At 43.3% G+C, this 144,179-nt stretch overlaps 3 protein-coding genes across 7 annotated transcripts; 2 read left to right on the top strand and 1 right to left on the bottom strand.

Annotated features, from left to right (window-relative positions):
- Nucleotides 1-527: 527 nt before the first annotated feature.
- Nucleotides 528-8,804, bottom strand: LOC120046569 (BRISC complex subunit Abraxas 2-like). 2 transcript variants are annotated; one of them, XM_038991916.1, is made up of 9 exons: nucleotides 8,699-8,804; nucleotides 7,676-7,766; nucleotides 7,121-7,157; nucleotides 5,256-5,322; nucleotides 4,917-5,107; nucleotides 3,830-3,949; nucleotides 3,649-3,733; nucleotides 1,623-1,740; nucleotides 528-1,418 (listed from the first exon to the last, which is right to left on the bottom strand). In XM_038991916.1, exons 1-9 carry the CDS (start codon nucleotides 8,768-8,770, stop codon nucleotides 865-867), a joined length of 1,335 nt encoding a protein of 444 aa, XP_038847844.1. In that variant the 5' UTR covers nucleotides 8,771-8,804; the 3' UTR covers nucleotides 528-864. The 2 variants fall into 2 exon arrangements, with proteins under 2 accessions (XP_038847844.1, XP_038847843.1); XM_038991915.1 differs by having other exon boundaries at nucleotides 3,830-3,952.
- Nucleotides 8,805-9,212: 408 nt separating this feature from the next.
- On the top strand, nucleotides 9,213-18,014 carry eef1akmt2 (EEF1A lysine methyltransferase 2). Of its 2 annotated transcripts, none has more exons than XM_038990553.1 (6): nucleotides 9,213-9,594; nucleotides 9,798-9,863; nucleotides 10,067-10,181; nucleotides 10,744-10,851; nucleotides 16,878-17,094; nucleotides 17,761-18,014. In XM_038990553.1, exons 1-6 carry the CDS (start codon nucleotides 9,491-9,493, stop codon nucleotides 17,856-17,858), a joined length of 708 nt encoding a protein of 235 aa, XP_038846481.1. In that variant the 5' UTR covers nucleotides 9,213-9,490; the 3' UTR covers nucleotides 17,859-18,014. The 2 variants fall into 2 exon arrangements, with proteins under 2 accessions (XP_038846481.1, XP_038846480.1); XM_038990552.1 differs by having other exon boundaries at nucleotides 9,565-9,594; nucleotides 9,994-10,181.
- A 10,919-nt stretch (nucleotides 18,015-28,933) lies between these two features.
- On the top strand, nucleotides 28,934-74,923 carry LOC120046570 (protein FAM53B-like). Of its 3 annotated transcripts, none has more exons than XM_038991919.1 (5): nucleotides 28,934-29,098; nucleotides 54,663-54,920; nucleotides 55,563-55,617; nucleotides 57,685-58,529; nucleotides 73,205-74,923. In XM_038991919.1, the coding sequence occupies exons 2-5, from the start codon at nucleotides 54,840-54,842 to the stop codon at nucleotides 73,562-73,564; spliced, it is 1,341 nt and encodes a 446-aa protein (XP_038847847.1). In that variant the 5' UTR covers nucleotides 28,934-29,098; nucleotides 54,663-54,839; the 3' UTR covers nucleotides 73,565-74,923. The 3 variants fall into 3 exon arrangements, with proteins under 3 accessions (XP_038847847.1, XP_038847846.1, XP_038847845.1); XM_038991918.1 differs by having other exon boundaries at nucleotides 28,934-29,075; XM_038991917.1 differs by having other exon boundaries at nucleotides 28,934-29,058.
- The last annotated feature ends 69,256 nt before the right edge of the window (nucleotides 74,924-144,179 follow it).

The raw sequence follows: 144,179 nt of genomic DNA on the forward strand, positions 1-144,179 counted from the left end.
GCTGTCTCAGGCACCGCTCCAGAATTTCCCATAAGTGTTCAATTGGGATGAGGTCTGGTGACAGACAGCAATGGAATATGGTTTACATTGTTTTCATGCTCATCAAACCATTCAGTAACCACTCGTGCCCTGTGGTTGGTGGCATAGCTATAGTAGCCAAAATAATGGCCTGCCAAGCATTTTTATACATGCCCTTATGCATGATGGGATGATCATTTCTTAACTCAGGTTCCACACCTGTGTGGAAGCACCTGCTTTGAATATACTTTCTCAAGTGTTTCCATTACTTTGGCAGTTACCACCATCTCTCTTCTTTTTTGTAATAAGCAAATCACCCCCCCCCCCCCCCCCCCAAAAAAAACTTGCCTGTCTCACAAAGTAAAGAAAAGGTTTGAAGGCCGCAATTTTCTTAAATTGTTAAAAGAAAGCAAAAATAGTGCAAGAGGTAATGGTACAATTGGATGCTTAAAGTTGGAGATGCAGATGTGACGCAGCATGATCCAGGAAAAGCGGAGTGGGTCTATCCATACGGAGAGGTCGGACAAACCGGTTGGCGTTTATTCCATTATAACGTCCTCCGTCCCCAAATCAAAACACATCCACCGAAGAGAGCCAGGCTCCAATGGACTATCTTTTCCATGCTAGACAGAAAAGTAAAACCCCATGAAGCTTGACATCCCCCCCAGAATAGAGATCAAACTAAGACAAACAGATATACACAGCGGAATACCCCACCTGCGCATGCCTTTTATTTTCAGGGCTGGCACTTCCTCTGTAATATAGAAGAATTATCTTTGATTGGTTTGGACGCCCTCCTATCCCGGTGTGTCAGTTAATTGAGCCTCCCCCCCACGTCCCCATCTACTAGGTCTGTGAGCCACGGACTGAGGCGTCGCCGTCCGGACTGAGAGCTGCTGGGCGGCCCTGCAGCAACACACTGGCGGATACTGAGGGCAACTGCCCCACCTCGCTCACAAGGTTCTCGTACTCGCTGCTGTCCTCATCATCATCTTCCTCCTCGTCGTCATCATCATCCTCTTGCCCTGCGGCCTGTCTGTCCAGGGAGTCAGAGCTGGATCCGTCCCCGTTTCCCAGGTAGGGCGTACCAGGGCTAGGAGCAAGGTTGGGGCCAGCACTGCGGCCCAGACCTAATGGGCTGGGAGAAGGGTGGCCTGGGGAGCCCACAGCCTGGGGCCGGGGGAGCAGCGCAGCACTGGTAGGGGAGGATGAGAAGGGGAGAAGTGAGTCGTTCTGCAAGGAGAGGAGGTCTGCGTAGGCAGGAGGGTTTGCGGAGGGACCTGGCCGCTCGGGGGTGGATGGGGTGTGGAAGGCCACTCTGGACAGGAGGGAGGTCTCCGGGGGCTCTGTGTTCTCCTCAGGAGTGGGACGTGGCTCAGGGTTCTGCGCTTCCTGGAGTCCTGAATGACGGAAAGAGACAAATAGGCTAATATTTAAAAAAGGGAAGGGGTTCAATAAGCAACAAAAAACATTTTCTTTGCACAATACCACATTGCAAAATACCTCCCCACATATAGTTACAGGAAGATGGTAGTTGATACAGGAATCATTTTTCATGAGAATGAATTTGAGCAGCCAAATTCAAACCCAAATAAGTTACATACTTCTCTCTTCATCTGTGGTTTTTCGTTTCCTGAGAACAATTTGCTGTTTGAGTTTGTTCACCTCCTCCTGGACTTTCTCTTTCACACGTTCACTCTGCTCAACCTCTCCACATACAGACTGAAACAGGAAAAAAGCTAACAATTCAAGAATCATATCATCACTATTTTTCTATGTGCCTTCAGAAAGTAGTCAACCTGTTGAATTTTTCCACATTTAGTTTTGTTACAGCCCAAATTCAATATGTATTAGATTGTGTCACTAATCTACACACAATAATCCAAAATGTGAAGGAATTTTATTTTTTAGAAATGTTTACAAAATAATTAAAAATGAAAAGCTAAGAGAGTCAAAAAGGTATTCAAGCCTTTGTTATGGAAAGACTTAAATTCAGTAGTAAACATCTGCTTAACAAATCACATAACTTGCTGTGTGCAATAGTGGTTTACATGATTTTTGTTATGACTACCCCATCAATGTACGCCAGACATAGAATTCTGTAAGGCCCCTCAGTCGAGTTGTTAATTTCAAGCAGATGTTCAACCATAAAGAATAGGGAGGTTTTTCAATGCCTCGCAAAAAAGGGCACCAATGGTAGATTGGTAAAAATAAAAGCAGACACCGAATATCCCTTTGAGCATAGTGAAGTTATTTATTACACTTTGGGCGTATCAATACACCCAGTCAATACAAAGATACAGGCATCCTTCCTAACTCAGTTGCTGGAGAGGAAGGAAACCGCTATGGGATTTCACTATAAGGCCAATACACAGGAGATTGGTGGCACTGGTAATGGCTGGAGCGGAATAGGCGGAACGGTATCATCGTTTTCATGTGTTTGATGCCATTCCACTGGCTCCGTTCCGGCTATTATTATTAGCCGTCCTCCGCTTAGCCTCCTGTTGGCCAATAGTAATTTTTAAACAAAGAAGGAAGCCTGTACAGCATACTCAGTACTGCTATTCCCTGTATATAGCCATGTTATTTTTACTCTATATTGTTATTCATTGTGTACTTATTCCTCATGTCACTATTTAAAAAAATATATTGATAAAAGGATTCGTAAGTAAGCATTTCACTGTTATTCTACACCGGTTGTTTACGAAGCATGTGACAAATAAAATGTTATTGGATTTGAAAAGATATTCCAAAACATTCATCATGTTTGCAAGAAGGCACTAAATGAATACTGCAAAGAATGTGCCAAAGAAAATTAACCTTTTGTTCTGAATACAAAGCATGAAGTTTGGGCAAATCCAACAACACTAAGTACCACCACTCTTCATATGTTCAAGCATGGTGGTGGCTGGCTGCATCTTGTTATGGGTACACTTGTCATCGGCAAAGACTAAGGAGATTTTTGGGGGATGAGCAGAAACGCAATAGAGCTAAGCACAGGCAAAATCCTAGAGGAAAACCAAGTTCAGTCCGCTTCCCGACACTGGAAGACAAATTCACATTTCAGCAAGACAACAACCTAAAACAAGGCCAAATATACACTGGAGTTACTTACCAAGATGACATTGAATGTTCCTGAGTGTCTTAGTTACAGTTCTGACTTAAATTGGCTTGAAAATCTATGGCAAAACTTTAAAATGGCTGTCTAGCAATGATCCACAACCAACTTGACAGAGCATGAAGATTTTTAAAAAGAAATATTGTATAATCCAGGTGTGCAAAGCTCTTAGACTAACACAAAAAGACCCACAGCTGTAATTGCTGCCAAAAGGTGTTTAACATCTATTGACTCACGGGGTTGAATACTTATCTAAATCAGGATACATTAGGGTTTTATTTTTCATAAATTTTTTGACAGAGTATTTTGTGTAAAAATAATTACATTCATTTTAAAATCGCACTTTGTAATGCAACAAAATGTGTAAAAGTTCAGGGGGGGGTTGAATACTTTCTGTAGGCACTGTAGCTATGGTGTCAACCAAAGCACCACATTGCTGTTTATGCAAGTATAGTATGTGAATTGTATCAATTGAATGGTATGAATAGGAAATTTGCTGGCAGCCAACTCACTTGCACTTTATCTTGTAGTGCACCGTAGACTTGAAAAATTGTTCTGATATCCTTCATCACACCGTCTTTGTCAAAAAATTCAGCCCTGCAAAACATACAACACATCCCATTTCCATCAAACAAGATTCTCAATAATTAAAAAGAAACAACTTGACAGTGCCTACATGTGGGAGACACTCACCCATGCTCTTTGATGACCTTGGCGTAGTTGAGTGAGGTGTTGGGGACAGAGGAGACCTTGTATTCCTGCTGGCTGGTGTTGCCCAGGTTTGGGATGCTGAGGGTCACCCTCTGGTTGTACCTGCTGGGTAGAACCAGAGAGTTAGTCTGATGATGCACTACAGGCAGCCTAGCCCAAAATACCCTTAAACCCATTGATGGCTGGGGCCCTGTAACTTGTATGTAGGGCAGCAACAGTTTACTACTTTGCTTTGATTGATGCACAGATCCAATGGATATAGTTGGGAGTTCAGAAGACGTAATAATCTGCTAATGTCCAATTTCACCCACACTCAATCCCACCAGGCCTCCACCAACCCACTCCGAGCCCTCGAGCCAGACAGAGTAGCATTTAAGTCCCCAGCTTGATTCCAACACACACGCCTTGAATCCCTACAGACAGACCTCCCACTGTGCTGTCCATCTGACCCTAGATATAGAATGGCTAGACCTTACATAGTTGTTTAATCTATGTATGATGCATCTGAACGGTCCTTCTATAAGGAAAGCAGTCATGTGAACATTAAGACATTCTGACTCTTAAGATGTCTGATACTGTAGGACATTTAAACTCTGATTTAATATATATAAATAAAAGTTTTCTGCCCAGGGAGAACAGACAAATCTGGTGCAATGGCATGCTGTACATTGTGCCTGAAAATAAATAAAGGAATAAAATAAATTATGCCTATGCACCTGAGGAGCCTCCACAACTAGCAACCATTTTGTCTCAAAGGAGAGGCCACTACTGTTTGCCACCTCTGTGGTATCTGTGCCACTGGGTATTTATGCTTTTATCCAACTCTCACATACACTGACCTGCAAGCACAGGGTGAGCAATAGCCTGTGAATAATCACAGAGGAGGGTGGTTCAACAGCTAACTTAATGTACAGTTTGAATGCGTGGATTATAAAGGGCTTCATTGCCAAAATCCCTAAGAATCCCTTTAAAGGTGTGTGGATTGTTCAGCATCGCCAACATATGCACCAGCCTGTTTGTGCATGCTGTTTGGTACTGTGTGCATATAGCTATGTGTTGCTAGTCCTACCTGCGGTTGGGTCTGAACAGCACATACTCCAGCGCGTGTGTGGAGTTGTTGGCTGTGGAGATGAAGCTAAAGAGGAGGAAGACTAGGTCAGGCACTCCCAGGAGCTGGGTCAGCTGCTTATGGATGATCTGTTCCCTGAATGACATCTGCTGCTGCGTGTTCCTCCTGAACCTGTACCAGCCGATGACATTCTACACGGGGGGGGGGGGGGGGGGGGGGGGGGTCAAGTACAAGATGGTCATTTAAAAGATGCACAGCCAGTGTTTAAGCTAAATACTACTGGCCAATAATACCACTAAATGTTCATACAAATAAACCTACATTACAATAAATACTCACTTTCCGTCTGTCTTTAAGAATTCTGTTAAGACTCTCTTCATTGACTTGTCCAGCATAATCATAAAAGCTGGTGGGGGAAAGATACAGACAAAAAGTCAATTTCCTCACAGTAGCTCTGCATTTGTTACTCAAAACTCATGGTGGGGTGGGGCCACCTACTGTTCACTGACAATTACATCCCTCATTTGTTGAATGAAAGTACTGTGCAGCATTTAACCTACAATGTGCATGATGGCATGATCAAGACAAAGCTTAATCTCAGATTGGATAAATAATTGATCAAATGTATCACTAATCTAATTATATTCAAGCCCATAACTAGCACATAAACCAAGCAGTCAGTTGGAAAAAACATTTTACTTTTTGTTATGTCACAAAATGTCATTAACTTCTTATGGCTGCAGGGGCAGTATTGAGTAGCTTGGATGAAAGGTGCACAGAGGTGCCCAGAGTAAACGGCCTGCTCCTCAGTCATAGTTGCTAATATATGCATATTATTATTAGTATTGGATAGAAAACACTCTGAAGTTTTTAAACTGTTTGAATTATGTCTGTGAGTATAACAGAACTCATATGGCAGCCAAAAACCTGAGAAGTTCCACTTCCTCTTTGGAATTTTTCTGAGGCTGGTAGTTTTTCAACCAAGCTCTCATTGAAATTACAGCAAGATATGGATGAGTTTTCACTTGCCTACGGCTTCCACTAGATGTCAACAGTCAATAGAACTTTGTCTGAAGACTCTGCTGTGAAGGGGGGCCGAAGGAGACAGGAATGAGTAACCAAAGCCATGAGGTGACCACGCGCGTTCACGTGGGAGGCAGCTCCGTTCCATCGCTCAACTGAAGTCAATGTAATTCTCCGATTGGAACGTTATTCAAGATGTATGTTAACAACATTCTTAAGATTGATTCAATACATCGTTTGACATGTTTCTACTGACTGTTACGGAACTTTTGGACATTTCGTCACGTTATAGTGGACGCGATTTGTGACTTTGGAATTGTTTATCAAACGCGCTAACCAAAGTAGCTAATTGGACATAAACAACGGACATTATCGAACAAATCAAGCATTTATTGTGGACCTGGGATTCCTAGGACTGCATTCTGATGAAGTTCATCAAAGGTAAGGAAACATTTATCATGTATTTTCTGGTTTCTGTTGACTCCAACATGGCGGCTAATTTTACTATTGTTCTGAGCTCCGTCTCAGATTATTGCATGGTTTTCTTTTTCCGTAAAGTTTTTTTGAAATCTGACACAGCAGTTGCATTATGGAATTATAGATATACCTCTCCTTGTGTATAACTTGTATTATCATCTACATTTATGATGAGTATTTCTGTTGAAACGATGTGGCTATGCACTATCACCGGATGTTTTTGGAACTAGTGAATGTAACGCGCCAATGTAAACTCAGATTCTTTTATATAAATATTTACTTTATCAAACAAAACATGCATGTATTGTGTAACATGAAGTCCTATGAGTGTCATCTGATGAAGATCATCAAAGGTTAGTGATTCATTTTATCTATATTTGTGCTATTTGTGGCTCCTCTCTTTGGCTGAGAAAATGGCTGAATTTTTCTTTGAGTTGGTGGTGACCTAACATAATCGTTTGTGGTGCTTTTGCTGAAAAGCCTATTTGAAATCGGACACTTTGGTGGGATTAACAACAAGATTACCTTTAAAATGGTGTAAGACACATGTATGTTTGAGGAATTTTAATTATGAGATTTCTGTTGTTTGAATTTGGCGCCCTGCACTTTCACTGGCTGTTGTCATATCAATCCCGTTACCGGGATTGCAGCCATATGAAAAGGACAACAAATTCCATCTAATTTTAAATAATATAATATCTTACCTAAATAACTGTGCACAAGGTTCATGATTGTGGACTTCTGTTTTTAAAAAAAGAACACAGCAAATGTATGGTTATTAAACTCCATCATATAGTGTTAGTCTAATGTCATCCTGTGTAGCTCAGTTGGTAGAGCATGGTGCTTGCAACTGGGTTCGACTCCCAAAGGGGTCCAGTATGAATATGTATGGACTCAAAACTGTAAGTCGTTCTGGATAAGAGTGTCTGCTAAATGACTAAAACGTTAAAAATAAAATATATATATATATATATAAAATCCTACCGCTATAAAATGTTGAGATGACTACAAATTGTAAGACTTTAGACAGCCTACAGTAATATTGCATACAAAAATACATTACTAGCTACATAACATATTTAACAGCTGCGGTAAAGGTCTTCCACTATAAACAGAAAAAACAAAAGACACTCCTTTTGATCTGAAACCTGCCAGTCCAGTTTGACAGAATTCCACAGTAGCATGGAGCATATAATCCACCAAGACAAGCCTGGAAACAAATAGGTTGGTTTCCTTGAGTTGGCTACCCAAGGCCTTACCTACTACTTGGAGTAGTTCAGAACTGCTGATCTGTGTATCACTGATGCTGACAGTTTCCTCATGCCTAACTTCTCCTAAAAGGAATCCCTCCTGTAGGATCAAAAAGTTGTTTATAATTATAAAATAGGCCTAGATAGAGAAACAATGAATATATTGGGCAGAAGACAATTACTAATAATAAACACTCAAACAGCACTTTGAGGCCTGACACTCTTCAAGCTCTCACTACATATTGTCAAAACAAGTCATGTGTCAAATGTCAGGTGAAACATTAGGCAGCATCGACACACAACTCAGTTTGCTGACAGGTGTCAATCCAGTCTTCTAATGGTAAACAAAAACTTGTGTGACTTGAATGCATGCTGATTTATTTGATCAATTCACTTCCTAGTTGTCCAACTAGCTAGCTTGCTAACTATGTGGTAACAGTGCTAGAATAAATTACTTTACAAAAAACAATACAACAAACAATTACATAGCAATAAATATGGAGCTACATTTTTGGCCAGTTAACATTAGTTAGATCATTTAACATGACAGGCTAACTGGCTAGCATAACCGGCTAACTGGCTACAGTAGATAACGCGGAAACAATCTAGACAGCTAGCTTGCTCTACCTGTCTGATGATGACACGACCAGAATCTAACTAGTTCATTTTTAGTGTTTGATGTGCAGAAGGTGATGCAATTGACATTTTTCAAATATAGTTAAATCAACCAACTAGTTATAGCTACATCAATGTTGCATTGTCAAACATATATATATTATATATACAGTCGACACCACGGAAGTCAGTTGGGTTGACATAGATAGCATAGCAGGCTAGCCAAATAACGTTAGCTAGCAAATGTCTCGCTATGTAAGTGATTGCGCTTAGTTTGCAGCTAGCTAGCAACAGGAAGATGACACTGGGAAATCCACTGACTTCATTTCAGACAATAACATTCAAATATATATCCAAGTTGTAACTAAACAAATGTATGCACTCTCTCCCAATTAATTAAATGTTTCCTGTACTTACATGATCAGAGTTGCTGTTAGCGCTGTGATAACACACAGAACTAAAAGTATATCCCGAAATGGATGCCGCCATGATGGAAACATCCCATCTATAACTCAATGATAGCACCCCCTAGATGTTTCACCGGATGTATAAATATGAAGCATCCGGTTGGCGTTTCCACTCACCACCAAATATGGTGATGAGAGGAAGGCCAGTGGCTGGTAGTAGGAGAAATTGGAGCGAGATGGATTTTGGCCGACATTCTGCAAATTTTCTCATCGATTAAACATTTGATCTCCATACAGTTTGTTTCAAAAACTAAAACGTGTTACGAATAGTGGACTACGTTTTGTAGACTTTACCCTTTAAATGGCATGGTTGAGAAGGAGTGCAAGGGCGAATTGAGTCAGTGCACACACGTACTTCACAGAGTAGGCGTTCCCTAACGGAAAAATCTAAATACATGCTAGAACGCGTCAATAGGATCTCGCTAGCTCGTACTTGGCTCTGCCCACATCCTTGCTTGTTCTGCCTACCATGGTCTATCTTGAGTTACTTATACAACTCTTTGGTTGCACGCTCGCTCCTCTGGGCGTCATAAACATAATGGGACACGTATCTGTCTGTGCATTATTATAAACGATAACGCATATCGCTTAATTTACGTTGCCTAACTAGCTACAGTATTCCTCTTATTTAAAACATACAGAATATGTGCACATTAAAGTAGATCAACACGTTTTGATGCTTGCTTCCTGTCCGCGTTAGCTACTTTGGTTTATACAACAAGAAGCTAGCTATCTATCTGGTATGGAATCCATTGAATGCACGCGTGGCTGTCCAAACACCTCAAAAATCAATGAGGACTTGGTCAAAGATGATTTTACACCCTCGAAGCTCGGAACAAAAGAATAGTGAGTGTTCCAAATGACACATCACTGTTCTCCTTGCCCAGCATAATTGCTAATGTTACGTTTGTATTTTTTGTATTTATTAGCCCATACGGTCCAAAAATCATTAAGGCACTACGCCACACGAGCTGTTTTACTCCACTATTTATTGAAACTTTGTATCTTTCTGTACCTTGCGAGTTACATTATTTTCATTTATTTTTTAGCTGGGATGATGCGTACCAGAGGGAATTGCAGACGTTTAAAGACATTGGGGACGTCGGTGAGATATGGTAAAGATAATTCTGGTTGTAGTGTACATGGATCTGCAGCCCTATATCAACTTTCAATTGCAATGGATTGGGGAGGTGGAATTAATGTCTATGGGTGGAATGTTAATTTGCCTGTAACACTTTGCCCCAGTGAACCACCTACTACAATATACAGCAACCAAGGACACATTGTGCTGCACTGTGCCCCATATCTATTTCCCAAGGTTTGGAGAAGAAAGTATGGACCGTGTGCTGCGGTGGATGGAAAAAGAGGAAATCCCAGAAGATGCTGCTATACTTGATATTGGCACAGGGAATGGTGTCCTCTTAGTAGAACTGGTAGGCTTTGAAAAAAATGGAAAGGTGTGGAATTACTATGCTGTAAAAATGCATATTAGGCCTACACCTGTAGCATATACTGAATGTACAAAACATTAAGAGCACCTGCTCTTTCCATGACAGACTGACCAGGTGAATCCAGGTGACATCTATGATCCCTTATTGATGTCACTTGTTAAATTCACTTCAATCAGTGTAGATGAAGGGGAGGAGACGGGTTAAAGAAAAACTTTTAAGCCTTGAGACAATTGAGACATGGATTGTGTATGTGTGCCATTCAGAGGGTGAGTTTGTCAAAAAATGCAACTCTGCTGGGTTTGTCACGCTCAACAGTTGGGCCAGCATCCCTGTGGAATGCGTTCAACACCTTGTAGAGTCCATGCCCTGACGAATTGAGGCTGTTCTGAGGTTAAAAGGGGGTGCAACTCAATATTAGGAATGTTTTGTACACTCAGTGTAGGACAACATTAGATTAAATACTTTCTTCACCTATGTCAATAATTTTTGCCTTTGCATGACTATTCATGTTCTTTATGCATTTAGATTATTTTTTCTTCTCTAGGCCAAAAGTGGATACACAAATCTCACAGGAATAGATTATTCTGCTGCCTCTGTTAAACTTGCAAGAAGTGTACTGCAGACAGAAGACTTTTCTAATGTGGAAGTCAAGGTAAGCCCTAACTGTGTGTGTGTGTGTGTGTGTGTGTGTGTGTGTGTGTGTGTGTGTGTGTGTGTGTGTGTGTGTGTGTGTGTGTGTGTGTGTGTGTGTGTGTGTGTGTGTGTGGAAATTATAATCGCTACAGTAACACTACAGTAACAGCATAGTATCTGCTGTTGCACAGTACATTAGCAGGCTTAATAGCTTTGTAATTGCAGTGCACAGTAATGGAGTTGAGCGGTTTTTGTTAATACACAAGTGATAAGGGAGAGTACCTATTTCTCTTTTGCAAAACAATAAATAGCCAGTGTTTTGGTCATGTGTATACCAGCAATTGTTATGTGCATGGGACACATGGTTACATCAGATGGTATACTTAACAGTTAGTGGCACTATTTGATTATATTGTGAGATCTATGCACAGACACCAACACACACCTCCATACAGTATGTCTATACCTCATACCTATTCATTATACAGTCATATTTTAATAAATTAATAACATTATATTGGTCGCTAATGCTTTGGAAGAAAAATAGGTGTGGTGGACTGCATACAGTTGAAGTCAGAAGTTTACAAACAGATAGGTTGGTGTCTTTTTCAACCACTCCACACATTTCTTGTTAACAAACTATAGTTTTGGCAAGTCGGTTAGGACATCTACTTTGTGCATGACACAAGTAATTTTTCCAACAATTGTTTACAGACAGATTATTTCACTTATCATTCACTGTATCACAATTCCAGTGGGTCAGATGTTTACATACACTAAGTTGACTGTGCCTTTAAACAGCTTAGAAAATTCCAGAAAATGATATCATGGCTTTAGAAGCTTCTGATAGGCTAAGTGACATCATTTGAGTCAATTGGAGGTGTACCTATGGATGTATTTCAAGGCCTACCTTCAAACTCAGTGCCTCTTTGCTTGACATCATGGGAAAATCAAAAGAAATCAGCAAAGACCACAGAAAATAATTGTAGACCTCCACAAGTCTGGTTCATCCTTGGGAGCAATTTCCAAATGCCTGAAGGTAGACGTTCATCTGTACAAACAATAGCACACAAGTATAAACACCATGGGACCACGCAGCCGTCATACCGCTCAGGAAGGAGACGCGTTCTGTCTCCTAGAGATGAACGTACTTTGGTGCGAAAAGTGCAAATCAATCCCAGAACAACAGCAAAGGACCTTGTGAAGATGCTGGAGGAAACAGGTTCAAAATTATCTATATCCACAGTAAAACAAGTCCTATATCAACGTCACCTGAAAGGCCGCTCAGCAAGGAAGAAGTCACTGCTCCAAAACTGCCATTACAAAAAAGCTACGGTTTGCAACTGCACATGGGGACAAAGATTGTACTTTTTGGAGAAATGTCCTCTGGTCTGATGAAACAAAAATAGAACTGTTTGGTCATAATGACCATCGTTATGTTTGGAAGAAAAGGGGGGATGCTTGCAAGCCGAAGACCACCATCCCAACCGTGAAGCACGGGGGTGGCAGCATCATGTTGTGGGGGTGCTTTGCTGCAGGAGGGACTGGTGCACTTCACAAAATAGATGGCAGCATTAGGGAGGAAAATTATGTGGATATATTGAAGCAACATCTCAAGACCTCAGTCAGGAAGTTATAGCTTGGTCGCAAATGGGTCTTCCAAATGGACAATGACCCCAAGCCTACTTCCAAAGTTGTGGCCCAATGGCTTACGGAAAACAAAGTCAACGTATTGGAGTGGCCATCACCAAGCCCTGACCTCAACCCTATAGAACATTTGTGGGCAGAACTGAAAAAGCGTGTGCGAGCAAGGGTCCTACAAACCTGACTCAGTTACACCAGCTCTGTCAGGAGGAATGTGCAAAAATTCACCCAACTTATTGTGGGAAGCTTGTGGAAGAATATCCAAAACATTTGACCCAAGTTAAACAATTTAAAGGCAATGCTACACTAAATTAGTATTTGGTATGTAAACTTCTTACCCACTGGGAATGTGATGAAAAATGTCATTCTCTCTACTATTATTCTGACATTTCACATTCTTAAAATAAAGTGTTGATCCTAACTGACCTAAGACAGGGAATTTTTATGAGGATTAAATGTCAGCAATTGTGAAAAACTGGAGTTTAAATGTATTTGGCTAAGGTGTATGTAAACTTCTGACTTCAACTGTATATGTGACATGTCTGTCAGAATGACCATTTCATGAATAAAAAACCTTATTGTTCAAAAAAATTATGATTTAAGCATACTGTAATGGTATAATGCCACGTGCAGGACTGGAATATAAAAATTTCCATTTCCAACATTTATCAACATCCCCTTACTCCATCCCAGTAATATTATGTTTAGGACTGAGGGTCTCTTGGATGGACCCCAGGCCACGGACAAACCCAGCCATTGATGCTTAGCTCTGCATGAAATCTTCAACTGCCAGTGACACAAACTAGCTTTCAGCGCACCGTATCCCCTAGCCTAGGGCTGCTGCCATAAGGGGAAACTCCTGTGTTTACCTTGCATGGTGGAGGGGTAGCGGGGGGTGTTAAAAGTAATGGGACTCCGCCCGGATTTGGATTCAGCCACCTTGTGCCTGGGAGAACTGATGGGATTTAACACATCTGCAGGAACACGTGCAAGAAAAACAGATTTTAAATGCCGCTCAGCCATACGATACCGTACCTAGGGATGAGTGAGGTTTCCTCCCCCATACACACAAATGCATAGTATAATATCTTACTGTACACCTTCCTGTGGAGCAATGTTCCCTCTAAAAAAAAATGCCACTGAGCTAATTTCAGGTCTGCTGAAAGCAAACTTCAACGTTGTGAAAGTTCTGTGCAACTTCCAGCCTTGTTTACTGTGAACACTGAGGCTGTACCCGCTTTAAATTAGTTTTAAGTGGCCAAGTAGGCTACTGTGGCTATTTGATCATAATGTAGTCCTACCAGAGTGGCCTAACATTAAAAACAATGGAGATAATACTTCCCATAACATTTTAACATGGAAATAGCTGTTTTATCATTTTTTTAAAACAAATTCTTATTTTCAATGACGGCCTAGGAACAGTGGGTTAACTGTCTTTTTCAGGGGCAGAACGACAGTTTTTTACCTTGTCAGCTCAGGGATTCGATCTTGCATCCTTTCGGTTATTAGTCCAATGCTCTAACCACTAGGCTACCTGTCGCCCCATTAAGCCTACAGTAGCAGCCAATGTGTGGTGTTCGATGTAGGCCTACGTTCCATGAGACTTAAACAATACATGCAGGGCAAGGAGGTGATTGACAATGTTGTTTGATGCAAGAAACCACTTTACAAAATATAATGCATTATTATTCCCATAACATTATTATGGAGAATCAGACAAATGATGCTACCATCTGGCTGTTGACTACTTAGTGTATTGCTGTAAACAGTCCAGTTCATAGTAAATGGCACAGATCCATATATGGCAATGGCTTATTTGCATATAAGCCTACTGCAGCTCTGATTGGTTATGCCGCACGGCAATCTACTCCGATGCGTTCTGCCTACAACAAAATCTATTGCGTAGTTAGGTTTGCATACTAATAAGTCTTGCATAGTTAGTTTTGTTTTGGGGTGTTTGTATTGAAAGTGGCTGACATTGCGTTGGGTCGATCACAATTGCCACAGTAAAGGGATTGAACTTCACTCAACTTTCTATCTCATGTTTCTCTCTGTGGGCTAGAGGGATCAATGCTCTGGAGCTGTGTACTGTATACTGTACTTAGTCAGGGTGCTTGCTGTTGAAGTCAATATTGACCTGAGTCTGGCAGCATTCCTGAATGGGTAGCGGTGGGTGTGTATATCAGATGGTATGATAGCATCATGGTCCATACCCCCAGAGCAGTAGAAGACAAAGTGTGTGTGAGTGAGTGACTAGCCTGGAGTGTACCATCTAGTTAGTGTCTGCCTGGGACAATCCCACCTCTGTCACCATTTGGATGTGTTGTTTTTCCACTGTTTTAAAGCCTTGCCCTCCCACCTCTGGCCTAAATCACATCACTGAGGTTTATGGCCGCATCCGTCCAAAACGAACGGAGCCATTCCAATGTACATACAGATTTCTCTCAACACTGAATCACTGCTAACCCCCTCATAAAATGCCAATAAGGTGACCCTTAGGTGGTGGTGAGTGTGTGGCTGATTGGCTCACCCCAGAGGTCTAGTGTTCCATGGCCTATAAGGATAAGAGGTCTTTCATTGGTGGTAGGTCCTCAGCAGTGGTCAGATTTGACCACAGGGGCAAAAGTGCTCTAATTTTTCACAGATATTAGCCTCTGTCACGTGGTTACTCAAGTTCAACAGATATTAAAGCCAAATATTGATGCTGAAAGTCCCTTATATGCAGTGCCTTCAGAAAGTATTCATACCCCTGGACTGTTTCCACATTTTGTTGTGTTACAGCCTGAATTTAAAATGGATTAAATTGAGATTTAGTGTCACTGGCCTACACACAATACCCCATAATATGAAAGTGGAATGATGGTTTTAGACATTTTTACAAATTAATTAAAAAATAAATGCTGAAATGTCTTGTCAATAAGTATTCAACCGCTTTGTTATGGCAAGCCTAAATAAGTTCAGGAGTACAATTAGCTTAACAAGTGAAATAATACGTTACATGGACTCACTCTGTGTGCAATAATAGTTTTAACATGATTTATTTATGACTTCCTCATCTCTGTACCCCACACATACAATTATCTGTAAGGTCCCTCAGTCGAGCAGTGGATTTCAAACACAGATTCAACCTGAAAGACCAGGGAGGTTTTCCAATGCCTTGCAAAGAAGGGCACCTATTGGTAGATAAGAAAGCAGACATTGAATATCCCTTTGAGCATGGTGAAGTTATTAATTATACTTCGGATGGTGTTTCAATACACCCAGTCACTACAAATATACAGGTGTCCTTCATAACTCAGTTGCCAGAGAGGAAGGAAACCGCCAATGGTGACTTTAAAAGAGTTAGAGTTTAATGGTTGTGATAGGAGAACTGAGGACGGATAAACAACATTGTAGTTACTCCACAATACTAACCTAAATGACAGGGCAAAAAGAAGGAAGCCTGTACAGAATATGTCACTAAAGTAAAACTGCAAAAAAATGTGGCAAAGAAAATAACTTTATGTCCTGGAAGCAGACCCTTATGTTTGGGGCAAATCCAACACATCACTGAGTACCACTCTTCATATTTTCAATAATGGTGGGGGCTGCATCATATTATGTGTATGTTTGTCATAGGCAAGAACTAGGGAATAGAGCACAGGCAAAGTCCTAGAGGAAAACCTGTTTTAGTCTCCTTTCCAGCAGACACTGGGGGACAAATCCACCATTCACCAGGACAATAACGTAAAACACAAGGCCAAATATACACTGGAGTTGCTTACCAAGAGGACATTGAATGTTCCTGAGTAGCCTAGTTACAGTTTTGACTTAAATTGGCTTGAAAATCTATGGCAAGACTTGAAAATGGCTGTCTAGCAGTGATCAACAACCAACTTGACAGAGCTTGAATTTTTAAAAGAATAATGTGCAAATATTGTACAATCCAGGTGTGCAAAGCTCTTAGAGACTTATCCAGAAAGACTCAGCTGTAATGGCTGCCCAATGTGATTCTAACATGTATTGACTTAGGGTTGTCAATACTTATGTAAATGAGAGATTTCTCTATTACATTTTTCCCAATTTATATACAATTTATGAAATATGTTTTCACTTTGTCATTATGGGGTATTTGTGTGTGTGTTGGTGGGTGATGAAAAAAATCTATTTAATCCATTTTGAATTCAGGCTGTAACAACAAAATGTTGAAGTCGTCACGGGGTATGAATACTTTCTAAAGGCACTATCAGTTGTTTAATGCTAAAGAGTTTGAAAAATTATAGACTTGGTGTACAGGCTCTCTCATAAAGCCATAATGTAGCTCAACACATCTGGAGTACCAGGCTATTGTATATAAATGTAAATATGATTCAAGCATATACTGATATCAACTCACTCACTGTGCCTTTTGCATCATACTAGGAGGTGGACTTCTTGAGCTGCTCTGGAGAGTTGCGCGGCTTTGACGTATGCATCGACAAGGGCACATTTGACGCCATAAGCCTGAACCCAGAGAACACTGAGGAGGGAAAAGCATGTTACATCCAATCCCTGAGAGGGGCACTGAAGGAGGAGGGGCTATTCGTCATCACTTCCTGCAACTGGACTAAGGAACAGCTACTACAGATGTTCAACCAAGGTGAGTGAACCATCGGAGACACTCCTGGAATGTTATGAGTGCACCATTGGATTACACTTTTCAGGACGCCTCCATCCCACAGTCAACATAATGATAACCTAAATATCTGTTTGTTTCCTAAATGCAAAGTCAGTTCTCATCAGTAACCTTGATTGTTTCTGGCATCTTTTATGCCATTATGATGATCATTTTGAATGCTCAATAGCAAGTTAAGTATTATCTGCAGGGAGTAGGGCAGTCTGTTGGACTTGTAAAATCTTTGTTTGGGTGGTTAATTTCGGTGTCTGGCCTATTATTAAAATGTTGATATAATGCCACAACCAAGACAGCTCTCTGGTCAAACGTCAGGTTATAACAAAAGCAGCCTTGTTTAGCCAGTATTTAGGCAAGCTTCCATTTGCTGTCACCCTTCAGCATGAGTAAGAGCTGGGGAGATGCTTTTGGGACCAAGGCCATGTGAACATCATCTGTCAAAATGACAGCTTCTCTCTACTGGCTTTGAAGATGCACCACAGATGGTGAATGATAGTTGCTTAAAAACCCACACAAAACCGTAGTCTAGTGCAAGGGTTTTGAGGGAGTTTCACAGCTTGAAAAGCAATGCTAACACAGCAAGGTGTTAACTCTATGCTTGCTGCTCATAAACTTATTGTCTTTGACTTGCAGGGTTTGATTTTGTGAAAGAGCTACCAACACCCCACTTCCAGTTTGGTGGCAAGACTGGCAACAGTGTGACCGCAATAATCTTCAAACGACTACACTGACTTTTGCCCTCGAGCAAAACAGCATTCTGAAATGTTGTTTTTATGGACTTATTCCTCAATTAAAAATTTCCTTTTTGTGAAATGTTTTTGAGAAAGGACAACACCAACAATCAGTATTCCACCAAATAAATAAATGTTATTTGTCTTGCACATTGACATTTTTCCACTTTCATTCCCTTTTCTCCACATTGTATCAGATCCCAGACATCTAAATTCTGCAATGAGAATCCAACCTGCAATGTAAAATTCCTTCACCTTTTATTATGTAACCGTTCACTCTTTCTGGCATTACCATATCACTATACCCTGATGTTCTTTCACAAAGCTTAGAAGGTAAACTCAGCAAAAAAAAAAAAATGTCCTCCCTCTGTTATTTTCAGCAAACTTAACATGTGTAAATATTTGTATGAACATAGCAAGACTCAACAACGGAGACATAAACTGAACAAGTTCCACAGACATGTGACTAACAGAAATTGAATAATGTGTCCCTGAACAAAGGGGGGGTCAAATCAAAAGTTACAGTCAGTACCTGGTGTGGCCACCAACTGCATTAAGTACTGCAGTGCATCTCCTCACGGACTGCACCAGATTTGCCAGTTCTTGCTGTGAGATGTTGCACGTGCCTTGGTGGAAGAATGGTGTAAGTTCCCGGACATTTCTGGGGGGAATGGCCCTAGCCCTCACCCTCCGATCCAACAGGTCCCAGACGTGCTCAATGGGATTGAGATCCGGGCTCTTCGCTGGCCATGGCAGAACACTGACATTCCTGTCTTGCAGGAAATCACGCACAGAACGAGCAGTATGGCTGGTGGCATTGTCATGCTGGAGGGTCATGTCAGGATGAGCCTGCAGGAAGGGTACCACATGAGGGAGGAGGATGTCTTCCCTGTAATACACAGCGTAGAGATTGCCTGCAATGACAACAAGCTCAGTCCTATGATGCTGTGACACACCGCCCCAGACCATGACGGACCCTCCACCTCCAAATCGATCCCGCTCCAGAGTACAGGCCTCGGTGTAACGCTCCTTCCTTTGACGATAAACGTGAATCCGACCATCACCCCTGGTGAGACATAACCACGACTCATCAGTGAAGAGCACTTTTTGCCAGTCCTGTCTGGTCTAGCGACGGTAGGTTTGTGCCCATAGGCGACGTTGTTGCTGCTGATGTCTGGTGAGGACCTGCCTTACAACAGGCCTACAAGCCCTTAGTCCAGCCTCTCTCAGCCTATTGCAGACAGTCTGAGCACTGATGGAGGGATTGTGCGTTCCTGGTGTAACCCGGGCAGTTGTTGCCATCCTGTACCTGTCCCGCAGGTGTGGTGTTCGGATGTACCGATCCTGTGCAGGTGTTGTTACACGTTGACTGCCACTGTGAGGACGATCCGCTGTCCGTCATGTCTCCCTGTAGCGCTGTCTTAGGCGTCTCACAGTACGGACATTGCAATTTATTGCCCTGGCCACATCTGCAGTCCTCATGTCTCCTTGCAGCATGCCTAAGGCACGTTCACGCAGATGAGCAAGGACCCTGGGCATCTTTCTTTTGGTCTTTTTCAAAGTTATTTTGTATTTTTACAAATGATCTTTGAAATACAGGGTCCTGAAAAAGGGATGTTTCTTTTTTTTGCTGAGTTTACAACTGTCACGAGGAAATGTGCGGGTTAATGCCACTAAATATGATAGACACAGCAGAGGGGGGAATTTCTCAGCATTAGAAATGCATCAAGCCTTGTCCTCTAATCAGCAGAACCTTGTTACTTATCACATCAAATTTGACACACTGACCCAAGCTGTCTGGTCACATTCCTACACAAAAAATTACTAAAAACGATTTCACATTAATTCAAGAGCCTCTGGTATTATGTGATGTTAAACCATGCAGAATCAAAACCAGTTTTATAAAAAGTCCAATATTCAGATAATGTCATGTTTTGGGTTGATGAATCCAAAAATATAACTAGCCTGTAATCGAACACACATGCTGATGCTCCAGATACTCAACTAGTCTAAAGAAGGCCAGTTTTATTGCTCATTTAAATCAGCACAACAGTTTTCAGCTGTGCTAATATAATTGCAAAAGGTTTTTTTAATGATCACTTGGCCTTTTAAAATGATAAACTTGGATTAGCTAACACAACGTGCTATTGGAACACAGGAGTGATAGTTGCTGATAATGGGCCTATGTAGATATTCCATTCAAAATCAGCCGTTTCCAGCTACAATAGTCATTTACAACATTAACAATGTCTACACTGTATTTCTGATCAATGTTAGGTTAATGGCCACAAAATGAGCTTTCTTTCAAAAACAAGGACATTTCTAAGTGACCCAACTTTTGAACGGTATTGTATGTCAACATTTTTCATTCACAAAAGTCCTCAGTTTTGTAATCCACCATAACAACCAGCTCGTAATGAATACACAGACATGGTTCAAAGAAAGTAACATGATTTCCTGTCGTAACTCTGTCATTAATAACGGTCAAACTCAACCTCTAATTGGAATCTGGGCATGTGGCCCAATAGAAGCAGTCGATGTGAGGCATGCTGTTGAATAAACGTGTTACAAGAATTACTGCCTGGAAATTTACAAGTACTGAATACCCTGCCTGGATGCGCATCATCATAGAATATCAAATCAAAGTTTATTGGTCTCGTACACAGTTTAGCAGATGTGTAGTAGGTGCAGCGAAATGCTTATATATGTATATATGCTTATATTGTATTCCTTTACACAACTTTTTCCCATGAAACAAGATGCTTATTGACTCTTCACTCTGATCAATATCGTCATATTTTACACTGTCTCAGAAGAGACAGCATCTAAGGTGTCTTCAAATGGCTCTTTGGCTGGCACAGAAACAATGTCTTTGTTCTGCACCCCAGATTATTTATTACAAAAGAAAAACATACCTTATTTACATAAGTATTCAGACCCTTTGCTATGAGATTTGAAAATTGAGATCAGGTGCATCCTGTTTCCATTGATCATTCTTGAGATGTTTCTACAACTTGATTGGAGTCCACCTGTGGTAAATTCAATTGATTGGACATGATTTAGAAAGGCACACACCTGTCTATAAAAGGTCACACAGTTGACAGTGCATGTCAGAGCAAAAACCAAGCCGTGAGTTCTAAGGAATTGTCCGTAGAGCGCTGAGACAGCCTTGTGTCGAGGCACAGATCTGGGGAAAGGTACCAAAAAATGTTTGCAGCATTGAAGGTCCCCAAGAACACATTGGCCTCCATCATTCTTAAATGGAAGAAGTTTGGAACCACCAAGACTCTTCCTAGAGCTGGCAGCCCAGACAAACTGAGCAATCGAGGGAGAAGGGCCTTGGTCAGGGAGATGACTGCCTGGAATGGCAACTGCTCGGCCTCCAACCGCAAGCCAGGGTAGTGTGTACGGCCCAGTACATCACCGGGGCCAAGCTTCCTGCCATCCAGGACCTCTATACCAGGCGTGTCAGACAAAGGCCCTAAAAATTGTCAAAGACTCCAGCCACCCTAGTCAAGACTGTTCTCTCTGCTACCGCACAGCAAGCACTACCAGAGCGCCAAGTCTAGATCCAAGAGGCTTCTTAACAGCTTCTACCCTCAAGCCATAAGACACCTGAACAGCTAATCAAATGGCTACCCACACTATTTGCATTCCCCCCCCACGCTACTGTTACTCTCTGTTATTATCTATGCATAGCCACTTTAATAATTCTACCTACATGTACATAATTACCTCGACACCAGTGCCCCCGCACATTGACACATTGACTCTGTATCAGTACCACCTGTATATAGCCCCGCTATTCTTATTTACTGCTGCTTTTTAATTATTTGTTATTCTTATCTCATACTTTTTTAGGGTTTTTCTTTAAACTGCATTGTTGGTTAAGGGCTTGTAAGTAAGCATTTCACTTTAAGGTCTACACCTGTTGTATTCGGCGCATGTGACAAAGAACATTTCATTTGATTTGACCAAGAACCCGATGATCACTCTGACAGAGCTCTAGAGTTCCTCTGTGGAGATGGGAGAACCTTCCAGAAGGACAACCATCTCTGCATCACTCCATCAATCAGGCCTTTTATGGTAAAGTGGCCAGACGGAAGCCACTCCTCAGTAAACGGCACATGACAGCCCGCCGAAAGACTCTCAGACCATAAGAAACAATATTATCTGGTCTGATGAAACCAAGATGGAACTATTTGGCCTGAATGCCAAGCGTCATGTCTGGAGGAAACCTGGCACCATCCCTATGGTTAAGCATGGTGGTGGCAGCATCATGCTGTGGGGATGTTTTTCAGCGACAGGGATTGGGAGACTAGTCAGGATCGAGGCAAAGCTGAACGGAGCAAAGTACAGAGAGATCTTTGATGAAAACCTGCTCCAGAGCGCTCAGGTCCTCAGACTGGGGCGAAGTTTCACCTTCCAACAGGACAACGACCCTAAGCACACAGCCAAGACAACGCAGGAGTGGCTTCGGGACAAGTCTCTGAATGTCCTTGAGTGGCCCAGCCAGAGCCCGTACTTGAACCCCATGGAACATCTCTGGAGAGACCTGAAAATAGCTGTGCAGCAATGCTCCCCATCCAACCTGACAGAGCTTGAGAGGATCTGCAGAGAATTATGGGAGAAATTCCCCAAATACAGGTGTGCCAAGCTTGTAGTGTCATATCCAATAAGAATTTATGCTGTAATCGCAGCCAAAGGTGCTTCAACAAAGAACTGAGTAAAGAGTCTGAATACTTATGTATATGTAATATTTCATTATAATTTTTTTTAAATATAAATTAGCAAACTGTTTTTGCTTTGTCATTATCGGGTATTGGGTGTATATTTCTGGGGGGGGGGGGGGACTATTTAATTTTAGAATAAGGGTGTAACGTAACAGAATGTGGAAAAAGTCAATGGGTCGAAATACTTTCCGAAGCTACAGTACATAAAGTCCACTCCCTTGCACAGGTGCTGTTGTTAAGAGACGCAGTCACAAATATGGAGACTGGGAGGTAGTACAATCCTGTTAATGGAAGTCAAGTCATGAGAGTATTTCAGTCAACTTTTCCACACAGCATTCCTTACTGTCAGGGTATGCTGCTAATGCAGTTGCAAAACACCATTCAAATAATCCTCCAATTGCATCTGTGGAAAGCACCTTAGTTCCTTCTGGATGAATAGAAGTGATAATTTCCATGCAAATGTTTATGCATCTGCTATGTGATTGTGATCCTGTCACCCTGTGCTGAGGGTTTGATAGTGGTTAGTTTGTTAGTTTACGAGGCTGTGAACAGGAACACATCTGGAGCGCTGGTGCTGTTAATGGAACTAAAGCATGCACAATGTTAAGGCAGCAGTCATTAAACTGGCTCCAGGAATTTGAGGCCTAAATTATACATTTTGTTGAACAGAGGAGTTTCATTCATCAGCTTGGAGCATGTCATCCTCTTTCAACAGCCACCTGGCATGCCAAGCTATTTATAGGGCAGGCGTAAGCAATCCTACCAAAAAGGACTGGTTTGGGTGCAGGCAAAAGTCAACCCCACCCACACAAGCCCTTACAGGACAAGATTGTCCTGTTTTAGGACGCCCATTGCCATAGACACATGGTCTGTGTCTCTTGAGTCACAGAAGACATACACTTTAAGAATATGGGTAACATGAAATGTAAAGTAGGTTCATCATTTTTTCATCGTCAACAGGCAACATGTGTGCTGGCACTGGTGTGAAGCCACACTTTTTTTCCAATCAATGTTAATCAAGAGTTGCAGAGTTGATGCCACTGCCTTCTTGCCGCACTAACACCATGAATGCTGTACTTTTATTTAATTCTCAAGTGTGACACAGTAAATATTTATGTTTTTCATTCCATCTCCTTGGAAACGTTTGAGACCTCTTAATACGATTTCCGGGTGCTGATTGAATTACTCCTGCATGTAGCTGTGCAGTTTTCCATGCTGGGGAAGCAATGTGGAAGTGGGAGAAATTCCTCCTTGCCACATTTCAAAACATCTGCCTAGTCCCAATGAGACTGTACAGGCAGCTCAGTCAACTTCACAGTTACAGAGTATATGGATGTAGCTATATATCTCTACGTACAACTATTAAACATTCGTTTAGGCTACTAGGCCTGGCCAAGTATTTCGCTACGGCTACATAGTTTATATAACTTTAGACCTACATGTTTCTACATGACACTTTCTTTATCTAGTATATTTTGAAGTAGAACTATGAGTGTATTCAGATATTACTGTGACAAGGAATGAACACTTTTAGACATAGGCCTACAAATGGCAATCTGAATCAGAGCATTGAATTTATAGGGCCTAGTATTTAGGCAAGTGTCATAAATTACAGGTTATATAGGCCTGGAAACAATAAGTTTCAATTAATATGCCACAGGCTGCAGTGGTGTGTATTCATGTTAGCCAAGGGAAGCCAGGCTTACCCACAAAAAATGACCAAGAAAATGTCCTTCAATTCGCCAGAGGCTGAATGTATCTCACCAGAGAAAGCATCCAAGCGAACGAAACAGCGCCTCTCTGTATGTGTAACCCATCTATGCTGTCTGGTCAAAACGAGTATGCCATTGTTGCTGCCCTTAGCATTGAATGCAAGGGAGGCCAGCGAGCATTTGGCCTCCCTTGATAATAACATTTTTTTAAATTATAGCCAATCAAAGTTGAGCTAAACTGAGTGAGCTCAGCTGTGAATGGTGCTGGCGCACAAAAAAAGTGCCAATGGAAGCCAGTTTGGATTTGGCTTCCCACCAGTCACATCATATTAGAAGCCAAACGTCATTGACAGAAAACGTGAATTGTTGCATCTCGTTGTGTCATTGTCCTTCGGTGGCTAGTAGCTAGCTAAAATCGTCCCTTTCCTAAATTTGCCATGAATGGAGATATGGTTTTCGACTTGTGGTTTTACTTAATTCTTCGTACTGGCCAATGATTATAATGCCGATTCTGAATTAACCATAAATTCATACATTGTGCCCCTGGCCTGAGAGGATGGAAGTTCAATATGTAGCTAGATGTTATAACGTTAGGCTAATGTTAACTAGCTGGCTTAGTGAATTGTTGCCCATGAAAGGAAGTTAGACTAGCGAGAAAGCATTTTAGCTAGGTAGCCTAGGACAACAAAAATTCAAAGCTTGTATGATAAAGTCATAGACTGTTTAGGCAACATGAGAGTAGAGAGTAGGATGGCATTGGCGTTTCTCAACAAGTGGGGTGAGTCAACACATTTTTTCTACTTCCACACACACAGAGAGAGAAATCAGTACCATGGACATCCACATCATATTTAGCTTACATTGATTAGACTAAATCGTTTTTGATATCTTTTAGTTGTCACTGTATTAGACTAAGCATAGGTGATTAGATTATGTTGAAATGGTGCTGGAATAGTGGATTCAGCACCTGTTTTCTTTGTGACTTGTAACTCTGTGGTTCTAAATTAATAGTTGTTTAGTAGTCCGAAAATGTTGAAAACATGAACTTGCTTGACCATGCTTTAGGTCATGTAACTGTTTGTGACATGCAATATGTTGTGTGGACTTCACCGGACAGATGTTGCTCTCTGGTTTTGTGATGAAACAGGTGTGGTTGAATTTATTCTGCAACTTCTCGGCCTTAGCCTATATATCATGGTGTCAAGGCATATGAACTAACAGGTTATAGAGAGAACAACACAATTATCACAACACATAGCTTGTAAAATGTAAAAAAAATTCCTGGCTTGGCTACCCCGGTGATTTTAACCCATGCACCGCTAATGACAGGCTGATTCAGGGGCATCATGCACTGCAAAAATCTGAGGGGGCACAAAGTACATGAGGATGGCTGGGGGTGGTCCGAAGGGGAGCTAGGCCCACTGTCTGTAATTTGGAGAATTTTGCCGTTTTCAAACACCTGAAATAGCTTTTTCCTGCAATCTAGAGCCATAATCATTATGCTTAATTCTATGTAAAAAAAATAATTCTGTATATCCAAGCATACCTCTTCAGCTGTCTGTATCCTCCTGAATGGTGGTTATTTTTTTAAATAACTATACTGAACAAAAATATAAACGCAACATGAAAAGTGTTGGTCCTATATTTCATTAGCTAAAATGAAAAATCCCAGAATTGTTCCATACGCACATAAAAACTTATATCTCTAAAATTTTGTGCACAAATTTGTTTACATCCCTGTTCATGAGCATTTCTCCTTTGCCAAGATAATCCATTCACCTGACCGGTGTGGCATATCAAGAAGCTGATTAAACAGCATGAGCATTATACAGGTGCACCTTGTGCTGGGGACAATAAAAGGCCACACTAAAATGTGCAGTTTTGTCACACAACACAATGCCACAGATGTCCACTAGAGCTGTTGTCAGCTAATTTAATGTTAATTTCTCTACCATAAGCCGCCTCCAATTAAGTTTTGGAGAATTTGACAGTAGGTCCAACCGGCCTCACAAGCGCTGACCATTGTTACGTTCCCCAGTTTCTGTGTTGTATTTGAGTGTGTGTGTTTCAGGAGATAGATTCCTGAAAACTCCCCAAGCAGCTGATTGGTCGACCCCAGGCTAATTGATGATTGGAGAGCTGACCCCGCCCCCTCGTCAAGAAGCAGCTGACTCTAATCACCATTGCCACCTGAAGATATAAAAGCCAGTGTTCTGTTCAGAAAAGGAGGTTAGAGGGAGATTGAATATTTTGGAGAAAAGATTAGAGGGAGATTGAATATTTTGGAGAAAAGATTAGAGGGAGATTGAATATTTTGGAGAAAAGATTAGAGGGAGATTGAATATTTTGGAGAAAAGATTAGAGGGAGATTGAATATTTTGGAGAAAAGATTAGAGGGAGATTGAATGTTTTGGAGAAATCATTAGAAAGAGTTCTGTGTTTGTTGCTTTGTCAAAGCTTCTTTAGTGGCCTGAGTTAGTTTACTCAGTTTTGTTGTAAAGTGTGTGTGAAATTGTTAATAATTATTCTGTTTCATTTGTTCCCAGGGGGGAAGGGGAAGGCACTTAGGGAGTGCTTAGGCAAGAGGCCCGAGGGCATACATATACCCGTAGTATATTCAATGTCTAGGCACACTAGGTAAGACCTGGGCGGACCACCCCCTGTATTTTGGTTAGGGCACCAGGTGGTGCTAAGTTAGGTAAGTTAAGTGGGTAGGCAGGTTAGATAGGAGAGGGGGAGCTTTGATATTTACTTTCTTTCCTTTGGTTCCGTCCAGCCCCTTTTCCCCATATTACCGTGTAGGAAATAAATCCTAGTAACGGTAAATTCTGACTTTTGTCATCCTTACTCGCACCTACAGTCCATACCTCTTTCACTTCACGGGGAGTTGAGTTGTAGCAGGGTGTTGCGTTCCCTCTTCTCAGAGGCGTGCGTAACAACCATGTGTAACCATGCCAACCCAGGACCTCAACATCCGGCTTCTTCACCTGCGGGATGGTCTGAGATGAACCATCCGGACAGCTGATAAAACTGTGGGTTTGCACAACCAAAGAATTTCTGCACAAACTGTCAGAAACGTCTCAGGGAAGCTCATCTGCGTGCTCGTCATCATCACCACCCTTGACCTGACTTCATTTTGGCGTCATAACCGACTTCAGTAGACAAATGCTCACCTTTAACGGCCACTGGCACGCTGGAGAAGTGTGCTCTTCACGGATGAATCCCGGTTTCAACTGTACCGGACAGATGGCAGACAGCGTGTATGGTGTCCCGTGGGTGAGCGTTTTGAAGATGTCAACAGGTGAACAGAGTGCCCCATTGTGACGGCGTGGTTATGGTATGGGCAGGCATAAGCTATGGACAATGAACACAATTACAATATGATTGCACAGAGATACCGTGATGAGATCCTAAGGTCAATTGTCGTGCCATTCATCTGTTGCTATCGCCTCATGTTTCAGCATGATAATGCACGGCCCCATGTCACAAGGATCTGTACACAATTCCTGGAAGCTGATAATGTCCCAGTTCTTCCATTGCCTGCATACTCACCAGACATGTCACCCATTGAGCATGTTTGGGATGCTCTGGATCGACGTGCACAACAGCGTTTTCCAGTTCCCACAAATATCCAGAAACTTTGCACAGCCATTGAAGAGGAGTGGGACAATATTCCACAGCAACAGCCTGATCAACTCTATGCGGAGATGTGTCGCGCTGCATGAGTCAAATGGTGATCACACCAGATACTGACTGGTTTTCTGATCCAAGCCCCAACCTTTTTTTTAAGGTATCGGTGACGAACAGATACATATATGTATTCCCAGTCATGTGAAATCCATAGATTAGGGTCTAATGCATTTATTTAATTGACTGATGTCCTTATATAAACTTTTAATAAACTGTAACTCCGTAAAATCTTAGAAACTGTTGCATGTTGCATTTATATTTTTGTTCAGTGTAAATATTATTCTCTGCATCTCTGCTAAAGACAGGGTAAAAGATTGAAAGGAATGTGTCTTAAGTGCATTTAGTTATTTATATTCTAAACCTTGCCATCAGGCATGCCAGCTAAGATAGACAAGAAAGCTACTCTAACTTAATTGATATGGCTTCTTGGTAGTTAGGTTCCCAATCTTCCAACCTCATAACTACTGTATATGCGCTAGCTAAATCAACATCATAAAATTGCTAGGTGGCTAGTAGTATTATAGAGAAACAACAACTACATTATGTGTTTTTTTTACATGACAAATCTGAGGGGGCAAGTGCCCCTTTGCCACCTATGGGCATGAAGCCAAGTGAACTAGTTACTGTTACAGTGTTACTACGGAGTTGTAAATTCAGAATAGTTTGTGGGGGAAAAGGACACACGAGTAGACGATACCAATACGGAGGGGGAGAGTAAAATTATGTAGTTTCTATTGAACTAGAAGTAAAACAATGTGTAATGAATGGCAAAAAACATAACATACCGAATATATTAAATATTCTCAATATAAGCATGGTTAAGCTAAATTGGAACCAATAATTGCTTGCCCCCCCCGTCCCCGCGTGAGAAATGGTTTCGCTGAACGAGGATTTTGTTACAGCCTTCTAGCTAGCGAGTACGGAGTTTCGTGCAGTTGCTCAGTCCCACACTGGCGACGTCGCTGTGGCGGCAGCAGTGCGAATGAGGACCCACATACTTTGCAGGTCCTTTGTTACGGAAATCGAAGATGACTTAACCTCGACAGACTCTCAGCTGGCCAGATAGTAAGGCATCCATCCCGGTATCATTTTTACTTATGACATTGTATGTTCATCCTCTTTTGGGAGTCTTTGTTGCCCAAAATAGTTTATTGATTGCTGAAGTTTGCTTGATATGTTTTCCGTTGCTAACTAACATGCAATAAGTTCAAAGAAGCATACAATATTGTTCTTAGGCTAACCTATGGCTAGAGAAAGTCAAATATTGTCAAATAACTTGGAAGTGTTGCTTGCTTGTTATCCATGCTTTCATAATAGCAAGTGTTTGGGAAATTATGATTATCTTGTTTTATTTATATTAAAATAGGCAACTGCACAATGTCATTGAGGAACAAGGCAAATACCGTGTTGCGATTCTGTGCAAATCAATTTGCTTGCTTTCTAGCTGCCGGATGCGCATGACTCCACAGTAGTAGAACAGCGCGTAGTCGTATAGGAAAATAGAGAGGAGTTGATTGATAGATAATTTGCTTTGTGCGCAGTGCTTGGGCCACTGGGACAAAAGCCTTACTGTATTCAAGGCTCCAGCTCTGTAACGCGGTTCGGTTGTCTGTACTTGACTCAACTCAACCCCCTCTCGCCCCTTCCAACCCGCACTCACTCTTGTGAAGTACTACTTTTTTCTTTCCCCCTCCTCTCACCTAGCCTAGGCACCCTCACTAGGCTACCTCTCACCATGCTTGCATACCCTCAAATATCCAGAGGGGGAATTGTAGAGCTGGATATGCTATTATTATGGTTGTGCAGGCACATAGGGGTTTGGGCAATTCCACAGTAACAGAGTGATGCTGAGACTCACTTTTTCACTTTAAAATGTATGCGAAGTAAAAACCATTGATTGCTAAGTTTAACAAACAATACACCTACACTGAGTGTACAAAACATGATGAATGTTCCCGAGTGGTGCAGCGGTCTAAGGCACTGCATCTCAGTGCAAGAGGCGTCACTACAGTCCCGAGTTCGAATCAACGCTGTATCACATCACCTGGCCAAGCGTCATCCGAGTTTGGCCAGGGGTAGGTCGTCATTGTAAATAAGAAGTTGTTCTTAACTGATTTGCTTAGTTAAATAAAGGTTACTTTAAAAAAAATGAATACCTGCTCTTTCCATGACATAGACTGACCAGGTGAATCCAAGTGAAAGCTATTATCCCTTATTGATGTAAATTGTTAAATCCACTTCAAACAGTGTAGCTGAAGGGGCGGAGACAAGTTAAAGAAGGATTTTTAAGCCTTGAGACAATTGAGACATGGGTTATGTGTGCTCCATTCAGAGGGTGAATGGGCAAGACAAAATATTGAAGTGCCTTTGAACAGGGTATGGTAGTAGGTGCCAGGTGCACCGGTTTGTGACAAGAACTGCAACGCTGCTGTTTGTTTCATACTCAACAGTTTCCTGTGTGTATCAAGAATGGTCCACCACCCAAAGGACATTCATCCAACTTGACACAACTGCTGTAAGGATTGGAGTCAACATGGGCCAGCATCCCTGTGGAACGCTTTCGACACCTTGTAGAGTCCATCCTCCGAGGAATTTAGGCTTTTCTTAGCGCAAAAGACGTGTGTGAGGGGTGTAACTCAATATTAGGAAGGTATTCTTAATGTTTTGTACACTCAGTGTATATGCAGAAGTCCACTTTTAAAAATTGCCACTAAAAATTTTACAAAAACACATTTACTTGAAGATGCAGATGCAAAGTTTGGTAACAGAATGACAGTAATATCTTCCTCATTTTTTTATGTGACCACATTTTCCAAAAACTGTGAAATATCTACTTTGAATTGAGATTCAAAGATGTCTGAGAAAGAATGGGGTATCAGCTATGATATGACAACTTGAGTTTGACACAAAACTATTTTGGTTATTTAACTACAGTAAGTGAAGTGGATCAACAGAATGACCGTAACAGAATAACATCATGGGTCCTTGATCTGTAATGTACAGAAATGCATAATTATCAATGTCATTCTTTTCATGGTGATGTATCCTGAATGAGTACACAAAGCTAGAAAAATGTAATATCCTCCTATGTGTAACGGATGTGAAATGGCTAGTTAGTTAGTGGTGCTGCGCGCCAATAGCGTTTCAATCGGTGACGTCACTCGCTTTGAGACCCTGAAGTAGTGGTTCCCCTTGCTCTGCAAGGGCCGCGGCCTTTGTGGAGCGATGGGTAACGATGCTTCGTGGGCGACCGTTGTTGATGTGTGCAGAGGGTCCCTGGTTCGCGCCCGGGGTGAGGGGACGGTCTAAAGTTAAACTGTTACATTGATGCTGTTGACCCGGATCACTGGTTGCTGCGGAAAAAGGTGTAACGGATGTGAAATGGCTAGTTAGTGGTGCGCGCTAATAGCGTTTCAATCGGTGATGTCACTTGCTTTGAGACCCTGTAGCAATGGGTAACTACGCTTCGTGGGTGTCAGTTGTTGATGTGTGCAGAGGGTCCCTGGTTCGCGTCGGGGCGAGGGGACGGTCTAAAGTTAAACTGTTACATATGCATGTTTGGGTACTGGCTATAATTCTAATGAGCCACTTACAAGTTTGGACATCACAGCCAATCCAGCAAATGTGGAGGAGGAGTTAAGATGGAGTGTCGCTGTCGCCTTGTTAACGTCCAAAAGCGGAAGTCGCATAACAGGCTCTCTTTCCATTTCCCCTTTAAAACAGATGTTTGTGACGCAGAGGGTGGTACAGTAGAGCACAGTAAAGAAAATAAAGTAGAGTATAGAGTATTGAAACTGAATGAGCACACCATTCAGACCAACTTTGTCCAAGTTGCATTTAAAGCGAGAAGAGATAAAGTAGAGTACAGTCCATTAGAGTATATTACATCACTCGTGTGTGCTCTACTGTACTGAACTCTACTGTAATTAATTATACTCTAATGTGCTCTACTGCAACTTTGGTTTGTGACTTATATGACTTCCCATTGTGGCCAATTCAATTGCAGTCATTCTGTTACAGATTTTATGGTCACTCTTTTACCGATTTGGTAACAGAGTGACGCGTTGTAATCACTTAATAATTCATAAACAAAATTGTTGTCAGTAAAAGCACTATGACTAAATGGTAGGGTCTACCTTTAATTATTACTTCTGTGAACCATCAAAATCCTCCACTCTTCATGAGTGAGATAAAATATGTGGGTTTTTTGGTAACACAATGACAAGACACTAGGCAGTATTTCTTTAACCTACAGAAGGCAAATCGTTTTTGCTAAACTATGTTGATTTTAGTTGGCATTGGTCTTCACTTCATCATTATTGTTTTTTGATGTATCTCTAATACCTTTTAAGACTTTTAGACTTCTAGTAGATGTTAAGACCCCTTTTCCATCTGTGTGACCAGGAATCAAAGCCTTTGCTTATTCCTAATTTTTAGGATGGAAAATGGTTGAAAAATTTATATATTCCTTCATTTCCCAGAAATGTAGACTTTTAGCTTCCATTTCACACCTCATTTCCACTTTCATGTCATGTTTTGTGCCTATAACCCTTGTCTTGTTTTCAGGAACTGCAAGACGAGGGTAATGTGGCTTTATTATAACATTTTATTGACACACTCCGCACCGCGATCTGAAAAGAGATTGATAGTCGTTTGTGGTGTTCCATGAGTTATCACACACACACACACACACACACTGGGCAAGACACCACACTCAACAGTATATTTCAGTCTTCTCGTTCGTGGTTTAGCAGAGGATGGGTGCAGCGGGTATATCTTGATATGAATCACTTTGTTCTTTGTTTTTGTTGCTGAATGGAATGCAACCCCTAGACTTTTCAGAAAGCGCTTCAAATGCAACTTGAACAAAGTTGTTCTGAATGGTGTGGTCATTCAATTCCATGTGTTCAGACAATCAAACTTCTCCTCTACTCTCTAAACAAAACAATCAAAGCGTTGCTGTATTGTTAGATTGCATTGTTTTTGGAGTCTTATTTTGGATCATGGTTGGAGTGTGTAATGTAATTGGGGGGGATACAGAATGTTTGGGTACACTGAATTAAAATACAACTGACAATGGTACACTTTGACTATGGGTTTGTCAGGGTCGTTTCCTTTGGGACTAGGGAAGTTATTGTTAAGAGTATTTGTTTTTTTCCCCTCTGGTTATGTTGAGGGAGAGATGGTTGATATTTGCAGACATCAGGCACTAAATACCAGGCAGGACTGGTTTAGTATCAGGATGGCCTGAAATTCCATAGAATGCTTACAGTATAACTGTGTATCTGTTCTCACCTTACTAGGACAGCCTGAAAGAATGTATGCCTATGTGTTTGTATATGTCTTGGTTCTCTCTAGGTTTACTACGGTGGTTATTGGCAAAAATACTGGTTTTAGTGAATGCCCCATGTACATAGTTGACCTTTCCCCTTCTTACTTGCAGCCAGGAGGGAATTTACTCGTTCACTTGAAAACTAATCTCAGTTCAACTGGCAAACTAGGTGCAAAGTCAGGCTTAGATTGACTCAGATGCCCAGCTCTAGTATCTAAATGCAAAGGGGATGTTGATATGGGTATGCCACCAGCCCTGTGTGTGTCTGAGACAGTCTAGGGGCTGTTTGTTCAGGACAACAGTTTATTGTGTGTTGGTTCATACTTCTTAGCTATGGTGGTAAACACAGTTATGATAACTAAGCTTTGACTTGCTTGTGATTGCCAAAGAAAGCTGTGATAGTCAGCATTGTTTAGTTTCACAATGATTGAAGATCATACCTTCTTTGCTGGACATTTTTAATGTTTCTGCTTTTCTAATAACACATTTCTGTGTTCTATTCATGTGCTTTTATAGTAACCGTTTTCTATGCTAATGCAAGTGACTGACTGATCGAATCCTCACTATCAGTAGCTGCAATTTGGCAGTACTCCCAGACCTTTGTTTTGAGAACGAAAGATATCTCAGTTTCAAGGTCTCAGCTTAGAGAGAAGAAGCTTCGTGAGGTATTGGTCTGTCACATGTTATGAACCAGTATTGGTCGGTCACATGAATTAAACAAAACGGTAATGATGAATTCATTATGCTAAATCATGCAAATATAACTTCTCTGTGTATAGCCGTACATAAGACAACTGCTGTACCTGTGTAAGAATTGCCACAACACTTCCTCAAACCTTTCCAGACAATCTGTTATCAAACAACTGTGCTGTGTCTAATTTAGTTTTATGCACTTTCAGGGTAAAGTACAACTTGGTTTGTTTACAATCTTGCAGAGTAGGCCTCATTTAAGGACTCTCTTTCTATATTTCTGCCATGAAGCATGCACATGTGCAGATAAGTCAACGTGTGCCCTGTACATGCCCCTTTGACCTTTTGGGTGGTGGTATATATACACAGTGTATATATAATAACATTTTGTCGTTACTGTTCTGAACCTATTGCCCGCAAGTTGTCGTGACATTTCCAAGACGTCGTCAAGTTCGCCATCCCATCCGTTGGTTGCGCCTGTTGGTCTGCCATGTACAGAGCTCAAACCTTTTTCCCAGTCTGCCCTGTAGGCTACTGAGATTGCGCACGCCCGGTATCCAAACATGCAAGGCTTGCGATGTGGTCACTGGTTAACTGTGTGTAGCTAGCTATCTAATTTAAATATCAACAGTACTCCCACAGCAGCATAACATTTTAATAACACTTGATAACATATTATTTACATCATTAATATTCAGTCTGGTTGGCTGATAGGCGTGGCAGAAAGACAGAGAGGAGAGGCTGCATCAACAACCCTAGCGCCGACCCAACTCCACCCGGCAACAGCAACCCAACTCAGTCAACAACAGCAACACAGGTAGTCTAGACTCTAGCTAATCATTATAACTTAAAATATCCACACAAGCCACTAGCCAGCCAGCCATATAGAATAATATGAATATTCCTAGTGGTTAGAGTGTTGGGCCAGTAACCAAAGGGTTGCTGGATCGAATCCCCAAACTGACAAGGTAAAAATCTGTCGTTCTGCCCCTGAACAAGGCGGTTAACCCACTGTTCCCCAGTAGGCCGTCATTGTATATAAGAATTTGTTCTTAACTTGCCTGGCTAAATAAAGGTTAAACAAATAAAAATATATATTATTAAGTTATTATTTAAGAGCCTTGAAGATAAATCACAATCATCAAACAAATCTATCATCAATGATCAGTTGATAGCCCACCCTCTTTTCCCAATGTCAATCATGTCTTTAGGTGGCACCGTAACTAGCTTACTTACAATTTGTCATTAGTCAATATGAATTTCGAGATATGTATTTACATTTTTTTGCTTGAGCACCTGCCCCCTGAAAGGTCTGTGCATGGCCCTGCAAAGTAGATTTGCATGAGAAGCATGATCTCCCAAACTATCCGTGTTAAAAATGGGTGTCCTTGATTCAATTTCTTCCTTTTAGCACAGTAAAACCTGAAAGGCCTATGCTGGAATCTGCATGTGAAACACAGTCAAGTTGAACAGGGTTGTCTCAGATAGCTAGACAGGCGGTAGGCAGACAAGAGGGACTTGTTTTGGACATGGGATAGCTGTAGTAATTTATGGAGGTAATTAAACCAAGTAGGTTTTTAAAGGGGATCACTCTATGCTCCTGTGTGTGCTTAAGACGCACACATTTGCAAGACTTTTGTGTGTGAGGCCCTCCATTCTCTGAGTGGGCAGCTGCGTGCCTGTGAGCAAGGCACTGTTCCATTCTCTCCCTCTCTCTGTAACCCTCTTACTCTCTCACTTTATCTCTCTCCCCCTCTTTCTTTCTGTGGTTCCTTGGCCCAAGGCATTATGCAAAGCCTCCAGAAAAAAGGATTGTTAGCCATGCCTGTCTGTGCCTCTGTGTTGTACACATTTAATTTTAACGACAACCTTTTAACTCTATCTGTGTGACCTTCAGTCATAACGGCTCTGCTTCGCCCACAACGTCAAAGTCTGTGAGCTGAGTTCAAACAAATAGTAATGTTCACCAGTTCCCCTCTCGTTTCTGTGTGTATATAAACTCACGTCCTCTCACTGTCATTTGCGTTTATTTTCAGCAAACTTAACATGTGTTAATATTTGTATGAACATAACAAGATTCAACAACTGAAACATAAACTGAACAAGTTCCACAGACATGTGACTAACATAAATTGAATAATGTCTCCCTGAACAAAGGGGGGGTCAAAATCAAAAGTAACAGTCAGTAGCTGGTGTGGCCACCAGCTGCATTAAGTACTGCAGTGCATCTCCTCCTCGTGGACTGCACCAGATTTGCCAGTTCTTGCTGTGAGATGTTACCCCACTCTTCCATCAAGGCACGTGCAAGTTCCCGGACATTTCTGGGGGGAATGGCCCTAGCCCTCACCCTCCGATCCAACAGGTCCCAGACGTGCTCAATGGGATTGAGATCCGGGCTCTTTGCTGGCAATGGCAGAACACTGACATTCCTGTCTTGCAGGAAATCACACACAGAATGAGCAGTATGGCTGGTGGCAATGTCATGCTGGAGGGTCATGTCAGGATGAGCCTGCAGGAAGGGTACCACATGAGGGAGGAGGATGTCTTCCCTGTAACGCACAGCGTAGAGATTGCCTGCACTCCAGAGTACAGGCCTTGGTGTAATGCTCATTGCTTCGACGATAAACGCGAATCCGAACCTGTGCAGGTGTTGTTACACGTGGTCTGCCACTGCGAGGACGATCAGCTGTCCGTCCTGTCTCCCTGTAGCGCTGTCTTAGGCGTCTCACAGTACGGACATTGCCATTTATTGCCCTGGCCACATCTGCAGTCCTCATGCCTCCTTGCAGCATGCTTTAAGGCACGTTCACGCAGATGAGCAGGGACCCTGGGCATCTTTCTTTTGGTGTTTTTCAGAGTCAGTAGAAAGGCCTCTTTAGTGTCCTAAGTTTTCATAACTGTGACCTTAATTGCCTACTGTCTGTAAGCTGTTAGTGTCTTAACGACCGTTCCACAGGTGCATGTTCATTAATTGTTTATGGTTCATTGAACAAGCATGGGAAACAGTGTTTAAACCCTTTACACTGAAGATCTGTGAAGTTATTTGGATTTTTAAGAAGGTCTTGAAAAGGGGACGTTTCTTTTTTTGCTGAGTTTGTCATTTACATGATGCATTTGTAAATGTTGCATCTCGAATACCCACAGAGTCTGAGACCGGCTGGTGAGAAAAAAGTAGCCATTCTGGCATACACCAGAACAACCCTCCCCAACCCCCTGTCAATGACAAGATGTGGTTTCAGTTGAACAGCATTTTCGTAAGGGAAGCGTTTTTTTAAAGCCCTGAGGCACATCGCCACATCTTTCTGTTTATGTGTCTCATCACTAGTTTTAAATGGCTTCTTTGAATTTTCATCATTACCACTGATTGGTGAGAGGCCTGATGAGAAGCCTTATGTTGAGATGGACAAAGAAAGGAGACTACTGAAGACTGTTGGGTTCAATAAGTCAGGGTTCAATGTAGTTATATTTCCTTGTGGACCGAACCTGAGAGAGATGAATGACAGTGTTTCTGTCTAGACTTTCAATGAATGCGCGTCCCCAAAAAGTGTGTATGTTGACATCCCATACATTGACTTTGGCTGAAAGAGAACTCCTGTCTGCATGGTGTAAAGTTTCCAGTGTTGTTCTTGCACTGCATTCTTTAGGGACGGACTGGGACAAGAATTCCGCCCTGGCCCTGGCATTTTGTACACACCGGCCCACATCACTGTGCATGCCACCAACTCGATAATCCCCCCCCCACCCCCCAAAATATTTTTTTTTAGGGTTGGGCGGTATCCAGATTTTCATATCGTCATACCGTCCTTCTGTCATTCCGTGATTTATGGTATTACTGGCTTAGTACACAAAGGGATGCCAAAGAATGCAAAAATATTTGCACAAGTAATACTGAATTTCCTAGGAGGCTGCTAGCTAAATATGCTAATGAGCGCAAACCAAAATAAACTAATTGTAAAGACAGGAAATCCAACTCATAAAGTTATACATATATACAGTACCAGTCAAAAGTTTGGACACGCCTACTCATTCCAGGGTTTTTCTTTCTTTTTACTATTTTCTACATTGTAAAATAATAGTGACGACATCAAAACTATGAAATAACACACATGGAATTATGTAGTAACCAAAAAAGTGTTAAACAAATCAAAACATATTTTAGATTCTTCAAAGTAGCCACCCTTTGCCTTGATGACAGCTTTGCACACTCTTGGAATTCTCTCAACCAGCTTTACTTGGAATGCTTTTCCAACAGTCTTGAAGGAAAAGCACTTGTTGGTTGCTTTTCCTTCACTATGTGGTCCAAATCATCCCATACCATCTCAATTGGGTTGAGGTCAGTTGATTGCCTTGGTAACCATGCTGGTTAAGTGTGCCTTGAATTCTAAATAAATCACAGACAGTGTCACCAGCAAGCACTATCACACCTCCTCCTCCATGCTTCACGGTGGGAACCACACATGCAGAGATCACCCGTTCACCTACTCTGCGTCTCACAAAGACACGGCGGATGGAACCAAAAATTTCTAATCAGACCAAAGGATAGATTTACACCAGTCTAACGTCCATTGCTCATGTTTCTTGGCCCAAGCAAGTCTCTTCTTATTATTGGTGTCCTTTCATTATTGGATTCTTTGCCCAAATTCAACCATGAAGGCCTGATTCACTCAGTCTCCTCTGAACAGTTGGTGTTGAGATGTGTCTGTTACTTGAACTCTGTGAAGCATTTATTTGGGCTGCAATTTCTGAGGCTGCTAACTCTAATGAACTTATCCTCTGAAGCAGAGGTAACTCTGAGTCTTCCTTTCCTGTGGCGGTCCTCATGAGAGCCAGTTTCATCATAGCGCTTGATGGTTTTTGCGACTGCAATTGAAGAAACGTTCAAAGTTCTTGAAATGTTCTGTATTGACTGACCTTCATGTGTTAAAGTAATGATGGACTGTCATTTTTCTTTTCTTATTTGAGCTGTTCTTGCCATGATATGGACTTGGTCTTTTACCAAATAGGGCTATCTTTTGTATACCACCCCAACCTAGTCACAACACAACTGATTGGCTCAAACGCATTAAGAGGGAAAGAAATTCCACAAATTAACTTTTAACAAGGCACAACTGTTCATTTTCATGCATTCCAGGTGACAACCTCATGAAGCTGGTTGAGTTATGCCAAGAGTGTGCAAAGCTGTCATCAAGGCAAAGGATGGCTACTTTGATGATTCTCAAATATAAAATATATTTTGATTTTGTCACGTTCCTGACCTGTTTTCCTTTGTCTTGTATTTATTTTAGTATGGTCAGGGCGTGAGTTGGGTGGGTTGTCTATGTGTTGTTTTCTATGTTGGGGTTTTGTGCGTTCGGCCTGGTATGATTCTCAATCAGAGGCAGCTGTATATCGTTGTCCCTGATTGAGAATCACACTTAGGCAGCCTGGGTTTCAGGTGTGTTTTGTGGGTGTTTGTATCTCGTGTCAGTGTTCGTGCCACACGGGACTGTTTTCGGTTTTGTCACGTTTGTTGTTTTTTGGTATTTGTAAGTGTTCAGTTTCGTTTCGATTTAATAAATTATCATGAGCACTACCCACTCTGCATGTTGGTCCGATCCATGCTCCTCCTCGTCTGAGGAGGAGAACGACTATGACGACCGTGACAGATTTGTTTAACACTTTTTTTGGTTACTGCATGATTCCATATGTGTTTTTTCATAGTTTTGATGTCTTTACTATTATTCTACAATGTAGAATTATTCTATTATTCTACAATAGTACAAATAAAGAAAAAACCCTTGCATGAGTAGGTGTGTCCAAACTTTTGACTGGTACTGTAGGTAGGAGCTACCAAATGTAATTTGTGGTGAGTTTGGACATTTACAAGTGAATGTGAACGACAGACATTGTGCAAATGAACAAAGTTTTCATGCAAGCTTGTCTGACGGAAGAATAGTACTGGCTCTGGAGCAGCATGTGTAAACACTGTGTCTGTGTGGAGTCTGGAGTCGCTCGGGCAACGGGCCTTCCTGCTCAGAGAAGATGGGGGAACGGAGAGGAGAAAAAACACAAGGAATTTTGTGCTTCAGTTATACTTCTCCACTCGGATGAGAATTCACGAACTGGCATTCTATCAGCAGACAGCTCTCTGATACCTACACAGAGTTGAGACCTTCCTCTCTCCGACAGGGACAAGGGGACACACTTCCAAATCTGTGTTTTTCCCGCAATTGCATTTTGAAATGTTATACGATCAGAATGCATTTTTCTCTCAAGAGCATGGGGGGAGAGGAGAGTGGTTCGCTCATCACAGCAGCATGGCCCAGCAAAACAGGCACATGGGCAGGGCAGACACTTTCATTACAGGAATCATGAGAATAATGCACCTTACTGTTTGGAAAAATCCATGATCTTTGGGGACTCCCAAGTGGCACAGTGATCTAAGGCACCACATCTCAATGCTAGTGGCGTCACTGCAGACCCTGGTTCGATTCCAGGCTGTATCACAACTGGTTGTGATTGGGAGTCCCATAGGGTGGCGCACAATTGGCCCAGCGTGGTCCGGGTTTGGCCGGGGTAGGCCATCATTGGAAATAAGAATTTGTTCTTCACTGACTTGCCTAGTTAAATAAAGGTAAAGAAATATATATTGGCTGTCGAACTGATAACAAGTCGGAGCAGGACCTCAGCCTATCAGAAAACCAGGCCAGTCCATTTTGGTAAGGGGGCGGCCGTTGCCCACTGATCAGCCAAAGGCTCATTATAGATTAGTATAACAGAGAAATAGCTTTTTTATTTCTTTAAAAAATCTTAGCAGGCCCATGGGCCTGTGTATGTGTCAATTTCGGCCAGCCAACCCAACTAAAAAATGGTTCAGCCCGTCTGGCATTTGCCAGAATTGCCAGATGGCCAATCCTCCCCTGACCTAATCTTAGGCTCCTGTTTTTATCTTGATGAGAGGTGCTTGTATTACTTTTTTTGTCAAAGTTAAACCACAGACCTTGTGTCTGGATGATTTCTCCCTGTGTGTGTGTGTGTGTGTGTGTGTGTGTGTGTGTGTGTGTGTGTGTGTGTGTGTGTGTGTGTGTGTGTGTGTCACGGGCAGCCACCTCTAAATCATACACCCTGAATTCCCTATCGACATCTGAAGTAACCTCATGTTTTGCTGTCTTTTGTTATTCACTATCGTAAGACTTCTATTATGAATGACGAAAGACTCATTCTTCTGTTTATTTTCCACCTTCTCCTTTCCTCCTTCTTAACAACACTGCATATTTCCTGTCTGAGTCATTTAAGGTTTGGTTAGACTTTCTGTTGATTCTGTCTAAAATGTAATCCCTCAATTATATACCCCTAAAAAAGAAATAGAAAGTTTCCGAATGATGTATGGTGCAAACGACATAATTCAACGTATTAGGAAGCAGAACTTGTTTTCCATGCTAGTGCTGAAGCAGTGGCCTTCCTGCACTTTACAGTTTTTCACAGTATTTGCCATTGTATTTCACAGTTTCTCTGCCAATAAGTTTAGCCTCACATAATTGTGAAGATTAATGAGCTAAAGGAAATCATGTCTCTTCCATCTCAGTTGTGTTCATAATGGTAGCTAAATTAGGGTTGGTGTGTATTGGCAATCTCTTTGCACTACATCTTCATCTTTTACATTATGTGAACGATAATGTCTCTCATTTAAGCCACGGAAGTTCAAGGCCGACCGCTGTACCGCAGGTATTGTTTGTAGAAAAAAGGATTCCCCCTAAGGGGAAAATGGCAATCTTTGTGGTCAATCTTCGTGAAAATAAATAAACATTTTCAAGACAGTCATGGTACCAATAATTGCTTCTATTACACCAGAGGAATGTCCTTGAACCGATTATTTTAAAATTGCACACAGAAGACGTTATAAGGATAAGTAGCGAATGGCAGCCTGCGGTACCCCGGTCGGCCTCCAACTTCAGATACTCAATGAGAGGGGGCAGCACTAAGCTAGCCTGCAACGTCTTCTCCTGGTGTAGCTCAAACTGTGCATGTTATGTCTACATAAATCTCCCACATGAGAAGCCATCTTATCCGACTTCCTTGGCTTCAAATACGCTATTGAGTTTTCACATAGGAATGAATGCTATCACGTTACCGATGGATTTGTCCATTCATATATATAGTCATGGGCACAGACATTGACCCGTTTTTTTCCAACCTTGGATCCATCCACCCACCCACACTCACACACATACACATTAATACATACAAACACACACACACAGCTCTCAAGACAGTTGCCAAGAAAGTAACAGATAGATGTTTGGTTGAATGGGTAAGGCTCACCTTTCTCATGAATGAGTGGATGTCTTGACTCAATGGAATGCCCATAATTGCCCGTCACCCTCCACCCCAACACTCCCCCATTCCCACACCATTCATCGACTATGCTCCCCCATACGAGACCTGCAGTGTTATCAAATCAAATTTTATTGGTCACATACACATGGTTAGCAGATGTTAATGCGAGTGTAGCAAAATGCTTCTGCTTCTAGTTCCGACAGTGCAGTAATATCTAACAAGTAATCTAACAATTCCCCAACAACTACCTAATACACACAAATCTAAAGGGGTGAATGAGAATATGTCAATTTAAATATATGCATGAGCGGTGGCCGTGCGGCAGAGGCAAGGTGCAATAGATGGTATAAAATACAGTATATACATATGATATAAGTAATGTAAAATATTATTATTATTTACATTATTTAAAGTGGCATTGTTTAAAGTGACTAGTGATCCATTTATTAAAGTGGCCAGCGATTGGGTCTCAATGTAGGCAGCAGCCTCTCTGAGTTAGTGATGGCTGTTTAGCAGTCTGATGGCCTTGAGATATAAGCTGTTTTTCAGTCTCTCGGTCCCAGCATTGATGCACCTGTACTGACCTCGCCTTCTGGATGGTAGCGGTGTGAACAGGCAGTGGCTCGGGTGGTTGTTGTCCTTGATGATCTTTTTGGCCTTCCTGTGACATTGGGTGCTGTAGATGTCCTGGAGGGCTGGTAGTTTGCCCCCAGTGATGCGTTGTGCAGACCGCACTACCCTGTAACTAGCTTGGAGGGTACAGCTACCCAAGACATGCAATATGGGATTGGAAGTGACTGTCTGTATAACGTCACCTATTTACACACCATACTGTAGGAGTGGTCCCCTTCCTTAGCCTTTATGGATTCCTGTGAGGTGGATTAATCATGATGGTCTGCTCTGGAAGCTCTCATGTAACGTTTCCCTGGTGGATAAGGGCCTGATTTAATGTGCATAGAGCAGCCTGTCAGGGGTAATGGGAGAAACCATATACTGAGGGACGGGGGTGAGGGGGTGAGAGAGGAGGTAATTAGTAGGATACCTGATGTGTGGAGAGCCCTGGCTGGCATGCAATGGTTTTTCCAGAGGCCAAGGGGGGCCCCTGGCCTAATCGTTCTTAATAACGGTCTCCAACCCCTGGACCTACCCAGTTCAGTTTTGTGCTACAGATTAGTGATGATTTAGGAAGAAGTCCTAAATCAGCTTTGAAGAGCATATAATCATTACTGCTCATTAGGACTGACACAATTACCATATAACTGTGTAACCAACGTTTTTTATTTATTTCACCTTTATTTAACTAGGTAGGCCAGTTGAGAACAAGTTCCTATTTACAACATGGATGATAAAATAACCGTAAACATGATTTTTTTGGGGTGGGGGTGGAACAAACAGCTGACTGAAATGACCGGGCATTCGTGTGGTTGAGTGATTAAGAAATCATAGGCCCCTGGGCCCAGGGGCTTCAGTCCCGGTAAGCCCCTGCATTAATCCGGCCCTGTATGTCGCTAGCTTTAAAATGGCAACAAAGCAGCAGTATTGTAATCGACACACACTTAGACCTCCAGTGTGTACGTGTGTGTATGCCTACGTGTGTGTGTGTTTGTTTGATATGTCAGCGCCCTGGAAACCTTTCTCAAGAAAGGTGTGTCTTCTCTGTTTTGTTTTTCTGTTTGTCACAGGACTGGGTTGTCATGGTCACTGCTCTTCTTTCAGAGAAAAATAAATGAATGGTCTTTAAAACTGCTCATAGAGATAAAGACAGTTTTTATTTGTGTAGAAGCTCATGGTCACTGTTGTTAAAGAAATGTAATTTAGAATTGACTTGGAAGGCCAAAATCAACCGCAGTTACTGCACATCAAATCAGATGTTGTCAAGTAAAAAGCTGAGTGAATGAGAGCTGCTTTGTTTATGTTCTCACCAGGCTCCTGTTGCATGATGGGGTGGTGTTTGGGACAAAGTGTCCAGCTAATGGGTGCTGGGCTGATGGTCGGAGGGCGGCTTGGTATGCAGTGACCTCTCCAGACCCGTTTTACGACCTCATCCTCAACACGAGAAAGGGCTGACCCAGCATTAACTCTTCATGCCCACACAGACGCTACTTGAGACTTTCACAAGAGAATGGTAGTTCTCCTTCTCTCCCAGTGGGCCTGAAAACACCACCTGATGAGGAAGAATAATTTTTGTAACACCTTTTAAGCCACTATAACTCTAATATAGTCAATAGTGTGTCTTTTGTCATAATAAAAGCATGCCATCTTATTAAATCTCCCGAAATACTTGAGTAGATAGAGAGAGAGAGAGAGAGAGAGAGAGAGAGAGAGAGAGAGAGAGAGAGAGAGAGAGAGAGAGAGAGAGAGAGAGAGAGAGAGAGAGAGAGAGAGAGAGAGAGAGAGAGAGAGAGAGAGAGAGAGAGAGAGAGAGAGAGAGAGAGAGAGAGAGAGAGAGAGAGAGAGAGAGAGAGAGAGAGAGAGAGAGAGAGAGAGAGAGAGAGACCACACATGTGGATAATGCATTTACAATCATCGAGGATGACACAAAAAAGTTAGAAAACTTGTTTCCATTGTGGTCCTCTTAAATGGTTAAACATTTTACAATCTTCAACATACTAGGCCTAGGTTCCACAGTAGACCTAGCCTACTAGCCATACTTTGGTTGCGCATATAACACAAAACAAAGAACAGGATAACATTGTCATAGCCCAGGGGATACTCAACTCTTACCCTATGACAGGGTTCCCAACTGGCGACCCATGGGTGATTGTATTTGGCCCACAAAGTAATGAGCAAAAAAATATATACATATACATTTTAATTTTAAAATTGTTGGACATAAAAAACTGTAAAAACACCATCGAATCAGCTCCAAGAGATTTTTATTTGGAAATCTGTTCCCACGCACAATAGAGAGATATGTGATCGTATACAAATGTAAGCAAAGTTTGAAATTATGATGTTTTAGTCAAATATTATATCTGTTTGGGCTTTTTGTGGTCAATTTGCAGTCTACAAATGATTTGTAATTATATTCCAGCCCCCTGACCATCCGCTCAAGAAAAGAATCGTCCCACGGCTGAATCTAGTTGATGATCCCTGCCTTACGAGGTCCGGAGCCAGCTGGTTTTCTGTTCTACCTGATAATTAATTGCACACACCTGGTGTCCCAGGTCTAAATCCCTGATTGAAAAAATGCAGTGGAATTGGCTTTGAGGTCCAGAGTTGAGTTTGAGGGTCCTAGAGCATTACATACAGACATTACATATATCTATTTGTTATTTTTCTTTGTCTCACCCTCTCATCAACCACAAGTTGCAGAGGTCATTGATGCGATGTGTTTGTTTATTTCAACATAACTGATCAAAGCTGTGACACTAGAAGCACTCCTCACAAGTTTACCGTAACCACATCCAATCAGTGATGGACACTAAACACTGTGCCACAGAACCTTACAGTGCCCCATATTGTCACCCCAGGTGCCCATTCATGTGCCTGTGCAGAATCAGCCTGGGCATGGTGCCATTACCAGTACTGCCCTTTCAAATCCTTCTCTGTAATCGACCATTGAGAGCCAAGGGGCCTGTGCCCAGACCCAACTTCTATAATGAAGAAGAATCTGGTTAGAATTACTGTTAGGTACATACATCCCCTATGGAATTGGATCATATTTAGATTTTTTCCCTCTAGGGATATATAAATATAATTATTATTGACATTTAATATGATCCTTTTTGGGCCTAAACTTGAATTGGAGCCAAAGATTCTGCCATCAGCTGCAGTATAATTTACTCAGATATTAAACATGATTTAACAAGCATGGAACCATGGTTAAAATGTTACACGAGGCAACTGTAAGTTGAAGATGTACCACAGAAATGTGCCAATGTAGAACTACTAGGGTTTTGAGATTCCTCAAGTTCATTAAGCGAATAAAGGAGAAGGGGGTAGCTGGTGCCTAATATGGCGACCAGAGTGTGGGCGAGTGGGTATGTCAAAAGGAAAGTAGTGGGTGTGTGGAAAGCACTCTGCTATATGTTCGAACGGTTTGTTTAAGCTGTTTTTTTTTGTTTCTTACCATGCACCTACTGTATATTGAGCTACCATACCGTGAGAGTTTGGACTTCTTTTTTGAAGCCAGAGGATGAGTCTGAGTTGTATTTCACACTTAGTTTTGCACAAATAATTGTTACATTTCAGTTATGAAACGGACTGTTTATTTGTTAATAAAAGTACTGATGATGGGTGTACTGTAGCTTCATGTGTTGTATGCGTGTGCCTACTGTGACAGTCACCCTGATATTGGCTACTAGGTAACTACTTTGCACGCCGTCGTCAGATAGTAGTGCTTGGCAAGCGTGTGCGAAGGGCACTGTGTCCCGGTGTTGTTGCCGTTCATTCCATCCCCATTGAGTAGTAGACCATACTGTATGTATCAAGGTGACATCTAGATGGTTATCAATATAATTTATTTCTTGTGTAGGTTGCTAACCTACTTGAAATAGGTAGGCGGCAGGTAGCCTAGCGGTTAAAAGCGTTGGGCCAGTCGCTCTGGATAAGAGCGTCAACTAAATGACTAAAGTGTAAATAAAATAATGGGAAGAACTAAATTGCCAAGTTAGTTACCGTCGGCGACATGACCATGATACAGCAGCCCATGAGTAGGAAGCACCTCAGGTTGACAGGCAAGTCAATACAGCACTGGTCGCCGGCTAATTGACTCGTCGTGCAGCCCAATCAGCCACGCAAAACGAGCTTGAGTGGCAACAAATCTGCTCAATTAGCTGATTCACTTTCCATACAACCACTCCTTTCAACACACCCACTCGCCCATATTCCGGTCACCATATTGGGCTATAGCTACCCATACTTTAAATAAAATGTGAGCATTGACCAGTAGGCCCAATGTGACCAACATAAGTCCTCCTAAGTCCCAAGGTGTCCTAGTTCTGCATCATGTCGAATTGGATCACATGGCTCCAGAAGGTAATTCTCATTGTGTTTTCCCTCTCCCATGACCCCTCGTTGACACCTAGGCTACACACATGCCCCCTCTGGACTCATGAGGCCCAGTCCTATTCTGCCACCCCCTCTAGCCTCACGAGGCCCAGTCCTGTTCCGCCACCCCCTCTAGCCTCACGAGGCCCAGTCCTGCTCCGCCACCCCCTCTAGCCTCACGAAGCCCAGTCCTGCTCCGCCACCCCCTCTAGCCTCACGAGGCCCAGTCCTGCTCCGCCACCCCCTCTAGCCTCACGAGGCCCAGTCCTGCTCCGCCACCCCCTCTAGCCTCACGAGTCCCAGTCCTGCTTCGCCACCCCCTCTACACTCACGAGGCCCAGTCCTGCTCCGCCACCCCCCTCTAGCCTCACGAGACCCAGTCCTGCTCCACCGCCCCCTCTAACATCAAGAGGCCCAGTCCTGCTCCACTGACTCCCAGGGATACATGGAGATAATGGGAATCATATGCCGGCAGTGGGCCTGCATGGGCTGGTCTGGCCCACATTAAACATTAGGAGGCTACATGCCGTCATGGGGCCAGAGAGGAGAGCAGAGCCATTGGTCTCTTTGGCCCCTGTGGGTGGAGGACAGCCTCTGGGACCCGTGAAGCCCTCCTTATGTCACCTCCTTTATTTCCCCACAGTTGGCAAGCACATTACCCCTTTCTTTGTCATGTAGTATATCAATGCAATCTCACCGCCCAGTACTTTCTATCCTCTCCAACTGGCCCCATCATTTTTAAAATCATCAACCCTTTACATTTTCTCTCTACCATATCTTAAGGATAACCCAGAGTGGTCATGGGTTTAGCTGAGGAGCTCTGAAGGCTGTGGTAGCTGTGTCTGTTGGCCCACAGTAGAATCTGAAAGTAGACAGTAGGCTGTTGATTGGAGGAACAGGCCTGGCCCTCTCTAATCAGCTGTTTTACAGCGAGTGGTCGGGACAACCCCAAGGTCACTGCAGTGATTACTATTCCTGATATAGCCTAGCTCTGTCTGTCTGGGGGATTCAACTATATTGTTTTGGATTAGCTCCCTAGTGTTGTGAGTTAAACATTTTGTAGAGGAGGACTCAGTAAATACTACAGAGTGAGCCTGTGGTGTACTCTGTATGTGGTGGCCATGCCCAGTGTGCTGTATGTGTTTAGGCCCGTCTCTCTCAGGGCCCTGCTGCCTGCCAAACAGACACACACAAGGAGCAATCCTGCTGTCCTCCTCGCCCTGCGCCTGGGGACACACTGTTGTGGTTTGATAGAAAAAGGTCATCCTTGGCGTGCTCACACACGTGTGCCCACATCAAATCAAACTTTATTTGTCACATGCGCCGAATACAACAAGTGTAAACCTTAACGTGAAATGCTTACTTACAAGCCCATAACCAACAGTGCTGTTCAAGAAGAGTTAAGAAAATATTTACCAAATAAACTAAAGTCAAAAATAAAATACAAAAATAATAAAAAGTAACACAGTAACATAACAATAACGAGGCTATATACAGGGGGTACCAGTACCGAGTCAGTGTGCGGGGCTACAGGTTAGTTGAGGTAATTTGTACATGTAGGTAGGGATGAAGTGACTATGCATAGATAATAAACAGTGAGTAGCAGCAGTGTACAAAACATGGGGGGGGGGGGGGGGTCAATGTAATAGTCCGGTGGCCATTTGATTAATTGTTCAGCAGTCTTATGGCTTGGGGGTAGAAGCTGTTAGGGGGTCTTTTGATCCTAGACTTGGCGCTCCGGTACCGCTTGCCGTGCGGTAGCAGAGAAAACAGTCTATGACTTGGGTGACTGGATTCTTTGGCAATTTTATGGGCTTTCCTCTGACACCGCCTAGGTAGCAGGAAGCTTGGCCCGAGTGATGTACTGGGCCGTACGCACTACCCTCTATAGTGCCTTATGGTCAGATGCCGAGCAGTTGCCATGCAACCGGTCAGGATGCTCTCAATGGTGCAACTGAATAACTTTTTGAGGATCTGGGGACCCATGCCAAATCTTTTCAGTCTCCTGAGGGGGAAAAGGTTTTGTCGTGCCCTTTTCACGACTGTCTTGGTGTGTTTGGACCATGATAGTTTGTTGCTGATGTGGACACCAAGGAACTTGAAACTCTCGACCCGCTCCACTACAGCCCCGGTGATGTTAATGGGGGCCTGTTCGGCCCTCCTTCTCCTGTAGTCCACGATCAGCTCCTTTGTCTTGCTCACATTGAGGGAGAGATTGTTGTTCTGGCACCACACTGCCAGTTCTCTGACCTCCTCCCTATAGGCTGTCTCATCATTGTTGGTGATCAGGCCTACCACTGTCGCCAGCAAACTTAATGATGGTGTTGGGGTCGTGTTAGGCCACGCAGTCGTGGGTGAACAGGGAGTACAGGAGGGGACCAAGTACACACCCCTGAGAGGCCCCAGTGTTCAGGATCAGCGTGACAGACGTATTGTTGCCTACCCTTACCACCTGGGGGGGGTGGTCTGTCAGGAAGTCCAGGATCCAGTTGCAGAGGGAGGTGTTTAGTCCTAGGGTCCTTAGCTTAGTGATGAGCTTCGTGGACACTATGGTGTTGAACGCTGACCTATAGTCAATGAACAGCATTCTCACATAGGTGTTCCTTTTGTCCAGGTGGGAAAGGGCAGTATGGTGTGCGATTGAGATTGCGTCAACTGTGGAACTGTTAGGGCGGTGTGCGATTTGGAGTGGGTCTAGGGTATCCAGGAGGATGCTGTTGATGTGAACCATGACCAGCTTTTCAAAGCACTTCATGGCTACCGACATGAGTGCTATGGGGCGGTAATAATTTAGGCAGGTTACCTTCCCTTCCTTGGGCACAGGGACTATGGTGGTCTGCTTGAAACATGTAGGTATTACAGACTCGGTCAGGGAGAGGTTGAAAATGTCAGTGAAAACACTTGCCAGTTGGTCTGCGCATGCTTTGAGTACACGTCCTGGTAATCCATCTGGCTCCGCGGCTTTGTGAATGTTGACCTGTTTAAAGGTCTTGCTCACATCGGCTACCGAGAGCGATATCACACAGTCTTGTGCATGCTTCAGTGTTGTTTGCGTCGAAGCGAGCATAAATGGCATTTAGCTCGTCTGATAGGCTCGCTTCTAGAGGTCGACCGATTATGATTTTTCAACGCCGATACCGAATATTGGAGGACCAAACAAAAGCAGATACCGATTAATCGGCCGATTTTTATATACAGTGGGGAGAACAAGTATTTGATACACTGCCGATTTTGCAGGTTTTCCTACTTACAAAGCATGTAGAGGTCTGTAATTTTTATCATAGGTACACTTCAACTGTGAGAGACGGAATCTAAAACAAAAATCCAGAAAATCACATTGTATAATTTTTAAGTAATTAATTTGCATTTTATTGCATGACATAAGTATTTGATCACCTACCAACCAGTAAGAATTCCGGCTCTCACAGACATGTTAGTTTTTCTTTAAGAAGCCCTCCTGTTCTCCACTCATTACCTGTATTAACTGCACCTGTTTGAACTCGTTACCTGTATAAAAGACACCTGTCCACACACTCAATCAAACAGACTCCAACCTCTCCACAATGGCCAAGACCAGAGAGTTGTGTAAGGACATCAGGGATAAAATTGTAGACCTGCACAAGGCTGGGATGGGCTACAGGACAATAGGCAAGCAGCTTGGTGAGAAGGCAACAACTGTTTTTAGAAAATGGAAGAAGTTCAAGATGACGGTCAATAACCCTCGGTCTGGGGCTCCATGCAAGATCTCACCTCGTGGGGCATCAATGATCATGAGGAAGGTGAGGGATCAGCCCAGAACTACACGGCAGGACCTGGTCAATGACCTGAAGAGAGCTGGGACCACAGTCTCAAAGAAAACCATTAGTAACACACTACGCCGTCATGGATTAAAATCCTGCAGCGCACGCAAGGTCCACCTGCTCAAGCCAGCGCATGTCCAGGCCCGTCTGAAGTTTGCCAATGACCATCTGGATGATCCAGAGGAGGAATGGGAGAAGGTCATGGTGGTCTGATGAGACAAAAATAGAGCTTTTTGGTCTAAACTCCACTCGCCGTGTTTGGAGGAAGAAGAAGGATGAGTACAACCCCAAGAACACCATCCCAACCGTGAAGCATGGAGGGGGAAACATCATTCTTTGGGGATGCTTTTCTGCAAAGGGGACAGGACAACTGCACCGTATTGAGGGGTGGATGGATGGGGCCATGTATCGCGGGATCTTGGCCAACAACCTCCTTCCCTCAGTAAGAGCATTGAAGATGGGTCGTGGCTGGGTCTTCCAGCATGACAACGACCCGAAACACACAGCCAGGGCAACTAAGGAGTGGCTCCGTAAGAAGCAGCTCAAGGTCCTGGAGTGGCCTAGCCAGTCTCCAGACCTGAACCCAATAGAACATTTTTGGAGGGAGCTGAAAGTCCGTATTGCCCAGCGACAGCCCCGAAACCTGAAGAATCTGGAGAAGGTCTGTATGGAGGAGTGGGCCAAAATCCCTGCTGCAGTGTGTGCAAACCTGGTCAAGAACTACAGGAAACGTATGATCTCTGTAATTGCAAACAAAGGTTTCTGTACCAAATATTAAGTTCTGCTCTTCTGATGTATCAAATACTTATGTCATGCAATAAAATGCAAATTAATTACTTAAAAATCATACAATGTGATTTTCTGGATATTTGTTTTAGATTCCGTCTCTCACAGTTGAAGTGTACCTATGATAAAAATTACAGACCTCTACATGCTTTGTAAGTAGGAAAACCTGCAAAATCGGCAGTGTATCACGCAGAGTCAGTGTATTTGCAACAGTTTGGGCCGCCTAATTTGCCAGAATTTTACGTAATTATGACATAACATTGAAGGTTGTGCAATGTAACAGGAATATTTAGACTTATGGATGCAACCCGTTAGATAAAATACGTAACGCTTCCGTATTTCACTGAAAGAATAAACGTCTTGTTTTCGAGATGATAGTTTCCGGATTCGACCATATTAATGACCTAAGGCTCGTATTTCTGTGTGTTATTATGTTATAACTAAGTCTATGATTTGATAGAGCAGTCTGACTGAGCGGTAGTAGGAAGCAGCAGGCTCGTAAGCATTCATTCAAACAGCAGTTTCCTGCGTTTTGCCAGAAGCTCTTCGCTGTGCTTCAAGCCTATCAACTCGCTCTGAGACTTGGAGTAGTTATTCCCCTTGCTCTGCATGGGTAACGCTGCTTCGAGGGTGGCTGTTGTCGTTGTGTTCCTGGTTCGAGCCCAGGTAGGAGCGAGGAGAGGGATGGAAGCTATACTGTTACACTGGCAATACTAAAGTGCCTATAAGAATATCCAATAGTCAAAGGTTAATGAAATACAAATGGTATAGAGAGAAATAGTCCTATAATTCCTATAATAACTACAACCTAAAACTTCTTACCTGGGAATATTGAAGACTCATGTTAAAAGGAACCACCAGCTTTCATATGTTCTCATGTTCTGAGCAAGGAACTTAAACGTTAGCTTTCTTACATGGCACATATTGCACTTTTACTTTCTTCTCCAACACTTTGTTTTTGCATTATTTAAACCAAATTGAACATGTTTCATTATTTATTTGAGGCTAAATTGATTTTATTGATGTATTATATTAGGTTAAAATAAGTGTTCATTCAGTATTGTTGTAATCGTCATTATTACAAATATATATATAAAAATCGGCCGATTAATCGGTATCGGCTTTTTTTGTCCTCCAATAATCGGTATCGGTATGGGCGTTGAAAAATCATAATCGGTCGACCTCTAGTTAGGACATGTACTTTGTGCATGATACAAGTAATTTTTCCAACAATTGTTTACAGACAGATTATTTCACTTATCATTCACTATATCACAATTCCAGTGGGTCAGAAGTTTACATACACTAAGTTGACTGTGCCTTTAAACAGCTTGGAAAATTCCTTAAAATTATGTCATGGCTTTAGAAGCTTCTGATAGGCTAAGTGACATCATTTGAGTCAATTGGAAGTGTACCTGTGGATGTATATCAAGGCCTACCTTCAAACTCAGTGCCTTTTTGCTTGACATCATGGGAAAATCAAAAGAAATCAGCCAAGACCTCAGAAAAGAATTGTAGACCTCCACAAGTCTGCTTCATCCTTGGGAGCAATTTCCAAATGCCTGAAGTTACCACGTTCATCTGTACAAACAATAGTACGCAAGTATAAACACCATGGGACCACACAGCCGTTATACCGCTTAGGAAGGAGACGCGTCTCCTAGAGATGAACATACTTTGGTGCGAAAAGTGCAAATCAATCCCAGAACAACAGCAAAGAACCTTGTGAAGATGCTGGAGGAAACAGGTACAAAAGTATCTATATCCACAGTAAAACGAGTCCTATATCGACATAACCTGAAAGGCCACTCAGCAAGGAAGAAGCCACTACTCCAGAACTGCCATAAAAAGCTAGACTATGGTTTGCAACTGCACATGGGGACAAAGATCGTACTTTTTGGAGAAATGTCCTCTGGTCTGGTGAAACAAAAATAGAACTGTTTGGCCATAATGACCATCGTTATGTTTGGAGGAAAAAGGGGGATGCTTGCAAGCCGAAGAACACCATCCCAACCGTGAAGCACGGGGGTGGCAGCATCATGTTGTGGGAGTGCTTTGCTGCAGGAGGGACTGGTGCACTTCACAAAATAGATGGCATCATGAGGCAGGACAATTATTTGGATATATTGAAGCAATATCTCAAGACATCAGTCAGGAAGTTAAAGCTTGGTCGCAAATGGGTCTTCCAAATGGACAATGACCCCAAGCATACTTCCAAAGTTGTGTCAAAATGGCTTAAGGACAACAAAGTCAAGGTATTGGAGTGGCCATCACAAAGCCCTGACCTCAATCCTATAGAAAATGTGTGGGCTGAACTGAAAAAGCGTGTGCGAGCAAGGGTCCTACAAACCTGACTCAGTTACACCAGCTCTGTCAGGAGGAATGTGCCAAAATTCACCCAACTTATTGTGGGAAGCTTGTGGAAGAATATCCAAAACATTTGACCCAAGTTAAACAATTTAAAGGCAATGCTACCAAATACTAATTGAGTGTGTGTAAACTTCTGACCCACTGGGAATGTGATGAAAGAAATCAAATCTGAAATAAATCATTCTCTACTATTATTCTGACATTTCACATTCTTAAAATAAAGTGTTGATCCTAACTGACCTAAGACAGGGAATTTTTACTCGGATTAAATGTCAGGAATTGTGAATGTAAATGTATTTGGCTAAGGTGTATGTAAACTTCCAACTTCAACTGTATGTGTGTGTGTGCTCACCACATCTCTCTTTCTGTCTGTTTTTGCACAGGGATGGCTGAAGAGTGAGAGACGCTCCCCTACCACCCGAGGACACTCTGCCGATGGAAGGTGGTCATTTGCCCATCCAACCTGCCCAAAAGACTGTCTCCCCTCCGCCCTCAACTAAGATGGCTTTCCACGGCCTTCTCCTGCACTGGAATGGACTGGAGCAGAGCTGCGCCGTACCATGGTGATCATTTTCTCAAAAACACTGGAAAAGAAGAAGGGTGTCGATGATGTAAGGTCCAAAGACACTGAATTGCTGCTGGTGAGTAAAACTCTGCTAGACCTATAACTAAAGCACTGTAACAAGTACCTTACAGGTGCGTCTCTCTCTCAACTGACCTTGGAAACATGAGACTTGGGTTCTCTTTTGGCTTCTTTACAATACATCCTATTGTAGTTTTTGGCAGGGTGCTCGCCATCAAGGTCTTAAATTCATTTATATGGCCTCTAGGTTGGCCCTTCTAAATAAATGTTATATTATTCTACCTCAGCAGTCGATGACATTAAAGGGCTGATTTTCAAATCAAGCAATTTGGGTGAAAAGACTTCAACTAAAATTAAGCCCATTTGAGCAGTTGTACCTCTTCATAGCCCCCAGTGTGTACTGTGAGGTGTCTAGCTGTGCTGTCATAACACTGTTTTGTTGTGACGATGAACCTAAGGTGTCTCCCAGCAATGTTAATGACTCCGTCCCTTTGCCCTATTTCTCTATGAGCTTGACTGCACCACCCTGTTTGTTCTCCTTTCTGAATTGTTCTGTACGTTCTAGGACAAACAGGGATTGTGTGTGTGTGTGTTTGTGTGTGTGATGCTTGGAGAGTTATGTACGGACATGTTTAGAGTGTGATAAATGAGTCTAAGCCATGTCCTCTTTGTCTGTTTCCCTCCATCTGTCCATCAACAGCGTAAGCGCGGCACCATGAGCAGAGGGACTACCCTCTTCTCCTGTGGCACTGTGGGTGAGTGCATCCATCCCTCAGACTATGGCCTTTGCTCTGTTATCCTCACCATTAAGTTTCTTACCGTCTTGTATCAGGCTTTATCTTCATTTTCTTTGTGTTGTTCACCAGCTTTATGTCTTGTTATAAGCTCCCCTCCCCTTTTAACTATTTCTGCTGATCCCCTTCTGTCACTCTCTTTCTGTCTCACTTCTCTCTTTTACCATCTGTCTCTCGCCTCCCTCTCATGCCCAGTGTGCACTTGCCTTCACACAGAGCTGTGCACTGCACTCATTGGACTTAAAAGTAATTGAGTGTTGTGTTGCCTTTGTCAATGACTTCTATGGCTCAGCGAATATCACACTCCTTACCCCCCCCCCCCCATGTTTAAAGACAAGCTACTGTAAATAAGAGTCCCTTTGGACTCGCCCCGTCATCTGTCCCATGTACCGGAGAGGGGGGGAAGCCAAAGGGATACACATTGCATATATCCTACAACTACTATATCTGTTACAGCTGACATAAGACATTGTATGCTATTAAATGGCTTTTGCTGGGATTGCAGTCCTTTGCTGAACACATTTTTCACTGGGCGAGGTAATTTCTTTTAGATGCTTTCTCCTATTGTCATTTTGTATTCTTGACATTCTTGTCAGGTCATGTCGTAGCCCCCGTCCATTGTTCTTTGGGACTGAAACAAAGACTTCCGCCCACCAAGTAAGGGCAAAAATGGAGAGAAGCATTTGAAGGGATGGATTTGGACAGAGATGAGCCCCTGGTTGCCAATTGGGAATCAATAGAGATCTGTGCTAGCTTTGAGATCAGTAGCGGCTACGTTAGCCAGAACCAGTGTGGTGTTTTGCCCACTGGACTGTCATATTCTTCCTTTGTGCCTGTGATGAATAATGTTGGCATATTCATTTGTCAAGTTCTGTCTGAATTTAAACCAATCAAGTCAGGCTGCATTTCTGTCATTGTTGGAGGAAGCCACCCACCCGGACTAAGACATATTCTCCAGTCAGAGGACTTTTGGCAGTTCTCCTTCAGTCTAAATTTGTCTTCACTTCACTTTTCAGTTGGAGAAACCCCCATCAAGAGTAAAACAAGTGGCACAACGTTGTCCGGTTCATAGACCTGAAAGTCAGTGTTTGTTATGTGACTGGTACTGTTGTTGGCCAAACATCACCGTGCCACTGTTGCCCTTAGGCCTCTTCGTGCCAATTTTTGTTAACTAAGCGTTCTGTGACAACTGTAGTGCTATATAAAAAATGTGAGTAATTAATGACGTATGTTGCCATTTGACATTTACATGTCTCGTAGAGGCTGCCAGGTTGCTTGTAGAATCTTGTAATACCAATAAGCTCAGACTATTTCCCTGCCAGCCATAATGCAACTGTTGATCTAGAGCAAGCAGCTCTGTTTCAGATAATGTACTGTCAAGAAGTGCAGCTTGGGTTGAACCAATCCCCTGTCAATAGCTGTCTTTTACTATCCTGTCCTAAACCACCTTTACTGCGAATCTAGACCTTGAGTGATGTGCTCCATCTCTCTCTCTAGAGTTCCTACAGATGTGGCGATACTCACCAGGATACACTTTACTGTCTTACTAACCAAGAGCTGCTACTGCTTACTGTCTATTGCTTACTGTCTGAGTGTGCGTGTGCATGCACGTGCGATTATTTACTGGGTTGATCATCCTAACGTGAAGCCCAACTCGCATACGTGAAGAAGATGCACACTGCACATTGAACCTCACCCTGGAAGCTTAGCCCTGCTTTCCCTGTCGTTTATTGTGTCACTTAAAGCTGCACTTTATCTTGACATAGCCTCTGTAGAGGAGATAAAGTGGGATTTCCAAAACTCTATGAGATGGCAAATAGTAGCTTATGTTGCCAGAGGGGGAGAAGTGATATAAGAGGACCATTGAGTTTTTTTGATAGTAATGATTTCAAATTAGGCCCCTGATACAAGCTTCCCATCTGTTATGTCCTGATTTATATACCCACTTCAAAAGTACATTATGTCAAATTAGATGATATATAAAGTATAAAACATAACATGTATTTATTGTGTGTCCTTGTGTTCCAGAGGCAGACAGGTGGCTAGACCTGCGCAGAGGCTGTGCCATCCAGCCAGGGACCCCCTGCCAGTCCGGCGCCAGTCTGGAGAGCCTGTGGGACGTTCTGCCCGAGGAGTGTCAGCAGAGTAGCCGGGTCTGGGGCCGTGAGGTGGGCACCGCCACCGCCATCACCAGCCTCATTCGAGACCTCAACCTGGGCGATGCCAAGCTGGCAGCCACCCAGTCCCTGGCCCTCGCCACATCCACCACGGCGCCCCCTAGCAAGCGCCAGTGCCGCTCACTCTCACTGTCCTTCTCCGAAGCGTTTGGGAGCTGCAGGTCGTCATGGAGACCTCAGGGGTCGCGAGTGTGGACGGCGGTGGAGAAGAGGAGGTGCCACAGCGGGGGGAGTGTGCAGCGCTGCTCTGGAGGAAGTGGAATAGGAGGTGGTGGAAGTTTTTCAGGGGTTAATTTTCCTGCCATGCAGCGGAGCTCCAGTTTCAGCCTGCCATCCCGCTCCAACAACCCCACAGAAGGCACCCTGGAGCTTCCCTGCTTCAACCAGCACCTGCCCCTTCACCCCCTGTTCACTGCCTCCCCTACCTCCCCCTCCTACCACCACTCTCTCAGGCCCCTCTCCTTGTCCCATGAGCAGATCAGCCTGCCAGACCACCACAGAGAAGGGGCCAGCTCACCGGACTGCAACCCACAGCTGGGGAGACGTGCTGGGCAGACAGCAGGGGGGACTGGGGGGCTGTCGCGGAGCAAGTCCCATCCCTGCGTCCTGAACGATAAGAAGATCGGTATGAAGCGCAGGAGACCAGAGGATGCTCAGGAACCACGGCCCTCCCTGGACCTGGCCAAGATGACCCAGGTTAGTAACCGTGGACACACACACACCCCTCAATAGTCTGCCAAGAGTGTCTGGCAATGCCAAATTACTGAAAGGTAACTTTAGATCAAAACATATTAGTGGAATCTGATTATGTTATGATGACTGAGACATTTCACAGAGCTTAATCGGTATTTTCTCATCTTGATTAAGAGTAGATCAAATGAAGATCTTACGAAGGGCATATATCACACCACACAAGTTGAAAAACATGAAACAAAGCCTTTCAGACTTGTTGGGATGGCTGTGGTGAGGTCGGTACACTAATGCATCTGTTCTGCAAATGTCCAGCTGTCAAAAGATTCTGGACTGAGTTAGTTGATTATGTTGTCTGAAATCTTGAATATATGTATCCCACTGTTTCCTGTAGTGTACCAACTAGGGAGTAGGGTAATATCCAACCTAGTACCACGCTACGCATCATTACTCTGGCCCAACTATCAGTCAAACAGACAATACTTAGGAATTGGAAAGTGTGTAAACCTCAGTGTGGACACTTGGTTAATGGACTTCTTGGACTATGGAACGAGCAGCCTTCAAGACTATGACAATGGACTAGATGGTCTCTGGGACACTATCAGAACACATGTAAACCATAGAACAGGGGTATTCAACTCTTACCCTACGAGGTCCGGAGCCTACTGGTTTAAATCAGTCCCTGATTAGAGAGGAACAATGAAACAACGCAGTGGAACTGGCTCCGAGGTCCAGAGATGAGTTTGAAGGCCATAGAACATAACCTAAATAAATCAAGTTGTAGACGGCATGTGTGCTGGTCCTGATGATTGTGTGTGCGCTTGCTTCCATGCCCGCCCGGGTGTCCAGTGGGGCTTGGTTCTTCCCGTCCTTGGAAAATCCCTTTGGGCAGGGGGCGGGGGCATCACCCTGCCGGCAGTTCGGAGCGGGTGGGGGTGATGCACCCACTGATGAGAGCAGCCGTTTGTATTACGACACCTTAACTCAATTGTTTTGTGTACTGTAAAAAAAGATATAGCTCAACTTTCATCCAAGTCTTTAAACTCTTTAATACCTTTAATAACCTGAATACATAAGGTTAGATCAGGCCAAACAAAATTACCAACAAAGGAATACTTCTGTTCAGAGATGGGGAACGTTCAAGAGCTCTTCAAACATAATTTGGCTTCCTTCTTTGTGTCTGATCTGGGGGATTAAATCAGGCTGTATTAAGTTTTTCTGGGTCGATGGGTTGTAGTGTGGAGGGTAAATGTTTTCAAGTCTCCCCTTTGGGAAATGGCGTTAACTAAGGAGCATTCCTTGTGTTTGGTCATGCTTCGCACTGCCATGCTCTAGCACACTTGGCGCCGGTTATCATTTCATTGACTCTGTTGGGTAAACACACAATGCAAAAGTTGAACCCGCACAGTTCATTTCCCTCTTCCTCCCTCCCTCCCTCCGTCACTATATCCCTCCCTCCAGTGGTTGACCGTGGGGGAGGGAGATTTGATTAATGATCAGGCTATTTAGTCACACAGGTTTTTATTTTTAGCTGGATCACATTATGCCTGGCCTGGAGGAGGCTTGTTTGTGCTTGTGGAAAGCCAGAGGAAGTCGTGGAACTGCTCTGAGATTACTACTTGATGGCTTCATGTAGAATGGATGGATAGGATCATGGATATAGTCTAATTTTGCACATGAATCAGATGTTGAATGCAGCCAATTATGATGATACAGCACTATATGCAGTCCCACTTAACTTTCCTACAGTGACACCACACTTGCCTGGCTCACTTAGCTCTATCCCTCTGACGAAGGCGTCTCCCTTGAGAATGTGCTGAGATTGCATAGTTTGGAATTAAATCCAGTACATATAGGGCTCCTCCAGGACTAGCACAGTGTAAACACTGATGTAGCTAGCTGATATCATAACTTTGTGCCTCTCCTTCCTCCTCAACCCTGCCAGGGTTGGATCAACAAGTGTTCAGTAATGGAGCCTAGCATGTTTCCTGTGTCCATGCCAGCCACTAAAACCAAGGGCATTTTCGTTATCCGCACCAGTTACCTTCGCTCTCTGGAATGCCCAATGGCTCACAGGCTATTATTTTCGCATGGATAGTACCAATAATGAATAGAGGCTAGTTTTTTATTATTTCGTTTTTGTTTGTGGTTGGGATTGCTCGACTGCGCTTTAGCACTGTGTGAGGAGGACTGATGAGATCGGGTGGTGCGGGTTTGAGCAGTATTTTCAGCCACCACACACGCATGAAACCAGATATGCACTTACCAATTTACTCTCTCACAGCACAGAATACTGTAGGTCACGAAAGCACACTGACACATACACACATTGTCACAGATGCACACACCCAAACTCAGTCACTCTTGATCAATCTCAGTCCTGTTGAGTATAGTATGGCTTAGGTAAGGTATTGAGTCTGACTCAGTACTATAAACTTGGCTGCAGTAGTGATACACAAGCAGAAACAGTCTGTATATAGCACTGCAAATGTACGGTAGCTCTATATAACCGTACTGTATGTATGAAACTATGAATATGGTTCTATTTGTACTGATTATTGCTTTGGAACTTCTGTAATGCCGGCTTAGGGGTGAGGGGTTTGCCAGACGCAAAAGGGTGCGCTTCCTGTGTACTAACAAATGCACAAACACGAAGTACCCGTGACGCACTCCATAGAGAAATGGTCCTCTGAATTGAAGGCTGTTACAGGACTGTTTTGCTAGCGCTGACTGGAATATGTTTCGGGACTCCGCCGATATCATCGACGAGCTAACCACCTCCGCCTTGGGCTTCATCAGGAAATGCATCGCCGACGTTGTCCCCACAGCTGCTTCCCCAATCAAAAGTCCTGGATTAACACAGAGGTACACGCTAAACTAAAGGACAGGGCTACCACACATAGGGCTATCTCAGCCAACACAGAGGCTACGGCTGAGGAAACAAACTGTTTTCCATGGTGCATTCTCAGAGCATGCACTGACCAGCTTGCAGGCATCTTCACGTAATTTTCAACCTCTCTGTAATCCCCACGTCTCAAGTTGACCACCATCATTCATGTTCCCAAGAACTGTAAGGCTACCTGCCACAATGACTACTGCCCTCTAAAGTGATTTGAAAGTCATGGCATACATCACCTCCATCATTCCAGACACCCTAAACCAACTCCAATTTGATTTCCACCCCAACAGATCTACAGACAATGCAATCTCAATTGCACTCCACACTGCCCTCTCCCACCAGGACAAGAGGAATACCTATGTGAGAATCCTGTTAATCGATTACAGCTCAGCATTCAACACCATAGTGCCCTTCAAGCTCATCACCAAACCCGGGAGCCTGGGACTGAACACCTCCCTCTGCAACTGAATCCTGGACTTCTTGATGGGCCGACCCCAGGTGGATAAAGTAGGCGACAACACCTCCGCCATGCTGACCCTCAACATGGGGCCCCCCCACACACAACTCCAACTCCATCATCAAGTTTGCTGACTACACGAAAGTGGTAGGCCTGATCACCAACAGCGATGAGACAGCCTACAGGGAGGAGGTCAGAGAACTGGTAGTGTGGTGCCGGGACAACAACCTCTTCCTCAACTTCAGCAAGACCAAGGAGCTGATCGTGGACTACAGAAAACAGTGGGGGTGCACACCCCGTCCACATCAACAGGGCCGCAGTGGAGAGAGCTTTAAGTTCCTCGGTGTACACATCACTGATGACTTAACATGGTCCTTTCACACCAGAACAGTCTTGAAGAAGGCACGGAATCGCCTCTTCTCCCTTAGGAGGCTGAAATGATTTGGCATGGCCCCTCAGATCCTCAGAAACTTTTACAGCTGACCCATTGAGAACATACTGACTGGTTGTATCAATTTCTTGTATGGCAACTGCACCGCTCGGAACTGGAAGGCCCTACAGCGGGCAGTGGGGACGGCCCAGCACATCACTTGGGGTGAGCTCCCAGCCATCCAGGACGAACATGCCAGGCAGTATCTGAGAAAGGCCAGAAAAATTGTCAAAGACTCCAGCCACCCGAGACATGGACTGTTTTTCATGCTCCCGGTCTGCGGTTGTGAGGCCGGTTAGACGTACTGCCAAATATTCTAAAATGACATGGAGATGGCTTATGATAGAGAAATGAACATTAAATTCTCAGGCAACATCCTCTGGGGGACATGCCTGCAGTCAGCAGGCCAATTGCAATCTCCCTCAAAACCTGAGACATTTGTGGCATTGTGTTGTGTGACAAAACTGCACATTTAGAGTGGCCTTTTATTGTCACAAGCACAAGTTACACCTGTGTAATGATCATGCTGTTTAATCATCTTCTTGATATGCCACACTGTCAGGTGGATGGATTTTATTGGCAAAGGAGAAATGCTCATTGACAGGGATGTAAACAAATTTGTGCACAACATTTTAGAGAAGCTTTTTGTGCGTATGGAACATTTCTGGGATGTTTTATTTCAGCTCATGAAACATGGGGCCAACACTTTACATTTTGTGTTTATATTTTAGTTCAGTGTATATATCACTATTAGTATATCCTACTACCAGTCACTTTATATGTAAAGCCACCTAAACCACTCCAATACCCCTGCACATCGAATAAGGTACTGGCACTGACGTGTATCTACTCACATTCTTGTGTTTCTTTAACTCACGTTGTAGTTCTTGTGTTTTTAAATGTTTTTAATTATATTATCTATGGTATTATTAAAATTGCATTGTTGGGAAAGAGCTCTCAAGGTAAGAATTTCACTGTACTGTTTTACACCTATTGTGCACGTGGTGAGTAAACTTTAAATCTTAAACTTTGGTCTTCGGATGAGGACAGATGAGGAGTATTAACTGCTGGTTGGAAAAGGAAATGAGAAGGTGGAAATTTGAGGCTGGTTACAGCCTGTGTTCTGCCTGGCATCTAGAGAGAATTACTAGAAAGGAGGGAATGTTGGGAACAGATGAGATTTTACAAATTGTTGCTGGAATTCTGTACTCTCTAATCCAAGTAGGATTGGTGGGGGAATCATTTTATTTTCTGTTAATTGAGATGTTAATTTGCCATTTCACTCTGTTCAAGTTTATTGACATTTGACTTGTTAGTGTGGAGAGCAAATCCGATTGACTTTAACGAGCATAATTGCATGGGAATTTGATTGCCCAATTCTCTCAGGCTGTTTTTACATGTGAAAAGTGATTCAAAAGACGAAATCCATCCTCAATCACTATGGGTGTGTATGCATATGTCCTGAAGGTGAGAATTAGATGTGAATGCTTCTTCACGTATGAGTTAGGCCTCACCTTAGAATAATTAACCCAGTGAATAACCACACACTCACACACGACTGTGTAGAGAAACTAGGTGTGAGGTGTCAGGACTATTGCATAATAGCCTAGGTCTCCCATGGATTGTTAACTCCATTGGTCCCATGCTTTGCACAGTGAAAAAGCTGAAATTCACTACTTTCATTCATCTGCTTGCTCTGATCTCATATTTAGCATCACATTGAAGTGTTTTACTATTTTCTTTTCAGCACAACCAGGGCTACAAGTAAAAAAACGTTGACATAAACAGCTGCTTTTATGAGTTTTATTGACAAATGTCAATAAACAAATATGGTCCGCCAAGCAAAAACCTGATAAAACATTTTGGGGTGAAAATACTGTAAGTACAGAAATTGTTTGCTGATGTAAAAAAAGGGCTTTGTAAATACATTTGATTTGGTTTGCTCAGTGGGAAATGAATATCCAACTAGTCAGTGACAACTGTGTAGTTTGGAGTTTGTGACAGCAACTATGTGAGTTTATTACAGTATCATAGACATTATGTCCTGGTGTTTCCTATAATATTCTATGTAAAATAACTTCTTACCTTCTAACGACTCTTGTGCGGCTTGTGAGAGTGTAAACAGCAGTTCCGACTGTTTACATAAGACAAGGCATTGCACAATTTTTTTACTTGCGAAATACTGCACCTAACACCTCAGATGTAAAATTGTGCAACTAAAACATCCTCGGCCAAAACGTCAAAAAGAATTACCGATTTCTTGAGTTATCTTAGATTAAATAGGCTTCAGTGTCTCATGGGGGACAAACATAATTAACCAAAAACTGAATCCGTCAGGAAACACACCAAGACTGAAATAAAAAAATTCTAATGAGCAACAGAAAAACATACGTGCCAATCGCCGTGTTCAGTAGCTCTTTAAATGTGTGGCGGCATTTAGCCTAGTGGATAAGGGCGCTGGACCAGTAACCAAAAGGTTGTTGGTTCAAATCCCCGAGCTGACTAGGTGAAAAATCTATGTCCCCTTGAGCAAGGCACTTAACCCTAATTTCTCCTGTAAGTTGCTCTGGATCAGAGCGTCTACTAAAAATGGAACAAGGTGTTGTTTTAGCTACCATGTAGGCCTAGCAGTGCTCCTATGGCCTCTGCCGAGACTACATCTAAAGGAACAATAGTTTTTGGCTACAGTGACAATAAAAGGTTTCTGTTATTCAGCAAGTGTATGTGTGTGGTGTTTAAAACCACTCCCCCATAATTCCCCACATAGCGTATATTGTGGTTGAACTGTGTCTATCATTTCATCCATTCTCCCTGTAGTCATTTACAAGCTGAATTTAGGGCTCTAACTATAGTGAGCTCCATAAGTATTGGAACAGGACACATTGTTTGTTGTACCAGCCTTTGGATTTGAAATTATGCAATGATTATGATGTTAAAATGAAGACTGTCAACTTTAATTTGAGGGTATTTTTCTTCCATATCGGGTGAAATGGAGGCGGAAGAAATTGTAGCAGTTTTACGGGCGCCCAACCAATTGTGCTATTATGTTGTTTTTTTCGGGTTTTGTAACTTATTTTGTACATAATGTTTTTGCAACCGTATCTTACGGCAAAAAAAGAGCTTCTGGATATAAGGACAGCGATCACTCACCTCGGATTAGAGAAATATTTTATTCTTCAACAAGCAGGACGCACAGGACATACTCTGAACACCCGACAAGACCAACATCCCAGTTATTTGCAAGAGGAAGAGACGCAGGTACAGAGAACACAGAGCGGGATGCTTCGTAAGGATCCGCAGAAGGCGAGTGTGAAAGCTGCCGTTACCGTCAATATTACTCGCCAACGTGCAAACATTGGACAATAAATTCGACAAGGTACAATCGCGAATATCCTACCAATGGGACATCAAAAACTGTAATATCTTATGTTTCACGGAATCTTGGCTGAATGATGACATGGATATTCAGCTAGCGGGATATACGCTGCACCGGCAAGATAGAACAGCACACTCCGGTAAGACGAGGGGGGGGGACGGTCTGTGCATATTTGTAAACAACAGTTGGTGCATGAAATCTAAGGAAGTCTCTAGATTTTGCTCGCCTGAAGTAGAGTATCTTGTGATAAAATGCAGACCACAATATTTGCTTAGAGTTTTCAGCTATACTTTCCGTGGCTATTTATTTACCACCATAGACGGATGCTGGCACTAAGACCACACTCAGTCAGCTGTATAAGGAAATAAGCAAACAGGAAACTGCTCACCCAGAGGCGGCGCTCCTAGTGGCCGGAGACTTTAATGCAGGGAAACTTAAATCAGTTCTACCTAATTTCTATCAACATGTTAAATGTGCAACCAGAGGGGGGAAAAAATCTAGATCACCTGTACTCCACACACAGAGATGTGTACAAAGCTCTCCTTCGCCCTCCATTTGGTAAATCCGACCACAATTCTATCCTCCTGATTTCTGCTTAGATGCAAAAAAGGAATGCAGGAAGCACCAGTGACTCGGTCTATAAAGAAGTGGTCAGGTGAAGCAGATGCTAAACTACAGGACTGTTTTGCTATCACAGACTGGAACATGTTCCAGGATTACTCTGATGGCATTGAGGAGTACACCACATCAGTCACTGGCTTTATCAATAAGTGCATCGAGGACGTCGTCCCCACATTGACTGTACGTACATACCCCAACCAGAAGCCATGGATTACAGGCAACATTCGCACTGAGCTAAAGGGTAGAGCTGCCGCTTTCAAGGTGCGGGACTCTAATCCGGAAGCTTATAAGAAATCCTGCTATGCCCTCCAACGAACCATAAAACAGGCAAAGCGTCAATACAGGGCTAAGATTGAATCATACTACACTGTCTCCGACGCTCGTCTTATGTGGCAGGCCTTGCAAGCTATTACAGACTACAAAGGGAAGCACAGCCGCGAGCTGCCCAGTGACACGAGCCTACCAGACGAGCTGAATCACTTCTATGCTCGCTTCGAGGCAAGCAACACTGAGGCATGCATGAGAGCATCAGCTGTTCCGGACGACTGTGCGATCACGCTCTCTGTAGCCGACGTGAGTAAGACCTTTAAACAGGTCAACATTCACAAGGCTGCGAGGCCAGACGGATTACCAAGATGTGTGCTCCGGGCATGTGCTGACCAACTGGTAGCTGTCTTCACTGACATTTTCAACATGTCCCTTATTGAGTCTGTAATACCAACATGTTTCAAGCAGACCACCATTGTCCCTGTGCCCAAGAACACGAAGGCAACCTGCCTAAATGACTACAGACCCGTAGCACTCACGTCCGTAGCCATGAAGTGATTTGAAAGGATGGTAATGGCTCACATCAACACCATTATCCCAGAAACCCTAGACCCACTTCAATTTGCATACCGTCCAAACAGATCCACAGATGACACAATCTCTATTGCACTCCACACTGCCCTTTCCCACATGGACAAAAGGAACACCTACGTGAGAATGCTATTCATTGACTGCAGCTCAGCGATCAACACCGTAGTACCCCCAGGTGGTGAGGGTAGGTAGCAACACATCTGCCACACTGAAACCTCAACACTGGAGCCCCTCAGGGGTGAGTGCTCAGTCCCCTCCTGTACTCCCTGTTCACCCACAACTGCATGGCCAGGCACGACTCCAACACCATCATTAAGTTTGCAGACGACACAACAGGCCTGATCACCGACAATGACGAGACAGCCTATAGGGAGGAGGTCAGAGACCTGGCTGGGTGGTGCCAGAATAACAACCTATCCCTTAACATAACCAAGACTAAGGAGATGATTGTGTACTACAGGAAAAGGAGGACCGAGCACGCTCCCATTCTCATCGACGGGGCTGTAGTGGAGCAGGTCGAGAGCTTCAAGTTCCTTGGTGTCCACATCAACAAACTAGAATGGTCCAAACACACCAAGACAGTCGTGAAGAGGACACGACTATTCCCCCTCAGGAAACTAAAGATTTGGCATGGGTCCTCAGATCCTCAAAAGCTTCCACAGCTGCAATATCGAGAGCATCCTGACTGGTTGCATCACTGCCTGGTATGGCAATTGCTCGGCCTCCGACCGCAAGGCACTACAGAGTGTAGTGCATATGGTCCAGTACATCACTGGGGCTAAGCTGCCTTCCATCCAGGACCTCTACACCAGGCGGTGTCAGAGGAAGGCCCTGAAAATTGTCAAAGACCCCAGCCACCCCAGTCATACAGTCTCTACTACCGCATGGCAAGCGGTACCGGAGTGCCAAGTCTAGGACAAAAAGGCTTCTCAACAGTTTTTACCCCCAAGCCATAAGACTCCTGAAGAGGTAATCAAATGGCTACCTGGACTATTTGCATTTTGTGCCATGCCCCCCCCAACCCCTCTCTTTACGCTGCTGCTACTCTCTGTTTATCATATATGCATAGTCACTTTAACTATACATTCATGTACACACTACCTCAATTGGCCCGACCAACCAGTGCCCCCGCACATTGGCTAACCGGGCTATCTGCATTGTGTCCTGCCACCCACCACCCGCCAACCCCTCTTTTACGCTACTGCTACTCTCTGTTTATCATATATGCATAGTCACTTTAACCATATGTACATACTACCTCAATCAGCCCGACTAACCGGTGCCTGTATATAGCTACTGTTATAGCCTCGCTACTGTTATTTTTCACTCTTTTTTATTGTTGTTTTTATTTCTTTACTTACCCATTGTTCACCTAATACCATTTTTGCACTGTTGGTTAGAGCCTGAAGTAAGCATTTCACTGTAAGTTCTACACCTGTTTGTATTCGGCGCACGTGACAAATAAACTTTGACTTGATTTGAACCGTTTAGAAATCACTTTTCGTACATAGTCCCCCCATTTTAGGGGACCAAAAGTATTGGGACAAATTCACATATGTGTATTAAAGTAGTCAGTACTTCGTCCCATATTCCTAGCACGCAATGATTACTTCAAGCTTGTGACTCTACAAATTGTTGGATGCATTTGCAGTTTGTACGAGTGTGCATACATCTCTGGGGGCAAGAGAAATTGCAGTGTAGAGAGAAGGTTATTTATTTCTCTCTAAATCTTCCCTGCTGGTGGAGGGCTAGCAGAGCGGAGTCTCATGAATGAATATCTTCTCATTGGCCTGGGTTCAGGCTCATGAAGTGACGGGGGTCACTTCTCCCATCCTCTCCATTCCTGGGGTGACAGGCATGGTGAGCATAGCTGAGCTGCAGCCCCTGTGGGGTTGTGGGAATACCTAAGTGGTCGGGTTGGTGTAGTGGCATGGGGCCCTGCTATGGCAGCAAACTGTGACACAAACACACACCCACATACACACACACGCAGGTAAATATGTTAGACTTGTAATAGTCTCTGTCTGTCTGCCTGCCAGTAATGGGTAAAGGTCCATTCTTTCCCCTCCTGTGTCTGCGTTTGTTCCAGGAGGTCCCTCTCTCTCCCATAACACACTGTCTCTCTGGGGGCATTTTATTATACCAGTACCTCCGTTTTTTATATGGGTCTAGGAAATACGCTCTGATCAAGAGCTTTAGCTGAGTGACTGCTATTTGTGTGTGTGTGTGTGTGTGTGTGTGTGTGTGTGTGTGTGTGTGTGTGTGTGTGTGTGTGTGTGTGTGTGTGTGTGTGTGTGTGTGTGTGTGTGTGTGTGTGTGTGTGTGTGTGTGTGTGGACGTGTTTAACTATTCTTGTGGGGACCAGAAGTCCCTACAAGAATAGTAAACGAACAAAAAGTTGACCAGCTGGGGACATTTTGTTAGTCCCCACAAGGTCAAATGCTATTTCTAGGGGGTTTAGGGTTAAGGTTAGAATTAGTGTTAGGGTTAGAATTAAGTTAAATATTAAGGTTAGGAGCTAGGGTTAGTTGTAGGGTTAGGGTTAGGAGCTAGGGTTAGGTTTAGGGTTACGATAAATTTTGGGTTAGGGTTAGGGTTAGGGTAAGAGTACGGGTTAGGGGTTAGGGAAAATAGGATTTTGAATGGAACTGAATTGTATGTCCCCACAAGGTTAGCTGTACAAGACTGTGTGTGTGTGTGTGTGTGTGTGTGTGTGTGTGTGTGTGTGTGTGTGTGTGTGTGTGTGTGTGTGTGTGTGCATTGTCTTCAGAAAGTATTCATACCTCTTGACGTATTCAACATTTTGTTGTGTTACAGCCTGAATTCAAAATGGATTTTTAGTCTCACCCATCTACACACACTACCCCATAACGACAAATTGAAAACATGTTTTTAGAAATGTTTATATCAGAAATATCTCTCTTGCATACGTTTTCACACCCCTGAGTCAATACATGTTAGAATCACCTTTGGCAGCGATTACAGCTGTGAGTCTTTCTTGGTAAGTCTCTAAGAGCGTTGCACACAATATTTGCACATTATTCTTTTTGAAATTCTTCCCAGCTCTGTCAAGTTGGTAGTTGATCATTGCTAGACAGCCATTTTCAAGTCTTGCCATAGATTTTCAAGCTGATTTAAGTCAAAACAGTAACTAGGTCAATCAGGAACATTTAATGTCGTCTTGGTAAGCAACAGTGTATTATTTGGCCTTGTTATTGTCCTGCTGAAAGGTGAATTTGATTCCCAGTGTCTGTAGGAAAGCATACTGAACCAGCTTTTCCTCTAGGATTTTGCCTGTGCTTAGCTATATTCCAGGTTCTTGTATCATTAAAAACTCCCTAGTCCTTGCCAATGATAAGCATACTCATAACATGATGCAGCCACCACCATGCTTGAAAATATGAAGAGTGGTACTCAGTGAAGTGTTGTGTTGGATTTGCCCCAAACATAACGCTTTGTATTCAGGACATAAATGTAATTTCTTTGCCACGTTTGTTGCAGTTTTACTTTAGTGCCTTATTCTGAACAGGCCTCCTTTTCACTCTGGCATTTATGTTAGTATTGTGGTGTATCTACAATGTTGTTGATCCATCCTCAGTTTTTTTCTATCACAGCCATCATACTCTGTAACTGTTTTAAAGTCACCTTTGGCGTCATGGTGAAATCCCTGAGCGGTTTCCTTCCTCTCCTACAATTGAGTTAGAAAGGACGCCTGTATCTTTGTAGTGACTGGGTGTATTGATACACCATCCAAAGTGTAATTAATAACTTCACCATGCTCTACGGGATAGTCAATGTCTGCTTTTTGTATTTGTACCCATCTACCAACAGGTGACCTTTGCAAGGCATTGGAAAACCTCCCTTGTCTTTATGGTTGAATCTGTGTTTGAGATTCACTGAAAAATCATTTTTAACACTATTATTGCACACAGAGTCCATGCAACTTATTATGTGACTTGTTAAGTAAAATTGTGCTCCTGAATTTATTTAGGCTTGCCATAATAAAGGGGTTTCTTTTCATTTTTCATTAATTTGTAAGTTTCTAAAAACATAATTCCACTTTGACATTATGGGGTATTGTGTGTAGGCTAGTGAAACAAAATATCAATTTAATACATTTTCAATTCAGGCTGTAACACAACAACATGTGGGAAAAGGCGGGTGCTCTAGAAAACAAAAGGTGGCTAAACTGCAGATTATTAAAACCCCTTTCCTCAAATCCTGGTCTTAGCCGAATATGATTTAATAAGAAGCATACTGTAGAGAATACCACCCCCCCCCCCCCCCCCCCCCCACACACACACTTTCTGCCTCTCCCTCATTCCCCCTCTCCTCTGTGTGTTATAATTAGAAGGGGGTACTACAAGGGTTGAAGAAAGAGGGAGAGGCCCTCAAAAATCCCCTTTCCACTCCATTGAGGTGACTACAGCAAAGCATTGGCCTTCAGTGGTCACCTGATATATTATTGGTGTACCAGAATGTGTCTAAATGTTAGCTTTGTGTATGTTTTAGCCACAGAATGTAAAGCTGACATTGCCAAAGATAGTAAACATGAAAGTTATATAAACCCAGCACTTTATATTTTTATTTGATTTCTCTCATAACGTAGTGTATTTGGGAGCCCCAAACCAAAACATGTACGTTTTGTAAAAGCATTTGGTTAAAGTCTCTACCAGTCCATTGTAACAGGAAGAAGTGAATGAGGGATTTGAGGAACATTAGAGTTGTCCATCATGTGTGCCGTGGGCTATAGAAACACACTCATCTCTATTCACCTCCATGCCTTCAACATCTGCTACTGGGAGAGAGGGACGCTTCACCCTTTCACTGCTGGAATGCCTCTGCTCTGGCTCTATTGTAAGGTTGAGGGAATGAATGGCTTGTTCCTCGCCATTCGTTCATTTTTGTAGAGCGCGTCCCTATTCTGATTATCAGCTGTTGTCAAACACACATGGCTGTGAAAATACGATTCTCTTCCTCAGTAGTGTGCAGTGAATTCTATTAGATGAAAAGTCTAAATGAGTATGAAATCCTGGCATTTAAAGCATACACATTTTTTGAAATTGCACATTATACTATAAAACGTTATATTTTTGCATAACCAAAAAGCCTACTGTTTAGAATGCAAATAAAGGTATTCAGACACTGCCAGTCTAACTAGCCCTCTCTCGCGCTTTCTCTCGCTTTCTCTCTCTCTCTCGCTTTCTCTCTCTCGTTAGTAAACACACACACGCACTCTCTTAAGCATACTTGTAGTTGTCACCCAAATAGCCTGATTTACACACCTTGCATGGGCACAGTGTGTTTGTCGTACACACACGTCTCTGAAAGGAGAGATCACACCTAGGTAAACCCAGAGCTGCTCCAGAGTAATCTCTCCTCTCCTGAGGGCTTGTGACGTCCATTTGCTGGGTGTTTGCTCATTAGCGCATGCACGGACACACACACACACACTATACATTTTCCCTTTTGTCCAACACACAATTATTTCTAAGTGTCAACTTGATGATGGGTGTGTGAGTTGGCCAGTACAGTTCAAGAAGCTAGGTCAAGCCAAACAAGCAGGAGGAATCATATATAGAACATTATATGTCTTCAGGAAAGCTTGCCATTTTGCCCGGTGTGTGTTTTTGTGCTTCATCCCCTCAGTGCAGCAGGACAGGGAGAGACATGGGGTTGGGAGGAAGAGGATACCTTTGTGGTTTGCAACTGATCTCACCATGTTGTCTTTCCACTGTGTTTCCTCTGACTGTGAACAGACTAACCAGGACATTAACACAACTAGCTCCCTGGTGGGAGGGCGAGTTCAGCTCCACCAGTGAAGCACGAGTCACACACCCACATGCCATAAAGACCTAGCTCTCAGGTTTCTCTGAACAACTCTCACAGAGTGTTACTGACGGGTTAATTAAGTTAGGTTGGTACATAGGTTGTGTGACCTGAATCAAGATTGAACAGTAAGACAACAATACTGTAAATGTGTTGTGTTATACCAATCAAAATTACCCTTTCTTTCCCTCTTATTTCTTCTCTCAAACAGAAACTCCAGACTTTCTACAGCTTGAGCTGCCCTGGGTTCTCTGGTCCGGACAGCTGTCAATCAAACATGCCCCCACCCTCCTCCGGGAGCTTGAGCCAATCGGAATCTTACTTCACCTGTGCGCCTGACCTAGGTGCTGAGACTCAACAGGAAGTGGATGAGGAGGAGGATGACTCTTCCTATGAGGAGCTGGACAGTGACTCTGCGTGTAGCCTGGACTCTAGGCCCTGGTCCCCATGCGGGGGAGGGGGGGAGAGAATGGGGGAGGGACACACCCTCTGGAAGGGTGAGTGTGGGACAGAGAAGGATATCTACCAGCTGGGGGGAGAGCTGGACATCGACCAGATCGAGAGGAACTGAACGGAACCTGAAGCCTTTGGATAAAGGATTGTCGTAACCTTTTGTGAATTTTGCAGAAAGGCGTAGAATTTAGAACTTCATGACCACGCGAAGGATGCCTTACGTATGATAGGGGGATATTGAGCGGATTGAAACGACCTTAGAGAGAGGAACTTCGCGAGTTGTTTTTGGAACATTACAAGGAAGTTTGCGAATACTGTGGGAGGCAAGGGATGTTGTACTGTATGTGATGTCAATGAAGGACAAAGCACGTGGAACTGTTGATAGAAAGTGTTGCATGTTAAACTTTGAGGTCCTGCGGGACAAACAGTTGTTTTGAACTGTCTCGTTGTCTTTCTGAATTTAAAGGCAGTTGCTTTCGCTTGGTGACGTGCAGCCTAACTCTGGAGTGGAGATCGAGGGATAGTCTTTAACACCTCCAAAAACTCCTCTCTCCTCTAAAATGGAGTACCTCCTTATACAACTGGACAGAACTAACGGTAAGGTTTTAGTACTGTAGCATTTGCAGCAGGAGTATGTTACAACTTCTGCTTTTCTCTACCAGACTAGGGGGACATGATGGCCTGAGAGAGAGGGATGAAGTAGAGCAGGAGAGAAACAATATGTTATTTTCATATATACCTCCCCTTGACCCTTTTCTTCAACTATTCTTACGGGAAGAATATCCCCTGCTGAATTCCAAGTTAACCCCTATACCACAGGTGTCAAACTCATTCCACGGGGGGCCGAGTGTCTGCGGGTTTTCGCTCCTCCCTTGTACTTGATTGATGAATTAACATCACTAATTAGTTAGGAACTCCCCACACCTGGTTGTCTAGGGCTTTATTGAAAGGAAAAACCAAAAACCTGCAGACACTAGGCCCTCCGTGGAATGAGTTTGACACCCCTGCCCTATACCATAGGCACTCCTGTAGATCTGAAAGAATGAAAGTACCAGTATTACTTTCCTTCTGATTGTCTGTGTGGAGTTTTCACTATATATGCTTACATCTATCCAAGTGTTTCAGGTCTTCAGGAGTGCCTAGGGGATAGGGGTCAATTTGGAATTCATAAAGTATTCACACATCATCGCTGAACGTAAATAAGCTTTAAGGGGTTTGGAAATACCTGCCGATTTGTTCGGTCAGATACATGTCTTTTTCACCTCAGAAATCCCTGCTCGAAACAAGCCTTTCTGACTTTTTATAGATTCTAATATGCAAAATGTATATTTGAAAAAACACAGAATTTTAAATCTTCAGTTCTAATATCAATGTATATTTTTCTAAATGTATGTTTTTATGATCTGTTTGTGAAGGATCGGGAATAAGAGACCTTACTTTAACAGGACAGACATGAAATAAAAACGCAAACTGCCGTGGTCATGTTGTTTCATTATTATCAGGGTGCCATTACACATGATGGTACAGCTTGACATTAAGCCTTCATGACATAGTGTGTGTTTACATAGATGTGCCTCTGATCTGATGTCCTCTAATTTGTTTATGAAGTCTTTGAACTGCCATTGACTTTGGCATATCATGCAACGTAAGCTGTTGATACCCTATGATGGATACAGTCAGTTAGGTAAACATCTGTGTGCTCTATGATGCTGTTACACAACCCACCGCCACCAAGCAAAATGGCAGGAAGTCTAGACACAGAATACCCCCGCAATGCCACTGACCTCTGAGACAAGAGGAAGTGATGTCACAGCCACCGGAATGCTTCTTCTCTCCTCAATTTAGTTGGAAGGCAGACGGACACGTCGCCAAGGTGGGGCTGTTTTGCCTGGAGATATCCTGTCATGTGTATGTAATGTCTGTCCATGTCTGAGGGAGTTAAAAGAACCTGCTGCCACAGTGAAGAAAAGAAGACTTCAAATTAGGTTCTAGATTTATGTCTACACTGTATTTTCTTCTGCCCCCGGGGTGCTTCATTGTTCTTAGTGGAGTGTAGTTTTCCCACAGTGGACTGATAGGGAGAAGTGTGCAGACCTGTTTGCAACGTCTCTCACAACAGGATGTTGCAACCAGCTGAATGCCCTATCCGAACTCTAACCCCAGTGGGGTGTTACCTTACCACATATACACACACACACACACACACACACACACACAGACAGACAAAGGCCTTTGAATGAATGCTGACTGTGCACTCTGTCAGTAAACAGAGAGAACTTGTAAACTGGTCTGAAAATATTGGGACTGCCTTTCTCGCATCTGTTAAGGGATGGGATGTACTCCCAACGACTCCATCTCCCCTCAGAGCTGTTGTCACAGCTGCCCACACAGTGCCAGAGGGGGATTACCGATTCAATCAAAGGATGGATGGATGCAGGGAGGTTTGAGGAGGGGTGAAATATTAAATGAAGGAAGTGGAGGCTGTCTTGGCTGTTGAAAGCAGCAAACCTCCAGTTCACAGCCCATTTCTCTCTTCAGCACAATGAGCCTGGAAACACAGCATCACGTTGCCACGGACAACACGTCAGTCGCTCGCTCAGACCCAAAGGTCACTGACCTCCCTCCACACACACATACACACTTCCTGTCAGACAGGAAGTAGCAGGCTGAGAGGAATAGATATTTAGAGTCTGAGGTAACACAAACACCCACTCACACGACTGGCCCAGGCCTATAAATAAGGGGCATTGTGTAGTAGAGGCTGTTAAATGTGGACATTAGTGAGAAAGAGGGAAATAGCAGTGTTACTCAAAGTCACAGATCCTGGGCTATATAGCCCCGATTACTTGTGTGAAAACACTGGTGATGTTTTAGGGGTAAGCAGAGATTTGACTTAGTCAGCAGAAAAGGCTTTCACCCTCACAACTACTGAGGAGTAGCATACGATGCATTCATTGTTTTGTAAAGGGTCATTTCAAGACAGATTCAAAGAGCATAGCCCAACCACTGCAATAAAGAATAAAGAAAATACATCTGGTCTTCCATGTTCAAAAAGTTTTCACACCCCTTAACTTTATTCATTTTTGTTTTGTTTATAGCATTCATTTAAAATGTATTAAATGTATATTTTGTGTCACTGGCCTAAGCACAATACCCCATAATGTCAAAGTGGAAGTATGTCTTTTGACATTTTTACAAATGAATTAAACATGAAAAGCTGAAATGTCTTGAGTCGATAAGTATTCAACCCCTTTTGTTATGGAAAGCCTAAATAAGTTCACGAGTACAAATTTGCTTAACAAGTCACATACTAAGTTGCATGGACTCACTCTGTGTGCTATAATAGTATTTAACTAGATTTTTGAATGACTACCTCATATCCCACACATACTGTACTCCACACATACAATTATCTGTAAGGTCCCTCAGTCGAGCAGTGAATTTCAAATACAGATTCAACCACAAAGACAACAGAGGTTTTCCAATGCCTCGCAAAGAAGGGCACATATTGGTAAATATATATATTTTTTAAAAGCAGACATTGAATATCCCTTTGAGCATGGTGAAGTTATTAATACAATTTTGGATGGTGTGTCAATACACCCAGTCATACAAAGTTACAGGCGTCCTTCCTTACTCAGTTGCCGGAGAGGAAGGAAATCACTCAGGAATTTCACCATGAGGCCAAAGTTGACTTTAAAACAGTTTCATAGTTTGACGGCTGTGATAAGAGAAAACTGAGGGTGGATCAACAACATCTTTACTCTACAATACTAACGTAAATGACAGAGTGAAAAGAAGGAAGCTTGTACAGAATAAAAATATTCCAAAACATGCATCCTGTTTTCAATAAGGCACTAATGTAATGTAAAACTGCAACAAATTTAACAAAGACATTTACTTTATATTCTGAATACAAAGCATTATGTTATGGGAAAATCCAACACAAAATGTCACTGAATACCACTCTCCATATTTTCAAGCATGGTGATGGTTGCATCATGTTATTGGTCTGCTTGTCATCAGCAAGGACTAGGGAGTTTTTTAGGATACAAATAAATGGAATATAGCTAAGCACCGGCAAAATCCTAGATGAAAACCTGGTTCATTCTGCTTTCCACCAGACACTGGGAGACAAATTCACTTTTCAGCAGGACAATAACCTAAAACACAACACCAAATATACACCGGAGTTGCTTACCAAGACGACATTGAATGTTCCTGAGTGGCCTAATTACAGTTTTAACTTAAATTGTCTTGAAAATGTATGGCAAGACTTGAAAATGGCTGTCTAGCAATGTCCAACAACCAACTTGACAGAGCTTGAAAAATGTAAAAAAGAATAATGTGCAAATATTGTACAATCCCTATGTGCAAAGCTCTTAGAGACTTACCCAGAAAGACTCACAGCTATAATTGCTGCCAAAGGTGATTGTAACATGTTTTGACATAGGGGTGTGCATACTTATGTAAATTAGTACCTCATAACTACATCATACTGCATCATGACCAGGGCTTTAAATTCACTGAATGTCATGTCCTGTACCTTTCTCACTCAGTGGGTCATATTAGTCTCCACTGTGTAATGGGTGAGCATCAAATAAAATAAAATAAAATTTTATTGGTCACATACACATTGTTAGCAGATGCGAGTGTAGCGAAATGCTTGCGCTTCTAGTTCCGACAGTGCATTAATATTTAACAAGTCATCTAACAAATTCACAACAACTACCTTATACACACAATGTAAGGGGGTGGAATAAGAATATGTACATATAAATATATGGATGTGTGTTGGCCGTGCGGCACAGGCAAAAATCAATAGATGTATATACATATGAGAAGTAATGTAGGATATGTAAACATTATTAAAGTGGCATTATTTAAAGTGACTAGTGATACCATTATTAAATCCATTTATTAAAGTGGCCAGTGATTTGAGTCTGTATGTTGGCAGCAGCCTCTCTATGTCAGTGATAGCTGTTTAACAGTCTGATGGCCTTGAGATAGAAGCTGCTTTTCAGTCTCTTGGTCCCAGCTTTGATGCACCTGTACTGACCTCGCCTTCTGGATGATAGCGGGGTGAACAGGCAGTGGCTTGGGTGGTTGTTGTCCTTGATGATCTTTTTTGGCCTTCCTGTGACATCGGGTGCTGTAGGTGTCCTGGAGGGCAGGTAGTTTGCATAGACACCTATCTGTGTCTGACAGGTGGCCAGTGTTATGTCACTGATTAACTATACCTCTCCACTCAAAGGTCAATGGGATCTGGCACCACAGCCCTACAGTTTGTCACCATGGTTTCTGCTAAGCCTTTCTCTCTATCTATTAATCTTAATATATTTTATCTCCCTCATAAGGACAGAATCTATGGATTTATGTGGTAGTGCTGTCACGCCCTGGCCTTAGTATTCTTTGTTTTCTTAATTATTTTAGTTAGGTCAGGGTGTGACATGGGGAATGTATGTGTTTTTTGTAGTGTCTAGGGTGGTTGTAAGGTTTAGGGGGTTTATTAGAGTAGTTGGGTTTATGTTTAGTATAGAAGTCTAGCTGTGTCTATGGTTGAGTGTATGTTTCTAGGTATGTCTATGGTTGCCTGAGTGGCTCTCAATCAGAGACAGATGTCTTTCATTTGTCTCTGATTGGGAGCCATATTTAAGGCAGCCATAGGCATCATGCATTTGTGGGTAATTTGTGGGTTATACGTTTGTAGCCTGTGTGTGCACTACGTTCATAGCTTCACGGTCGTTTGTTTGTTTTGTTAGTTTTTTTGTAAGAGTGTTTCTTTTCGTGTTACGTCTTCGTCATCAATATTAAAAGGAAGATGTATTTCTCACACGCTGCGCCTTGGTCCAATCTCTCTTATCAAGACGATCGTGACAAGTGCCTTATACAGTTACACGGACCATTTGTATTTCCCTTCAAGTTGGCAAGGTAGACTAGTGGTTAGAGCGTGGCGAGTAACCGAAAGGTCACTGGTTCAAGCTGACAAAGTGAAATGTCTGTAGATGTGCCCTTGAGCAAGGCACTTAACACACTTAACGCCAAGCTGTACCAACTGAGCCACATGGGAGGAGTTGGGATATGCTCTACCAACTGAGCCTCAGGAGGTGTTGGGACATGCAAAAATATATATAATACACACTTGTACATGTGTGAAATAGGACAAAAATAAGAACCCACCAAATTTGTATTATTGTCTTTACTTTTTATTGTATCAACACCACATTTAACCAATTCATATACTTGCCTGTCATTGTCTTTGCTTAACCATGACCTAAAACGTGGCATTCAAACATTTCAGCTAGCTCTCAGTGGGTCATATAAACATTGTAATTATTGTACACTGAACAAAAATATAAACGCAACATGCAACAATTTCTAAGATTTTACTGAGTTACAGTTCATAAAAGGAAATCAGTCAATTTAAATAAATAAATTACGCTTTAATCTATGGATTTCACATGACTGGCAATACAGATATGCATCTGTTGGTTACAGATACCTTAAAAAATGCAGGGGCATGGATCAGAAAACCAGTCAGTATGTGGTGTGACCACCATTTGCCTCATGCAGTGTGACACATCTCCATCGCATAGAGTTGATCAGCCAGTGGATTGTGGCCTGTGGAATGTTGTCCCACTCCTCTTCAATGGCTGTGTGAAGTTGCTGGATATTGGCGGGAATTGGAACACACTGTCGTAGATGTCGATCCAGAGCATTCCAAACATGCTCAATGGGTGACATGTCTGGTGAGTATGCAGGCCATGGAAGAACTGGGACATTTTCAGCTTCCAGGAATCGTGTACAGATCCTTGTTACATGGGGCTGTACATTATCATGCTGAAACATGAGGTGATGGCGGCAGATGAAAGGCACGGCAATGGGCCTCAGGATCTCGTCACGGTATATCTGTGCGTTCAAATTGCAATTGATAAAATGTGTTGTGTTCGTTGTCCGTAGCTTATGTCTGCCCATACCGTAACACCACCGCCAACATGGGGCATTCTGTTCACAACGTTGACATCACACAATACCATACACGCTGTCTGCCATCTGCCCAGTACAGTTGAAACCTTGATTCATCCATGAAGAGCACACTTCTCCAGCGTGCCAGTGGCCATCGAAGGTGAGCATCTGCCCACTGAAGTCGGTTACGACGCCGTCAGGTCAAGATCTGGTGAGGACGACAAGGACACATATGAGCTTCCCTGAGACGGTTTCTGACAGTTTATGCAGAAATGTTTCAGTTTCATCAGTTGTCCGGGTGGCTGGTGTCAGACGATCCCGCAGGTGAAGAAGCCGTATGTAGAGGTCCAGGGCTGGCGTGGTTACACGTGGTCTGTGAGGCCGGTTGGACATACTGCCAAATTCTCTAAAACTACGGAAGCGGCTTATGGTAGAGAAATGAACATTACATTCTCTGGCAACATCTCTGGTAGACATTCCTGCAGTCAGCATGCCAATTGCATGCTCCCTAAAAACTTGAGACATGTGTGGCATTGTGTTGTGTGATAAAACTGCACATTTTACAGTGGCCTTTTATTGTCTCCAGCACAAGGTGCACCTGTGCACAGCCAGAAGAGGACTGGGCACCCCTCAGAGCCTGGTTCCTCTCTAGGTTTTTTCTTAAGTTCCCACTGTTCTAAGGAGTTTTTCCTTGCCACCGTGCTTTTACATCTGCATTGCTTGCTGTTTGGGGTTTTAGGCTGGGTGTCTGTATAAGCACTTTGTGACATCTGCTGATGTTTAAAGGGCTTTATAAATACATTTGATTTGATGATGATGTAATGATCATGATGTTTAATCAGCTTCTTGATATGCCACAACTGTCAGGTGGATGGATTATCTTGGCAAAGGAGAAATTCTCACTAACAAGGATGTAAACAAATTTGTGCACAAAATTTGAGCGCAATAAGCCTTTTGTGCAAATGGAACATTTCTGGCATCTTTTATTTCAGCTCATGAAACATGGGACCAACACTTTACATGCATTTATATTTTTGTTCAGTGTACATACAGTGCCTTCGGAAAGTATTCAGACCCCTTGAATTACTTCTATGCTCACTTCGAGGCAAATAACACTGAAACATGCATGAGAGCACCAGCTGTTCTGGACGACTGTGTGATCACGCTCTCGGTAGCCGATGTGAGTAAGACCTTTAAACAGGTCAACATTCAAGGCCGCAGGGCCAGACGGATGACCAGGATGTGTGCTCCGAGCATGCGCTGACCAACTGGCAAGTGTCTTCACTGACATTTTCAACCTGTCCCTGACTGAGTCTGTAATACCAACATGTTTCAAGCAGACCACCATAGTCCCTGTGCCCAAGAACACTAAGGTATCCTGCCTAAGTGACTACCGACCCGTAGCACTCATGTCTGTAGCCATGCCAACATACTGACTCAAATCTCTTGCCACTTTAATAAATGGATTTAATAATGGTATCACTAGTCACTTTAAATAATGCCACTTTAATAATGTTTACATATACTGCATTACTGCTCATATGTATATACATCTATTGCATCTTGTCTATGCCGCACAGGATCGCGCATCCATATATTTATATGTACATATTCTTATTCCACCCCCTTACATTGTGTGTATAAGGTAGTCGTTGTGAATTTGTAAAATTACTTGTTAGATATTACTGCACTGTCAGAACTAGAAGCACAAGCATTTCGCTACACTGACATTAACGTCTGGTAACAATGTGTATGTGACAAATACAATTTGATTTGGTTTAATATGGCATAACTCATGTCTAAACTTTTAGAATTGGAGGAAATTAGCTTTAAAACTGAAAGAAATTTTCTACACACCATGGACAAATGTGTAGAATTACAGGAAATTAACTTCAATCAAGAGCGGGCCACTAAAATATTTTGGAGCAAGGTGGGGGAGTCCTAACCAGATCTTGCTTCGTGCCCCCAAAAAGCTAGAGCCGGCCCTGTTCCCAGCCAGTGTATTAGTGAGAATGTATGGGAGGAAAGAGGGAGGCACAGCACTGTTACTCTGTGGAAAGATACGTGCTGAGAGAAAGGAAATACATGCTCTGTGTTTTTCCCATAAACTCTCCTATGTGAGGCGAACTGGGCTGGCTGTTGACTGGCTGCCAGTGATGACTGAAAGCTGAACAATGGAGAATTGAAATAGACGAACCATGGCAACTCTCCTCCACATCCATGATCCATAATTTCTGTCACATCTGCTTGTGGTGCTTTGATTGTTCCTGCTGTCCTGGATCCAGAATGGTTACCTTCTTATAGGCCACCTTACATTGGCATTGCATTGTAGACCCCTTTATGTAAATGGTCAAGATTAAAGGGAAAATCCACTCAAAAACAACATTTTGGTAGTTTTTTAATTAGTCCACTGTTGATACAGTTCCAAAAGGTTTTGCACTTTCAAGAAGCAAAGTGTCACCGGCCACATCATAATGATGCAAAATGCGTGTGTTTAGGAGTCCATTTTCTTTAACATTATGCTCAACCTTTATTCGTCTACCGTCAGGATGAATACACAATTACACTAATACAACCGTTCCATTTGTACAATGACTACATGCCAGCCCAAGTGAACCCTATTCATATGATCACCTACGCCACAGTATACACACAGCTAAATCCCCGGCTTACCTAAACAGATCTGTATCTCAGCGACGGAGGGAAGGGTGGAGTGGAGTTGAGCTGAACCCTATGTTCTGTAGTATACTGTACTTTATGGGAGGGAGCTGCTTTAACCCATGACTCGGATGACCTCCCTGTGAGTGTTTGTTTAACCCAGGCATCTGAGGGAGAGGGAGGAAGGTTGGGAGGTTGAATGGGGCCGTCTGTGCTCTAATCGTACGATCTCTTCAATCTCCACTGTGTTAGGTAAATCTGCTTTTAGCTTTTTTATACCTTATTTGTGGAATGAGCTCCAAAGCTCTCTAAAGTTTGATGAATTGGTGCCTCTAGGAAGTCAATTCAAAAGGCTGATTAAGGACCTTTTTACTGAAGAATGTGTTAGTTTGCTATGATGGTGTTTTGCGTTTCGTGTATAGATGTGCATACAGGTCTCATCTGTGAAAGAGACCTTGTTAAATAATAAAATCAATCTGCAGTGACTAGTCAGTGCTATCAGAGGAAACTTCAGACCTGTGAAAACCATAAAGAATGATAGAGGCCTCTAGTGGCCAAAAAGCTATGTTAGCATGGGCAGTGCCATTGAGGGCCTCCACCATTTTAATGTTGTCAACTGGGTGGGACTTTCAACTTCATTGGCTGATCCAACTAGAGAACTGGCGAGCCTGTTGGAGTCATGTCCAACCGGGTCATCAGGAGGGATCAGCCAACTGTGAAGAAGAAAATTGACTACTTCAAAATGGAGATTGCCTCAATGGCGCTGCCCATGCTGTCACAGACACAAAGATGATACCTCTATCTATCTCTATGGTGAAAACACACAGAAACAAAGCAGCTGCCATGTGGCCATGACCTTTGACTCAGCGTTCAGAACGTAACGACTGGCATCCTTAGCAACCTTATCAACTGGCTAATGGAGGACTGGTTAGTGTGTTACTGAGCTACCTGGGGTCATTTTGGGGTTTTGTCTAGAAGGGATACACATTTTTCAAAATTGACTTTTGTAGCAGGTTAGGATAACTTATGCAGCAGGTTAGGATAATTAACGTAGCAGGTTGTGTTATGGGTAAATATTGACATCAATTTGACAAAAGCTTTATCCCATCTAGACATGACCATCTTTATGGGTGTCAGCATGGAAATTACCCTGCGCTCTTTGTCATGTGTTTTTTTAACAGGAAATTATCAACAACTCTGAGGAGCAGTCTTCATAACTTGCAAGTCAGCAGGTAGACAGCTGCCAGAAATCACCTTTAAAGACCTTACCCTTACAATACTGACAGCATTGAACCTTTGACCTTTGTCTTGATTTTGACATCCACCTGTGGGTGGGAGATCTATAGAGTGGAGCTTGGTCTGAATCACAGAGAGGTACAGTAGCCTACAATGGGCCATACAGTGCATTCGGAAAGTATTCATACCCCTTGACCTTTTCCACATTTTGTTAAGTTACAGCCTTATTCTAAAATGGATTAAATTGCTTTTTTCCCTCATCAATATACACACAATATCCCATAATGACAAAGCAAAAACAGGTTTCTGGAAATAAAAACGAAAATATCACATTTACAAAAGTATTCAGACCCTTTACTCAGTACTTTGTTGAAGCACCTTTGGCAGCGACTACAGCCTCGAGTCTTATTGGGTATCATGCTACAAGCTTGTCATACCTGTATTTGGGGAGTTTCTCCCATTCTTCTTTGCAGATCCTTTCAAGCTTTGTCAGGTTGGATGGGAGTGTCACTGCACAGCTTTTTCAGGTCTCTCCAGAGATGTTCGATCGGGTTCAGGTCCGGGCTCTGGCTGGGCCACTCAAGGAAATTCAGAGACTTGTCCTGAAGCCACTCCTGCGTTGTCTTGGCTGTGTGCTTAGGGTTGTTGTCCTGTTGGAAGGTGAACCTTCGCCCCAGTCTGAGGTCCTGAGCGCTCTGGAGCAGGTTTTCATCAAGGATCTCTCTGTACTTTGCTCAATTTATCTTTCCCTCGATCCTGACTAGTCTCCCAGTACCTGCCACTGAAAAACATCTCCACAGTATGAGGCTGCCACCACCATGCTTCACCGTAGGATGATGCCAGGTTTCCTCCTGAAGTGACGCTTGGCATTCAGCCCAAATAGTTCAATTTTGGTTTCATCAGACCAGATAATCTTGTTTCTCATGGTCTGAGAGTCCTTTAGCTGCCTTTTGGCAAACTCCAAGCGGTCTTTCATATGCCTTATACTGAGGAGTGGCTTCCGTCTGGCCACTCTACCATAAAGGTGTGATTGGTGGCGTGCTGCAGAGATGGTTGTCCTTCTGGAAGGTTCTCCCATCTCCACAGAGGAGCTCTGTCAGAGTGACCATTGGGTCACCTCCCTTCTTGGTCACCTCCCTGACCAAGGCCCTTCTCCCCTGATTGCTCAGTTTGGCTGGGCGGCCAGCTCTAGGACGTCTTGGTGGTTCCAAACTTCTTCCATTGAAGAATGATGGAGAGCACTGTGTTCTTGGGGACCTTCAATGCTGCAGAACATTTTTGGTACCCTTCCCCAGATCTGTGCCTCGACACAGTCCTGTGTCAGAGCTCTACAGACAATTCCTTCGACCTCATGGCTTGGTTTTTGCTCTGACATGCACTGTCAACTGTGGGACCTTATATAGACAGGTGTGTGCCTTTCCAAATCATGTCCATTCAATTGAATTTACCACAGGTGGACTCCAATCAAGCTGTAAAAACATCTCAAGGATGATCAATGGAAACAGGATGCACCTGAGCTCAATTTTGAGTCTCATAGCAAAGGGTCTGAATACTTAATTATTGTAATTCTTATTGTGTTACTTTTTTATTATTACTTTTTTATTTTAGTCTACTTGGTAAATATTTTCTTCACTCTTCTTGAACTGCACCGTTGTTTAAGGGCTTGTAAGTAAGCATTTCACGGTAAAGTCCTCACTTGTTGTATTCAGCGCATGTGACAAATAAAGTTTGATTTGATTTGATTTGACTATGCAAACAATTTGGAATTTCTTATAAAAACAAGAAGTGATGCAGTCAGTCTTTCCTCAACACTTAGCCAAGAGAAATTGACATACATAGTAGTGATATTAGCCCTCTGATTACAATGAAGAGCAAAACATGCTGCTCTGTTCTGGGCTAGCTGCAGCTTAACTAGGTCCTTCTTTGCAGCACTTGACCATATGACTGGACCATAATCAAGTTAAGATAAAACTAGAGCCTGCAGGACATGCTTTGTGGAGTGTGGTATCAAAAAAATCAGAGCATTTCTTTATCACGGACAGACCCCTCCCCATCTTTACAACCATTGAATCAATATGTTTTGACCATGACAGTTTACAATCTAAGGTAACACCAAGTATTTTAGTCTCCTTTACTTGCTCAACAGCCACACCGTTCCTTACCATTCAGCTCAGGTCTAAAACTTAGGGAATGATTTATACCAAATACAATGCTCTTAGTTTTAGGACCAGCTTATTACTGGCCAGCATTCTAAAACTGAACTGCAACTCTTTGTTTAGGGTTGCAGTGATTTAACTAGCTGTGGTTGCTGACGCGTATAGAGTTGAATCATCAGCGTACATGAACACACAGGCTTTGTTTAATGCCAGTGGCAGGTCATTGGTAAAAATAGAAAAGAGTAGAGAGCCAATATAGCTGCCCTGTGGTACACCAAACTTGACATGTTTATCATTAGAGAAGCTTCCATGAAAGAAAACCCTCTCTGTTCTATTAGATACAGTGCATTCAGAAAGTATTCACACCCCTTGAGTTTTTCCACATTTTGTTGTTTTACAGCCTGCATTTGATTTTTTTGTCACTGGACTACACACAATACCCCATTATGTCAAAGTATAATTATGTTTTTCCGAAATGTATACAAAAATGAAAAGCTGAAATGTCTTGAGTCAGTAAGTATTCAACCCGTGTTGTTATGGTAACCCTAAATAAGTTCATGAGTAAAAATGTGCTTAACAAGTCACATAATAAGTTGCATGGACTCACTTTGTAACGTTCGTTTTCCTCCTCTTCTGAGGAGGAGCATGGATCGGACCAATATGCAGCGTAGTTTGAAGACATAATGATTTATTTAAAGAAAGACGAACATGAAGCACACTTGATAAATTACAAAATAACAAACGACGTAAACAGACCTGAACATGAGAACTTACAGACAACGAAGAACGCACGAACAGGAACAAACTAACAAACGAAACAGTCCCGTGTGGCACAAACACTGACACAGGAACAATCACCCACAAACAAACAGTGTGAACAGCCTACCTTAATATGGTTCTCAATCAGACGAAACGTAAAACACCTGCCCCTGATTGAGAACCATATCAGGCTAATTAACAATGAACCTAAACATAGAAACACATAACATAGAATGCCCACCCAGCTCACGTCCTGACCATACTAAACAAAGACAAAATAAAGGAAATAAGGTCAGGAACGTGACAGTACCCCCCCCAAGGTGCGGACTCCGGCCGCAAAACCTGAACCTATAGGGGAGGGTCTGGGTGGGCATCTGTCCACGGCTCTGGCTCTGGACGTTGTCCCCACCCCACCATAGTCAATCCCCGCGTCCGTGGCCTCCTCCTAACGGCCACCCTCCATATTAACCCCACTGGATTAAGGGGCAGCGCCGGACTGAGGGGCAGCGCCGGACTGAGGGGCAGCGCCGGACTGAGGGGCAGCTCCGGACTGAGGGGCAGCTCCGGACTGAGGGGCAGCTCCGGACTGAGGGGCAGCTCCGGACTGGCTGACGGCTCTGGCAGGTCATGGCTGGCTGACGGCTCCGGCAGGTCATGGCTGGCTGACGGCTCCGGCAGGTCATGGCTGGCTGACGGCTCCGGCAGGTCATGGCTGGCTGACGGCTCCGGCAGGTCATGGCTGGCTGACGGCTCCGGCAGGTCATGGCTGGCTGACGGCTCCGGCAGGTCATGGCTGGCTGACGGCTCCGGCAGGTCATGGCTGGCTGACGGCTCTGGCTGGTCATGGCTGGCTGACGGCTCTGGCTGGTCATGGCTGGCTGACGGCTCTGGCTGGTCATGGCTGGCGGGCGGCTCTGGCTGCTCCTGTCTGGCGGGCGGCTCTGGCTGCTCCTGTCTGGCGGGCGGCTCTGGCTGCGCCTGTCTGGCGGGCGGCTCTGGCTGCTCCTGTCTGGCGGGCGGCTCTGGCTGCTCCTGTCTGGCGGGCGGCTCTGGCTGCTCCTGTCTGGTCGGGCGGCTCTGGCTGCTCCTGTCTGGCGGACGGCTCTAGCGGCTCCTGTCTGGCGGACGGCTCTAGCGGCTCCTGTCTGGTGGACGGCTCTAGCGGCTCCTGTCTGGCGGACGGCTCTAGCGGCTCAGGACAGACGGGCGGCTTTGAAGGCTCAGGACAGACGGGCGGCTTTGAAGGCTCAGGACAGACGGGCGGCTTTGAAGGCTCAGGACAGACGGGCAGTGCAGGCGGCTCTAGGCAGATGGGCAGTGCAGGCGGCTCTGGGCAGACGGGCAGTGCAGGCGGCTCTGGGCAGACGGGCAGTGCAGGCGGAACTGGGCAGACGGGCAGTGCAGGCGGAACTGGGCAGACGGCAGACTCTGGCCGGCTGAGGCGCACAATAGGCCTGGTGCGTGGTGCCGGAACTGGAGGTACTGGGCTAAGGCCACGCACCTTAAGGCTAGTGCGGGGAGCAGCAACAGGGCGCACAGGACTCTGGAGACGCACAGGAGGCTTGGTGCGTGGTGCCGGAACTGGAGGTACTGGGCTGGAGACACGCACCACAGGGAGAGTGCGTGGAGGAGGAACAGGGCTCTGGAGACGCACAGGAAGCCTGGTGCGTGGTGTTGGCACTGGTGGTACTGGGCTGGGGCGGGGAGGTGGCGCCGGATATACCGGACCGTGCAGGCGTACTGGCTCCCTTGAGCACTGAGCCTGCCCAACCTTACCTGGTTGAATGCTCCCCGTAGCCCGATCAGTGCGGGGAGGTGGAATAACCTGCACTGGGCTGTGTTGGCGAACCGGGGACACCATGCGTAAGGCTGGTGCCATGTATGCCGGCCCGAGGAGACGCACTGGAGACCAGACGCGTTGAGCCAGCTTCATGGCTCAATGCCCAATCTAGCCCGGCCGATACGAGGAGCTGGAATGTACCGCACCGGGCTATGCACACGTACAGGAGACACTGTGCGCTCTAACGCATAACACGGTGTCTGCCCGTACTCTCGCTCTCCACGGTAAGCACGGGGAGTTGGCGCAGGTCTCCTACCTGACTTCGCCACACTCCGTTGTAGCCCCCCCCCAATACATTTTTGGGCTTGACTCACAGGCTTCCAGCCTCGCTTCCGTGCTGCCTCCTCATACCACCGCCTCTCGGCTTTAGCTGCCTCCAGCTCTTCACGAGGGCGGCGATATTCTCCAGGTTGTGCCCAGGGTCCTTTACCGTCCAGTATTTCCTCCCATGTCCAGAAATCCTGCGATCGCTGCTGCTGCTTTTTCCCACGCTGCTTGGTCCTTGGTTGGTGGGTGATTCTGTAACGTTCGTTTTCCTCCTCGTCTGAGGAGGAGCAAGGATCGGACCAAAATGCAGCGTGGGTTGAATACATAATCTTGTTTATTTTAAACGAAGACGAAGAACACTTGAACAACTACAAAATAACAAACGACGTAAACAGACCTGAACATGTGAACTTACAGACAACGAAGAACGCAATGAACAGGAACAAACTAACAAACGAAACAGTCCCGTGTGGCACAAACACTGACACAGGAACAATCACCCACAAACAAACAGTGTGAACAGCCTACCTTAATATGGTTCTCAATCAGAGGAAACGTAAAACACCTGCCCCTGATTGAGAACCATATCAGGCTAATTAACAATGAACCTAAACATAGAAACACATAACATAGAATGCCCACCCAGCTCACGTCCTGACCATACTAAACAAAGACAAAATAAAGGAAATAAGGTCAGGAACGTGACACACTTTTAATAATAGTGTTTAACATGATTTTTTAATGACTACCTCATCTCTGTATGCTTTTACAAAGTATTGACTCAGGAGTGTGAATACTTTTGTAAAGGAGATATTTCTGTATTTAATTTTCAATAAATTAGCTAAAATGTCTAAAAACATATTTTCACTGTCATTATGGGGTATTGTGTGTAGATGGGTGAGACAAACAATCAATTGAGTCATTTTGAATTCAGGCCCACTTTGCCAATGAAGTTATCATTAAAATAATTGGCTACATCAAATGGTTTTATGATGAATAAGCCATCTGATTCGATAAAAGTTGTAGTATAATTTGTCTTTATGTCCATAATTTCATTTTAAGTACTCCAGTTTTTTTATATGATCGATCTTTGCTCCATAATACAGTTTATTCTTCTTTTTGTTGAGTTTTTCACATCATTTCTCAATTTGCACTAAGTCAACCAGTCAGATATGCAGCCAGACTTATTAGCCACTCTTTTCGCCCCATCTCTTTCAACCATACAGTTTTTAAATTCATCATCAATCCATTGAGCCTTAACAGTTCTGATCTACTGAGGGAGTCCTGCTCCATGGCTATGACAATGTCGTCCTGTCCTTTTTGATATGTGTTATATATGTGTGACCCAAGTATGCCTAGTAGGCTAGGTCTACTATGTAGGCTAGGTCTACTATGTAGTCTAGGCCTACTATGTAGCCTAGGCCTACTATGTAGCCTAGGCCTACTATGTAGCCTAGGCCTACTATGTTGAAATGTTTGTAAACATTTTTAACCATTTATTTAAGAGGACCACAATGGAAATACATTTTCAAACTTTTTTTTTGTGTCATCCTCAATGATTTTAAATGCATTACCCACATGTGTGGTTGTATACTTTTTAAAAATGGTCAAATAAATATATCTATCTATAAAAGCAACCTGGAATCTGGCATGAGACTGGAATGTGAAGGGACTGAAGGGATTGTGCCTATTGTTTCCCAGGTTCCCACAACTGTTTATAACCCTCCTATCTGTTGATGTTGCTGACAGGTCTCTGTCAGTTATAATGGTATTTGGCATAGGTCTCTGTCAATGATAGCCATAGGTGGGTTTGATCTAGAAGGAAGGACAATAAGAATGTTTTCAAAACTCTAAATTATTGGTGCTCTTCCTGTGCTTTATGCATCTTTGAAGTACTAGTGGGCTGAATGTCAATACAATTCTGCTTCTGTAGGGGCGTTATCATATTATTGTTCACTCTGACCGTAGCCCTGCTGAACAGCGGGGATAGAGAGGGTTGCTTTGAGGAACTCAGTCTGACAGTGCACTGAGGGAGGAGAGACATTGTTGTGTTTATAGTTGTCTGTCTGTGGTTTGCTCTCTGGAAGGGCTGTGTTTTCCTGGGTAACACCGCGTGTCTGTTGAGATGTTTTCTCAACCACTCCACCCCTTACCCAATCTTTCACACATGCATGCATAAGCACAAACAAAATCAAATGCAAGGCAAAGTGGAATAATGAGATACAAGAGATATGCCATGTTATGGTTTTAGTCAAATTAACTTATTAAGATCTTTTCTGGATCTTATATTTGCTATTCTAACACACACACACACACACGCACAACACACAACACACACACACACACACACACACACACACACACACACACACACACACACACACACACACACACACACACACACACACACACAGTACACTTCAGTACAGTGCAGTACGTCAGTAGTAATTAGGAGTGGTGTAACATAATAATAATCCAGGCAGGTTTTTTTATAGCAGAGAATTGTATACATATCTGCAGTACCTGGAGAGATGAGCTGTCCTTGGATCCCACATACGTACGCAAGCATGCACAACAACATGGTCCTGTGGCATCACAGAGATATGAGAGTGTGTGAAATACCTTCATACCTGCACTTGAAAGATGTGAAGGATGATGGATAGATAACTGGTCAGACTAGGACACAGCTGATGTCGGTGTTCGTGCGATTTTGTGTCAGTGATTGAGAGACAGAGAGAGAGAGACAGAAAGCGAGAGAGAGTGAGAGAGAGATAACAAGAAAGTGTCTGCACATGCCAATGTTAAATGCATTTCAATTTTGTAGCTTACTGTACTGAGCACTTTCTGTACAATACTGACTGTATACAGTTGTTCTATGATCAAACAGGCTGGCCTGTGCATGAGAGTCAATGTTTGTGTATGTGAGTGAACAAGTGAAAACGCACTTCACACTTGCCTGAGATGTGAACGTTGCCTCCTCTATCTCTTTACACTTCCACCTTTACACTTCATCAGCAAGATGTGCGACCTCTAATTCTAGAGCACGTGGCATCTCTTTCCCAAGGTTAGGGAGGGGGAGCCACTCTAAGGGGAGGAAGTTCAACTGTCACAGCTGCTCCGATTTATCAGCTTCCATTTGAAATTTACTGCCCTATCTGTCTCAACTCCCCAGCACTGGAATCCACAGGGTACTATGGAGACACACAGTCATGCAGTACACTCCAACACAAACACACAAACAAACACACACACGGAAAATAAGTAACTTTAAAAGGAATGTAGAAGCTGGTTGAGACTTGAACTAAAGCTAAATAACAAAACATGGCAACAAAAAAACACAAGACACAGATGATTGAAAGCCTATCATAACAACTGTGTGAAGTGAAAAGGGCCACTTTAAAGTCAATATTTTTCCTCATCACATGCTGAGGGTCTTGTGGTTTTTAAGCACAATAAAGCTTAGTAAAAGACTCTGTATAGGGGTTTGGAAAGCCCCGTCCAATGCTACCCAATTCCTCCCTCTCTGTTCTGCTCTGCTTTCCTCTCTACCCGTCTATTATTTGGGGGAGTGGGGCTCCCCCGGGACCCCCAGACCCAGACGCTGATTTGGGCCAGCCTGCCTGGCTTTCATAAAAGAAAGGGAAGGAAAGAAAAAAGGGCAGAAGGGAGGGAGTACAGGGTTAGTGGCTGGCTGCATCTCCCTGTGTGTTTTCCAGTGCGAATGTAAACAAATAAAGACTTAAGAGGGCAAAACAGAGGATACAAAAAGAGGGAAAGAAACGGTCAGCGGCATATTTTGGCACTAGGCGTGAGACAGAAGTTACCCACTCTGTTATGTGTACCACTGCCAAACACAAAGACAAAAACACACTGCACTGCCACAGGACAGAAAGGCTACAGTCCAGAGGCATTGGCAGGGACATGCCAGTTTCTGTCAGTTTATGACAGGGTTTGACATTTGAGTTGACACTCATTGGAACTGACATACTGAAATTACACAGCATGACCCATTAAACAAATCAGTTTGATAGCTCGTGACCATTTATGACATCCAATCTGACACCTATGAAAATGTATATAAGACATGCCACACAGAGCTGTAACATCTGAACAGGGTCATGTTCCCCGAAAGACCTCTCTGAGGTGATTGATTTGGTGTCAGGAGACGAGGAGGAAAGAGCTGTATAAGTTAAAGCTGCGGTTTCTGTTTTCAACATTATTCACTCGCCTCACTCACTGTTCATGACTGAGGGATCTCTATGCATGCTACATGGGTTATTTTTCAACTGTCAGCTGTGGACTGTTATTTTCCTTGGGGGCTGCCAAGCTGTGTGTTTTGTTTGGAATTACCTTCTGCTTTAAGGGCATGAGGGCCTGTAATGTAGAGCATGTGTGACTGGCAGACAGAGAGTGAGGGGAGAGAGAGGGACCATTTCCAGGAAATCTGGCATTGGTGGTGTGTGAAGTTTGGGTTTTTAGGGTGAGGGGCTTGATCCCTATTGATCAGCCTTGCCCCTCTGGATGGTAGAGGGGGTGGGGGAGAAGTACTTCACTCTCGGACACACACTTAACAAGTCTGGTGTAAAGTTTTAGCAAACCAGAGTCTTTCTCCTCTTCTATCTCTGTTTGTCAACGAACAACGATTGTAGTGTGTTGACAAAAGACTGTCCGTACTGTAAAGGGAGTGCTTCTGGGCCTCTGTGAGAAAGAAACATATTAATAATTGAATTATTTTGATATAAAAAGAGGGGGTGGTGCAAAAAACGTAACAGGTACACTCCCCTCCGTATGTATTTGGACAGTGAAGTAAAAAATGTAAAAGTTGTTCTATACTCCACCATTTTGGATTTGAGATCAAATGTTCGAAGAGGCAACAGTACAGAATGTCACATTTTATTTGAGGGTATTTTCATACATATCTGTTTTACCGTTTACTGAAATGAATGCACTTTATGTATCTAGTCCCCCCATTCGAGGAAGTATTTGTAAAAATTCACTTAAAGTGGATTAAAGTAGTCAAAAGTTTTGTATTTGGTCCCATATTTATTGCACTCAATGACTACATCAAGCTTGTGACTCTAAAAAGTTGTTGGATGCATTTGCAGTTTGTTTTGGTTGTGTTGAGGATTCTGTTTTGCCCAATAGGAACTGAGTGGTGAATCATGTATTGGGTAATTTTACCCATCTACCAATAGGTGCCCTTCTTTGCGAGGCATTGGAAAACCTCCCTGCTCTTTGTGGTTGAATCTGTGTTTGAAATTCACTGCTCGACTGAGAGACCTTACAGATAATTGTATGTGTGGGGTACAGAGATGAGGTAGTCATTCAAAAATCATGTTAAACAATATTACTGCACACAGAGTGAGTCCATGAAATGTATTATGTGACACAATATTATTGCACACATTTTTACTTCTGAACTTATTTAGGCTTGCCATAACAAATGGGTTGAATACTTATTGACTCCAGACATTTCAGCTTTTCATATCTAATTAATTTGTAAAAATGTCAAAAAACATAATTCCACTTTGACATTATGGGGCCAGTCACAAAAAAAAGAAATGTAATCTATTTTAAACTCAGAATGTAACTGTCACGTCCTGACCATAGTTCTTATGTGTTTTGCTTGTTTAGTGTTGGTCAGGACGTGAGCTGGGTGGGCATTCTATGTTGTGTGTCTAGTTTGTCTGTTTCTGTGTCCAGCCTAATATGGTTCTCAATCAGAGGCAGCTGTCAATCGTTGTCCCTGATTGAGAATCATATATAGGTGGCTTGTTTTGTGTTGGGTTTTTGTGGGTGGTTGTTTCCTGTCTCTGTGTTTTGTCTGCACCAGCTAGGACTGTTTCGGTTTGCCACTTTTTGTTGTTTTGTATTTGTTGTAAGACGTGGGGGCCACGTATTTGTATTTGTTGTAAGACGTGGGGGCCACGTCCCGCACCCGAGCCGCCGCCGTAGGAAGGCCCACCCGGACCCTCCCCTTCTGTGTCAGGTTTTGCGGCCGGAGTCCGCACCTTTGGGGGGGGGGGTACTGTAAGCCCTGGCCTTAGTATTCTTTGTTTCCTGTCTCTGTGTTTTGTCTGCACCAGATAGGGCTGTTTTGGTTTGCCACATTTTGTTGTTTTGTAGTGTTGTAAGTGTTCACAGTTCGTTAAATTAAATATGTTGAGCACTGACTACGCTGCGTGTTGGTCCGATCCCTGTTCCACCCTCTCTGCTCGTGAAGAGAGGGAAGGCAACCGTTACAGTAACACAACAAAATGTATTCCAGTCAAGGGGTGTGAATACTTTATGAAGGCACTGTACATACATGACCCACCTCTACATCTGAATGCCTTGGTGAGCAGTGATGTGCGGTGAGGTCTGATGCCGGGTAGGCACTTTCGGTGTTTATCGGTATGACACAATCACAAAGATAACCATCAAACAACCACAACCAACCATCAAACAGAAGCAGGTAGGCGGTGATACCATTAGACACACATTCACGGGCCTAAGAGTTTGTACCCCACACAACTGCCCTGCATGAACAGGCGACATTCAGCACCAGACAGCGACCCAAATACCAGCAAGTAGACCTATTTGTAGACAGCGCTACACACACAAAATGCCTAGTAGTCAGCGATACTGATTGAGATACATACTCACACAATAGACATGTAATAATAGTAGACAGCGTTACTGTACATAAACACTTGCACTTACTTTTTCTTGTAAACAAAGTCCTTCCGTCTGGGTAAAGACATCAGTGAATGTAAAACTATTTTAAAAGTCTCTCGGTCTCGGGGGCGCTAGAGAGCGTGCTATGGAGTAGACGTGCTGTGCTAGAGCTCCGCTCAATTTTGAAACAAATTAGTATTTATCTTAACCTCTCACAACCTATAACTTCAAACAAATATGACAAAGGGGAAAGGCACCAAAAAAGGGGGCGCTAAACAAGATAATTGGAATGAGATAGACAACGAACCAATTTCAACGTCGCCGACCCACGAGGAGCTAGCTGAAGAGGCTAGCTTCCAAGAGTTCCCCACAGATCCTACTCAACGTGACATACTGGCTGCCATAAACGCACTAAGCAAGAAGGTGGACACAAGGTTGGCTGATATCTCAAAGAGTATTGGGACTTTGGCCGAAACTGTGAAGGCAACTACGAGAAGGGTGCACGAGGTTGAGCAGACGACAGTCGATCACGAGGCCAGACTACAGGACATAGAGAAACAGTGCGCAACGTTCAAAAATGACAACAAAACCCTGAAGGCCCGACTGGAAATGCTCGAATCGCATTCAAGACGCCAGAACATCCGAATATGTGGGATCCAGGAGGACACTGAGAAAGGGAAACCCACTGAATTTGTCTCGGAGCTGATACCGGCATTGCTGGGGAGTGAACACTTCAAAACGGCCATCCTGATCGACCGCGCACACAGATCACAGGCAACGAAGCCGGCCAAGGGCGGGCCACCAAGGCCATTCATTGTAAGGCTGCACTATCCCCACACCAGAGATCTCATCCTCAAGCTGGCTAGTCAAAAGTTCCCCCTTAACTACAACGGAGCCAGGGTGTCTTTCTACCCAGATCTTACCTTGGAGGTGAGGAACCAACGGAAAGAGTATGATGAGGTACGCAACAAATGCAGGGCGGCCAACATCCGATATGGATTCCTCTTCCCAGCCCGGTTTAAGGTGACAGTCGAGGGATCAACACGTACGTTTGACAACGCAAAAGAGGCCGATCTGTTCTTGACAAGCAAGCTCCCCGGCTGAGGATACAGAACGGCTGTGCCAGCCGGCTAAATGGCCAAATACAGGCCAGGAATGGGTTTGAATTGAATTTCCGGCCTATGTCTTTTCGATCAGAAGATCAGAAATTGGGACTTATAGGATAGGTGAGATGTTGTGGCTAATATAGCATTGTTTGGCATGTCATGTTTTGGCGCCACTCACCCCCTAACGTGAGAGTTAAGTTAAGTGTTATTTAATATTAGTTTATATGCGGAGCATCTATAGGCGACGAGTTAGTTCAAGCTGTATGTCTAGACACCCTAAGGTTTGTGTGTTAGCCAAGGAGTGCTTCGTTTGGGGAAGTCACTCAGTAAAGGGATGGGAGGGGGGATGGGGTCTGTGTTTTATGTTCACGTTTATTAATACAGGTGGCATGACAAGCTCCCGTACGGCGGGACGTTTTTCTTCTGGGTTTTGTATGACAGCAGCAATTTGCTTTAAAATAAGAAATGCCACATAGTGACCGAGCACAGAGTAGACCAGGTGGAATAAAGATAGTCAGCTGGAACTGTAATGGATTAGGGCATGTCGTGAAACGAGCTAAGGTTTTTTCTCATCTTAAATCACTGGGTGCTGACATAGTGCTTCTTCAAGAAACTCATATTAAACGCTCGGCGCAGGCCAAGCTACGAGTCAGCTGGATCGGTCAGATATACCAGTCTAACTTTGATGCAAAAGCGAGAGGGGTAGCAATCCTGATAAGGAAAAACATTCCTTTTGTTTACTCAACCTCGATTTCAGATCCTAATGGTCGGTATATTATTGTTGCTGGTACACTGAATTCAAAACCAATAACCTTGGTCAATTTATATGGACCCAATTTCGATGATCCATTATTTTTTCAAAGGGTATTTAAGGCCATACCAAATATCTCGGATACAAGTGTTATTGTTGGAGGTGACTTTAACTGTACGTTAGATCCTCTTTTAGATAAACAGCTATCAAGGTCACTTCAACAATCAAATGCCAGTGTCTGTCTAAATACATTGATGACAAACCTTAACATTGTCGATATTTGGAGACTGACGCACCCAACAGACAGGGATTATTCTTTCTTTTCATCAGTTCATAAATCATATTCCAGAATTGACTATTTCTTGTTGGACTCCAAACTAATTTCAGCAGCTGAGTCGGTTACCTATCACCCCATTCTAATTACGGACCACTCTCCTCTGTCCATGGTGCTGAAACTCGACAATATGTCGACAGGTCGGCGACCGTGGCGCTTAGACGCATACCTGTTGAAAGATGAGGCTTTTTGTCAGTATTTGAAGGAGCAGATTGCCTTTTTCCTCAGAACTAACGACACGGGGGATGTTGACGACTCCACCCTTTGGGAATCTCTAAAGGCTGTGATTAGAGGTTACATTATTTCTTATACATCAGAGAGGAAGAAACGTGCCAATACTAGGCTGAGAGAAATTGAAAGAGAGTTAGGGGAACAGGAGAACGTTTTTAGGACAAATTCCTCATATACAGTCCTTGAGAAGATCACAAAGTTAAAATATGAATATAATACCATCCTTTCGAAACGGGTGGGCTCTTTACTTGCTAGGACGCAACAAAGTTATTTTGAACTGGGGGACAAACCACATAAATTATTAGCAAGACAGCTAAGGCATGTACAGGCATCTAGAGCTATTCACAAAATAAAAGACAAGAAGGGTAAAATAGTAACAGATCCGCAGGACATTAATAAATGCTTTGCGCAGTTTTACTCAGAGCTATACCAATCAAAATGCGATGCTACTGATCCACAAACTATGGAACGCTTTCTCGCTGAATGTGAACTTCCTAAACTAGACAGGGGGGCAGCTGCTGCACTCGATGCAGGGATAACCTTAGAGGAAATTAACACAGCGATAGCACAATTTCCAAACAGCAAGGCCCCTGGGCCCGATGGATATGTAATAGAATTCTATAAGAAGTACTGCGCTAGTCTATCTCCACTTATGTTACGAATGTTTCAACAATCAAAAGAAAATGCCAAACTCCCGCAAACACTGTATGAGGCTACAATAGCCCTGATCTTGAAAAAAGATAGAGATTCCGTGGAGATGTCGTCGTATCGCCCCGTGTCGTTACTCCCCATAGAAAACAAGGTGTTGACAAAGATATTGGCAAACCGATTGAAAAAATATATTTCCGACATCATACACCCTGACCAGACAGGTTTTATCCCGGGCCGACATATATACTACAATTTGAGACGCCTTTTCAACGTAATGTATCATGATCATAAAGTTGAGGCAGTGGTAATAGCTCTTGATGCAGAGAAGGCGTTTGATCAGATTGAGTGGAAGTATATGATGTCGGTTCTGGAGCATTTTGGGTTTGGAAAGGAATTTATTAATTGGATAAGAATTATTTATGCACACCCGTGGTGACCAATCAGGAAATGTCGCAGTCATTCCGCCTGTTCAAGGGGTGCCGACAGGGGTGCCCTATTTCGCCTGCTCTCTTCGCTATAGCCATGGAACCCCTTGCTACTCGCATTCGGGCATGTCCCGATATAGCTTCTGTTAAAATAAAAGACACACAGCACAACATTTCCCTATATGCAGACGATGTTCTTTTGTTTTTGTCCAAGCCTAAAACTTCTATTCCACCCTTACTTAACTTGATAAACACATTCGGCTCCTTCTCTGGATACAAGATAAACTGGCAAAAAAGTGAGTTGATGCCAATATCACGGCCTGTGGATATGCAATTTCTGCAATCTACCCCGTTTAGAACAGTGAGGGACAAGTTCACAAGCCTTGGCATTGTAGTGACAAGAGACCTTGATCAGCTATTGAAAGCGAATTGGGACATGAAAATATATCAGCTTAAACAAAATATAGATTTTTGGAAAACTCTGCCTATTTCCTTGGTTGGTCGTATAAACGCTATTAAAATGGTTGTCCTACCCAGGTTTCTTTACCTCTTCCAATGTCTACCCAATTTCATACCACAAAGCTACTTTAAGAAACTGGATTCAATAGTAACTCCATTTTTATGGGATAACAAGGCAGCCAGAATTGCAAAGAAGCATTTATGCAAGTACAAGATAGAGGGGGGCTTTGGCCTTCCTCACTTCAAACTGTATTATTGGGCTGCTAATCTGAACATTGTGTCTTTCTGGAGGGAAAGTTTACCTGCGATGAGACAGAAGGATATGCCTTCATGGCTTTTGATTGAGCAGGCCTCCTGTCAACGTTCCTCACTCCCTGCACTTGTTAATAGCCCATCATATGTGAAAAAAGCCACTTATGACTCCAATCCAGTCATTTGTCATACGCTTAGGATCTGGAAACAGATTAGGGATTTTCTTAACATACCCACTGTTTACATAGACAGCCCGATTAGCCTGAATCATGCTTTCCACCCTGCATTGGATGATGTGGTGTTTTCACAGTGGAGGGAGAAGGGGCTCACAACAATTGGTAATCTATACATAGATGGTCAGTTAGCTTCATTTCAACAACTACAGGCAAAGTTCAACATGCCAACAACACATTTTTTCAGATACCTCCAAATCAGGAATTTCTTAAGGACACATATCCCACAGTATGGCATGAAGCCAAATAGTCCTACATTAGATAGCTTGATCCTTGTCAAACCCCATTCAAAAGGGTCGGTCTCTAGACTGTATGATGTGCTACAGGCCCACATAGAGGTATCCACAGACACCATTAAAAGGGCTTGGGAACAAGAACTTGGTTCAGAAATCTCAAATGAGGACTGGATAGAAGCTCTCAGGAATATAAACCACAGTTCAGTGAATGCCAGACACAACCTTGTACAGTTTAAGGTGATTCACAGGTTACACTACTCAAAGGTAAAACTGCATAAAATATTCCCGGACACCTCACCACTGTGTGAGAGGTGCAAGCAGGAGGAGGGGACGTTGACCCACTTATTCTGGACATGCCCTAAATTACATGCTTACTGGGCTCTCATTTTTGATTACTTATCTAAGGCCTTTGATAGAGTTCTAGCCCCAGACCCATTGATCGCTCTATTTGGTACAGTTGATGGGAATAACCAGGAAGGGAAAGCTGTCTCTCTTTGTACTCTATTAGCCAAAAGGCTCATATTGCAATTTTGGAAATTGGAGACTGTACCTACCTTTGAAATGTGGTTACGGGATTTAGGGAATGTAATACATATGGAAAAGATTCGATACAACACCTCAAATAGAAGTCCATTATTTTACAAAATATGGCAGCCGATACTGGATAAATGGTCTAGTCCCGCTTCATAACTGGGCTGACGATCTGCTGCTACTCTGTGCTGTACTACACTCAATATTTATTTTTGGCTTAACTACACTGCTTGTAATGACTATATGCTGTCTTCTTATACATGTACCACCTAATAGGATTTTGTTTTATTTTGTGTATGTGTGAGTTAACTTTTGTTTTGTCCTCTAAAGTGGCCATCCCATTCAACTGTACAATGAATGTCATTGTTTGTATTGCGGTCTTTTTTACTTTATTTTTATTGGAAAATAATAAACATATTATAAAAAATAAAAAAAGTCTCTCGGTCTCGATTGGAGATGATGGCATGGAATGAGAGTCGTCCTTGATTGGTCTGGTTTTGACTGTATGTCTTTATCCATTTCAGTGCAGAAAATTACCTCTCAACGGATACTGTTGTGGCTGATACAGTGAGGACCAGCTGCAGTAACTTTATTGCCTCGGGGACAGTCTGTGTCAGGACATGCTGGAACAAAAAGCTGAGGAGCTGTCCCGGTGATTTTTCTCATACCATTTTTTAACTGTACAATACGACAAGATCAGCCTTAAGTCTAACAAATCTATGTACTTGGCATTTTTTGACAGGCCTTCGTTTTCTGGTGTCTAACTTTTGTGACATTGTTTGAAATTGTTTGCAGTCCACCAAGCCAAGGAAATTAAGTTCACCAAAGTGGTTAAACCTAGCTCTCATCTGAACATTGATATTGTCCAGTATGTTGAAGTAGATTCACCCCCTCTTTACTCTGATCGGCAGTTTACTACGAGTTTCACTTTCTGCCAGGCCCAGTTCATTGCATTTCTGCTCAAATCGCTCATAGAAACTATCAAAGTCTTGTTGCTGCCATTCCAGTGCTTTCATTGTGTCACTGATATGGGTACGGCAGAAATCAATATCCATCACTTTGTTCTGCAGAACACGGAAGAGCGTGTCAGTTTCTTTTAAAATTCCACAATAGGCCATGAGCAAAAAGCAAACAAGGTGGTGGTCTCTAAATGGGTTGGTAACTGTAAAAACAATTCAGCCAAAGCATGTAATAGTTCCACATAGTTGCCCCTGAGCCTGTTTGATGAGCTGGCACTCACCGTTGCCACGAAATGCCGATTCCTGTTTACCTAGGTAGCATGTGCCATTAATAAGCTTGGTCTTTCAAAATCTCACGGTTCTCCTTTACCTTTGCATTATGCATGCTGATGTTCAATCTCCGTTGTTCATTCAATGCCAGATCTATCTGTGAGCAGCCAAATGTCTTATGAGCTTTGAATGTGAGAAACAGATTTATCATGCTTGTTGAGTGCTATAGGCAAGTTGTTCAAGTCTCAGTAACCGGCTCTTGTCCACAAGCTGTCGCTGGTGAAGAACAGCAGGCAGGGGAAGCAGTAGAGTTGGCTGCTAGCAGCGCAGCCACACAGCCAGTCTTTCCATTGATACCACTAGGATTGAAATTATTGTTATTTTCTGTCCCTTCCTTTGATGTAGGTCCCTAAGCTCAGGTGTTGGTCTTCCGTCTCTTATCACCCCTCGTTTCGCTAGAAAATCCAACTTTAAAAACTGATGCAATGTTAGCCATCCTGATCAGCTTACTTTAGCTAGTAGTAAAATGGACGTACCGCCAAAAGGCATCAGACGTCCAATCAGCCTGTTACCAACCCTTAGTAAACTTTTGGAAAAAATTGGTGTTGACCAGATACAATGCTATTTTACAGTAAACAAATTGACAACAAACGTTCAGCATGCTTATAGAGAAGGACATTCAACAAGCACAGTACTTACACAAATGACTGATGATTGGCTGAGAGAAATTGATGATAAAAAGACTTCAATGCGGCTTTTGACATTATCGATCATAGTCTGCTGCTGGCAAAACTTATGTGTTATGGCTTTACACCCCCTGCTATATTGTGGATAAAGAGTTACCTGTCTACATTTACATTTAAGTCATTTAGCAGACGCTCTTATCCAGAGCGACTTACAAGTACATACATTCGTACTGGCCCCCCGTGGGAATCGAACCCACAACCCTGGCGTTGCAAGCGCCATGCTCTACCAACTGAGCCACACGGGGCTAACAGAACATGTTCTAACAGAACATTCTTTAATGGAAGTCCCTCCAACATAATCCAGGTATAATCAGGAAATCCCCAAGGCAGCTGTCTAGGCCCATTACTTTTTCAATATTTACTAATGAATTGCCACTGGCTTTGAAGAAGCCAGAGTGTCTATGTGTGCGGATGACTCAACACTATAAATGTCAGCTACTACAGCGACTGAATGACTGCAACACTTAACAAAGAGTTGCAATTAGTTTCAGAGTGGGTGGCAAGGAATAAGTTAGTCCTACAACTAAAAGCATTGTATTTGGGACAAATCAATCACTAAACCCTAAACATCAACTAAATCTTGTAGTAAATAATGTGAAAATTGACCAAGTTGAGGTGACTAAACTGCTTGGTGTTACCCTGGATTGTAAACTGTCATGGTCAAAACATATTGATACAACAGTAGCTAAGATGGGAAGAAGTATGTCCATGATAAGGTGCTGCTCTACCTTCTTGACAGGACTTTCAACAAGGCAGGTCCTACAGGCCCTAGTTTTGTCGCACCTGGACTACTGTTCAGTCGTGTGGTCAGGTGCCACAAAAAACGACTGAATGTACACAGAGAACTAATATTAATAATATGCATGTCAATCTCTCCTGGCTCAAAGTGGAGGAGAGATTGACTTCCTCACTGCATGTATTTATGAGAGGTATTGACATGTTGAATGCACCGAACTGTCTGTTTGAATTACTGGCGCACAGCTCGTACACCTATGCATACCCCACAAGACATGCCACAAGAGGTCTCTTCATAGTCCCCAAGTCCAGAACAGACAATGGAAGGCGTACAGTACGACATAGAGCCATGACTACATGGAACTCTATTCCACATCAAATAACTCATGCAAGGAGTAAAATTAGATTTAAAAAACAGATCAAAAAACACCTTATGGAACAGTGGGGACTGTGAAGCATCACAAACATAGGCACAGACACATGCACACACACACGATAACATACGCACTATACACACAAGTACACATGGATTTTGTACTGTATATATGTGGTAGTGGTGGAGTAGGGGCCTGAGGGCACACAGTCTGTGAATGTATTGTAATGTTTTTAAAATGGTATAAACTGCCTTAATTTTGCTGGACCCGATGAAGAGTAGTTGCTGCCTTGGCAGCAGCTAATGGGGATCCATAATAAATACAAATACAAGCAGGAGAGAGCTCTGCCTATCCCCCTGCCTATCCTCCTGCCTATCCCCCTGCCTTTCCTCCTGCCTATCCCCCTGCCTTTCCTCCTGCCTATCCCCCTGTCTATCCTCCTGCCTATCCTCCTGCCCATCCCATTACTTTTTTCACGCCAATACAAATGCGCATTTATTATTTGAATGCAATGAAAATGAATAGGACATATTGACACGACAGGCATCGAAGCTCTCTGCCTGGCTTTCAGCGTCTGTTAGCTGGCAGTATAAGGTAGAAAGACGCATGTGCAAGCCATGTCAATGCCTTACATTGAGTTTGGAGTTTGAAGGGTGTAAGAAAGGTACACGGCTAGGCTGCCTTTCCCCTGGCCTCCTTGCGCATTTTGTACCAGATCGTCGGAAATTTGGGAAGTACAGTACTAGTTTCGAAATCGATTTTATCATGCAGAAAAAAACATGAAGATGACAAAATGATTATTGATCAAATGTATATTGATTGATTTTTTTATTTTTTCAATTAATTTTCACAGGGTAGGCACTGCTTACCCTGCCTAATCTGACCGCACTTCACTGTTGGTAACAGACACGTTCTTTGTTCTACAGCATTGTTTCATGTGAAGATCATGGCTCAGGGGGAAATGTCTCCAGTGATCCCAACCCACCGTTATCTGTCATGTAGAGGGAGATTTATGTGGTGAAGGAAGCCTGACAGTAAAGTAAATATACCAGGCCTGACAGTGTAGCATCCTGTCAGGTCCTCTGCTACCTCAGTGCTACTGGGACACTGGGATGGGCGACAGCATTTAAAGACGAGTTGGGGTTTAGACAGTCTGTACTGAAGATTATGTAGTTCTGAAATCTAAAAAACTAGCTGTATTCACATTGAGGAAATAGCAGAGTAGCTACGCTGCAGGTGCCAAACAGTGACAGATGCCGCAATGTAATCTACACCCTCCTTCACACCACACAACACAGGCAGGCATGCAAACACACTTGCATGTGCACTCACGTGTGCACTCACACGCGTACACACGCGTACACACACACGAGCGTACACACACACACACACACACACACACACACACACACACACACACACACACACACACACACACACACACACACACACACACACACACACACACACACACACACACACACACACACACACACACACACACACACAATGTGGTGTTTAAACACAAAGGAATGTGTTGCCACACAAACAATGCTCCCCTTAGATGATTTATAGTGCCCCTGCACTTACATGGTGTACTTGACTTGAATCTTCTTTGTCATTAGAGTATCTACTGGACTCAGCCTCATTGTAGGTCAGAGAGCAAAGCCCAGTCTTCCTTAATGGGTTTTAGTTGACTCACCACCGGACTCAAGGATCCCTGGGAGAGAATGTCTTGCCGGTGGCAGCAGCCGACATAGGAACACAACATTTGGATCCCAGTAGTGTATTGCACAGCCTGGAGTAACAGGACGTGTGTGTGTGTGTTATATGAACTGCATAATATGAAAGTGTGTGTGAGTCTGTATGTGTGTGCTCTGCCTTTGGCATGCAACAATAAACAACTCCCTGAAATATTGCCACAGAACAAAGTTCTGCCACTGTCTGCTGCGGAGTGTCCTCAAGGTGCAGAGAGTGTATTCACTGCAGCCAAAGGGCTTTCGTAAGAGTGTGCAGAAACCCCGCAGATGAAAGCCATCTCAAAATAGACAGCTGATGACAAAAAAACGTTTTTTATTGACTCAGAGATTCTGTTCTGATTACAGTGGCAGGGCTCGGGCCAAGGCAGCATACAACAATGGTGGCAGACAGCATGTACAAGGTTATGGATTAAGCTTTCAAAAGGCTCTAAAACAAAAATTCCATATAGGAACAGTTTACCTAATGAAACAAGTCTAACTACAGTTGAAGTCGGAAGTTTACATACACCTCAGCCAAATACATCATCACATACCCAGTGGGTCAGAAGTTTATATACACTCAATTAGTATTTGGTAGCATTGCCTTTAAATGTTTAACTTGGGTCAAATGTTTCGGGGAGCCTTCCACAAGCTTCCCACAATAAGTTGAGTGCATTTTGGCCCATTCCTCGTGACAGAGCTGGTGTAACTGAGTCAGGTTTGTAGGTCTCCTTGCTCACACACACTTTTTCAGTTCTGCCCACACATGTTCTATAGGATGAGGTCAGGGCTTTGTGATGGCCACTCCAATACCTTGACTTTGTTGTCCTTAAGCCATTTTGCCACAACTTTGGAAGTATGCTTGGGGTCATTGTCCATTTGGAAGACCCATTTGTGACCAAGCTTTAACTTCCTGACTGATGTTTTGAGATGTTGCTTCAATATATCCACATAATTTTCCTGCCTCATGATGCCATCTATTTTGTGAAGTGCACCAGTCCCTCCTGCAGCAAAGCACCCCCACAACATGATACTGCCACCCCCGCGCTTCACGGTTGGGATGAGGTTCTTCGGCTTGCAAGCTTCCCCCTTTTTCCTCCAAACATAACAATCGTCATTATGGCCAAACAGTTCTATTTTTGTTTCATCAGACCAGATGACATTTCTCCAAAAAGTACGATCTTTGTCCCCATGTGCAGTTGCAAACCGTAGTCAAGCTTTTTTATGGCAGTTTTGGAGCAGTGGCCTCTTCCTTGCTGTGCGGCCTCTCAGGTTATGTCGATATAGGACTAGTTTTACTGTGGATATAGATACTTTTGTACCTGTTTCCTCCAGCATCTTCACAAGGTCCTTTGCTGTTGTTCTGGGACTGATTTGCACTTTTCGCACCAAAATACGTTCATCTCTAGAGGGCAGAACGCGTCTCCTTCCTGAGCGGTATGATGTCTGTGTGGTCCCATGTTGTTTATACTTGCGTACTATTGTTTGTACAGATGAACGTGGTAACTTCAGGCATTTGGAAATTGCTCCCAAGAATCAACCAGACTTGTGGAGGGGGTCTTTGTTGATTTCTTTTGATTTTCCCATGATCTCAAGCAAAGAGGCACTGAGTTTGAAGGTAGGCCTTGAAATACATCTACAGCTACACCTCCAATTGACTCAAATGATGTCAATTAGCCTATCAGAAGCTTCTAAAGCCATGATATCATTTTCTGGAATTTTCCAAGCTGTTCAAAGGCACAGTCAACTTAGTGTATGTAAACTTCTGACCCACTGGGATTGTGATACAGTGAATTATAAGTGAAATAATCTGTCTGTAAACAATTGTTGGAAAAATGACTTGTGTCATGCACAAAGTAGATATCTTAACCAATTTGCCAAAACTATAGTTTGTTAACAAGAAATTTGTGGAGTGGTTGAAAAACGAGTTTTAATGACTCCAACCTAAGTGTATGTAAACTTCTGACTTCAACTGTATTTGTAAAGAGACTGAGACTCTACTTAGTGTATCAGTTTGAGATGACAATATGCTTCCATCCTATAAGTATGTTGAGGCAACCAAGTTCATCAATAACATGAACATACTGTAACATAAACACAAGCCAAAAGGCATGATACGACCCATAGTCACTCTAATAAGTGTACACTTCTGTATTTACCTTCTATAGTTTGTTTTCTCAAATGACCCCTCCTCCATCTTTGCGTGTGTGAAGGATAATTACCCCAGTAAGCTGTGTGACTGAAAGACTGGCACAAGACTACAGGAAGTCACTACTTATTTGGGGGAGTGGACTCACCTCAGCCCAGCAAGACCAGGGGGACAAATAACTCTGTAACAGGGGTGTAGGGGGAATATGTGTGTTTGTGAGTGGGGAGGGGGACATGTATGTTTTGTGTATGATGCCTTGCTATACAGCATGTTTTATGGTATGCTTGATGAGACAATCTAAGCTCTATGAAGATAAATAGATGTTGTTTTCTTTGAGGGATGCATTTCTGTCCCCACTACTGATACATTTAAATGTGTGAATGTCACTATATGTCACTGGTGGGTGTAGCTGGTGCATGGAAGTCAGGCGCAGGAGAGAAGAGATGAGTGGACAAAGCACTTTACTTAGGCAATCATAATACAGAACGCAACCGCGTCACAAAACAAATGCCCAAGAAACAAGTGAGGCAGCACAAAGTACAAAACCCAAGTACAAAGTACCGGCTGCCACAAAGCACGGGCATAAAACAAAACCCGGCGCAAACCAGCCGGAAGCGTGCCAACCTTGACAAATAAACAATACCCCACACAGACATGGAGGGAACAGAGGGCTAAATACACATAGTAATAATGATGAGATGTAAACCAGGTGTGCAGGAAAACAAGACAAAACAAATGGAAAATTAAAAGTGGATCGGCGATGGCTAGAAGACCGGTGACGTCGACCGCCGAACGCCGCCCGAACAAGGAGAGGAACCGACTTCGGCGGAAGTCGTGACACAATGTCTGTCTACTCGGATATCAGAAGTAGTAGGATAAGAGAGGGGTAGAGACTGGGGGACAGAAGTTCTGTGGCTTGGCTGGAATAGGGAAAGAGAAAGACATGTGGCATAGTCTGTCCAGTAGCATCATATAGTGATCTCACTTGCAGCTTATCCTTTTGAGGACTGAGAAAAACAAACGAAACACAGTTAAAGCCCACCCCTTCCCTCTATGAAGTCTCGATCTGTCTTTCTAAGGAGTAGGCAGGCGCACACACACATGCACGTCTCAGCAAGTGGATAATCTGTCTCTACCCTCTGTTCTACTGGCGAACGTGCAATCACTGGAGAATAAACTAGATTAGCTCCGTTTGAGACTATCCTCTCAGTGGGACATTGAAAACTGTAATATCCTATGTTTCAGCGAGTCGTGGCTGAACAAGGACATGGATAATATACAGTTAGCTGGGTTCTCTGTGCATCCGCAAGACAGAACAGCAGCCTCCGGTAAGATCGGGGGTGCAACTATTCGCAACTAGATAGGAAAAAACTCGAGATCACCTTTACTCCACACACAGAGACACATACAAAACTCTCCCTCGCCCTCCATTTGGCAAATCTGACCATAACTCTATCCTCCTGATTCCTGCTTACAAGGAAAAACTCAAACAGGAAGTACCAGTAACGCTCTCAATATGGAAGTGGTCCGATGAAGTGGATGCTAAGCTACAGGACTGTTTCGCTAGCATTGAGGAGTATACCACATCAGTCCCCGGCTTCATTAATATATGCATTGACGACGTCGTCCCCACAGTAACCATACGTACATATCCCAACCAAAAAGCCATGGATTACAGGCAACATCCGCACTGAGTTAACATTCACAAGGCCACAGGGCTAGATGGATTACCTGGACGTGTACTCAGAGCATGCGCGGACCAGCTGACAAGTGTCTTCACTGACATTTTCAACTGCTACCTGACCCAGTCTGTAATACCTACATGTTTGAAGCAGACCACCATAGTCCCTGTTTCCAAGAACGCCAAGGTAACCTGCCTAAATGACTACCAACCTGTAGCACTCACATCTGTAGCAATGAAATGCTTTGAAAGCTGGTCATGGCTCACATCAACACCATCATCCCAGAAACCCTGGACACACTCCGATTTTTATAGCACCCCAACTGATCCACAGACGATGCAATCTCTATTGCACTCCACACAGCCCGTTCCCACCTGGACAAAAGGAACACATACATGAGAATGCTTTTCATTGACTACAGCTCAGCGTTTAACCCCATAGTGCCTTCCAAGCTCATCACTAAGCTAAGAACCCTGGGACTGAACACCTCCTTCTGCAACTGGATCCTGGACTTCTTGACGGGCCTCCCCCAGGTGGTGAGGGTAGGCAACAACACATCTGCCATGCTGACCCTCAATATGGTTCCCCTCTGGGGTGTGTGCTTAGTCCCTACCTGTACTCCCTGTTCACCCACGACCGCGTGGCCACATGCAACTCCAATACCATCATTACGTTTGCCTGATCACCAATGATGATGAGACATCCTACACACGCCAACACAGTCGTGAGGAGGGCACGACATCACCTATTCCCCCTCAGGAGGCTGAAAAGATTTGGCATGGGTCCTCAGATCCTCAAAAATTGAGATTTCCAGATTTCTAAGGGACCTTCTTGTAGTTCCTACCGCTTCCACTGGATGTCAACAGTCTTTAGAAATTGGTTGAGGTTATTCCTTTGTGTAATGAAGAAGTACTGCCATCTTGAAGGAAGGTCACTCGAAGTGTCTTGTTTGTTAGAAGCGCATGACCAGAAAGCTAGCTACAGTTGGTTTTAATCCTGTATTGAACACAGATCATCCCGTCTTCAATTTGATTGATTATTTACGTTAAAAAATACCTAAAGTTGTATTACAAAAGTAGTTTGACATTTTTTGGCAAAGTTTACAGGTAACCTTTGAGATATTTTGTAGTCACGTTTCACAATTTGGAACCGGTGTTTTTCTGGATCAAACGCGCCAAATAAATGGACATTTTGGATATATATCGACGGAATTAATCGAACAAAACGACCATTTGTGATGTTTATGGGACATATTGGAGTGCCAACAACAGAAGCTCGTCAAAGGTAAGGCATGAATTATATTTTTATTTCTGCGTTTTGTGTCGCGCCTACAGGGTTGAAATATGCTTCTCTCTCTTTGTTTACATTGGTGCTGTCCTCAGATAATAGCATCGTTTGCTTTTGCCGAAAAGCTTATTTGAATTCTGACATGTTGGCTGGATTCACAACCAGTGTAGCTTTAATTTGGTATCTTTCATGTGTGATTTAATGAAAGTTTGATTTTTATAGTAATTTTTATAGTAATTAATTTGAATTTGGCGCTCTGCATTTTCTCTGTCTTTTTGCCAAGTGAGACAGTAGCGTCCCGCCTAAACTCAGATTTTTGGATATAAATATGAACTTTACCGAACAAAACATACATGTATTGTGTAACATGAAGTCCTATCAGTGTCATCTGATGAAGATCATCAAAGGTTAGTGATGAATTTTATCTCTATTTATGCTTTTTGTTACTCCTCTCTTTGGCTGGAAAATTGGCTGTCTTTTTCTGTGACTTGGCTCTAACCTAACATAATCGTTTGGTGTGCTTTCGTAGTAAAACCTTTTTGAAATCGGACACTTTGGCTGAAGTGTATGTTTAAAATGGTGTAAAATACTTGTATGTTTGAGGAATTTAAATTGTGGGATTTCTGTTGTTTTGAATTTGGCGCCCTGCAGTTTCACTGGCTGTTGACGAGGTTTTAATTAACAGCTTCTAACCGCAAGCCATAAGACTGCTGAACAGTTAATCAAATGGCTACCTGGACTATTTGCATTGACTCCCTCATTTTATTCGTATCTCTTATTATGTTTTGCACTGACTCTCTTGCACAGGCTCACTGGACTCGAACCACTCACCCACATATACTACACTGACACACACACACACACACACACACACACACACACACACACACACACACACACACACACACACACACACACACACACACACACACACACACACATTCACATTCCTTCACGCTCTTCACACACACTGCTGCTACTCTCTGTTTATTATCTATGCATTATCTATGCATAGTCACTCTAGTTTATTTATCACTTTTTTCTTACTTTTTTAAAACTCTGCATTTTTGGTAAAGGGCTCGTAAGTATTTCACGGTAAGGTTTGACTCATGCTCACACACATTCACACAAACACACCCACACCCACACACCAGCCCTGTTTCTGTCTGCACACTGCAATCAGCGTCCCCACAGGAAGCTTCTAGCCTCACGCCTATGACTCGGGTTAGAGAGCACCTTTCACACCCTTCTGAACTGGCCTCTTTCTTCCTCTCTTTCCCTTCCTTATTCTCTCTATACCTCCCTTTGTGTATATATCTGACTCTCTGTGTCTCTGTCACTCGCGCTGTCTCCTCTTACCAGAGGTTGAGTGAGTTCAACAAACACAGACATCACTATTTCAAAACACTCTCGTGGTACATTGCACAGTCCTGCACTTGTCTTGTCTGGTCCCCATTGACTATGTTATGATTGATTGCTCCCAAGCGATTATAGAGTCACCAGCACTGCAAACTGTTTATGCTCTGTCGAACACAAACTATGCAGCACTTCCATGTCTCAAAAACACTCTGTTCAGGCCTCCCTACAGACTCGGGTTCGATCCCAGGCTGTGAATCCCATAGGCCGGCGCACAATTGGCCCACTGTTGTCCGGGTTAGGGGAGGGTTTGACCGGGGGGGCTTTACTTGGCTCATCGCCCTCTAGCGACTCCTTGTGGCGGGCAGGGCGCCTGCAGGCTGACTTGTGTTGTCAACTGAACAGTGTTTCCTCCGACACATTAGTGCAGCTAGCTTCCGTGTTACGAAGCACGGTTTGGCGGGTTTCCCGAGCCCCTTGGTTATTTGCAGCGATGAGACAAGATCGTTATTGAAAAAGGGGGTAAAAAATACAAAGAAAAACTCTGTTCTTTTTTTAATATAATGACTTTTTGTACTACATTTTGCCATTTTGTTTTCTAAACCCGGTCCTTTCGAAGGATACTTTCTTTAAGGGTTTTCTCCAATCAGTTGTCAAAACAAGACAGGATGTTTTATTAACACGTCAATTATATGCAAATCTGCTCTAGGATCAGTTCGAGATGATAGTGAAAGATAATTTGTAACGGTTGCCTTCCCTCTCTTCACGAGCAGAGAGGGTGGAACAGGGATCGGACCAACACGCAGCGTAGCCAGTGCTCAACATATTTAATATAACGAACTGTGAACACTTACAACACTACAAAACAACAAAATGTGGCAAACCGAAACAGCCCTATCTGGTGCAGACAAAACACAGAGACAGGAAACAAAGAATACTAAGGCCAGGGCGTGACAGTACCCCCCCCCCAAAGGTGCGGACTCCGGCCGCAAAACCTGACACAGAAGGGGAGGGTCCGGGTGGGCCTTCCTACGGCGGCGGCTCGGGTGCGGGACGTGGCCCCCACTCCACCATAGTTAATACCCGCTTTGGTGGCTCTGGCAGATCCTGGCTGACTGGTGGCTCTGGCAGATCCTGGCTGACTGGCGGCTCTGGCAGATCCTGGCTGACTGGCGACTCTGGCAGATCCTGGCTGGCTGACGGCTCTGGCTGGTCATGGCTGATTGGCGGCTCTGGCAGATCCTGGCTGACTGGCGGCTCTGGCAGATCCTGGCTGACTGGCGGCTCTGGCAGATCCTGGCTGGCTGGCGGCTCTGGCTGGTCATGGCTGGCTGGCGGCTCTGGCTGGTCATGGCTGGCTGGCGGCTCTGGCTGGTCATGGCTGGCTGGCGGCTCTGGCTGGTCATGGCTGGCTGGCGGCTCTGGCTGGTCATGGCTGGCTGGCGGCTCTGGCTGGTCATGGCTGGCAGGCGGCTCTGGCTGCTCCTGGCTGGCGGGCGGCTCTGGCTGCTCCTGGCTGGCGGGCGGCTCTAGCTGCTCCTGGCTGGCGGGCGGCTCTGGCTGCTCCTGGCTGGCGGGTGGCTCTGACGGCTCGGGACAGACGTGCAGTTCAGACGGCGCTGGCCTGACGGATAGCCCAGGTGGCTCTGGGCAGACGGGCAGTGCAGGCGGCACTGGGCAGACGGAGAGGGTGGAACAGGGATCGGACCAACACGCAGCGTAGCCAGTGCTCAACATATTTAATATAACGAACTGTGAACACTTACAACACTACAAAACAACAAAATGTGGCAAACCGAAACAGCCCTATCTGGTGCAGACAAAACACAGAGACAGGAAACAAAGAATACTAAGGCCAGGGCGTGACATAATTAAACAGGGAGTGGACTGATTTATCGATAATGATTTATTGGACTGTGAAACATAACATACTGATGATAATATAATAATGACAGTAATTTATTCTGCCATATTGCAAGCAGAGGCACCTCCCTCACTAGTTTGGCTTATCCTAATCTAGGCTTCATTCACCTCTATTCTGAGCTGGGCTAGGTTTGGCTAACTCTTCGAGCAATACCACTGGGACAACAAAGGATACAGAGGGGATTTGCTAAACTGTTTCTCAGTTCTGGAGTCAAGCAGGATATTTTCTCAGAAAATGATTAATTTCCCCATTTGTATTGCTGGAATGACCCATAAACAACAAGCAGAACCTTTAGGAGGAAAACAGCTGGACAACACAACAGAGAAAAGTGGGAAGTTGTGAACTGCATTGAGATGGTGAGAGAGGATTATACTCTATGCTAACATATTCTTTGTTATACAACGGGCGGGACTAATCCTGAATGCTGATTAGTTAAAACCGCATTTCAGACGGTGTCTATTCCACAAGTTACCACCGGCTAAATCTATGACGTTAAAATGCCTATTTAGTCTCTTCCATCTGACTGCGCAATCCACTGTCTCATCAGCCCAGCCAGGCAATTTTATTGATCTCCACTATAAAATGCATCGAGGCATTATCTTACTTTTTTTAGACTAACATGTCGTTTTTAACAGCAGAGATTTGTATAAACCTTGCTGTCTGTCTCTCCGACATTTGCAACATTGTTTCAATATTCAAATTCGATCTCCAGCTGTCCCATAGTAATGAATTTGACGGGAGTCAGGAGTCGGGATGAGACAGACAGGCAGGCAGGCAGCTTTTCTCAACCAGTTCAAATCATGAATCAGCATAATTGTTATGGATATATACAAAGAACTATTAATAGAAAACAGGTAAAACGAAACAAAGTGCAGCTAGTTTGCAGTCTTTCCAGGTTCAGTTTGAAGTGATAATTAGCTCATTGTTTTGGATGTATCCGAATAAATGTCACTAGAAAACAGCTTAAAATGCAAAACAGCTTATACTTTGTCGTTATTCTGTCTGCACTGTTTGACGTGACAATAAGTTAGCTATAGTTGGCTAGCTAGGAAGCAAGGGAAAAGAACGTTGCCAGCCAGTATGGCAATAGAACATTTAGAAGGAACGACTGGGCTGTGTCTTTGGCAACCGAACCGATAGAAAGAACAACCAGCCGGTTTCGGTAGCAATATATCCCCCAAACACCAGCTTCTCTGGCATTATCAATTTTACACTCATCCTGATAGTGCCCTGCCTTTCTCATGCCTGTGTACAGTATGTTGCAGGTCGCCACAGTGATTCATCACTTATACTAACAGTGTGGTCAGCAGCAGCAGTGGGTTCCCAGGCACTACAGGCCTCATCAGTCTTGGGGTCTGTTCAGAAATAGCTCCTGTAATCAATGGACATTATTTTGAAAGTAATTACCCATGGTCCTTCACAGGTTCACCGTCAGTCTGTGTGTCTGTCCACATAATCTACAGTACACAATGCTATTAGACCCCATAGCCCACCCCCTAAAATAAACCCCCCAAATAAAAACCATGCCAAGTGGTTTCTTAGATAAGTTTTTCTCTGTTGATTGTGTGTGTGAGTTTTATTAAAAAGCATTTTGAGTCTCCAGGGATGTTACTTTGGCAGTTTGCTGGGTAAGTAGCCTACCCAACCGATTGTCTCAGGACATCTAATTATGGGAAAGTCTGATGACAAATACGAAGGATAACTTTGAACAATACCTGGACCAGAACTAATACACCCTATCTCTTCATCTCTCTATTGTATATCCGTACACTATAACATGAGCTGATGTGAAATTCAACTGCCACTACCTTATGCTGTACACCTCCTATCGTACCCCATCCAAACATAGACCTCTGTTACACAGTGTTCCTGCCTATGTGACCCCCGTCATAAACCACAATAGGAAACATGAGAAGCCATGACCAAACAAATGATCCTAGTGATGACTTTTCAACACACCCCACAAACGCCAGCTGTCTGAGACGCTTAGTCATATATTCCTTCTCTTTGAACATGAGCGGTGATATGCACACACATACACAAACACTCACCCATTCACACACACGCGCACACATACACAAACACTCACCCATTCTCTCTCACACACACACACACACACACACGCACAAACAAACACAACACACATATATACACACACACACACACACACACACACACACACACACACACACACACACACACACACACACACACACACACACACACACACACACACACACACACACACACACACACACTGAACCCAGAACAGCAGTTGGTGTCTGTGCTAAAGTGTTAGAGAACATCTGTCACCTGGAGAAGGTCTTGACAGTTATAATGACCTTCTGTTAACTCCCTCCTCAAATTGCCAATACACCCTGGCAATGTTTAACAAGCACACAGGCCAGAGAGATTGTGTGTGTGTGCGTGCTTCTGTATACTAGAGCCGGGACGATACCAGTATCGCAAACTCTTTGGTCCTTTAAAAACCTGCTGTGTGGAAAATATTGTACTGTGGCTTGGAAAATAAATAAATGTGACTTTGGATGACAACATAATGATGTTTGATTCAAACATTAGGACTGTTTTTCTAAAGTTATTTAATCCGCTTCGTGCTTTGTTTCCTTGCCATGATACTAGTGAGTATCGTGATACTGGTATCATCCTGGCCCTGTGCAAAACAGCTAGTAGCCTTACATATCCCTGACATGACCTTTTCACACAGAGAAGTGTACTAATAGTGTTCCTATTTTTTCAGCCCAGTAATCGTTTCACAATGTTGCACAACGTCTTTCATTGGCTCTAAGGAACAAACTGTGCTACCAATGACTCTCATATACTTAATGAAGGTATCCAGGACGTTCATGGTACGTGAACACATAAACACACACACACACACACATTTTAAACACTTTATTTGAAGACACAAATAACATTACATCATAAGGATTCAAACATTTAAAAGGTGTGGAGAAAAAAGTATATTTCCCCCCACACAGCGAGGCTGCTCATAACGGCTGAAATCGAACAGTACCTGGCCAGTTGTTTTGCTCTCTTCTTAGGCAGGCCTGCAATCTGAAGACTACAGACCTTAAGCTTATGGACGTGGCTGAGACTGCCAAATACTAATGCCACCAACTCACATTGGTATCCCGGGCTGTCCAAGCGTGATATGAGGGGCTGGTATTTAAGTGCAGCCCACTTCCAAAATTGACACCTCCCTCTCGACTCCCCCCACAACAACAATATCTGGCTTATTTGGCATACAAGAAAACACATCATCATCAACATTGAACCAGGCTCATCTCAGAAGAGAATGTTTGTGTACGTGTGCTGGAGACTGTCTGTCTCACCTCAGTAGCTACCAGGTCGACAAGGTGGCCCTGTCAAGCAATATACAAGTCTTTGTATGAACGGCAACCATTAACAACATGTGCAGCAGACTATATAAAATATCAAATGGATTATGGTTTGCAGGGTACCAGAGTGCTAGGTTATATTTTGTGGGTAGAACTTGCAACCTTGCCTTAACAGTAAAGGTTAGAATGTCCTCGCCAATGGCAGCATTCTGGTATATGGAATGGGACAGAGTGGTCAGCACAGTCCAAGGCAGGGAGTTTCTCCTTCAGACTCAGGCCAATCCAATGCTTCCGTAGCTGCATCCGTCTGATGCCGACACACACACACACCATATGTTTCTGCTATTTGAAAGGCTTGCTGGGGGTGAATTTTATTTTGAGTGCATAGCGCTGTACATGAATAGTGTAAAAGCTGGACTAAGTAACCAGGACGCTATCGGTAGGAGTTGAGTCATCTGGAGTTGTGTCATCTGGAGTTGTGTCATTGGGAGGTGTGTCATCGGGACCTATAGTTGATTCAAGAGGAATTTAAAAAATACATATTTTTATGGTCATTTAAAATATGAGCATGATTATAGAAAATGAGAATCAATGAACAAACTAATCTGTCTGTCTGTCCGTCCGTCCGTCCGTCCGTCCGTCCGTCCGTCCGTCCGTCCGTCCGTCCGTCCGTCCGTCCGTCCGTCCTTCCGTCTCTCTGTCTACAGTGTCTTCAGAAAATATTCATACCCCTTGACTTATTCCACATTTTGTTGTTTTTACACCCTGAATTCAAAATGGATTAAATAAAAAAGTATTTTCACACATCTACACACAATACCCCATAATGACAAAGTGAAAAAATGTTTTTAGAAATGTTTGCAAATTTATTGAAAGTGAAATACAGAAATATTTAATTCATGTAAGTATTCACACCCTGAGTCAACACATGTTTGAATCACCTTTGGCAGCGATTACAGCGGTGAGTCTTTCTCAGTCAGTTGCTAAGAGCTTTGCAAACCTGGATTGTACAATATTTGCCCATTTATCTTTTTCCAAATTCGTCAAGCTGTGTGTAGATGGGTGAGACTAAACTTTTTTTTAATCCATTTTGAATTCAGGCTGTAACACAAAAAAATGTGGATGAATACTTTCTGAAGGCACTCTATCTATCTATCTATCTATCTATCTATCTATCTATCTATCTATCTATCTATCTATCTATCTATCTATCATTATAAAAATTGTTGACATTGCGGTTGTCCAAGAGAACAATACAAATTTTTGTTAAAATGTCTACATTTCTTTATGACATTTAGTCTGTTTGTCAGGTGGGTGGTCACGTGTGTTTGCGATCAGAGGACAACTGGTTCGAGCCCAGTAAGGGGACAGGGACTGTGGAGAAAGTGAAGCTGTTAACGGCACTGTGACACCAACTACATATGGTAGCGACCTTAAAAACGGCCTCCAGTCTCCTTTTCACCTTGCTTATCATGTTATTTACTTGAACTTTCACATGTGGGCAGGTGTAAGGTCGAAGGGCTGGCATTACGTTGCAAACGTGGGCGTGTACATGTGCTGACTTATACTAGTTCCGTCAACAACACACACATCACCGGTGGAATAATGGGCTACACAGAAGTCTCTGACAGCAAGAGCAGCATCGTGTCTGACTATATCCTTGAGGGAGATTCGCTTCCCTTGGAAGATCTGGAGAGAATTCAAACGGATCCAACAATACAGTGCCTTCAGAACGTATTCACACCCCTTGAGTTTTTCCATATTTTGTTGTGTTACAGCCTGAATTTAACATGGATTAAATTGAGATGTTGTGTCACTGGCCTACTCACAATACCCCATAATGTCAAAGTGGAATTATTATTATTATTTTTTTTTTTAAACAAATTAATTAAAAATAAAAAGCTGAAATGTCTTGAATCAATAAGTATTCAACCCCTTTGTTATGGCAAGCCTAAATAAGATCATTAATACAAATGTGCTTAACAAGTCCCATAATAAGGTGCATGGACTCACAATAATAGTGTTTAACATGATTTTTGAATGACTACCTCATGTCTGTACCCCACACATATAATTATCTGTAAGGTCCCTCAGTCAAGCAGTGAATTTCAACCACAGATTCAACTACAAAGACCAGGGAGGTTTTCCAATGCCTCACAGATAAGGGCACCTATTGGTAAAAATAAAAAAGCTGACATTTGATATCAAAAATCAAATCAAATTGTATTTGTCACATGTGCCGAAAACAACAGTGACATGCTTACTTACAACAACGCAGTTTTAAGAAAAAAACGACTTTCTTTGTGTGTTTGTGTAACAGTATGACTTTACTACGTCCCCTCGGCCCGACCCGGGGCACGAACCAGGGACCCTCTGCACACATCAACAGTCACCCACGAAGCATCGTCACCCATCGCTCCACAAATGCCGCGGCCCTTGCAGAGCAAGGGGAACCACTACTTCAAGGTTTCAGAGCAAGTGACGTCACCGACTGAAAGGCTGCTAGCGCGCACCACCGCTACCTAGCTAGCCATTTCACATCGGTTACATTTGGACCATGATAGTTTGTTGGTGATGTATCCCTTTGAACATGGTGGAGTTATTAATTACAATTTGGATGGTGTATAAATACACCCAGTCACATACAAACATACAGTCTTCCTTCCTAACTCAGTTGCCGGAGAGGAAGGAAACCGCTTAGGGATTTCACAATGAGGCCAATGGTGACATTAAAACAGTTACAGAGTTTAATGGCTGTGATAGGAGAAAACGGAGGTTGGGTCAACAAGATTACAGTTACTCCACAATACCAACCTAAATGACAGAGTGAAAATAGACTATATAATTACAGACATTGACCATTTCTCTCTTAGCTCATTCACTGTCAAGCCACTAACACCTCTGTCTGATCACAGCCAAATGATGTTGTTGCTCAAAAGAATAGACATGGGAACAACCACACATTCACAGCCCAGTAAGCTGTACAACATCAGAAATTCATACAGATGGGCCCTAAACAGCACAGAAGAATACCAGAAAGAAACCTGTAACCAAAATATCCAAACACTCTTAATCATGTGCTGCAGGATTTTAATCCATGACGGCGTAGTGTGTTACTAATGGTTTTCTTTGAGACTGTGGTCCCAGCTCTCTTCAGGTCATTGACCAGGTCCTGCCATGTAGTTCTGGGCTGATCCCTCACCTTCCTCATGATCATTGATGCCCCACGAGGTGAGATCTTGCATGGAGCCCTAGACCGAAGGTGATTGACCGTCATCTTGAACTTCTTCCATTTTCTAATAATTGCGCCAACAGTTGTTGCCTTCTCACCAAGCTGCTTGCCTATTGTCCTGTAGCCCATCCCAGCCTTGTGCAGGTCTACAATTTTGTCCCTGATATCCTTACACAGCTCTCTGGTCTTGGCCATTGTGAAGAGGTTGGAGTCTGTTTGATTGAGTGTGTGGACAGGTATCTTTTATACAGGTAACGAGTTCAAACAGGTGCAGTTAATACAGGTAATGAGTGGAGAACAGGAGGGCTTCTTAAAGAAAAACTAACAGGTCTGTGAGAGCCGGAATTCTTACTGGTTGGTAGGTGATCAAATACTTATGTCATGCAATAAAATGCAAATTAATTACTTGAAAATCATACAATGTGATTTTCTGGATTTTTGTTTTAGATTCCGTCTCTCATAGTTGAAGTGTAGCTATGATAAAAATTACAGACCTCTACATGCTTTGTAAGTAGGAAAACCTGCAAAATCGGCAGTGTATCAAATACTTGTTCTCCCCACTGTAGATAGGCATGCTTTATCCTGTCTGGTTAGCATTCCAGATAAAACTAAATATTTTTTGATCATATGATTTGAAAAACAAATCATCAGCAGTAAGTAGGTGAGTAAACTGAGATATGACTAACACCCTGACTACACCGCTCGCGTCGCGTGCACGTGCGTTGGAAAATAAATGTAGAAATATATATTTTTCAATTATTGCACCCACACTGAGCATCTGAGCATCTGCGTTGCCAAGGGCTAAAATAGAAGTCAGTTCTATTTCTGACGCAAGTCCTGCCTCTCCCATCTCCTCATTGGTTTATAGAAGCAGGTACCCACGTGCCATCTCCTCATTGGTTACACCCACGTGGGTGACTGAAAGACGAACGAGGTCAGTGCTGGTAATGCACCTAATTTATAAAAGTTGCCAATTGCAATATAAAGTCAAGAGAAGAAAAGGCCTGGAGGGAGGAGAGATGACTAGAAACTATTCGGTTGACCGTTTTATGTGTGGATTAATTGGCGGAGTAGAGGCCCTTGTGCATTTCAGGTAAAATAACAACTCAATGTTTATATCCCAAGACAAATTAGCTAGCAACAGCAAGCTAGCTAAATAGGACAAATTAGCTAGCAAGTGCAAGCTATCTAGCTATATTGCCATAAATGTTTAAAGCTTTTCGACCTGTCCCCAAATTAATATAATTGGTTCAGAGTTTGTTTTGATATTTTAACCCGCGTGTCGTGATCGTGTTTGGTGTGGGGGACAAAATACATTTATGCATGGTGGCGCACGATGACGCACGTGTGCAGTCGGTTTGGGTTCCGTGAAAGGATTAAATCAGTGTCATTTTTTCCAAAAATAGACAGGTTGAAGGATGTTGTCTATTTTTACTAGTTTTCTATTGAAATTCATTGTGGAGAGGTCATTTATATATTTTTGTGATATGAATACCACATTTGAAAAAATTAGCAAAAATGTCTAAAAACATGTTTTCACTTTTTCATTATAGAATATTTTGTGTAGATGGGTAACAACAAAAATCTGTTTAATCCATTTTGATTTCATTCTATAACACAACAAAATGTGTAATAAGTCAAGGGGTATGAATATTTTCTAAAGGCACTGTATATGTTTGAGCAATTGGCTTCTAGCGATAAAGAAGATGTGAATTCGGGAAAATAAATTCAACCACCCCTGCCCCGCGACGTGTGTGAATGTTAAAGTAAGTAACGTTATGTAGCCTAGCTAACATCGTTATAGCTAGCTTTAGAAGGAACAACACTGAAAGTTCTGTCAAAGCCTGAACATAAATGTTAGCCGTAAACATTATAAAATTGAGTTGAGTCATATGGAGTTGTGTCATCGGGACTTGTGTCACTGGGATTTGCATCATCGGGACTTGTGTCATCTGGATTTACGCCAAAACCCCTTGAAGAGGTTGCTAGGTGTTAAGTTAAGGTCGCTACATGTAGCTGGTGTCACTGTGCTGCTAACGGCGTCGCTTCCTCCACAGTCCCTGTCCCATTACTGGGCTCAAACCAGAAGTCCTCTTCTGGTAAAAACAAGGGCACTGCGTTCATCCACCTCTGGCCTGCTCGCCTCCCTACCTCTGAGGAAGTACAGTTCCCGCTCAGCCCAGTCAAAACTGTTCGCTGCTCTGGCACCCCAATGGTGGAACAAACTCCCTCACGACGCCAGGTCAGCGGAGTCAATCACCACCTTCCGGAGACACCTGAAACCCCACCTCTTTAAGGAATACCTAGGATAGGATAAAGTAACCCTTCTAACCCCCCCCCCCCCCCCCCCCCCCCCCCCCTTAAAAGAGTTAGATGCACTATTGTAAAGTGGTTGTTCCACTGGATATCATAAGGTGAATGCACCCATTTGTAAGTCGCTCTGGATAATAGCGTCTGCTAAATGACTTTAATATAATGTAAATTTCCTCTGATCGAAAACAGACGTGACCGCCTGACAAAGACCAAATGTCATGAAAACAGATATGCTTTATAACAATACGTTGTATTGTTTTCTTGGTCATCTCTATCGTCATCTTGATACATTATCATACTTATAGATAGATAGATATCAGTAACCACAGCAGTCACCGAAAGGTGGAAGCATAATTCTTACTCTCTTTATTTTCTAAAGAAATGTGTGTATATTTAACCTGTGTCTCAGAGCTGTTACTAGCTTAGCTTCTTCCACTGTCCCTGTCGCCATACTGGGCTTGAACCAGAGGTCCTCTCCTTACAAACAGACCAGGGGTGCATTCAGCAGGACACAACATTTTAGAACTTTCAAATACAAATGTGCTATGAACAAACACCCCTCACTGACATGTAGAATCACATTGGCATGATCTAGCTGAAATGTTTTTTTTTTTAAAAATCCTTTATTTAACTAGGGAAGTCAGTTAAGAACAAATTCTTATTTACTTTGACAGCCTAGGAACAGTGGGTTAACTGCCTTGTTCAGAACGACAGATTTTTACCTTGTCAGCTTGGGGATTCGATCTAGCAACTTTTCAGTTACTCGCCCAACACTCCAACCACTAGGCTACCTGCCACCCCAGCGTTCCTCAATGTTTGGCTACCGAACGTGGCCCTTCTGTAGATAGATTCATTCATTCATGGACATGTTATTATTCTTATATTCTAGAACCATGCTCCTATTTGAAATGTATATTTGAAATAAAATAAACTGACTTAACTTTAACTGACACAAGTTGCCTCAAGTCCTGATGACAAAACTCCTACTGAGAGAATCCTAATATGGACAATGTACTAAGTACATCGGGATTATGATGTAATTTGTGGTGTTGGAGTTATCTGAGAAAGTCATTTGGCTGTCATTTACATCACGCGACTAGTTTACACCATATAGCCAGAGGGGGGCACCAAATCTCTTGTTATGACTGAGAAACCACAGTTCTGCTCATCCCGCAGTTCATCCTGTCATTTCAACAGGTCTATGGTTCATACAAATATCCTTAATAAGTCAAAAGGTGCAGCTTAGTTTTGCTCTGTGATATTTCTAGTCTCCATTCATATGGATTTAAGATGTTCTCAATATCTTATTGTTTAAATATTAAAGACTGTTTAACATGAAAGCAAAGCATAATATTACATTTATTACATTGGTGTTCTTTGCCACCTTAATCATAAGGTGAGGATGTGTAGAAAGACATGGAAATGGACAATCGGTGTAGTATGAGGTCCTCTTTGGATGAGGAGACTGTGATCTCTGAAGTTACAGCACCCTCTTCTGACACAAAAACATAGCTCATGACTTTAAGCCTGGTTGATGTACCTGTCATTTGCACCTCTTATTTTCAAGAAGGTAGTGAAACAATTTAGAGAAGAGGGAACAAGGTACAGTGGAATCAACAGAATTATGTATCTCCAGCGTGTCTTAAATCATAAATTTTATGAACTCAGTATTTCTTTTTATTTAGGCTCACATTTTAATGTACTATTCCCCTCTTGAAGCGTTGTCCAAACCAACTATGCTGGAAATGTACAGATTTAAAGCTTAGTGGTCAGCAGAAGGAGAGTTATTTCACTTTGACTCTGCTAAAGGTCATACAGTTGACCCTCCAATACCTCAGTGTTTAATCCCTCCAGCCCCCAGATGGGTGACTGTGAGATGAGGTCTCAGAGGTCCTGGTTGCAGTGCTGGCTGTCCCTATGGCCTGTTTGCTGTCACCCCATCAGATAGATAGCGGTCTAATAGAGAGGCCTTGGTGCAGTAAAGTGACTGAGCTGTAAATCTAGATTGACCTGACCTGCCGCTATCTCTCATCATCTCTAAACTCATTCAGTGCTCACGTCCTCTCTCTTACACGACACGACACCCAGCTGGCCCACAGACGCTATCATCACTCAACGAGTCATCTCCGTTCATCACCATCAGCTGAACGAGAAAGGGAGGGAGTCAGCGAGAGAGAGGGCGAGAGAGAGAGAGAGAGAGAGATAACAACGGAAGGAAGAGAGAATGTGTGAGTTTGTGTGAGAGAAAGAAAGACAGAGGTTAAAAGAGGGAGTAATAAAAAGGAGCGAGAGCACTGACGCGTCAAATGGCACTTCTAAGATGATCTCTTCATCCACTCAGAGTCTCCAGCATCCTGACGTGCTTAGTGACGTGGCCGTAAACATGAACACTACTGTAATGGGATCTGTCTATAAAAACCACGGCGACACGATTTATGGGAGTTTACTGAGGAGATGAGTGGCCAGGCTGTTAGACAACCGGGATCACATTTTCTCAACATGAGCCTCTAACTCAATGTGATAAAGGTCCCATAACTCACAAACACATCACAGAGATTTCTGAACTTCACTAGACTAGATAGAGTAATCTAGACTCTTCAGAGTATTTATTTTAATGACATTGTGCCATTCTCAAATGAATGATAAACCTATAGGCCTAACGGTATGTACCATTACTGTAAAATGTGCCTTATTTCTGTCACAATGGGGATGAGACGGATTATGAGGAACAGTTTATGATGAATGATTAGGAAGTGGGAGATTTAGAGTTCATATGTTTGGCATGATAAATAAAATAAAATGTTGTCACATGCGCCGAATACAACAACCTTACTGTGAAATGCTTACTTACAAGCCCTTAACCAACAATGCAGTTTTAAGAAAAATAAGAGTTAAGAAAAATATTGACTAAATAAACGAAAGTAAAAATAAAAGAGCAACAATAAAATAACAATCACGAGGCTATATATCAGGGGTACCGGTACCAAGTCAATGTGCGGGGGTACAGGTTAGTCGAGGTAATTTGAGGTAATATGTACATGTAGGTAGGGGTAAAGTGACTATGCATAGATAATAGATAATAAACAGCGAGTAGCAGCAGCTTAAAAAAAGGGGAGTGGCGGGGGGGGTCAATGCAAATAGTCCAGGTAGCCAAATGAATAGCTGTTCAGCGGTCTTATGGCTTGGCGGTAGAAGCTGTTAAGAAACATTTTGGACCTAGACTTGGTACCCCGGTACCACTTGCCGTGCGGTAGCAAAGGGAACAGTCTATGACTAAGGTGGCTGCAGTCATTGGCAATTTTTAGGGCCTTCCTCTCACACCGCCTGGTACAGAGGTCCTAAATGGCAGGAAGCTTGGCCCCAGTGATGTACTGGGCTGTACGCGCTACCCTCTGTAGCGCCTTGCGGTCGGAGGCCGGACAGTTGCCATACCAGGCGGGGATGCAAGCAGTCAGGATGCTCTTGATGATGAAGCTGTATTACATTTTGAGGATCTGAGGACCTATGCCACATCTTTTCAGTCTCCTGAGGGGGAATAGGTGTTGTTGTGCTCTCTTCATGACTGTCCTGGTGTGTTTGGACCATAACAGGTTGTTGGTGATGTGGACACCAAGGACCTTGAAGCTCTCAACCTGCTCCACTACAGCCTCGTCGATGAGAATGGGGGCGTGCTCGACCCTCCTTTTCCTGTAGTCCACAATCACGATAAGGGAGAGGCTGTTGTCCTGGCAACACACTTCCAGGTCTCGGGCCTCCTCGTTATAGGCTGTCTCATTGTTTTTGGTGATCAGGCCTACCACCGTTGTGTCGTCGGCAAACTTATTGATGGTATTGGAGTTGGCCACACATTCATGGGTGAACAGGGAGTACAGGAGGGGACATAGCACGCACCCTTGAGGGGCCCACATTTTGAGGATCAGTGTGGCAGATGTGTTGTTGCCATTACCATTACCATTACCACCTGAGGGCAGCCCGTGAGGAAGTCCAGGATCCATTTGCAGAGGGAGGTGTTTAGTCCCAGGGTCCTTAGCTTAGTGATGAGCTTTGAGGCCACTGTGGTGTTGAACAATGAGCTGTAGTCAATGAACAGCATTTTCACATAGGTGTTCCTTTTGTCCAGGTGGGAAAGGGCAGTGTGGAGTGCAATAGAGATTGCATCATCTGTGGATCTGTTGGGGCAGTATGCAAATTGGAGTAGGTCTAGTGTTTCTGGGATGATGGTGTTGATGTGAACCATGGCCATCCTTTCAAAACACTTCATGGCTGAAGATGTGAGTGCTACTGGTCGGTAGTCATTTAGGAAGGTTACCTCAGTGTTCTTGGGCACCGAGACAATGGTGGTCTGCTTGAAACATTTAGGTATTACAGACTCGGCCAGGGACAGCTTGAAAATCAGGGACAGATTGGTCAGAGCATGCTCGGAGTACACGTCCAGGTAATCCGTCTGGCCCTGCGACCTTGAATGTTGACCTGTTTAAAGATCTTACTCACATCGGCTACGGCAAGCATGATCACACAGTCATCCGGAACAGCTGGTGCTCTCATGTATGCTTCAGTGTTACTTGCCTCAAAGCACGCATAGAAGTAATTTAGCTCGTCTGGTAGGCTTGTGTCACTGGGCAGCTCGCAGCTGTGCTTCCCTTTGTAGTCCGTAATAGTTTGCAAGCCCTGCCACATCAGACGAGCGTCGGAGCCCGTGTAGTAGGATTCAATCTTAGTCCTGTATTTACACTTTGCCTGTTTGATGGTTCATCTGAGGACATAGCGGGATTTCTTATAAGCTTCCGGGTTAGAGTCCCGCTCCTTGAAAGCAGCATCTCTACCCTTTAGCTCAGTGGGGATGTTGCCTGTAATCCATGGCTTCTGTTTGGGGTATGAACGTAAGGTCACTGTGGGGACAACGTCATTGATGCACTTATTGATGAAGCCGGTGACTGATGTGGTATACTCCTCAACAGGGTTGGGTAGATTACTTTCTAAATATAATCCTTTGGTTACTAGTTACCTGTCCAAAATTGTAATCAGTAACGTAACTTTTGGATTATCTAAACTCAGTAACATAACCTGATTGCATTCAGTTACCTTTAGATTACTTTCCCCTTAAGAGGCATTAGAAGAAAACACAAATGTATGTTACCAATTTAACTACATACACTGCTCAAAAAAATAAAGGGAACACTTAAACAACACAATGTAACTCCAAGTCAATCACACTTCTGTGAAATCAAACTTTCCACTTAGGAAGCAACACTGATTGACAATAAATTTCACATGCTGTTGTGCAAATGGAATAGACAAAAGGTGGAAATTATAGGCAATTAGTAAGACACCCCCAAAAAAGGAATGGTTCTGCAGGTGGTGACCACACACCACTTCTCAGTTCCTATGCTTCCTGGCTGATGTTTTGGTCACTTTTGAATGCTGGCGGTGCTTTCACTCTAGTGGTAGCATGAGACGGAGTCTACAACCCACACAAGTGGCTCAGGTAGTGCAGTTCATCCAGGATGGCACATCAATGCGAGCTGTGGCAAAAAGGTTTGTTGTGTCTGTCAGCGTAGTGTCCAGAGCATGGAGGCGCTACCAGGAGACAGACCAGTACATCAGGAGATGTGGAGGAGGCCGTAGGAGGGCAACAACCCAGCAGCAGGACCGCTACCTCCGCCTTTGTGCAAGGAGGTGCACTGCCAGAGCCCTGCAAAATGACCTCCAGCAGGCCACAAATGTGCATGTGTCAGCATATGGTCTCACAAGGGGTCTGAGGATCTCATCTCGGTACCTAATGGCAGTCAGGCTACCTCTAGCGAGCACATGGAGGGCTGTGCGGCCCCACAAAGAAATGCCACCCCACACCATGACTGACCCACCGCCAAACCGGTCATGCTGGAGGATGTTGCAGGCAGCAGAACGTTCTCCACGGCGTCTCCAGACTCTGTCACGTCTGTCACATGTGCTCATGTGCTCAGTGTGAACCTGCTTTCATCTGTGAAGAGCACAGGGCGCCAGTGGCGAATTTGCCAATCTTGGTGTTCTCTGGCAAATGCCAAACGTCCTGCACAGTGTTGGGCTGTAAGCACAACCCCCACCTGTGGACGTCGGGCCCTCATACCACCCTCATGGAGTCTGTTTCTGACCGTTTGAGCAGACACATGCACATTTGTGGCCTGCTGGAGGTCATTTTGCAGGGCTCTGGCAGTGCACCTCCTTGCACAAAGGCGGAGGTAGCGGTCCTGCTGCTGGGTTGTTGCCCTCCTACGGCCTCCTCCACGTCTCCTGATGTACTGGCCTGTCTCCTGGTAGCGCCTCCATGCTCTGGACACTACGCTGACAGACACAACAAACCTTTTTGCCACAGCTCGCATTGATGTGCCATCCTGGATGAACTGCACTACCTGAGCCACTTGTGTGGGTTGTAGACTCCGTCTCATGCTACCACTAGAGTGAAAGCACCGCCAGCATTCAAAAGTGACCAAAACATCAGCCAGGAAGCATAGGAACTGAGAAGTGGTGTGTGGTCACCACCTGCAGAACCATTCCTTTTTTGAGGGTGTCTTACTAATTGCCTATCATTTCCACCTTTTGTCTATTCCATTTGCACAACAGCATGTGAAATTTATTGTCAATCAGTGTTGCTTCCTAAGTGGACAGTTTGATTTCACAGAAGTGTGATTGACTTGGAGTTACATTGTGTTGTTTAAGTGTTCCCTTTATTTTTTTGAGCAGTGTATATTGCAGGATAAATCAATGTTAAAGTTTACATAGCTGGCCATATATGGATGTAAAATGTTACTTTATGGGTTGGTTATGTAGGCATCTTCTAACCTATCGCTTTCTACTACATATAATAATACGATTAAATTATATCTTTACATTAAAAACGAAAGTCTATCAGAATTCCAGTCATTCCAATAAATGTTATACCTCTTGATCTTCAAGAATAGGACTTGTTTTACCGGAGCATAAACCCAAAACGAAGGACTTATTAGCCAGCCCTACTCTGTTGTTTATGATTTTGTTGCCATGGAGGACTGATTCGAGTTGAAAAGTAAATTCTGCGCTCATGGAATAGCATGCCTTGAGCGCTACTGAAAAGTGCTATCTACATGTGAAAAATGAATGCCATATGCTGCATTTGCTATAGGCCTATTGTTTACCTTTTTGTTGGTGACACTTTATCTTGATAATATGCAGCTGTTTGAAGGGCAAAAACACAGATGAAACAATAACAAAATGGTCGCCTGCCTCTGTTTTGGTAAAAAGCTGAGCGATGGGCCTGGAGAAATGTAACCACTCTCAGATTAATAGACAGAGCTACGGATGCAAGGACTGACCACTCATGAAATCAAAATTATTGTTTTATCCATGTTATGAGGCTATACAGTGTTTGTTTATATTTACAATGTTTACTAACATCGGAGAAAACAAGCTTATATTTTGGGTTCTCATGGTGTGTGACAGCTGAACTAAGCTCATAATTTATATTCTTCAAGAATCAATATATACAGTATATATAGTCCAAAGTCCAAAAATGGATATAGCAACTACAGATTGCCCCTTTTAAGTCTATCAAAAGTGGGCGAGTTTGAGCATGTGTCCATTAGGCCTATGGATTTTTTTTATCATGCATGAATTAGATTGAGCAATAAAAGCCCCAATTTTATTCTATAGGCTGGGATCCGCACTATGCAGCTGTTGCAAGAACGTATTTTTCACTGGCTGTCCACAGGTTTCAAAAACAATGATTGATAGATATCTTAAACTTCTTGAGTTCAACCATTATTGGGTTCAAATACACATTTAGATTTGTGAACAGCCATCCACAACAACCACAATCCATGAGGCGCAAATAGCTAAATGAGAGAGCAGCAGTGTGATTCACATCAATGCGCTATGTAGATATCAATAATACGTGATGTCAGTATCACTGTAGACCACACCACTGCTGTCATCCATACCTCCAAGCATTTATTCAAGTTGGATAATCTTTGGATACCGACAGCAGTCGCACCATTGGAAGACATACGGTAACAGTCAAAAGTTTGAACACACCTACTCATTCAAGGGTTTTTCTTTATTTGTACTATTTTTTACATTGTAGAAAAATAGTGAAGACATGAAAACTATGAAATAACACATATGGAATCATGGAGCAACCCAAAAAAATTTAAACAAATAAAATATATTTTATATTTGAGATTCTTCAAATTATCCAACCTTTGCCTTGATATAACGCTCTTGACATTCTCTCAACCAGCTTCATGAGGTTGTCACCTGGAATGCATGAAAATGAACAGGTGTGCCTTGTTAAAAGATCATTTGTGAAATGTCTTTCCTTCTTAATGCGTTTAAGCCAATCAGTTGTGTTGTGACTAGGTTGGGGTGGTATACAGAAGATAACCCTATTTGGTAAAAGACCAAGTCCATATTATGGCAAGAACAGCTTAAAAAGCAAAGAGAAATGACAGTCGAACATTACTTTAAGACAATAAGGTCAGTCAATCCGAAAAATGTAAAGAACTTTGAAAGTTTCTTCAAGTGCAGTCACAAAAACCATCAAGCGCTATAATGAAACTGGCTCTCATGAGGACCACCGCAGGAAATGAAGACCCAGAGTTACCTCTGCTGCGGAGGATAAGTTCATTAGAGTTAACTGCTCCTCAGATTACAGCCCAAATAAATGCTTCACAGAGTTCAAGTAACAGACACAAATTAGGCCTTCATGGTCATATTGCTGCAGAGAAACCACTACTAAAGGACACCAATAAGAAGAAAAGCCTGGCTTGGTCCAAGAAACACGAGCAATGGACAAAAGACCGGTAGAAATCTGTCCTTCGGTCTGATGAGTCCAAATTTGAGAATTTTGGTTCCAACCGCCGTGTCTTTCTCTGCATGTGTGGTTCCCACCGTGAAATATGAAGGCGGTGCAATGCTGGTGACGCTGTCTGGGATTTATTTCGAATTTAAGGCACACTTCACCAGCATGGCTACCACAGCATTCTGCAGAGATACGCCATCCCATCTGGTTAGCGCTATCATTTGTTTTTCAATAGGACAATGACCCAACACACCTTCAGGCTGTGTAAGGGCTATTTGACCAAGAATGAGAGTGATGGAGTGCTGCATCAGATGACCTGGCCTCCACAATCAACTGACCTCAACCCAATTGCGATGGTTTGAGATGAGTTGGACCGCAGAGTGAAGGAAAAGCAGCCAACAAGTGCTCAGCATATGTGGGAACTCCTTCAAGACTGTTGGAAAAGCATTCCAAGGAAGCTGGTTGAGAGAATGCCAAGAGTGTGCAAAGCTGTCGTCAAGGCAAAGGGTGGCTACTTTGAAGAATCTCATATATAAAATATATTTGTTTCACACTTTTTTGGTAACTACATGATTCCAGATGTGTTATGTCATAATTTGATGTCTTCACTATTATTCTACAATGTAGATTTCTTTTTTTACAAATAAAAATAAAAACCTTTGAATGAGTAGGTGTGTCCAAACTTTTGACACGTACAGTAGCTTGGGCTGTAGCCTACAAAAGCCTATTCCTGCTATTTTCCCGCGATCCATCAAACACTTTTGGTATGTCATCATATTGGTCTCGGACTTGTGGTCAGACTCGCTCAGGTGGAACAAACTTAAACTTGCGGCTTTTTTAAATGCTGATTTGAATGTCATTGAGAAAAAAGAATCGTCTAAGATTTTTCCCCCGCAAACATCCTTTCTGAATTGAAAAGTAATCCTCAAAGTAATCATCTAGTTTTTCAAAAGTATCTGTAATCTGATTACAATATTTTTGCTGGTAACATAACGAATTACAGTTACTGTTTTTTATAATCCCTTACATGTAACAGATTACATGTAATCTGTTACTCCCCAACCCTGCTCCTCAATGCCATAGAATGAGTCCCGGAATATATTCCAGTCTGTGCAAGCAAAATGCGTCATCTGACCACTTCCGTATTGCCGTATTGAGTGAGTCACTGGTACTTCCTGCTTTAGTTGTTGCTTGTAAGCAGTAATCAGGATGATAGAACTATGGTCAAATTTGACAAATGGAAGGCGAGATTTGTACGCGTCTATGTCTGAAGTAAAGGTGGTCTAGAGTTGTTTTCCCTCTTGTTGCACATGTAACATGCTGGTAGAAATGAGGTAAAACAGATTTAAGTTTCCCTGCATTAAAATCACCGGCCACTAGGAGCGCCTCCTCTGGATGAGCATTTTCTTCTTTGCTAATGGCTTTATACAGCTCGTTGATTGCGGTCTTAGTGCCAGCATCGGTTTGTGGTGGTAAATAGACAGCTATGAAAAATATAGATGAAAACCCTCTTGGTAAGTATTGTGGTCTACAGCTTATCATGAAACACTCTACCTCAGGCGAGCAAAACCTCGAGACTTCCTTAATATTTGATATTGCGCACCAGCTATAGTTGATAAATAGACACAGACCCCTTGTCTTACCGGAGGCAGGTGTTCTGTGATGCTGATGCACGGAAAAACCAGCCAACTGTATTTTATCCATGTCATCGTATTATCCACGACTCGGTGAAACATAAGCTTTACAGTTTTTAATATCCTGTTGGTAGGATAGTCTTGAACGGAGCTCATTCAGTTTATTCTCAATTGATTGCACGTTGGCCAATAGGATGGATGGTAGAGGCGGGTTATCCACTCGCCGACGAATTCTCACAAGGTACCCGAACCTACGTCCCCTGTATCGGCGTCTTCTCTTCAAGCGAATGACAGGGATTTGGGCCTGGTCGGGTATCTGGAGTAAATCCTTTGGTCCGACTCGTTAAAGAAAAAATCTTTGTCCAGTTCGAGGTGAGTAATCACTGTTCTGATATCCAGAAGCTCTTTTCGGGTCATAAGAGATGGTGGCAGAAACATTATGTACAAAATAAGTTACAAACAACGCCATCTCCTCCTGTGCCATTCTAAACCCTCTTCACCTTGATGTTGTGGGCTAATGTCATGTCATGTGGTGTGGTTTTTGTGTGTGTGAGAGTGTAGTAGAGTAGTGTGTTATATAGCATAAGAAGAAATATGGGACAAACTCAACCCTGGACCTCGAAGCCAGTTCAACTGCATTTTTCATTGTTCCCCTCTAATCAGGGACTGACCTGGGACACCAGGTGTGTGCAATTCATAATTAAGTAGAACAGAAAACCAGCAGGCTCTGGACCTTGTAGGCTAAGAGTTGAGTACCCCTGGTGTAGGGGATTAGAAACGTCACTGGAGATACACACTCACACATACACTCACATAAATACACAGACACTGTACTACACACACATACACACATTGCCACATTGGCCACGCAAGCACACAAATAAACACAGGTGCTGTCCAAACATTGTGCACACACTTTCCTTATTAGATAAACAAATAACATCTCTGATGGGAGTATTTTAGAATGGGAACTAGACCCCAGACATTCTTCCCAGACACACGAGCAGAAGTCAAAGGTTTAAATTCATGGATGGTATGAATGAATGAATTAATTAATTTGTGAATTGACAACTTTTACACATACCACTCTTCTTACCAAATCTGTAGTGAAGGACCTCATCCACCACCAATGTTTGATGGTACCCACCTGGGTGTGCACGGTAGCCATTTTGTGTCACACATAATTTGTTGTTGAGCAGAGAGAGGGGCGAGAGGAGAGGAGGGGGTGGGGGCAAAGAAGAGGGGCGAGAGGAGAGGGGCGGGCTATAGGCGCTCCACATGGGTAGTGATGCCTGCAGAGGCCAGCCATGCTGTGGCAGGGGACTGAGGGGAGGCATCTGGAGGCAGCCGCCCGGCCCCCCTGGTCTCCCTTGAGAGAAAAGGAGGGGAGAGGAGAGGGACCATGCTGATTTACTATCAGTGAAGGGCAATAATGGCTAAAGGAGAGCAATTACACCCCAATAATTCTGGGTCTTTGACAGAGTCATGGACCAAGAGGCTGGGGAGCCAGGGAGTGAAGGTTAGGGGGTGGAACGGTCACCCTTACCCTGTTAAAACACTTTATCCTGACTGGGTGGATGTGGAGTTATTACAGTTTGTTTTTATATGATTGTGAATGTCAGGTCAATTTACTTAAAAATAAATATGTTTCTGATACTTGTTCTTATGCTAGTATTTGGCTGTGGTAGTCATTGTACTGTAAGTTGCTGTGGAGGAGTGCATCTGTGCATACTGCCTGCTACACAATTGGTGAAAAGCTCCCATGTTAAACCCTTTACTGTTGTCTGGGGGTGGGATTTGTTCCATTCAATTGAAGCGTGCCTATTATTTTGAAAGGGGGGTTCTGTGCAAGTTTCTGTTGAATTCAAACAGCAGTGTGAAGTGTCAGAGGTGAGTGTTTCTTGGGGCAGCTAAAGTGTGGATAGATCAACAATCCAGTGCACTGTCAAAGGTCACTGTCACGTTTGTTGTGAAAGGTTCCCTCAGCCATGTGTTGCCAAAGTTCCATTAGCAATCTGTTATCCCCAGTCCATTGAGAGGGAGGGGGTTGAAATGGAACACAGGCTAGAGGGAACAAACACACACCAAAAAATCGAAAACACACACACGCACGCACACACACACACACACACACACACACACACACACACACACACACACACACACACACACACACACACACACACACACACACACACACACACACACACACACACACACACACACACACACACACACACACACACACACACACCTTGTTTGATGAAAAAGAATGATTAGGGGAGAAATGAGGGAGGACCATCAGGGGAAATGGCTGATGAAGACTTTATTGATTAGAGAAGCTTCACTGATCCAGCGCTCAGTGTAGTAATTACACTACCCTCAACAAGGGCCTCGCGGTACGGAACAGCCCGCATGATAGGGTCTAGACCAGAGAGGGAAATACATAGTCAGGATGATGGTGTCATCATTCAACATTTCTCACTCACATTTAACAGTTCCACAGTATGAAAATGTATGCAGTCACTACTTACTGTAAGTCACTCTGGATAAGAGCGTCTGCTAAACAACTCAAATGTAAACGTTTCAAATTATTTTATGTTTTCCTGAATTACTTATAACAACTAAGTTATATATTGTGGATGTACAGTATAGTTTAAATTGAATGTGGAATTGTATTTTATCAATATTGTATTTCGTAATACTTTGACACATTCATACATCATGGAATAGTCAAGTTTACCAATACATTAGACCAGCCTCAATGGGACTGGGACGAGTCAGTCTGTTTAGGTTAAGGAATGGGAAAAGAGGGAGGAGAGATGGGGGTGGGTGGCCTGTGTGTGTTTGTGTGTGTGTGTCTGGGGGTGGGAGGGGTCAGGTGTAATGTGTTTGTTGTGCAGGATCTGCCCTTCATTCCCATGAATAGTTAATCTTTCCCCGTCGTTCTCTCTCTTAACTCAGTCAAAAACCTTTGACCTCTGTAGACATTCAGCACACACACTGTGAGAGAGATGGGCTAGCTCCAACACAGGAACATGACAGAGGGAATAAAGCAGTCAGACAACTTAACGTTACCCCCCCCCCCCCCCCACACACACACACGATTAATAAAAAAATCCCCCAGTGAATAACACAATAAAACCCCAAGACTCTGCCATCTGAATCAACACACCTACCTTCCAGTATTGCATGGCTGATCTTTTCAATTAGTCTATTTGCACTGCCACCATGACAGGGGTTTGTATTCAAATCAGAATGCTGTCTTTGCTTTGAACAAATATGTATATGTCGTCTTGGTAATGCAGTTGTGCACATAGTGGACACTGTCCACCGGACAGTTACAGTACATATGCAGTTGATTTAAGATGTAATCTCCAAAAGTTCACATCCAACAAGAGGTCAGTCCAATGGATGATGAATTGGATACGTTACTTCTTCCTGTGTCACCCAATCACCGGCCATTACAAACCAAAATGGAGGACTATAGTGGCAGTTTCTGAGTAGGGTTTGGACTAGCTTAGACGTTCTGTCCCTCAGGGGTGCAGACATCAAGTTCAAAGGTCTTGAGTGTTGACCTTGAGAGAACACAGAGGTCAAGGCCACAGATTTCATTAGCACTTTGACCTGATTCAAATGACAGATGACACATGGATGAGAACATCTCTGATTCGTTTTCTCTTGGTTGTTCGATGGACTAAACCAGTATGACCCAACAGTCAATCAGGTAACTCCTGATGCCTGCATTCTGAAGAAATCTCATTCAAGGTTGAGAATTCAATGGTCTGGATAATCCATGATATAAGGAGGGAACGTCAGTATTGCATTGTCAAAGACTCCAGCCACAGACTGTTTGTTCTCTCTGCTACCGCATGGAAAGCGGTACCGGAACGCCAAGTCTGGGACCAAAAGGCTCCTGAACAGCTTCTACCCCCAAGCCATAAGACTGAACAGTTAATCAAATGGCTACCCGGACTATTTGCATTGACACCTTTTTTTGGCACTGACTCTCATGCACCGGCTCAATGTACACTCACTGGTCACTGGACTCTACCAACACACTCACACATACTACACTGACATTCCAAATCACTCTCACACACACACACGCACGCACGCACGCTCGCATGCACACACACACACAGACACACATATGCATATTAACTACACACACACACTCACAAATAGACACTTTCACACTCTTCACACACACTGCTGCTACTCTGTTTATTGTCTATCCTGTTTGCCTAGTCACTTTTACCCCTACTTACATGTACATATTACCTCAATTACCTCAACTACATCATTCCCTGCACATTGACTCTGTACTGGTAGTTCTTATATATAGTCTAATTGTTGTTATTTTATAGTGTTACTATTTCCTATTTTTTTGTGCTCATTTTTCAACTCTGCGTTGTTGGGAAAGGGCTCATAAGTAAGCATTTAGCGTTTAATTGCTTAATTGTAATTACTTTGTTACTACGGCCTATTTATTGCCTTACCTCCCTAATCTTACCTCATTTGCAGACACTGTATATAGACTTTTCTATTGTGTTGTTGACTGTATGTTTGTTTATTCCATGTGTATCTCTGTGTTGTTGTTTGTGTTGCACTGCTTTGCTTTGTCTTGGCCAGGTCGCAGTTGTAAATGAGAACTTGTTCTCAACTGGCCTACCTGGTTAAATAAAGGTTAAATAAAAAATTTAAATAAAAAATATTCGGCGCATGTGAGAATTTTTATTTGATTTGATTTGTTATTGCATCCTCGATGCGAACTGAGAGACCGAACTGAGAGACACTGGACAGATGTCACCACGAGAAGAACAGATACAAAATAGTCCTCTCTTATAATTCACATTTGATTGTCATTCATACACATTGAATAATTTACAATGATAATACACAACAATTCAGTGTCATTATTCAATTCCAGGTGCAGTTCAGGACCACTGTAGCTACCTGATGACATAGTATTTGGCAAGGACATAGAAACAAAAAAGAGACAACGGTCAATGGAGAAATATAAAGGGACAAAAACAATCTGTTTCTACACTAGATATAGATAAATGTCACCTCGTCCCCAGACTTTACATCACGCATGCTCTGCCTCATCCACCGCTGCTCCCCTTCAGCAGCTCAACGATGACAAATCCCATCCCAGGTATTTATATTTCCTAATTGTAATTAGTATGAATGATCAATTGTGGTTAGTGCCTAATTGCCCTTCATAAAGACAGTTCCCCAGGTTTAAACAGGCCCATTTAAATAATGTAACTAATAGCTCTTGCCTTTATATGGCGGATACACACTGTTTGGTGCGCTGCAGTGTGATAGTCACTCGTAATTTAAACGGGGAAATCGAGTGAAGGAGTGCAGGTGGCGTCGGGGGAATCATTATTGCTAATGAATTATGATGTGACCTTCTCAGAACAATGGCTAATCAATGCTAGCATTGACTGACAGTAGAGCCACCACAGCTGCCAGCTATTACACACAGGCCTCTGCCTCTAGAAGGATGGCAGCAAGTTATCTAGCTTGGAACTGTGTGTGTGTCTTTACATAGCCACCTTGGCTACTGAACCGTTGTCGGAGTTTAACCTCACAGTTTAGCCGCCAAGCCACAGAAGACACAATCCATGCTATTTTCTAAGCAAGAGTTGACATGAAATACTATTTCATTTTGGTTCAGAGGGCATGTTACTTACAGAGGTAAAGCATATAACATAGACTAGAGCCTTTTCAGATGAATAATCTGTGATCTAAATTAAAAGGTTTTGGAAGAGCGAAATTGAATGAGATGATGTACAATGACAACGAAAAAGCCTATGGGTAGCCTATTACTATCAACATAGATGTATTGGGGCAGTGCCTTGCAAATAATTTCTGTCTGATGCCATGTTACATACCTGCAGTGGTGTGAGGCTGTAAATGCCTGAGGAAAAGCATGAATATTTGTGTGTTTTCAGTAGGACAGAAGCCAATACAAATCAAGGCCTTCCTCATACATTGTCACTGCTGCTCCGGGGGGAAATGAGAGTGCATTGATAGAAAATGGTGGCAGCTTTGCTTCTCATCTCTATGATCTTGCATATGGGGTCTGGCCCACATCTAAAGTGTTTTTAATCCCTACTTTATATTGTTCTAGTCTATTTGTGGTGGTCTCTAGACCCTGGTCCATTGCACTCACCTTGAAGGCTAGGTTGTCTGTTGTATCTACTCTGCTGAAGATACCCTGTTACTTGTTGTGGGGGATGCTTGGACATAAACATCTATGATTATTTAGTCAAATAAGTTGAGTTTTTTCTATCTTTTTGTCCCCTTGTGGCATATATGTTGTTATCGCTAAACAGGACGAGTTGAACTGACCTTTACCTCACCATTCCTTGACTGACAGTGTCCCTCATTGTAATTTACCCCTCCCACCCCCCCACTTCGCCCTCCGTCCCCTCCGACGATAGAGTCAACCCCATTACAAATCAACCCCAACTTTACACATCTGCTGCCTGTCAGCATCTGCCAGAGGCACTCACCCGTCCCGGCCGTAATGAAAAACTCTCATTCCTGCACCCCCCCCCCGACAGGTACAGAGGCCGTTAGGACAATTACTGGGCAATGCCACTGACCTTGTAGTCACAGTCAAACTAAAGCAGAGATCTCCAACTCCAGGTCTGGTGGTGCCCATAGGTGTGGTGTGGAGACTAGGCATAACCAAACCTGTGCTAATGGAAGGTGTTGTACTATATCAATAAAAGGTCTCACTGCAGCCAACAGAGACATAGTGTTAGGGGAGGAGATTTTTTTATGGCGCATGACTTCCTTCGGTTTGGTTTGCTTGGGGATGGGATTTTGCTTTGCACTCACATCAGAAAAGGTGCCAGTAACTTGGGAAGTATGCTGGGTTGCAGAATTGGGGGAATAACTTTCCTTGAATTTAGGGTTTTCTTAAAGCCATAATAAATCATACACAATCACTCACTTCCTGTATTTGTGTCTGCTTAGATGTACAGTACCTTCGGAAAGTATTCAGACCCCTTGACTTTTTTCATATTTTGTTATGTTACAGCTTTATTCTAAAATGTATTTAAAAAAAAAAATCCAATCATCAATCTACACACAATACCCCAAAATGATGAAGCAAAACTGGTTTAGAAATTTTTGCTAAATTATTAAAAATAAATAAATAAATAAATATCACATTTAGATAAGTATTCAGACCCATTACTCAGTGCTTTGTTGAGGCACCTTTGGCAGAAATTACAGCCTCGAGTCTTCGTGGGTATGATACTAAAAGCTTGGCACACCTATAGATTTGGGGAGTTTCTCCCATTCTTCTATGCAGATCCTCTCAAGCTCTGTCAGGTTAGATGGGGAGCATTGCTGCACAGCTATTTTCCGGTCTCTCGAGAGATGTTCGATCTGGCTCTAGCTGGGCCACTCAAGGACATTCAGAGACTTGTCCCGAAGCCACTCCTGCATTGTCTTGGCTGTGTGCTTCGGGTCATTGTCCTGTTGGAAGGTGAACCTTCGCCCCAGTTTGAGGTCCTGAGCACTCTGGAGCAGGTTCTCATCAAGGATCTCTCTATACTTTGCTCCGTTCATCTTTCCCTCGATCCTGAATAGTCACCCAGTACCTGCCGCTGAATAACATCCCCACAGCATGAAACTGCCACCACCATGCTTCACCGTAGGGATGGTGCCAGGTTTCCTCCAGACGTGACGCTTGGCATTCGGGCCAAAGAATTCAATCTTGGTTTCATCAGACCAGAGAATCTTGTTTCTCATGGTCTTAGAGTCTTTAGGTGCCTGTCACGAGAATTTTCAATCACAATGATAATAACTAACAATCAATCAACTTTGACTAATCCCAAAGGTTTGTAAGACTTTGGGTTCAATAATAATTAGGCAAAGACTCAGCTTATGCAAAAGGTTCGTACAGTTTATTCACGAGAGCGCTCTAAAATCAAAAATGCAAACACAGTCTTTATAACACACACAAACAAGTTCAAATCTTTTTTTATTTTTTTTATTTCACCTTTATTTAACCAGGTAGGCTAGTTGAGAACAAGTTCTCATTTGCAACTGCGACCTGGCCAAGATAAAGCATAGCAGTGTGAACAGACAACAACACAGAGTTACACATGGAGTAAACAATAAACAAGTCAATAACATAGTAGGGGAAAAAAAGAAAAAAAAAGAGAATCTATATACAATGTGTGCAAAAGGCATGAGGAGGTAGGCAATAAATAGGCCATAGGAGCGAATAATTACAATTTAGCAGATTAACACTGGGGTGATAAATCATCAGATGATCATGTGCAAATAGAGATACTGGTGTGCAAAAGAGCAGAAAAGTAAATAAATTAAAACAGTATGGGGATGAGGTAGGTAAATTGGGTGGGCTATATACTGATGGACTATGTACAGCTGCAGCGATCGGTTAGCTGCTCAGATAGCAGATGTTTAAAGTTGTTGAGGGAGATAAAAGTATCCAACTTCAGAGATTTTTGCAATTCGTTCCAGTCGCAGGCAGCAGAGAACTGGAAGGAAAGGCGGCCAAATGAGGTTTTGGCTTTAGGGATGATCAGTGAGATACACCTGCTGGAGCGCGTACTACGGGTGGGTGTTGCCATCGTGACCAGTGAACTGAGATAAGGCGGCGCTTTAACTAGCATAGCCTTGTAGATGACCTGGAGCCAGTGGGTCTGACGACGAACATGCAGCGAGGGCCAGCCGACTAGAGCATACAGGTCGCAGTGGTGGGTGGTATAAGGTGCTTTAGTAACAAAACGGATGGCACTGTGATAAACTGCATCCAGTTTGCTGAGTAGAGTATTGGAAGCTATTTTGTAGATGACATCGCCGAAGTCGAGGATCGGTAGGATAGTCAGTTTTACTAGGGTAAGTTTTGCGGCGTGAGTGAAGGAGGCTTTGTTGCGAAATAGAAAGCCGACTCTCGATTTGATTTTGGATTGGAGATGTTTGATATGAGTCTGGAAGGAGAGTTTGCAGTCTAGCCAGACACCTAGGTACTTATAGATGTCCACATATTCTAGTTCGGAACCATCCAGGGTGGTGATGCTAGTCGGGCGTGCGGGTGCAGGCAGCGACCGGTTGAAAAGCATGCATTTGGTTTTACTAGCGTTTAAGAGCAGTTGGAGGCCACGGAAGGAGTGTTGTATGGCATTGAAGCTCGTTTGGAGGTTAGATAGCACAGTGTCCAAGGAAGGGCCAGAAGTATACAGAATGGTGTCGTCTGCGTAGAGGTGGATCAGGGAATCGCCCGCAGCAAGAGCAACATCATTGATATATACAGAGAAAAGAGTCGGCCCGAGAATTGAACCCTGTGGTACCCCCATAGAGACTGCCAGAGGACCGGACAACATGCCCTCCGATTTGACACACTGAACTCTGTCTGCGAAGTAGTTGGTGAACCAGGCAAGGCAGTCATTAGAAAAACCGAGGCTACTGAGTCTGCCGATAAGAATATGTTGATTGACAGAGTCGAAAGCCTTGGCCAGGTCGATGAAGACGGCTGCACAGTACTGTCTTTTATCGATGGCGGTTATGATATCGTTTAGTACCTTGAGCGTGGCTGAGGTGCACCCGTGACCGGCTCGGAAACCGGATTGCACAGCGGAGAAGGTACGGTGGGATTCGAGATGGTCAGTGATCTGTTTGTTGACTTGGCTTTCGAAGACCTTAGATAGGCAGGGCAGGATGGATATAGGTCTTAAGCTACGCCTTGCTCAGACAGTCTGTGTTTTTCCACTACACAGATACATTGTTTCTTTAACTTCTTACGGCTGAGATCCCGTTAACGGGATCGACTTGACAACAGTCAGTGAAAGTGCAGGGCGCCAAATTCAAACAACAGAAATCTCATAATTAAAATTCCTCAAACGAAAAGTCAAAAAAATCCATTACAGTTCGTAGAAACATGTCAAACGATGTATAGAATCCAGGATGTTTTTAACATAAATCTTCAATATTGTTTCAACCGGAGAATTCCTTTGTCTTTAGAAATGAAAAGGAACGCAGCTACCTCTCACGGGAGCATGCCTGAGTAAGCTCATGGCACTCTGCCAGACACCTGGTTGAAACAGCTCTCATTCCCTCATCCTTCACAGTAGAAGCCTGAAACAAGGTTCTAAAGACTGTTGACATCTAGTGGAAGCCGTAGGAAGTGCAATATGACCCCATAGACACTATATTGGATAGGCAAACCTACAAACCTCAGATTTCCCACTTCCTGGTTGGATTTTTTCTCAGGTTTTTGCCTGCCATATGAGTTCTGTTATACTCACAGACATCATTCAAACAGTTTTACAAACGTCAGAGTGTTTTCTATCCAAATCTACTAATAATATGCATATCTTAGCTTCTGTGCCTGAGTAGCAGGCAGGTTACTCTGGGC

Source organism: Salvelinus namaycush, chromosome 4 (assembly GCF_016432855.1).
Source record: "Salvelinus namaycush isolate Seneca chromosome 4, SaNama_1.0, whole genome shotgun sequence".
Taxonomy (NCBI): Eukaryota; Metazoa; Chordata; class Actinopteri; order Salmoniformes; family Salmonidae; genus Salvelinus; species Salvelinus namaycush.

Excerpts from the sequence above, each read along its gene's own strand:
- LOC120046570 (XM_038991919.1), top strand. The coding sequence starts at position 54,840 with ATGGTGATCATTTTCTCAAAAACACTGGAAAAGAAGAAGGGTGTCGAT. Across the intron at positions 54,921-55,562 it reads AAGACACTGAATTGCTGCTG|CGTAAGCGCGGCACCATGAG; the intron begins GTGAGTAAAACT and ends GTCCATCAACAG. Across the intron at positions 58,530-73,204 it reads ACCTGGCCAAGATGACCCAG|AAACTCCAGACTTTCTACAG; the intron begins GTTAGTAACCGT and ends TCTCTCAAACAG.
- eef1akmt2 (XM_038990553.1), top strand. The coding sequence starts at position 9,491 with ATGGAATCCATTGAATGCACGCGTGGCTGTCCAAACACCTCAAAAATC. Across the intron at positions 10,182-10,743 it reads GTGTCCTCTTAGTAGAACTG|GCCAAAAGTGGATACACAAA; the intron begins GTAGGCTTTGAA and ends TTTCTTCTCTAG. Across the intron at positions 10,852-16,877 it reads TTTCTAATGTGGAAGTCAAG|GAGGTGGACTTCTTGAGCTG; the intron begins GTAAGCCCTAAC and ends GCATCATACTAG.
- LOC120046569 (XM_038991915.1), bottom strand. The coding sequence starts at position 8,770 with ATGGCGGCATCCATTTCGGGATATACTTTTAGTTCTGTGTGTTATCAC. Across the intron at positions 5,108-5,255 it reads TTCTTAAAGACAGACGGAAA|AATGTCATCGGCTGGTACAG; the intron begins GTGAGTATTTAT and ends CCCCCCGTGTAG. Across the intron at positions 1,741-3,648 it reads CACTACAAGATAAAGTGCAA|TCTGTATGTGGAGAGGTTGA; the intron begins GTGAGTTGGCTG and ends TTCCTGTTTCAG.